At 43.6% G+C, this 126,809-nt stretch overlaps 3 protein-coding genes, 5 long non-coding RNA genes and 2 pseudogenes across 9 annotated transcripts; 4 read left to right on the plus strand and 6 right to left on the minus strand.

The window, feature by feature from the left end:
- Positions 1-436: 436 nt before the first annotated feature.
- LOC121566332 lies at positions 437-6,240 on the plus strand (annotated as a pseudogene).
- Positions 6,241-7,093: 853 nt separating this feature from the next.
- LOC121563100 (acyl-CoA-binding protein-like) lies at positions 7,094-21,663 on the minus strand. Its single transcript, XM_045218428.1, has 6 exons — positions 21,655-21,663; positions 21,005-21,073; positions 14,232-14,301; positions 7,725-7,753; positions 7,370-7,405; positions 7,094-7,268 (listed from the first exon to the last, which is right to left on the minus strand). Exons 1-6 carry the CDS (start codon positions 21,661-21,663, stop codon positions 7,245-7,247), a joined length of 237 nt encoding a protein of 78 aa, XP_045074363.1. The 3' UTR covers positions 7,094-7,244.
- A 268-nt stretch (positions 21,664-21,931) lies between these two features.
- On the minus strand, positions 21,932-46,377 carry LOC121563105 (annotated as a pseudogene).
- LOC121561808 lies at positions 29,370-33,023 on the plus strand. Its single transcript, XM_045218430.1, has 2 exons — positions 29,370-30,917; positions 32,959-33,023. Exons 1-2 carry the CDS (start codon positions 29,982-29,984, stop codon positions 32,986-32,988), a joined length of 966 nt encoding a protein of 321 aa, XP_045074365.1. The 5' UTR covers positions 29,370-29,981; the 3' UTR covers positions 32,989-33,023.
- Positions 36,677-41,830, plus strand: LOC123487255. Its single transcript, XM_045218429.1, has 2 exons — positions 36,677-39,721; positions 41,766-41,830. Exons 1-2 carry the CDS (start codon positions 36,857-36,859, stop codon positions 41,793-41,795), a joined length of 2,895 nt encoding a protein of 964 aa, XP_045074364.1. The 5' UTR covers positions 36,677-36,856; the 3' UTR covers positions 41,796-41,830.
- A 55,678-nt stretch (positions 46,378-102,055) lies between the features above and the next one.
- LOC123487256 lies at positions 102,056-102,825 on the minus strand. The gene is made up of 2 exons (XR_006659692.1): positions 102,652-102,825; positions 102,056-102,246 (listed from the first exon to the last, which is right to left on the minus strand). It is a non-coding gene; the product is annotated as an uncharacterized LOC123487256 (long non-coding RNA).
- Positions 102,826-107,701: 4,876 nt separating this feature from the next.
- LOC123487258 lies at positions 107,702-111,209 on the plus strand. The gene is made up of 3 exons (XR_006659694.1): positions 107,702-107,807; positions 111,025-111,097; positions 111,199-111,209. It is a non-coding gene; the product is annotated as an uncharacterized LOC123487258 (long non-coding RNA).
- A 3,553-nt stretch (positions 111,210-114,762) lies between these two features.
- Positions 114,763-116,199, minus strand: LOC123487257. Its single transcript, XR_006659693.1, has 2 exons — positions 115,881-116,199; positions 114,763-115,089 (listed from the first exon to the last, which is right to left on the minus strand). It is a non-coding gene; the product is annotated as an uncharacterized LOC123487257 (long non-coding RNA).
- A 6,895-nt stretch (positions 116,200-123,094) lies between these two features.
- On the minus strand, positions 123,095-124,117 carry LOC121566187. 2 transcript variants are annotated; one of them, XR_006000819.2, is made up of 3 exons: positions 123,974-124,117; positions 123,747-123,866; positions 123,095-123,551 (listed from the first exon to the last, which is right to left on the minus strand). It is a non-coding gene; the product is annotated as an uncharacterized LOC121566187 (long non-coding RNA). The 2 variants fall into 2 exon arrangements; XR_006659691.1 differs by lacking the exon at positions 123,974-124,117 and having other exon boundaries at positions 123,095-123,299; positions 123,456-123,551; positions 123,747-123,925.
- Positions 124,118-125,156: 1,039 nt separating this feature from the next.
- LOC123487259 lies at positions 125,157-126,243 on the minus strand. Its single transcript, XR_006659695.1, has 3 exons — positions 125,875-126,243; positions 125,554-125,773; positions 125,157-125,186 (listed from the first exon to the last, which is right to left on the minus strand). It is a non-coding gene; the product is annotated as an uncharacterized LOC123487259 (long non-coding RNA).
- Positions 126,244-126,809: the final 566 nt, after the last annotated feature.

Raw genomic sequence — 126,809 nt, forward strand, 5'->3', positions numbered from 1 at the left:
TGTGTGTCTTAGAAAATATTTGGTCTGTTCCACCGTTGCTCTGCATGGTCAAGTTTTTTTACTCTGATGCCGACTATTTTGATGGCCATAATTCGTTTATTTGAACAGAACAGTAGTAAGTATTGATGAGACTGTATGATTTTCCAGGTAAAGTGTACCGGAACTGCACAGACACGGGCTGGATCGGACCCCATTCCTCCTTACGAGCATGCATGTTTCAACGAAACCTTACACTTACTTGGAGAGGTGGGTACATGTGTAATCTTAGTATATGCTACATCAATGGTTTTGTCTTTGATTCAGGACAAATACATACAAAATAAGGGAAAGCCATAGAAGTGTTGAGCAGGATTTAAAAATACATGGACAATTTTCATAAAAATATATTCTTACACCAGGCCACTTTTTCCTCCCAGTCACATGACTCCCACATGTACTTCCCTACGTGAAGACCATGTACACTGCAGGCTACGCTCTCTCTCTAATCTCTCTCTCACCATCGCCATCACCATCCTCTGTCTCTTTAGGTGAGAAACAGAGAATCAAGTCTAAGAATTATTATGATAAAAATATATGATAATCCATTTGGATACCCAATAAACCAGACTGTAACCAACATGCTTATCTTAATATTGTGTCTCAGTGGGGGATTAAACATATTACAACATGGGTGTCAAAAGCATGTTGGTCAAGGGAGGACATTTACAGCTGCTTTGACACTTTTCCTGTTGTCTAGGAAACTGCACTGCACCAGAAACTACATCCACATCCAACTCCTTCATCCTGCGTACTTCCTTCATCTTCATCAAAGACTCTGTGCTCTTCACCGATGAAGACTTCTACCATTGTGACGACTACCCAGTACGTATCTACTGTACTTTGTAGTGACTGTCAATGCATGTGTAAATGGATGAACAGATTGATAGAGAGAAATTGTAATTGAGTGTGTGAAAGCAGAATAACTCACTTTTCTAACTCTTGAAAAATTCCTGGTTTTGATAGTTATTAATCTTTCAACATGATATGAACATACTAAAATACCCCTCCTACACTATACAGTGCATTCGGAAAGTATTCGGACCCCTTGACTTTTCCGACATTTTGTTACGTTACAGCCTTATTCTAAAATGGATTACATTGTTTTTTTCCCTCATCAATCTACACACAATACCCCATAATGACAAAGCAAAAACAGGTTTTTAGAAATGTTTGCAAATGTATGAAACATAAAAACTGAAATATCACATTTACATAAGTATTCAGACCCTTTACTCAATAGTTTGTTGAAGCACCTTTGGCAGCGATTACAGCCTCAAGTCTTCTTGGGTATGACGCTAGAAGCGTGGCACACCTGTATTTGGGAATTTCTCCCATTCTTCTCTGCAGATCCTCTCAAGCTCTGTCAGGTTGGATGGGGAGCATTGCTGCACACCTATTTTCAAGTCTCTCCAGAGATGTTCGATCGGGGTTCAAGTCCAGGCTCTGGCTGGGTCACTCAAGGACATTCAGAGACTTCCCGTGTCTTGGCTGGGAAGGTCTGAGCCTGGGCTTAAGCACCGTATGTCTGGCCACTTTACTATAAAGGCCTGATTGTGGAGTGCTGCAGAGATGGTTGTCCTTCTGGAAGGTTCTCCATCTCCACAGAGGAACTCTGAAGCTCTGTCAGAGTGACCATCGGGTTCTTGGTCAACTCCTGACCAAGGCCCTTCCCCCGATTGCTAAGTTTGGCCGGGCAGCAGCTCTAGGAAGAGTCTTGGTGGTTCCAAACTTCTTCCATTTAAGAATGATGGAGCCCACTGTGTTCTTGGGGACCTTCAATGCGCAGACATTGCTGTACCCTTCCCCAGATCTGTGCCTCAACACAATCTCTGTCTCGGAGCTCTACGGACAATTCCTTCGACCTCATGGCTTGGTTTTTCCTCTGACATGCACTGTCAACTGTGGTACCTTATATAGACAGGTGTGTGCCTTTCCAAATCATGTCCAATCAATTGAATTTACCACTGGTGGACTCCAATCAAGTTGTAGAAACATCTCAAGGATGAACAATGGAAACAGGATGCACCTGAGCTCAATTTCGAGTCTCATAGCAAAGGGTCTGAATACTTATGTAAATAAGGTGTTTTTAGTTTTCGCTTTGTCATTATGGGGTATTGTGTGTAGATTGATGAGTAAATATAACTTGACTGGCCTGCACAGATCCCTGACCTCAACCCCATCGAACACCTTTGGGATAAATTGGACCGCCGACTGCAGTCAGGCCTAATCGCCCAACATCAGTGCCCGACCTCACTTATACTCGTGGCTGAATGGAAGCAAGTCCCCGTGGCAATGTTCCAACATCTAGTGGAAAGACCTTCCCAGAAGTGGAGGCTGTTATAGCAGCAAAGGGGGACAAACTCCATATGAATGCCCATGATTTTGGAATGAGACGTTTGACAAGCAGGTGTCCACATACTTTTGGTCATGTAGTGTATCTTTTCTCATCATATCCTGTAGGTGGTGTGTAAGTTAGTGGTGATGTTCTCCAACTACTGCATCATGGCTAACTACAGCTGGCTGCTGGTGGAGGGACACTACCTCCACACCCTGGTCAGCGTCTCCTTCTTCTCCAAGAAGAAACCCTGTGGTGGTACATCATCCAGGGCTGGGGTACGGACACCTGTCCCTCTACATTACAACAACACTACACATGCCATGTCATTGATGTCATCTAGCAATGTCATGTCATAGTGAACTGTTCACTGAAAAGAGGGATTGAATTTAACTAAACAGTTTTTGTTTTTCTACATAGGTTTGCCAATGATTGTCATTGTATCCTGGGGCTTGGCAAAATACTTCTATGAGGATGAAGGGTAAGATACAGATGAATGGGATGTCATAGACCATTTTAAACAGATGACAATTGCATCATCATCATAGTTCACATACATTAATAGGTTTCTCTTTTCTCCTCAAGCTGCTGGGAGACAAGGGTACATGACTGGGTTTGGTGGATTCTCAGAGTACCAGTCCTACTCTTCATAGTTGTAAGTGCATCAATCTCTGTTGATAACTAATGATTAGGCCTATGCATTGTTCAAGATTCTTCAAGACAGAATACCAGGGCACATTCTCAGAGCATGCGCAGACCAGCTGGCAAGTGTCTTCACGGACATGTTCAATCTCTCCTTGTACCAGATTGTAATCCTAACATGTTTCAAGCTGACCACCATTGTACCTGTTCCCAAGAACTCCAAGGTAAACTGCCTAAATGACTATCGCCCTGTAGCACTCGCGATCTTTAATTATTAAGTGCTTTGGAAGGCTGGTCAAGTCACACATCAACACCATTATCCCAGACACCCTGGAACCACTCCCAATTCACATACTGCCCCAACAGATCCACAGATGATGCTATCTCAATTGCATTTCACACCGCCCTCTCCCACCTGGACAAGAGGGGGAAATCACTATGTGAGATTGCTGTTCATAGACTACAGCGCAGCATTCAACACCATATTCCCCTCCAAGCTCCTCACCAAGCTCGGGACCCTGGGACTGAACCTCTGTAACTGGATCCTGGACTTCCTGACGGGCCGGCCCCAGATGGTGAGGGTAGGCAACAACACCTCCGCCACGCTGACCATCAACACGGGGGCCCCTCAGGAGTGTGTGCCTAGTCCCCCTCCTGTACTCCCTGTTCACCCACGACTCCAGCACCATCAAGTTTGCTGACGACAACGGTGGTAGGCCTGATCACTGATGGTGATGAGACAGCCTACAGGGAGGAGGTCAGAGACTTGGCAGTGTGGTGGCAGGACATCAGCCTCTCCTCAACATCAGTAAGACCAAGGAGCTGAGTGTGGACTACAGGAGAAAGAGGGGAGAGCATGTCCCGATCCACATCGATGGGGCTGTAGTGGAGCAGGTCGAAAGCTTCCAAGTTCCTGAGCGTCCACATCACTAAGGACTTAACATGGTGTACACACACCCGCACAGTCGTGAAGAGGGCACGAAAGTGTTCTTCCCCTCAGGGCCGAAAAAGATTTGGCATGGGCCCTTGGATCGTCAAAAAGTTACACAGCTGCATCGAGAGCATTTTGATTGGGTGCATCACCGCTTGGTATGGAAAATGAAACGCCCCCGACCGCAAAGCGCTACAGGGCAGAGAGCGCCATCCAGGACCTCTACTATCAGGCAATGTCAGAGGAAGGCCTGAAAATGTGTCAAAGACACCCACCCAAGTTCACTGTTCACTCTGCTACCGTCCTGCAATGGTACCGGAGCATCAGCTCGGCCCAACAGGTTCCGAGACAGCTTCACCCCCAAGCCGTAAGACTGCTAATAGCCATAAATAGTTAATTAAATGGTTACCCGGATTATCTGCATTGACCCTATCTTGCACTGACTAGCCCTCTCTATACATTTTATAAAAAAATATATATATATATATATATATATATACACACATACATACACACACACACACTGAGTGTACAAAATATTACGAACACCTTCCTAATATTGAGTTGCACCCCCTTTTGCCCTCAGAATAGCCTCAATTCATCAGGGCATGGACTACAAGGTGTCGAAAGCCCCACAGGGATGCTGGCCCACGTTGACTTCAATGCTTCCCACAGTTGTGTCAAGTTGGCTGGATGTCCTTTTGGGTGGTGGAGCATTATACTGTAGAGTTGCATTTCTTGAAACATTCAAACCGGTGTACCTGGCACCTACTACCATTCCCTATTCAAAAGCACTTAAATCTTTTGTCTTTCCCATTCACCCTCTGAATGGCACACACACACAATCCATGTCTCAAGGATTAAACATCCTTCTTAACCTGTCTCTCCCCTTCATCTACACTGATTGGAGTAGATTTAACAGGTGACATCAATAAGGGACCATAGCTTTCACCTGGTCAGTCTGTCATGGAAAGAGCAGGTGTTCTTAATGTTTTGTATACAAAAAAAGAAACACACATGCTGCTGCTGCTACTCTGTGCTTTATTTTACTAATATTTTTATCTATCCTGATGCCTAGTCCCTTTACTCCTGACTTCATGTCCTTATCTACCTCAAATAGTGTACCCCCATACCCATGCACATTGATCTGGTACTCCCTGTATACAGCTTCATTCTTGTATATATGTTTTTACTGCATTGTTGTAAAGGGCTCGTAAGCAAGCGTTTCACTGTCAGTTAACACCCTTTGTATTCGGTGTATGTGACAAATACAATTTGATGTTTGTTTTTATATAACTGAGAATGTAAATATTTGTTTTACTCCCTACGGTAATCATTTGTTGCCATTTCATTGCAGATTAATTTTATATTTTTTCTGAGTATCATACGAATTCTGGTGGGGAAACTGCGGATGCCAGACATGCATGGAACTGAATTCAGCCAATACAAGTGAGTTGTCAAAATCACCCAGAATATACTATTACCAAAGCATTTCAAGGATGTTTATTCTGTAGGGTATAAAAAAACTTAAAACAGTGTTACAGTACCTGTGCTAACTTTCTGTAAGCGTTGCCCAGTCAAACCTGAAAGACCAGCACAACGGCAAACTAATGGAATCTCTCCAAACATGTGTACAGTATTGATTTATGTATTTTAAAATTGCATATTTTCCTTGTATCTTTTCAGGAGACTTACCAAATCTACTTTTCTTTTGGTGACCCTCTTTGGTTTGTACTACATCCTCTTTGCCTTCTTACCCATCAAAGTCAGTGGTTTAACTTACAAAATATGGACCTTTGTTGAGCTGGCTCTTGCATCAACACAGGTAATTTTGATTTTTACTTTTTACTTTGCAGGAATACTATTTGATGTCTAAATTCCCCCTTTCTTCCTTTCCAGGGCTTTGGAGTTGCTGTTCTTTACTGTTTTCTAAATGGGGAGGTAGGTTTTTTGTCCATTTCTCAAAACTATGATGTAAAATGAAGTTGAAATAAGTGGTATAAATGTGCTATTGCTAATATTAGGCAGCTAGCCCTGATTAACTAGTGCTCGATGATACACTTTCTCCATCCCCTCCCCCCACACACAGGTACAGTACGAGGTACAGAGGAGATGGCGAAGGTGGAGGCTGAAGCAGCATCTACACGGGGCGCCAAGACACCATGGCTCCATGAGCCAAAGCGGCTCTCCCCTTACCCAGGTCTCCTTGCTTCCCTGTTCCGGGACCGGCCAGCCTGGCATGACCTTTGACGACCCCCCCAATCACTGGAGATCTCTTAGACATGCCAGATAAAACACTCATACAGAGGGACTCTCTCAAGACATCAAGGGTACTTAAGTTACATAACTTTATTTAACTTGAGGAATGGTCCACAGAATCACTTGGCCACTCTTGAAGACTTGGACATTGCATGGGAAACAGCACTGTTATTTTGTGTCATTCCCTCAAGCTCAAGCAACATTTCTACGACTATGGACCAGGCCTGAAGATCTAGGACATTTTGGGTTCAGTGGAAATCCTAAGAAACAGGAAGATATTCAAAAACAAGAAGTAGGCCTCAGCTCTTCATCATCAACATGTGAAAGATAAATCCTGGAAAGGGGTCTGGTTATGGCCAGCCTCTTGTCCAGAGAATGTATCGACATGATTGAAAATTCTCACTTTTTATTATACTTCAAAGACAGATCTTTTAAGAAACATAATTTACTGTTCTTTTGCATCAATGTACTGTATTTTCTCACAATTTGACATTTTCTGAAATAAATACCCAGATCAAAAAGGCTGCACTTTTTAAGAGGATAACAAATTGCTGGTGAGTTGTCTAACAAACGGTCATCTTGGTTGTCTCAACACTTCACCCATGTAAAATGTCAGATTTGGTCCCTTTTCTTCTTGCTCATGGTAATTTATTATAAACTGGATGGTTCAAGCCCTGAATGCGGATTTGGCTGACAGTCGTGGTATATCAGACCTTATACCACGGGTATGACAAAACATTTATTTTTACTGTTCTAATGACATTGGTAACCAGTTTATAATAGCAATAAGGCACCTCTGGGATTGTGGTAGATGGTCAATATACCATGGCTAAGGGCTGTTCTTAGGCACGCACGACGCAAAGCAGAGTGCCTTGATACAGCCTTAACCGTGGTATATTGGCCATATACCACACCCCCTCGTGCCTTATTGCTTTATTATAAAATGGTTCTTAGAAAAATATGTGCACTAATGTCCTAAAGATAACCTCTACATTGGATACTTTGCTTTCATTTCTTCCACAAAGGCAATATATTATTTTATGGCATCTTCTTTGGACTTTCCTATTGGATTGAAAATAGAAACAGGACACATTGAAGATTTGTGTTACATTCAAAACAGAGAGAGTAGAAAGGCAGAATAATACATTGTCCAAAATACTTACCTTCCTGTGCTTTCCAACCATCCCATTTAGATTTTCCTTACATTTTACATTACATTTTAGTCATTTAGCAGACGCTCTTATCCAGAGCGACTGACAGTTAGTGAATACATTTTTATTTTTTTTTATACTGGCCCCCCGTGGGAATCAAACCCACAACCCTGGCGTTGCAAACATGCTCTATCAACTGAGCTACATCCCTACCGGCCATTCCTCCCTACCCTGGGCGACGGCTGGGCCAATTGTGCGCGCCATGAGTCTCGGTCGCGGCCGGCTGCGACAGAGCCTGGATTCGAACCAGGATCTCCTAGTGGCACAGTTAGCACTGCGCGATGCAGTGCCTTAGACCACTGCCCACTCCTTGGAAGTCAAATATTCCCGGACGCTCTGTGGACACAACACATACATTTTCAAAGTTACTCTTACATCAACAAAAATATTACTTTAACTGGCAGGTATTAACAAAGTCTGAAAGACACTTGCCCATCGGGTAAGTCAGGATTATTTTTTGGTTACCCGAAGATTATGATCGCTTTCCGATAATGTAAAAATAAACTACACTGAACCAAAATATAAAACGCAAACATGCAACAATTTTACAGTTCATATAAATAAATACATTAGGCCCTAATCTATGGATCTCATGACTGGGAATACAGATTTGCCTCATGCAGCCCGACATCTTCGCATTGAGTTGATCAGGCTGTTGATTGTGGCCTGTGGAATGTTGTCTCACTCCTCTTCAATGGCTGTGCGAAGTTGCTGGATATTGGCGGGAACTGGAACACGCTGTCGGAAACATCAATCCAGAGCATCCCAAACATGTTCAATGGTTGACATGTCTAGGTATGCAGGCCATCGAAGAACTGGGACATTTTCAGCTTCCAGGAATGGTGTACAGATCCTTGCGACATCGGGCCGTGCATTATCATACTGAAACATGAGGTGATGGTGGCGGATGAATGGCACAACAATGGGCCTCAGGGTATCGTCACTGTATCTCTGTGCATTCAAATTGACATCAATAAAATGCAACTGTGTTCGTTGTCCATAACTTCTGCCTGCACTACCATAACCCCACAGCCACCATGGGGCACTCTATTCACAACGTTAAGATCAGCAAATCGCTCACCCACATGACATCATACACGCTGTCTGCCATCTGCCCAGTACAGTTGAAACCAGAACTCATCCATGAAGAGCATACTTCTCCAGTGTGCCAGTGGCCATCGAGGTGAGCATTTGCCCACTGAAGTCCGTTATAACGTCGAACTGCAGTCTGGTCAAGATCCTGTTGAGGACAATGAGCACACAGATGACATTCCCTGAGATGGTTTCTGACAGTTTGTGCAGAAATTCTTCAGTTGTGCATACCCACAGTTTCATCAGCTGTCCGGGTGGCTTGTCTCAGACCATCCTGCAGGTGAAGATGCCAGATGTGGAGGTCCTGGGCTGGCATGGTTACACGTGGTCTGCGGTTGTGAGGCCAGTTGGACGTACTGCCAAATTCTCTAAAACGTTCAGTTCTGGCAACAGCTCTGGTGGACATTCCTGCAGTCAGCATGCAAATTGCACACTCCCTCAACTTGAGGGACATTTTAGAGTGGCCTTTTATTGTCCCCAGCACAAGGTGAACCTAGGTAATGATCATGCTGTTTATTCAGCTTATTGATATGCCACACCTCTCAGGTGGATATATTATCTTGGCAAAGGAGAAATGCTCACCAACAGGGATGTAAACAAATGTGTACACACAATGAGAGAAATAAGCTTTTTGTGCATATGGAACATTTCTGGGATATTTTTCAGCTTTTGAAACATGGGACCAACACTTTACATGTTGCATTTATATTTTTTTGTTCAGTATATTTTACACGCAATAGTGCCATATATTGCCTGCCTTTCACATACACAGGGGAGGAATCTGAAAAAGAAGAACTGGAATTCTTTGTATTTTGGTTGTTCTCAGAGCAGGCTCAACTTGCCCGACTGCCAAACATCGTCTGTCTTTCACAAAGATCAGTTTTAGGCTAGGCCTACTGGAAGTATTCACTTTTTAAATCACCTGCCCAACGGGGCAACATCAGAGCATGTTCAGGTCACCGGCCTAAATGTCCGTCCCTGAATGGTTTACTTACAGACAAAAAGGCAGCTAAACAATTGATAAGTCAAGACATTTAACTCTTGAGAAATGCATATAGAGACAAAATTATAAGCCTTGGTCTCACGAGTGGCGCAGTGGTCTAAGGCGCATTGCCTTTAAAATTGTAACTACAGACCCGGGTTCGATCCCAGGCTGTGTGCAACCGCTGTGATCGGGAGTCCCATTTGGCGGCGCACTATTGGCTCAACGTCGTCCGGGTTAGGTGAGGGTTTGGCCGGTGAGGCTCTAGCGACTCCTTGTGGCACGCCGGACGCCTGCAGGCTGACCTCGGTAGTCAGTTGAACAGTGTTTCCTACGACACATTGGTGCGGCTGGCTTCCGGGTTAAGCAGGTGGGTGTAAGAAGCTGCGGTTTGGCGGGTCATGTTTCGAAGGACGCATGACTGGACCTTCGCCTCCCGAGCCCGTTGGGGAGTTGCAGTGATGAGTAGATCGAAAAAGGGGGTAAAATACAAAAAAAATAACAAATAATTATATATACAGTTGAAGTCGGAAGTTTACATACATCTTAGCCAAATACATTTAAACTCAGTTTTTCACAATTCCTGACATTTAATCCTAGTAAAAATTCCCGTCTTATTTTAAGAATGTGAAATGTCAAAATAATAGTAGAGAGAATGATTTATTTCAGCTTTTATTTCTTTCATCACATTCCTAGTGGGTCAGAAGTTTTACATACTAATTGAGTGTATTTGGTAGCATTGCCTTTAAATTGTTTAACTTGGGTCAAACATTTCGGGTAGCCTTCCACAAGCTTCCCACAATAAGTTGGGTGAATTTTGGCCCATTCCTCCTGACAGAGCTGGTGTAACTGAGTCAGGTTTGTAGGCCTCCTTACTCGCACACGCTTTTTCAGTTCTGCCCACAAATGTTCTATAGGATTGAGGTCAGGGCTTTGTGATGGCCACTCCAATACCTTGACTTTGGTGTCCTTAAGCCATTTTGCCACAACTTTGGAAGTATGCTTGGGGTCATTGTCCATTTGGAAGACCCATTTGCGACCAAGCTTTAACTTCCTGACTGTCTTGAGATGTTGCTTCAATATATCCACATAATGTTCCTTCCTCATGATGCCATCTATTTTGTGAAGTGCACCAGTCCCTCCTGCAGCAAAGCACCCCCACAGCATGATGCTGCCACCCCCGTGCTTCACGGTTGGGATGGTGTTCTTCGGCTTGCAAGCGTTCCCCTTTTTCCTCAAAACATAACGATGGTCATTATGGCCAAACAGTTCTATTTTTGTTTCATCAGACCAGAGGACATTTCTACAAAAGTACGATCTTTATCCCCATGTGCAGTTGCAAACCGTAGTCTGGCTTTTTTATGGCGGTTTTGGAGCAGTGGCTTCTTCCTTGCTGAGCAGCCTTTCAGGTTATGTCGATATAGGACTAGTTTCACTGTGGATATAGATACTTTTGTACCCGTTTCCTCCAGCATCTTCACAAGGTCTGTTGCTGTTGTTCTGGGATTGATTTGCACTTTTCGCACCAAAGTACCTTAATCTCTTGGAGACAGAACGCGTCTCCTTCCTGAGCGGTATGACGGCTGCGTGGTCCCATGGTGTTTATACTGCGTACTATTGTTTGTACAGATGAACGTGGTACCTTCAGGCATTTGGAAATTGCTCCCAAGGATGAACCAGACTTGTGGAGGTCTACTATTTTTTTTCCTGAGGTCTTGGCTGATTTCTTTTGATTTTCCCATGATGTCAAGCAAAGAGGCACTGAGTTTGAAGGTAGGCCTTGAAATACATCCACAGGTACACCTCCAATTGACTCAAATGATGTAAATTATCCTATCAGAAGCTTCTAAAGCCAAGACATCATTTTCTGGAATTTTCCAAGCTGTTTAAAAGGCACAGTGAACTTAGTGTATGTAAACTTCTGACCCACTGGAATTGTGATACAGTGAATTATAAGTGAAATAATCTGTCTGTAAACTATTGTTGGAAAAATGACTTGTGTCATGCACAAAGTAGATGTCCTAACCGACTTGCCAAAACTATATTCTGTTAACAAGAAATGTGTGGAGTGGTGGAAAAACAGGTTAACGACTCCAACCTTAGTGTACGTAAACTTCCGACTTCAACTGTTATATATATATATATATATATGCCTTGTAATAAGACACTATAGGCTGATACCTGTTTATAAGTAGGACCAGGGGTTTTGGGGCACTGAGACACTACTTTTATTGGTATTACCTGCATCATCCACTAGCGCTGCAGCAGGTAGGAAATGTTCTGGAATTGACACAAGCTGTCTCCAATCAATCCATATCCAGTTGTGCGTGTGTGTTTGGCAGGGGGATTGCCTAAGCCAGGGGATGAGTAGCTCTGCTAATCTTAAATCGCACAAAATCTATTATTTGCCAAGGAATACCATTTGTAGATCAGTGATTCTAAACCTCACTTTACTCAAACTGATCCTCCCCAACGGAGTCCAAAGTTGTAGCTAAAAAAGGGTAAATTAGGGGCAGTTTAAGGGGAGAGTCAATGAAACCAACCATGGATGTACTGTATGTTGTAGAAAACTTGGGGGTAGCCCCAACCGGACTTGAACCTGTGTCCAGTGACTGTCAAGCCAACACATGAATCGCTACGCCAAGAGGTCCGAACCTCTTGGTGTACAGTCGTGGTCAAAAGTTTAGAATGACACAAATATTAATTTTCACAAAGTCTGCTGCCTCAGTTTTTATAATGCCAATTTGCATATACTCCAGAATGTTATGAAGAGTGATCAGATGAATTGCAATTAATTGCAAAGAATTAATTAATTGCCATGAAAATGAACTTAATCCCCCAAAAAACATTTCCACTGCATTTCAGCCCTGCCACAAGAGGACCAGCTGACATCATGTCAGTTATTCTCTTGTTAACACAGGTGAGTGTTGACGAGGACAAGGCTGGAGATCACTCTGTCATGCTGATTGAGTTAGAATAACAGACTGGAAGCTTTAAAAGGAGGTTGGTGCTTGAAATCATTGTTCTTCCTCTGTTAACCATGGTTACCTGCAAGGAAACACGTGCCATCATCATTGCTTTGCACAAAAAGGGCTTCACAGGCAAGGACATTGCTGCTAGTAAGATTGCAACTAAATCAACCATTTATCAGATCATCAATGAAGGCTTCAGGGCACCCAAGAAAGTCCAGCAAGCACCAGGACCGTCTCCTAAAGTTGATTTAGCTGCGGGATCGGGGCACCACCAGTGCAGAACTTGCTCAGGAATGGCAGCAGGCAGGTGTGAGTGCATCTGCACGCACAGTGAGGCGAAGACTTTTGGAGGATGGCCTGGTGTCAAGAAGGGCAGAGAGGAGGCCACTTCTCTCCAGGAAAACATCAGGGACAGACTGATATTCTGCAAAAGGTACAGGGATTGGACTGCTGAGGACTGGGGTAAAGTCATTTTCTCTGATGAATCCCCTTTCCGATTGTTTGGGGCATCCGGAAAAAAGCTTGTCCGGAGAAGACAAGGTGAGCGCTACCATCAGTCCTGTGTCATGCCAACAGTAAAGCATCCTGAGACCATTCATGTGTGGGGTTGCTTCTCAGCCAAGGGAGTGGGTTCACTCACAATTTTGCCTAAAAACACAGCCATAAATAAAGAATGGTACCAACACATCCTCCGAGAGCAACTTCTCCCAACCATCCAAGAACAGTTTGGTGACGACCAATGCCTTTTCAAGCATGATGGAGCACCTTGCCATAAGGCAAAAGTGATAACTAAGTGGCTCGGGAACAAAACATCAACATTTTGGGTCCATGGCCAGGAAACTCCCCAGACCTTAATCCCGTTGAGAACTTGTGGTCGATCCTCAAGAGGCGGGTGGACAAACAATAACCCACAAATTCTGACAAACTCCAAGCATTGATTATGCAAGAATGGGCTGCCATCAGTCAGGATGTGGCCCATAAGTTAATTGACAGCATGCCAGGGCGGATTGCAGAGGTCTTGAAAAAGAAGGGTCAACACTGCAAATATTGACTCTCTGCATAAACGTAATGTAATTGTCAATAAAAGCCTTTGACACTTATGGAATGCTTGTAATTATACTTCAGTATACCATAGTAACATCTGACAAATATCTAAAAACACTGAAGCAGCAAACTTTGTGAAGACCAATACTTTGTCATTCTCAAAAACTTGACCACGACTGTACGGTTAAGGTGTTGGTTTAACAGTCGCAGGACCCGTGTTCGAGTCCTATTCGGGGCTACTCACCGAATTCACTAAAATATACTTTCATGGTTGGTTTCATTGACTCTCCACATTAACTGCCCTTAATTGACAATTTTTTTGCTACAACTTCCGAGTCCGTTAGAGGATCAGTTTGAGAAAAGTGAGGTGTACAAATAGTATTCCCTGCCAAATAATAGGCTTTGTGCGATTAAGATTCACAGAGCTATGCCTCCCTTGCTTTAAGCGATACCCCCGCCAACCAGACATGGATTGATTGAGTGGAGACAGCTTGCGTCAATTACAGAACATTTCCTACCTGCAGCAGCACTAGCTGACAATGCTGGAAATACCGGTAAAAGCACAGTGCCTCAAAGTGCCCCAAAACTCCTGGCCATACTTATAAGAAGTTGTATGTCATTATCTTGATGCTTGAAGTGGTACCAGAAAGATTAGACAATAATCAGGGATTTGGCTTTAAGAATGAGGTGCAGCCTGTAGGACAGGTTGAACAGAATGACTCACCCGTGTTGACGTTGCCAATTGTTGCCTGCTTGTACAAACCATATACCACTGCTAGTTCTATATCGTGGAGCTCCGCCCCATAGGGGAGCTCTGCTCCTAGTGGTTTACCCTCTGCCCTAAGGCAGCAACAGCCTGAGACAAAATTATGCACACACCTACAGCCAATAGGAGTACAGGTGTCCCTATAAGAGGGGATGCCTCCCCTCAATCAGCCTCCCTTTTTCTTCAGCGACTGGATGACTAGACTGAAGAGCCAAGAAGAGACGAAGCACAAGACTCAGGACGAAAACGCCGTTGATATTCCAGTCATCAACGTCGTCTAAATGAGCACACCGGGAGATTTTCCACCCCCAAAAGCTCTTTTCAGAGCTCAGTGCAGATGCACTTCCATGGCGGCCGGTGACCACCACGACCTGTGCTTCGTGTGTTTGGGATCCCAGCATGCCAAGGAAGGCGTCTGCAGTCCCCCGATGCGCTCCTGCGCCTCCTTTCTTTAAAGGAGAGGAAGCAGCGTTGGGCGTTTTTCAGGGAGGACATCCCCCTTGAGGACGTGCTGTCGATACTAGCCTCTGCTTCAGAGGCGTCGTCCGACGGCGCAGACTCGGGGGAAGATAGGGACTTTGAGGGGGGGTCTGGCATTCCAATGGAACAGTCGGACCCCATTCCTCATACTTTCAAGCCCCCCTTTCCTTTGGAGAGCGAGAGGGCTTGTAGTCCCTATAGTGAAGGGGATACAAGCTCTGAGAGATCAGAAGCTCTCTCTTTCGCTGCAGCCTCTCTGAGATCTGATTTTCCGGGTCTCATTGAGAGAGCTGCTCAACGGCTGGTGATAAGGCTGCCCCCTCTTCCCTCCGCACCGGAGGTTGATATGATAGGTCCTTATTCCAGGCCAAGGAAGGCAGCAGAGCCAGTGGCTCTGCCATGCCTTCTTTGGCTAGGGTACGTTGAGGGCTCGTGGGAGGCACCTTTAGCGGCGCGTTCGCCGGTAAAAGCGGATCTCCCATTCACGAGAGTGGAAGGAAGGTTTCAGGGTCAGGGAATCCCCAGGTTAGAGAGCGCCATGGCGGCGTATCTCTGTACCGGGTTCGAGCCCTTGGCCCTCTTCCAAGAAGGCCACGTTGCCATCCCAGAAGGACCGACTCACAGCGTCGCTGTTAGAGAAGTCCTTTGGGTTGGGAGCCCAAGCTGTAGCAGCAGCTAACAATATTGCCCTCTTGGTGGCCTCTCTGTCCCGTTTAACCACGGGCAAGACAGAGCTGGCACCGGAGGAGGTGGAGGAGGCGTCCAGAATTTCTGGCGCCATACTCCACCTGACACAGGCGTCCGCAGTCTGCGCGGGGAGGTCCATGGCCACTTCGGTTGTCGGGGAACGACACCTCTGGTTGTCCTTGACATCCATGAAAGAGGCAGACAGGACGTCTCTCTTGAACGCCCTCTCTGACGACGGCCTCTTTGGGGTCGCAGTCAAAGAGGCGACGGAGCGCTTTTCCAAGCTGGAGGAGGAGAAGAAGCAGCTGGCCGAGCACCTGCCGTTGGCAGGACGACTCGGCCCCTCCATCCCAAAGGCCATCTACCTCCGCCCTCTAAGTAGACCGGGTCTACGGCGAGGCGGCGAATCGGCGTCATCCGGCGGCCACGAGCAGCAAGGGAACGGGCCCCGCCCTTCCAGCAGCTACGGTAGCCCCACTACAGCTGGCGAGGGAGGTGACGAGGACGCCGACCTGGCCCTCCAAGGAGGCAAGAGGAGGCGTACGTGACGGGACGCGGGGAGAGGATGGAGGACGCATCGATGGTGCTCGAACGTGCCCACTGTCCCCCCCACCCTCCGGTTGAAGGGATGGGTGTTGATGTAAATGCCTTTGTTGATGTATTTAATAAAGAGTTGGCTCCACCTGACTTTGTCAAAAAAATAGACTATTTTCCATAATACGTCCGAGAGCGTTCAAATCTCACCCTCTCTTCCTTACCATTCTAAGAGCCGTTCAGCCCACCGAGGGTGCGTTGCTGAACAGGCACTTAGAGTAGGTATCCGTAAGACCTCAATCAGGTCGTCACATCACACTTCACGTATAAGAAGTGCTTTACATAGAAGGCAGCAGTCCCGGTCAGATTCTGACATGAGGACGCAGCCGCTATTTGGGGGACAGACTAAGGTCTCCGCTAGTACGAGCCAGACCCATGCTGCGTTCACGGAGGGCCCGATACTGCGGTCACTAAGGTGTCCAGAGTATCGGCGCCCCCAGGCATTGTAACACAGCAGCTATCTGGGGGACGGCGCATTATCGCAGACTAAGGTCTCGGTTAATGCGATTCAGACCCATGCTACGTTCACGGAGGGCCGGATTACTAGGGTTATGGGTATAACCAAAGTATCAGCTCCCCTGACAGAACGAGCCAGTACTCACCACACTGAGCGTGAATCAACCCACCAGGGGTGCAGAGTTGAACACACACAGAAGGTGAAAGTTAAGAAGGTATCAAGGCGCCGCCTTGTTTTACCTCATAGAGACCTCATACTACAGACTTCTAGGAGTACTGTAGTGAAGGGCTCTGATAGCGAATTGCAGTCACCTAAGATGACGCAATCGCTTGCTGGGGATGGTGCCCTGCCGCAGGCTGTGACCTCGGTCAGTGCAATTCAGACCCGCGATGCGTTCAAGGAGGGCAGGAATACGACGGTTACGGGTTTAACCGACGTCCTGCTCCTCTTTCTTTCTCAGAACACATTGATGATTCCTCTCCCTTTCACGGGAGGCCCACCTTGGGCTGTTCCACCACTTCAATGTTGGGGAACAGTGGCGGTAAGGGCCATAGAGGAATACAGGTCCTTCCTACTGAATGCACCACAGCTTCGTGCTCAGCCACTTTCTCTGCATTGCTGGCAGTGGCGAAGAAGCTGCACCCTCTCACGCTGGCTAGAACAGACGTTGCAGAAGGGTTATGCTCTCCAATTCCACCGGACCCCACCCCCGTTCAGGGGAGTGGTGGAGACGGTGATGAAAACGCCAGACAAAGTGGCCGCTCTGATGACAGAGATTACGGAACTTTTGGCGAAGGAGGCGGTGACAGTAGTTCCCCGGGAGCAAAGGAACAAAGGGCTATATTCGCCTTATTTCCTAGTGCCCAAAAAGACGGGGGGAGTGAGGCCGATTTTGGACTTACGCATTCTCAACGAGAGCATGACCAAACGGCCCTTCCGAATGCTAACGACAAAACGTCTGCTGGAATGTGTCCAGAGAGGGGACTTTTGTACGAGCATAGACCTAAAGGACGCGTACTTTCATGTGCCGGTTCAGCCGCGTCACAGGAAGTTTCTGCGGTTCGCCTTTCAAGGGGTGGCGTACGTAATACACGAGGATGCCATTTGGGTACGCCCTGGCACCTCGCACATTTTCCAAGTGTGTGGAGGCGGCATTGGAACCGTTGCGTCGTCAGGGAATACGGCTACTAGCCTACCTGGACGACCTACTGGTTCTCGCCCGTCAGCAGAGCTGGCGATCACTCACACAACACAGACAGTGATGCATCTCACAAGTCTGGGGTTTGCTGTGAATTGGAAAAAGAGCGCGCCCTGGCCCACTCATCAGATTGTCTACCTGGGGATACAGCTAGACACTGTGAGGATGAGGGCTCGACTTTCGGACCCCCGAAGGGTAGCCTTGTTGCTAGCCCTGAGGAAGTGTCGTCCGAATCACACGGTGACGGCGCTGTCGATCATGTCACTTTTGGGTCTCATGTCGTCAGCCCACTCTGTGGTTCCGCTGGGACTCCTGCATATGCGCAGGGTGCAGCGATGGTTCGCCCAACTAAGACTAGACCCATTGCGTCAACGTCATCGGTTGGTGGTGGTTCCACTCGCTCAGTGCAGATCTGAACTATTGGAGAAACCCGCGTTTCTCACGCACGGAGTCCCGATAGGAAAGGTGTCCTCTCACATCCCAGTATTCACGGATGCGTCCCTGACGGGATGGGGAGGGACATGTCAGACCCAAGCGATAGGAGGTGTGTGGCCTCAATCAGGTCGTCATATCAACCTCTTGGAGTTGGAAACGGTTCGACTGGTTCTGACCCACTTGCGATGTGCTGGTCTGGTCAGACAACCGGACCACAGTAGCTCACATAAATCGCCAGGGAGGAGTCAGGTCTCCTGCTCTCCATCGGGCGGCAGAGGAATTGTGGCTGTGGGCTCACGAGCACCTTCGCTCATTGAGAGCAGCACACATTCCGGGCTACTTGAACGTAGGAGCAGACCTCATGTCAAGAGGGGGTCCTCGAGGCGACGAGTGGTGTCTGCATCCGGACATTGTTCTTCAGATTTGGGAACAATTCGGGAGAGCCGAGGTGGAACTATTCGCATCACGTGTGAACGCGCAATGTCCTCTGTGGTTCTCTCCGAGGGAACAGGACGAACCGCCACTGGGAAGGGACGCCTTGCGCACCAACCGTGGCCGAGAGTTCTCCTGTATGCATTCCCTCCGCTGTCCTGCATTCTCCCACTGCTAGCCAGGGTGAGGTCAGGGGGCTGTCAGTGATACTGATAGCGCCCGATCGCCCGGGGGCTCCTTGGTTTCTGGAGATGAGTCAGATGTTGATTGCGCCACCTTGGCCAATTCCACATCGACGGGACGCGTTGTCTCAGGCGGGAGGCACGATAGGGAAATTGCCCATAATCGGCCAACCACTGAAGGCCTGGCTGCTGAGAGGGACAGGCTAGAGCGCGTGGGTTATCTGATGCAGTGATCAGGACCATACAGGGTTCACGTGCCAGTTCCACTTCTAAGATGTATGCCAGTAGATGGAACGTGTTTTCACGATGGTGTGTCACACAAGGTGTAGACCCCATGAGCTGTCAGGTGGAGAGTATTCTCTCTTTTCTACATCTCATGTTTGATAAGCAAAAATCGCCTGCCACTTTTAGGGTGTTTGCAGCAGCGATTTCAGCTTGTCATGAGGGGTTTGGCAGAGACAATGTCTTTAGCCACCCTCTAGTGAAACGCTTCCTATTAGGAACGCGCGACTTAGGCCAACACCTAGAGTCACGCTTCCTCAGTGGGATTTGGCTTTGGTACTGGCGCTATGTAAGTCGCCGTTCGAGCCATTGAATCAAATACCCCTCAAGATGCTGTCTATTAAGACAGCACTGTTGCTCGCTTTGACTACAGCTAAGCCGGGTTAGTGATTTGTGTGCTCTTTCGACGAGACCTGACTGCCTGGCCATCAATGGTGACCTGAGCAGAGCAGTGTTACGTCCTAACCCGGCATTTGTGCCGAAGGTTATTAAGAGTTCATATAGGTCACAGACCGTGGAGCTGTGGGCTTTTTCTCCTCCTCCTCTAGAGAGAGGAGTGAGGAAAAGCTCCATCGCCTGTGCCCGGCACGCGCTTTGGCGTGTTACATCGAGCGCACAGCAGCGATTAGGTCATCGCCTCAGTTGTTTGTGTGTCACGGTGCGGCTGCACTAGGTAGACCACTTTCAAAACAGCGGTTGTCTCACTGGCTTTGTGAAGGCATTGAGACAGCTTATGAGGCAGCAGGGCAGCAATTGCCTCAGGGTATCAGAGCTCACTCCACTCGTGGAGTAGCGGCTTCTACTGCCCTTTTCAGAGGAACAGGGGTAGAGGATATCTGTAGAGCAGCATCCTGGTCGACGCCGTCTCCATTTATCCGTTTCTATCTCTTAGATATGTCTTCTAACTCTCTGGCTCGATCTGTACTCAGCGTGGCTGAAGGGAGATCTTGAGCAAGATAGAGAGGAGAAGCAGGACTGTGGACACAGGTTTCCATCAGGTCCGCTTTGGTTAAGAAGACGTGTTTTTGATAGATGTGTTTTCTAACTCTTTGGCTCGGGTCTGTACTCAGCATAGCTGAAGGGAGATCTTGAGCTAGGAAGAGAGGGAAAAGCAGGACTATGGACAAGGTTTCCATCAGGTCCGCTTTGGATAAGAAAACATATTTTGTGGCATGAATCCTGACTGACAGGTTCAGTACAGTAGAGGCATGCGTTGATTGACAGAAGGTGAGGTCATCTATCTGCTTGTTCAGTTTAGTATGACTCATGTTTTGTTCCTGCCCACTAATCTCTGGGATTCCATTGAGTGAGTGAGGCGGTCTACCGCGTTTACAATGTAGAGTGACACTTGGTGTCATTCCATTAGTGGTTGGTAGTGTTTTCACAGGATATTGAGGCACATCTATCTTCTAGTACAGATTAGTATGGCTTCTATTCTGGTGATCTGCCCACTAGTCATTGGCATTGCCATTGGACTAGGTGGTGCGGGTCTTTAACCGATGACGCGGTATATTGTGACGCCCGTAGGGGTTTTTAGTTGCAGTACTGCGGGACTCGGTTGCAGCCATTGCTAGGCCTGACCTTCTCGTTTCGATGGGAAGTGTTAGGCTCGGCAGGGAGTACATTTTGGGAGCGCTACGCTCCGCCTTAAACCACTAGGAGCAGAGCTCCCCTGGGGGCGGAGCTCCACGATATAGAACGATTAGTTACCGGAGTGTAACTCCAGTTCTATGAGTGGAGCGGAGCCCCATAGGACTTAAGGCCCTGCCGACCCTCTCTAGTCTCGCTGAAGAAAAATATCTCGGGAGGCTGATTGAGGGGAGGCATCCTCTTATAGGGACACCTGTACTCCTATTGGCTGTAGGTGTGTGCATAATTTTGTCTCAGGCTGTTGCTGCCTTAGGGCAGAGGGTAAACCACTAGGAGCAGAGCTCCCCTATGGGGCTCCGCTCCACTCATAGAACTGGAGTTACACTCCGGTAACTAATCGTTCAGCGTAGCTAGGTTGTACGGTCAGCCTCCTCACCTCATCCGCAGCCTTTTCAAATTCAGCCTCGAGAAGAGAAAAAAAAGTTTTGTATTGCGCCCTTGTGGGGACCAAAGAATCGATTTCCATCCAAAATCCTATTTTCCTTAACCCTAAATCTAACCCTTAACCTAACATTAACCCAAACCCTAATTGTAACCCTAAACCTAAAATAGTATTTAGTCCCCACTTGTCAAAATGTTCTTGTTTTACTATCCTTGTGAGGACTTCTGGTACCACAAGGTCAGTTAAACAAAACCACACACATAATTTCCCCTATATACTGAGAATAATATGTAAATCAGCGGATGCTGAAAATACTTCCACACCACATTGTGTCAAAATATTTGTATCCGACTTAAAAATAAGTTGAATACCTTAACACCCCAAAAAATTCTCCCTATGACAAAATCAGTCCTATATGCCACACACATCAGTTAAAATGCATGTGTCTACACGAAGCTATTTGCAGTAGCGCCATAATAGATTCGCTGCAAAAAACTGTTTTTAAAAAGAAATGCATGACACCTAGAAGGTATCTAACATTTTAAACAGATGATTGTTAGTTACTGCACATAAAAACAAAAAATAACGAGGTTTCTGTTTACCATAGACATGTTCTTCCCCAGAAAAAGACCCAGCTACTCCTTACATGTGGGAATGCTCACTTCCGTGATTTCATATGGGAGTTGTCTTACCTTTAACCCTTGAGTAGGTGGTGGTGACATCTCAAATTCCATTGGAAAGCAATGAAATGAGAGGTGACAAATGCAATAGCCTATAGCTACCACAAGAGGACAGCATGTGTCCACAGTCTCTCTCCAGGTCAGTAAGGAGTGAGACAATAAAAATACATTCATGAACTTCTACATAACAATGAATTGGTAAGTTGTGGAAAATACTGTGTTTATTCTGAAAATAAGCACTATCAAAATATACATGTCTTTGATTTCATTTTGTGGATAAACCAATGGAAATTCGTACATTTAACAGAACCACAAGTGACGCAAGAAAAAATGTAACAGTCAGAGAATATAAAATAGCTCTTACAATTTCAGATGTACCATTGAGTCACCATGACAGCAGGTTTGTTTGATCATTCAATAAAATTAGTACATTTTATACAATGTCATATTTAAATTATACCTATATCACAGTGTAACTTCAACACAGAAACAAAACATGAGCCATCCTCGACTGGGTTTGGTGCCAGCAACAATTTGGGACTTGATAGTACATTTCTCCAATCTTTGACACACATTTGATCTTTGAAAGACTCTGACCAGGTAAAGTCTAAACATTATAGTGCATTCATTGACGCGTAAAAAAAAGTGCAACAATAATCTAAGGCAGAAAATATAAAGGTCTATTTTCTAAACACATCTCCGAGCAGTAAGAAGCGATTACACAGCAGAAGCAGGCATGACACCCCCAAACAACCGATGACATTGTTGTGAGTTGCAACATTTGGCTCTGACTGACCTTAGCGTCAGGGCAGGCAAATCAGACAGCTGAGCCAGATTCAGCCGCGAGCAGGACAGAGCTGAGGCATCTAACAGTACTACAAGTACAGCCTCGGATGCCCAGGCTTCGCTCACATTGAAGTGAAAGCCTGAGACAGAGGCTACTTTTATTTTGATTTGTGCGATAGCATTGGATGCCCAGTATTTGACTGGCTAAGAGACTAGTAGGAAGACAATGACAATGTCTGGTTTCCAGTTTAGTTAAAGGGAGTAGCGGCAGCAAATTTAAAAGCAGCACTATAATAGCCATATCCGAAATGCATAACTGTACATGTGCCGGAGGCTTAGTGAGCAATACAACCATAGTTCATTTCTCTTGATAAATATACCAAGGTAAACAGTAGTGCTATAGATGAAATGGCATCCAAACAAGTAGCATGTTCACTAGTAAAACAAAGGCCATTGAAATCCCTAAATTGTTTTTGATGCATAAGGCTACTGTTGGTGATATTCCATCCCTTATAATGACACGGTCAGTACTTCTCTCCCATCGCCACTTGCCTGTGTGTGTGTGTGTCTTCCATGCTTCCTTCATTCAACCCTGCATGTAAGACTAAACCAAGCATCCCTCTCAAACATTACTGATGTCATCCTGTGATGGCCCGTTACACTCGTCCTCAGGCAGTGTGAAGCGGATGGCTCGGCTCTTCTCCCAACCCCTCCTGATACGACTCAGCCGGAGAGCCACACACGGCAGGGACAGAGCCAGCCTCCCCAGCAGCACAGCCAGCTGCAGGGCCAGCACCAGCAGGAAGGTGGGAGGGAGGTAGAAGCGATACTGCTCCGGGTCCAAGCACCGGTCCCAGCCATAGGTCAGCGTGTGGAGGGTGGCCATCACCAGGGCGGTGTAGCCAAGTCTGGACTGGAGGGGAGAAAACGTATTTGAATTGAACTGAATCTGGGTGATAGCCGGCTTCAGATGTACTCACTATAAGTTAATTTGGTTTGAAATCCTGTTTTTTTTATTCAATACAATGTCAGGTTGTGAGATCCGATGGTGATGGCCCATTTTATATTGAACGTTTTAAAAAATACACTTCTGAACTTATAAATCCCCCAATACTCCATCCATACCCAAACAAACCCCTTTATGAAAGACTGTAAATGCAAACGAGGTTGGCCTACCCAGATGTACAGAACACCGGGGATCTGGCTGTTGACCTTTGAACCTTCTACATAACCTAATAACTCAACATCTTAGTGAGGTGAAAGGAAGTGGTGACTTGAGTGGTATATTATATGTGCAGTATATTAGCTCACGAGTGTAGTAAAGAGGCCCAAGGGGACAGTATGACCTACAAGCTCAACATTTGTCCTTAATGAGCCCCTGTAGTCAGCGCTGTGTGTGTCTGTGTGTGTGTTCCCTCTAATTATTAGCACAGTACAGGGCACTACAGAGAGCAGCTGAATTATAATTACCCTTGACAGGCGGGAAGGTTCACTGTCGTGACTCACCCATTTCATCCCCATCCCTAAGTATACTGAACAAAAATATAAACGCAACATGTAAAGTGTTGGTCCCATGTTTCATGAGCTGAAATAAAAATCCCAGAAATGTTCCACAAGCACAAAAAGCTTATTTTTCTTACATTTTGTGCACACATTTGTTTACATCCCTGTTAGTGAGCATTTCTCCTTTGCCAAGATAATCCATCCACTTGACAGGTGTGGCATATTGTGCTGCCATCTTGTTAGAAGGTAACAGATTATTTTATTATAGTGATTAAGAGTGACTTTCATTGTGTTCCATGGTGTTTAGCGCCCCTGGTGGAGCTTTCTGGTACTTAGAATTGTGTAAAAAAAAAAAACGAAGTAAAGTAGTCATTCTGCACGCAGACAAGCAGCTAGAAACAACGCTACTGTACAGTTCTTTCAGTGCAACTATTTCTTGTTACGCTTCAGCCTCGGAAAATATTTGTTTGTAAGTTCAATTCAAGCATATTGCAAGTGATGATAATATTGTTATTGACAGAATTGCTTACTTATCAATGTTAGTTGGTTACATTTACTCACGCAAATTGCATTGACTTTCATGGATGCCGTTAGCTGTATTAGTTTGCTCGTCGTTCATGTAAAAGAAGTGTAAAACATACTATAGTTTGTTACTGTTTCTAGTGTAATATGCTTTGTTATTGTACAGAGGTGTTTGTACATTATTAGAGTAATGAAAGGAGTTGGCTAGTTGTTACTCATAGAGTAATTATCTATTTGGTTTGTCGTCATGCCAGATATATGGTAACTTGGCACTTGCTTTGTATTTATGCAACTTCAACTTGAAATGTATAATGTACAGCTACAGTATGTCAATGTGAATTGAATACTAAAGTATATTATTCTCTGTATTTGCAGTTTCACAACATAAACGTTTTCAATACATTCGTTCAAGAAAAGTCACGCCTTGGAAGTTTTATTGAAGACTCAGTTGTTAGCTATCTGTCTAGTTTTGCACGGGAACGCAATTCCAGGGCAGAATAGTGAAAAAACATCATCACGGCGGGCTCAAGCACAAGAATAATCGCACGTGGTGGTTATGATTCTACGTTCATTAGCCAACAAAGCCTCTGATCCTAGGGATGACCAGCAGTCTACGATGCAGCAACCAGAGGCAAGTGTTCGACAGAAAGAGGAAGAGGAGCGAGTAAGAGAGATGGAGGAGCCTCTTCAGCACATTGAGACCAAGTCTCAGTCTACAAGATCAAGGTCATCAAAACAGTCAAGCAGATCCTCAACGGCGAGTTGTGCAGCCATCAAAGCACGTGCCAAGGCAGACGAAGTGCGTGCTCGAGTCTCCTATGCTGAAAAGGAAGCTTCTATGATGAAACAAAAAGCGGAACTGGATGCAAGTTTATATGTTCTCCAAGTTGAGAGAACAGCTGCTGCTGCGTTGGCTGAAGCTGTAGCCTTTGAAGAAGCTGTAGAGTCTGAACGCAGAGAGCTCCACAGAGAACTCAACACAGGGACACAGCCCTTAAGTCCAGTCCAACGTACTTGTGAGTATGTGCAACAACATGCTAGGCCCTACTTTGCTGAAATGCCATTTGAAGTAGAGACACAAGAGCTTAGTGTTGACCCAGCTACAGGCCACAATCCAGAAAGTAGCAAACAACGGAGCATGAGCAGAGACTCTCCGTACAAAAGAAATGAAAAGCAGCATGGTGGAAAGGGAAAACAGACCCACTTCCAGTCACCGACACAAAGTTTCCCTGAGTCACAAGTGGCACCAGAACTCACCAAGTACCTCCTGCGCCGTGAGATGGTGAGTTCCGGACTCCTGAAGTTTGATGATCGTCCTGAAAATTATAGGGCATGGAAAGCATCTTTTCTCAATGCGACCAGAGACTTGAATCTATCAGCCAGGGAAGAGTTAGATCTAATTACCAAGTGGCTAGGGGCAGAGTCGTCTGAGCAAGCAAAGATAATTAGATCTGTCTATATTCTCAATGCAACAGCAGGGCTTAACATGGTCTGGCAACGACTAGAAGAGTGCTATGGTACACCCGAAGTGATCGAGAATGCACTGTTGAAGAAAATTGATGAATTTCCAAAACTGTCTAACAAAGACAATCACAAACTAAGAGAACTGGGTGACATTCTTCTCGAACTGGAGTGTGCTAAAGAAGAAGGGTACCTTCCAGGCCTCGCTTATCTGGACACATCTCGTGGGGTAAACCCTATAGTAGAGAAACTTCCATTCAGTTTACAAGAGAAATGGATAGCACAGGGATCCAAATACAAGGAGGACTATCGGGTAGCATTCCCACCATTCTCGTTTTCTCGAGATTCATCAGGAACCAGGCGAAAATTAGAAACGACCCCAGCTTCACCCTCTACACCTCAACTACCCAGGTGTCTGTGAAAAGTGAGAAACCTGTCAGGTACAGCAGCAGGACACCTGTGACTGTACACAAAACAGATGTGTCATCTGAGCCCTCAGACCACCAAACCAAACCCAGTAAGACAAAGGTTGAAAGCCCTGACCATCACTGTCCAATACATAACAAGCCTCATCCTCTTAAAAAGTGTCGCGGATTTAGATACAAAAAGCTAGATGAGCGCAAATCATATCTCAAAGAGAATGGCATTTGTTTCCGATGTTGTGGGTCAACTCAGCACAGAGCTAAAGACTGTAAGGTGTCAATCAAGTGCTCCGAGTGTGACAGCGACAGACATCTTGCTGCTCTGCATCCAGGTCCAGCTCCTTCAACGATAGACACCGCTACAGCAGAGAAAGAGCATGGCGGGGAGCAAGGTGAAGATGCTCTTCTATCAGTCACCTCAAAGTGTACCGAGATCTGTGGTGAGGCAGCCAATCCAAGATCATGTTCAAAAATATGCCTAGTCAAAGCTTATCCAGCTGGGAAAAGAGAGAAAGCTGTCAAAATGTATGCAGTGCTTGATGAACAGAGCAACAAATCTCTGGCCAAGACAGAGTTTTTCAATCTCTTCAACATCAATGACAACTCTGCTCCATACACCATGAAGACCTGTTCTGGGGTAACAGAGACTTCAGGCAGGAGAGCCGTCAACTTCATGGTGGAGTCTATAGACGGACACAAGCAGCTCACTCTCCCTACTCTGATAGAGTGTGACATGATGCCAGACGATAGAATGGAGATTCCCTCCCCAGACATTGCGCATCATCATCCCCATCTGCAACCAGTGGCGGACAAAATTCCAGCTGTGGACCCAGACGCTCCCATCCTCCTGCTCTTAGGACGAGACATCTTAAGGGTACACAAGGTACGAGAACAAATCAATGGGCCCCACGACACTCCTTATGCACAGCGACTCGACCTCGGGTGGGTCATCGTGGGTGAAGTTTGTCTGCGAACGGCTCACCGACCAGCCAGTGTTAACGTGTTCAGGACAAACATACTTCAAAATGGTCGCACGTCCTATCTGAGCCCTTGCCCTGACATCATCCAGGTGAAAGAGAACTACAGCAGCGTAGCTCAGCAACACATTTCTCTCTCTACAGGGCACTCGAGAGATCCAAGCACAACTGTGAACACAGACAGCCTGGGATGTTCCGTGTTCAACAAAACACAAGACGATGATAAACCAGCACCATCTGTGGAAGACAAAGCTTTCTTGGACATTATGGACAAACAGGTTTTCCAGGATGATGGAAACAACTGGGTGGCTCCACTACCCTTTCGCCCCACTAGACGTCATCTTCCTAATAACAGGGAGCAGGCCATGAAGCGTCTCACATCACTTCGTAGGACTTTAGACAAAAAGCCTGACATGAAACTTCAATTTATTGACTTCATGCAAAAGATGCTGGATAACGACCAAGCTGAACATTCTCCGACACTAGAGGGAGACAAAGAACGCTGGTATCTGCCAATATTTGGTGTTTACCATCCACAAAAGCCTGAACAAATAAGAGTGGTGTTTGACTCCAGCGCTGAGTGTCAAGGCGTGTCACTGAACGACGTCCTGCTCAGGGGTCCAGACTTAAACAACACACTCTTGGGCGTCTTAATGCGCTTCCGCAAGGATGGCATTGCACTAACGACAGATGTGCAACAAATGTTTTACTGTTTTGGTGTACGTGAGGATCACAGAGATTACTTAAGGTTTCTCTGGTATGAAGACAACAAACCAGATAGAAACATAACTGAGTACAGGATGAAAGTCCATGTATTTGGGAACAGCCCTCACCAGCCGTAGCCATCTACTGCATGAGACGAGCAGCTCTACAGGGTGAGAAGGAATACGGGTCAGAACCCAAGCAGTTTGTAGTGAGGAACTTTTATGTCGATGATGGGCTGATATCAGTAGCTACTCCAGAAGAAGCTATCAACATTATGAGAAAAACACAAGCAATGTTAGCGGAGTCCAACATGAAACTACACAAGATTGCATCCAATAGCAAAACAGTTATGGAAGCCTTCCCCATGGAGGACCGTGCCAAGGACTTAAAAGACTTGGAACTCGGAGTAGATCCTCTCCCTTTTCAACGGAGCCTGGGACTTTCCTGGAACCTGGAAACAGACAGCTTCACATTCCAGGTGTCCCACAATGAGAAGCCTTTTACACGGAGAGGCATCCTGTCCACAGTGAATAGTCTTTATGACCCCCTTGGGTTTGTGGCTCCAATAACAATGCAAGGGAAAGCCTTAATCAGAGAACTCTCTTCTGATCAGAGTGAGTGGGATGCCCCCTTCCCACAGAAAAAGAAGAGGAATGGAAAATGTGGAAGGAATCTTTGATGGAGTTGGAACATCTGTATATTCAGCGGCCCTACATCCTAGTCTCCTTGTCTACCACTCAAAGAAGAGAGCTGCACATCTTCTCGGATGCCTCTACAGTAGCCATAGGAGCGGTAGCCTATCTGAGAGTTATTGACTCGGAAGGTCAATGCCATGTTGGATTTGTCATGGGGAAATCTAAATTGGCCCTCGACCGCCCACACTATCCCACGCCTAGAACTGTGTGCGGCTGTGCTAGCTGTTGAGATGTATGAACTGATCAGAGACGAAATAGACATTGATGTAAATGCAGCCAAGTTCTACACAGACAGTAAGATAGTTCTCGGTTACATCCACAATGTCACCAAAATATTTTATGTGTATGTTGCCAATAGGGTAACTCGTATCAGGAAGTCTACCCATCCAGACCAGTGGTGTTACGTAAACACTGACAGCAATCCAGCAGACCATGCAACCAGGCCCATACGAGCCGCACTCTTAAAGCACACCAGTTGGTTCTCAGGTCCCCCCTTTTCTGGCTCAAACAAACTCAAGTGAGTCTGAGACCATCAATTTTGACCTTGTAGAGCCTGACGAGACGCAGAGATTCGGCCAGACGTCACTGCCTTCGTCACTAAGGTTTCTGGAGCTCAATTCGGCTCTCATCGCTTTGAGAGGTTCTCGAACTGGAAAGCTCTCAATCGAGCCACAGCACGACTCATTCATGTTGCCAGATCCTTTCACGAAAGTGCGGACGACAACAACTGCAGAGGCTGGCATCAGTGTAAAAAACCATGCAGTACAAGTGAGTTGTCACAAGCCAAAACAACAATCATTCACTGTGTGCAACATGAAGCCTTCAAAGAGGAATTCAAATGCCTTGAGAAAGGAAAAGAGTTACCAAAACAAAGTACACTCAAAAAGCTGAACCCAGTGATTGATGAGGATGGGTTGCTGAGGGTGGGAGGCCGATTATCCTCTGCTGACCTGTCACAAGACGAAAAACATCCTCTCATCATCCCACGGACGCATCATGTCGCCACTCTGCTGGTAAGACATTATCACGAGCAAGTGGCTCACCAGGGCCGTCATTTTTCAGATGGAGCTATTCGAGCAGCAGGCTTCTGGATTATTGGGAGCAAACATCTGGTCTCTGGTATCATCCACAAGTGTGTCACCTGCCGTAAGGTTAGAGGAAAGTCAGTTGACCAAAAGATGGCGGACTTACCTGCAGACAGACTCACATCAGAGCCACCATTCACCAGTGTTGGACTTGATGTGTTTGGACCATGGAATGTCATAACTCGTCGCACTAGAGGTGGTAGTGCAGACTCCAAGCGCTGGGCGGTACTCTTTACATGTATGTCTACTAGAGCAGTCCATATTGAGCTCATCGAATCCATGTCCACATCCAGCTTCATCAACGCACTGAGGCGTTTTTTCTCTATCCGTGGTCCAGCAAAAGTGCTACGCTCTGATCGAGGTACAAACTTTATAGGTGCCTGCAGGGAACTGGGAATCGACACAAATGACTCAGAGTTGACTAAATACCTCTCAGACAAGGGATGTACTTGGATATTTAATCCCCCACACTCGTCTCATATGGGTGGTTCTTGGGAGAGACTCATTGGGGTTGCCAGACGTATCCTTGATGCTATGCTGTTTCAGACGGGCTCCACTCGTCTCACACATGAGGTCTTGAGCACTCTTATGTCTGAAGTTATGGCAATAATCAATGCGAGACCCCTAGTGTCAGTGTCAACCGATCCTGACATGCCTGCCATTCTTACACCCTCAATGTTACTGACACAAAAGACCAACGCTACCTCAGCCCCTTCTGGATATTTCCACATGAACGATCTTCATGGAAAACAGGGGAAGCAAGTCCAGTGTCTCGCTGACACTTTTTGGAAAAGGTGGAGACAGGAGTACCTGACAACACTGCAGAGACGCAGAAAATGGACAGCAGAAAAGCCAAATGTGAAAGTGGGAGATGTTGTCTTATTGAAAGACAGTCAGACGCACAGAAATGACTGGCCAGTCGGACTTGTGGTCAAAACCTTTCCCAGTACTGACGAAAAGGTCAGGAAAGTAGAACTAAAGGTTGTCAAGCAAGGGATTGCTAAGGTGTTTCTGAGACCAATCTCAGAGTTTGAGTTTGAGTTTATTTTTACAGGGACAGTGCACATTAATCAACGTTTCAGTAAAAGTGCCGGTTTTAGCCAGCCGGCTAATTTTCAACCGCAGTCCCTGGGCAGGTTATTAAAAACAATTACAATATAGACAATAACAACATAGAACAAGACATAGCATACAGACATAGCAACATAGGACAAACAAGACGTAGCATACAGACCGAGCAACATAGAACAAAAAGCAGCAAGACAAAATTCATAAAAGCAACAAAGTGTTTCCACACCTCACAAGTTACAGACAACAGACATGGAAAGCGGCAACACACAGCTAGGGACCATGTTCACAAATCTGATTGACTTTTAGCCATGTCTTCAAGCATTTTGTGAAAGTGTGATATGTGGTGCAGTTATGTGTGTCTGATGGCAGTGTATTCCAGACATGGGAAGCTCTCACAGAAAAAGCGGATTTACTAAAGGTGCTTTTCCTTAGGGGAACTACACAGTCACCTCTCATGGCAGACCTTGTGGATCTGCTGCCATATGTTTGGGTTTTCTGTTTAACAAAAATACTGAGTGGAGGGGGAGCCAAGCCATTTAGGATCTTGAATACAAGACATGCATCGGTGTATTGCACAAGATTTTCCCAACTCAGGAGCTCATGCTTTCTAAGGATGTGACAGTGATGATGGCTATTGGGCTTCCTATCAAGCACTTTGAGAGCCTGTTTGTAGACAGACTGAATAGGTCTTACTGTTGTACAGCAAGCTTGGGCCCAACTAGTCAAGCAGTATGTTAAGTGGGGGAGTATCATAGATTTGAAGTACAGTTTTGCTACCTCTGTAGTCAAACAATTTCGTATAAATCGGAAATTAGCTAGGTTGAATTTGGTTATTTGAATTACCTTTTTCACATGCTTTTTAAAAGAGAGGTTGGAATCAAGTATGATGCCAAGGTACTTAAAATCAGATACCCCCTGGAGCTTCTCCCCTGACACATAGACTTCTGGCTCAGTAGCATCTGTTGCCCCCTTTGTGAAGAACATGCAAACAGTTTTTTTCACATTGAGATGCAAACACGAGTCACTGAGGCACTTTGTAACCTGGACCATTACAGTAGTGAGTTCTTGTGCAGCTTGTTGTTTGCTCTTTGCATGCACATATATCACTGTATCATCTGCATACATTTGAACTTCAGACCCAGTACAGACAGAAGGCAGATCATTAATGTACAGGCTGAACAGGAGGGGCCCCAGTATTGACCCTTGGGGCACACCCACATCATAGCTAAGAGTGGGCGACAGCTCATTGCTCACTCTGACACACTGAGTTCTGCCTTCAAGGTATGATTTCATCCATCTCAAGGCATCGGGGGAAAAGTTGAACTTGGACAATTTTGTGATGAGAATCTCATGGTTAACAGTATCAAAAAGCCTTCCTTAGGTCCAGAAACACAGCCCCAACAACGCCCCTTTGTCCATCTTGGACTTCACATTTTCCAGAAAAAAGCAGTTGGCCATTTCTGTGGAGTGTTTCGCTCTGAAGCCAAACTGCATGGAATGTAATGTGAAGGGGCTGTTGTTGAGGTGGGCAATCAGTTGTTCTGCTACACACTTTTCAACAATCTTTGACACCACAGGTAGTATACTAATGGGCCTGTAGTTACTCACATCAGCAGGGTCGCCTGATTTAAAGATGGCCGTTATTATGGCCGACTTCCATACCCTTGGAAACATCCCGAGACCAATAGATGTGTTGGTGACCTTAGTAATGGGGCCAATGAGTGACTCTTTGTAGTTTTTAAGAAAGGTAGAGTCCATCCCAAACACATCTTTGGCTTTAGAGTTCTTTAGTGAGCTAATCACCTTGTCTACCTTTGACTCAGAAACCTCCCTTATGATGAAGACAGGTTGAGCATCATTTACTAGCACTGAGCCCAAGAAACCAGTGGAGGGGTTCTGTGTCAGTACCCTGACAGAGTCAATAAAGTAGGAATTGAAGGCTATTGCTATTTCGACTGCATCCTGTGTTAGATTGTTATTCACCATGATTTCTAGAGAGATTGTTGTTCTTCTTTCTGAAGCATCCTAGAGGCAAAATATTTTATTTCATAGTGGCACAATTTCATTATACCAGGTGGGGAGTGTGCTGCCATCTTGTTAGAAGGTAACAGATTATTTTATTATAGTGATTAAGAGTGACTTTCATTGTGTTCCATGGTGTTTAGCGCCCCCTAGTGGAGCTTTCTGGTACCTAGAATTATGTACAAAAAAAAAACGGAAGTAAAGTAGTCATTCTGCACGCAGACAAGCAGCTAGAAACAACGCTACTGTACAGTTCTTTCAGTGCAACTATTTCTTGTTACGCTTCAGCCTCGGAAAATATTTGTTTGTAAGTTCAATTCAAGCATATTGCAAGTGATGATAAAATTGTTATTGACAGAATTGCTTACTTATCAATGTTAGTTGGTTACATTTACTCACGCAAATTGCATTGACTTTCATGGATGCCGTTAGCTGTATTAGTTTGCTCGTGCGTCATGTAAAAGAAGTGTAAAACATACTATAGTTTGTTACTGTTTCTAGTGTAATATGCTTTGTTATTGTACAGAGGTGTTTGTACATTATTAGAGTAATGAAAGGAGTTGGCTAGTTGTTACTCATAGAGTAATTATCTATTTGGTTTGTCGTCATGCCAGATATATGGTAACTTGGCACTTGCTTTGTATTTATGCAACTTCAACTTGAAATGTATAATGTACAGCTACAGTATGTCAATGTGAATTGAATACTAAAGTATATTATTCTCTGTATTTGCAGTTTCACAACATAAACGTTTTCAATACATTCGTTCAAGAAAAGTCACGCCTTGGAAGTTTTATTGAAGACTCAGTTGTTAGCTATCTGTCTAGTTTTGCACGGGAACGCAATTCCAGGGCAGAATAGTGAAAAAACATCATCACGGCGGGCTCAAGCACAAGAATAATCGCACGTGGTGGTTATGATTCTACGTTCATTAGCCAACAAAGCCTCTGATCCTAGGGATGACCAGCAGTCTACGATGCAGCAACCAGAGGCAAGTGTTCGACAGAAAGAGGAAGAGGAGCGAGTAAGAGAGATGGAGGAGCCTCTTCAGCACATTGAGACCAAGTCTCAGTCTACAAGATCAAGGTCATCAAAACAGTCAAGCAGATCCTCAACGGCGAGTTGTGCAGCCATCAAAGCACGTGCCAAGGCAGACGCAGTGCGTGCTCGAGTCTCCTATGCTGAAAAGGAAGCTTCTATGATGAAACAAAAAGCGGAACTGGATGCAAGTTTATATGTTCTCCATGTTGAGAGAACAGCTGCTGCTGCGTTGGCTGAAGCTGTAGCCTTTGAAGAAGCTGTAGAGTCTGAACGCAGAGAGCTCCACAGAGAACTCAACACAGGGACACAGCCCTTAAGTCCAGTCCAACGTACTTGTGAGTATGTGCAACAACATGCTAGGCCCTACTTTGCTGAAATGCCATTTGAAGTAGAGACACAAGAGCTTAGTGTTGACCCAGCTACAGGCCACAATCCAGAAAGTAGCAAACAACGGAGCATGAGCAGAGACTCTCCGTACAAAAGAAATGAAAAGCAGCATGGTGGAAAGGGAAAACAGACCCACTTCCAGTCACCGACACAAAGCTTCCCTGAGTCACAAGTGGCACCAGAACTCACCAAGTACCTCCTGCGCCGTGAGATGGTGAGTTCCGCACTCCTGAAGTTTGATGATCGTCCTGAAAATTATTGGGCATGGAAAGCATCTTTTCTCAATGCGACCAGAGACTTGAATCTATCAGCCAGGGAAGAGTTAGATCTAATTACCAAGTGGCTAGGGGCAGAGTCGTCTGAGCAAGCAAAGATAATTAGATCTGTCTATATTCTCAATGCAACAGCAGGGCTTAACATGGTCTGGCAACGACTAGAAGAGTGCTATGGTACACCCGAAGTGATCGAGAATGCACTGTTGAAGAAAATTGATGAATTTCCAAAACTGTCTAACAAAGACAATCACAAACTAAGAGAACTGGGTGACATTCTTCTCGAACTGGAGTGTGCTAAAGAAGAAGGGTACCTTCCAGGCCTCGCTTATCTGGACACATCTCGTGGGGTAAACCCTATAGTAGAGAAACTTCCATTCAGTTTACAAGAGAAATGGATAGCACAGGGATCCAAATACAAGGAGGACTATCGGGTAGCATTCCCACCATTCTCGTTTTTCTCGAGATTCATCAGGAACCAGGCGAAAATTAGAAACGACCCCAGCTTCACCCTCTACACCTCAACTACCCAGGTGTCTGTGAAAAGTGAGAAACCTGTCAGGTACAGCAGCAGGACACCTGTGACTGTACACAAAACAGATGTGTCATCTGAGCCCTCAGACCACCAAACCAAACCCAGTAAGACAAAGGTTGAAAGCCCTGACCATCACTGTCCAATACATAACAAGCCTCATCCTCTTAAAAAGTGTCGCGGATTTAGATACAAAAAGCTAGATGAGCGCAAATCATATCTCAAAGAGAATGGCATTTGTTTCCGATGTTGTGGGTCAACTCAGCACAGAGCTAAAGACTGTAAGGTGTCAATCAAGTGCTCCGAGTGTGACAGCGACAGACATCTTGCTGCTCTGCATCCAGGTCCAGCTCCTTCAACGATAGACACCGCTACAGCAGAGAAAGAGCATGGCGGGGAGCAAGGTGAAGATGCTCTTCTATCAGTCACCTCAAAGTGTACCGAGATCTGTGGTGAGGCAGCCAATCCAAGATCATGTTCAAAAATATGCCTAGTCAAAGCTTATCCAGCTGGGAAAAGAGAGAAAGCTGTCAAAATGTATGCAGTGCTTGATGAACAGAGCAACAAATCTCTGGCCAAGACAGAGTTGTTCAATCTCTTCAACATCAATGACAACTCTGCTCCATACACCATGAAGACCTGTTCTGGGGTAACAGAGACTTCAGGCAGGAGAGCCGTCAACTTCATGGTGGAGTCTATAGACGGACACAAGCAGCTCACTCTCCCTACTCTGATAGAGTGTGACATGATGCCAGACGATAGAATGGAGATTCCCTCCCCAGACATTGCGCATCATCATCCCCATCTGCAACCAGTGGCGGACAAAATTCCAGCTGTGGACCCAGACGCTCCCATCCTCCTGCTCTTAGGACGAGACATCTTAAGGGTACACAAGGTACGAGAACAAATCAATGGGCCCCACGACACTCCTTATGCACAGCGACTCGACCTCGGGTGGGTCATCGTGGGTGAAGTTTGTCTGCGAACGGCTCACCGACCAGCCAGTGTTAACGTGTTCAGGACAAACATACTTCAAAATGGTCGCACGTCCTATCTGAGCCCTTGCCCTGACATCATCCAGGTGAAAGAGAACTACAGCAGCGTAGCTCAGCAACACATTTCTCTCTCTACAGGGCACTCGAGAGATCCAAGCACAACTGTGAACACAGACAGCCTGGGATGTTCCGTGTTCAACAAAACACAAGACGATGATAAACCAGCACCATCTGTGGAAGACAAAGCTTTCTTGGACATTATGGACAAACAGGTTTTCCAGGATGATGGAAACAACTGGGTGGCTCCACTACCCTTTCGCCCCACTAGACGTCATCTTCCTAATAACAGGGAGCAGGCCATGAAGCGTCTCACATCACTTCGTAGGACTTTAGACAAAAAGCCTGACATGAAACTTCAATTTATTGACTTCATGCAAAAGATGCTGGATAACGACTCAAGCTGAACATTCTCCGACACTAGAGGGAGACAAAGAACGCTGGTATCTGCCAATATTTGGTGTTTACCATCCACAAAAGCCTGAACAAATAAGAGTGGTGTTTGACTCCAGCGCTGAGTGTCAAGGCGTGTCACTGAACGACGTCCTGCTCAGGGGTCCAGACTTAAACAACACACTCTTGGGCGTCTTAATGCGCTTCCGCAAGGATGGCATTGCACTAACGACAGATGTGCAACAAATGTTTTACTGTTTTGGTGTACGTGAGGATCACAGAGATTACTTAAGGTTTCTCTGGTATGAAGACAACAAACCAGATAGAAACATAACTGAGTACAGGATGAAAGTCCATGTATTTGGGAACAGCCCCTCACCAGCCGTAGCCATCTACTGCATGAGACGAGCAGCTCTACAGGGTGAGAAGGAATACGGGTCAGAACCCAAGCAGTTTGTAGTGAGGAACTTTTATGTCGATGATGGGCTGATATCAGTAGCTACTCCAGAAGAAGCTATCAACATTATGAGAAAAACACAAGCAATGTTAGCGGAGTCCAACATGAAACTACACAAGATTGCATCCAATAGCAAAACAGTTATGGAAGCCTTCCCCATGGAGGACCGTGCCAAGGACTTAAAAGACTTGGAACTCGGAGTAGATCCTCTCCCTTTTCAACGGAGCCTGGGACTTTCCTGGAACCTGGAAACAGACAGCTTCACATTCCAGGTGTCCCACAATGAGAAGCCTTTTACACGGAGAGGCATCCTGTCCACAGTGAATAGTCTTTATGACCCCCTTGGGTTTGTGGCTCCAATAACAATGCAAGGGAAAGCCTTAATCAGAGAACTCTCTTCTGATCAGAGTGAGTGGGATGCCCCCCTTCCCACAGAAAAAGAAGAGGAATGGAAAATGTGGAAGGAATCTTTGATGGAGTTGGAACATCTGTATATTCAGCGGCCCTACATCCTAGTCTCCTTGTCTACCACTCAAAGAAGAGAGCTGCACATCTTCTCGGATGCCTCTACAGTAGCCATAGGAGCGGTAGCCTATCTGAGAGTTATTGACTCGGAAGGTCAATGCCATGTTGGATTTGTCATGGGGAAATCTAAATTGGCCCCTCGACCGGCCCACACTATCCCATGCCTAGAACTGTGTGCGGCTGTGCTAGCTGTTGAGATGTATGAACTGATCAGAGACGAAATAGACATTGATGTAAATGCAGCCAAGTTCTACACAGACAGTAAGATAGTTCTCGGTTACATCCACAATGTCACCAAAATATTTTATGTGTATGTTGCCAATAGGGTAACTCGTATCAGGAAGTCTACCCATCCAGACCAGTGGTGTTACGTAAACACTGACAGCAATCCAGCAGACCATGCAACCAGGCCCATACGAGCCGCACTCTTAAAGCACACCAGTTGGTTCTCAGGTCCCCCTTTTCTGGCTCAAGCAAACTCAAGTGAGTCTGAGACCATCAATTTTGACCTTGTAGAGCCTGACGCAGACGCAGAGATTCGGCCAGACGTCACTGCCTTCGTCACTAAGGTTTCTGGAGCTCAATTCGGCTCTCATCGCTTTGAGAGGTTCTCGAACTGGAAAGCTCTCAATCGAGCCACAGCACGACTCATTCATGTTGCCAGATCCTTTCACGAAAGTGCGGACGACAACAACTGCAGAGGCTGGCATCAGTGTAAAAAACCATGCAGTACAAGTGAGTTGTCACAAGCCAAAACAACAATCATTCACTGTGTGCAACATGAAGCCTTCAAAGAGGAATTCAAATGCCTTGAGAAAGGAAAAGAGTTACCAAAACAAAGTACACTCAAAAAGCTGAACCCAGTGATTGATGAGGATGGGTTGCTGAGGGTGGGAGGCCGATTATCCTCTGCTGACCTGTCACAAGACGAAAAACATCCTCTCATCATCCCACGGACGCATCATGTCGCCACTCTGCTGGTAAGACATTATCACGAGCAAGTGGCTCACCAGGGCCGTCATTTTTCAGATGGAGCTATTCGAGCAGCAGGCTTCTGGATTATTGGGAGCAAACATCTGGTCTCTGGTATCATCCACAAGTGTGTCACCTGCCGTAAGGTTAGAGGAAAGTCAGTTGACCAAAAGATGGCGGACTTACCTGCAGACAGACTCACATCAGAGCCACCATTCACCAGTGTTGGACTTGATGTGTTTGGACCATGGAATGTCATAACTCGTCGCACTAGAGGTGGTAGTGCAGACTCCAAGCGCTGGGCGGTACTCTTTACATGTATGTCTACTAGAGCAGTCCATATTGAGCTCATCGAATCCATGTCCACATCCAGCTTCATCAACGCACTGAGGCGTTTTTTCTCTATCCGTGGTCCAGCAAAAGTGCTACGCTCTGATCGAGGTACAAACTTTATAGGTGCCTGCAGGGAACTGGGAATCGACACAAATGACTCAGAGTTGACTAAATACCTCTCAGACAAGGGATGTACTTGGATATTTAATCCCCCACACTCGTCTCATATGGGTGGTTCTTGGGAGAGACTCATTGGGGTTGCCAGACGTATCCTTGATGCTATGCTGTTTCAGACGGGCTCCACTCGTCTCACACATGAGGTCTTGAGCACTCTTATGTCTGAAGTTATGGCAATAATCAATGCGAGACCCCTAGTGTCAGTGTCAACCGATCCTGACATGCCTGCCATTCTTACACCCTCAATGTTACTGACACAAAAGACCAACGCTACCTCAGCCCCTTCTGGATATTTCCACATGAACGATCTTCATGGAAAACAGGGGAAGCAAGTCCAGTGTCTCGCTGACACTTTTTGGAAAAGGTGGAGACAGGAGTACCTGACAACACTGCAGAGACGCAGAAAATGGACAGCAGAAAAGCCAAATGTGAAAGTGGGAGATGTTGTCTTATTGAAAGACAGTCAGACGCACAGAAATGACTGGCCAGTCGGACTTGTGGTCAAAACCTTTCCCAGTACTGACGAAAAGGTCAGGAAAGTAGAACTAAAGGTTGTCAAGCAAGGGATTGCTAAGGTGTTTCTGAGACCAATCTCAGAGTTTGAGTTTGAGTTTATTTTTACAGGGACAGTGCACATTAATCAATGTTTCAGTAAAAGTGCCGGTTTTAGCCAGCCGGCTAATTTTCAACCGCAGTCCCTGGGCAGGTTATTAAAAACAATTACAATATAGACAATAACAACATAGAACAAGACATAGCATACAGACATAGCAACATAGGACAAACAAGACGTAGCATACAGACCGAGCAACATAGAACAAAAAGCAGCAAGACAAAATTCATAAAAGCAACAAAGTGTTTCCACACCTCACAAGTTACAGACAACAGACATGGAAAGCGGCAACACACAGCTAGGGACCATGTTCACAAATCTGATTGACCTTTTAGCCATGTCTTCAAGCATTTTGTGAAAGTGTGATATGTGGTGCAGTTATGTGTGTCTGATGGCAGTGTATTCCAGACATGGGAAGCTCTCACAGAAAAAGCGGATTTACTAAAGGTGCTTTTCCTTAGGGGAACTACACAGTCACCTCTCATGGCAGACCTTGTGGATCTGCTGCCATATGTTTGGGTTTTCTGTTTAACAAAAATACTGAGTGGAGGGGGAGCCAAGCCATTTAGGATCTTGAATACAAGACATGCATCGGTGTATTGCACAAGATTTTCCCAACTCAGGAGCTCATGCTTTCTAAGGATGTGACAGTGATGATGGCTATTGGGCTTCCTATCAAGCACTTTGAGAGCCTGTTTGTAGACAGACTGAATAGGTCTTACTGTTGTACAGCAAGCTTGGGCCCAACTAGTCAAGCAGTATGTTAAGTGGGGGAGTATCATAGATTTGAAGTACAGTTTTGCTACCTCTGTAGTCAAACAATTTCGTATAAATCGGAAATTAGCTAGGTTGAATTTGGTTATTTGAATTACCTTTTTCACATGCTTTTTAAAAGAGAGGTTGGAATCAAGTATGATGCCAAGGTACTTAAAATCAGATACCCCCTGGAGCTTCTCCCCTGACACATAGACTTCTGGCTCAGTAGCATCTGTTGCCCCCTTTGTGAAGAACATGCAAACAGTTTTTTTCACATTGAGATGCAAACACGAGTCACTGAGGCACTTTGTAACCTGGACCATTACAGTAGTGAGTTCTTGTGCAGCTTGTTGTTTGCTCTTTGCATGCACATATATCACTGTATCATCTGCATACATTTGAACTTCAGACCCAGTACAGACAGAAGGCAGATCATTAATGTACAGGCTGAACAGGAGGGGCCCCAGTATTGACCCCTTGGGGCACACCCACATCATAGCTAAGAGTGGGCGACAGCTCATTGCTCACTCTGACACACTGAGTTCTGCCTTCAAGGTATGATTTCATCCATCTCAAGGCATCGGGGGAAAAGTTGAACTTGGACAATTTTGTGATGAGAATCTCATGGTTAACAGTATCAAAAGCCTTCCTTAGGTCCAGAAACACAGCCCCAACAACGCCCCCTTTGTCCATCTTGGACTTCACATTTTCCAGAAAAAAGCAGTTGGCCATTTCTGTGGAGTGTTTCGCTCTGAAGCCAAACTGCATGGAATGTAATGTGAAGGGGCTGTTGTTGAGGTGGGCAATCAGTTGTTCTGCTACACACTTTTCAACAATCTTTGACACCACAGGTAGTATACTAATGGGCCTGTAGTTACTCACATCAGCAGGGTCGCCTGATTTAAAGATGGCCGTTATTATGGCCGACTTCCATACCCTTGGAAACACCCCCGAGACCAATAGATGTGTTGGTGACCTTAGTAATGGGGCCAATGAGTGACTCTTTGTAGTTTTTAAGAAAGGTAGAGTCCATCCCAAACACATCTTTGGCTTTAGAGTTCTTTAGTGAGCTAATCACCTTGTCTACCTTTGACTCAGAAACCTCCCTTATGATGAAGACAGGTTGAGCATCATTTACTAGCACTGAGCCCAAGAAACCAGTGGAGGGGTTCTGTGTCAGTACCCTGACAGAGTCAATAAAGTAGGAATTGAAGGCTATTGCTATTTCGACTGCATCCTGTGTTAGATTGTTATTCACCATGATTTCTAGAGAGATTGTTGTTCTTCTTTCTGAAGCATCCTAGAGGCAAAATATTTTATTTCATAGTGGCACAATTTCATTATACCAGGTGGAGAGTGTGCTGCCATCTTGTTAGAAGGTAACAGATTATTTTATTATAGTGATTAAGAGTGACTTTCATTGTGTTCCATGGTGTTTAGCGCCCCCTAGTGGAGCTTTCTGGTACCTAGAATTATGTACAACAAAAAAAACGGAAGTAAAGTAGTCATTCTGCACGCAGACAAGCAGCTAGAAACAACGCTACTGTACAGTTCTTTCAGTGCAACTATTTCTTGTTACGCTTCAGCCTCGGAAAATATTTGTTTGTAAGTTCAATTCAAGCATATTGCAAGTGATGATAATATTGTTATTGACAGAATTGCTTACTTATCAATGTTAGTTGGTTACATTTACTCACGCAAATTGCATTGACTTTCATGGATGCCGTTAGCTGTATTAGTTTGCTCGTAGCGTCAAAAATGTAAAACATACTATAGTTTGTTACTGTTTCTAGTGTAATATGCTTTGTTATTGTACAGAGGTGTTTGTACATTATTAGAGTAATGAAAGGAGTTGGCTAGTTGTTACTCATAGAGTAATTATCTATTTGGTTTGTCGTCATGCCAGATATATGGTAACTTGGCACTTGCTTTGTATTTATGCAACTTCAACTTGAAATGTATAATGTACAGCTACAGTATGTCAATGTGAATTGAATACTAAAGTATATTATTTTCTGTATTTGCAGTTTCACAACATAAACGTTTTCAATACATTCGTTCAAGAAAAGTCACGCCTTGGAAGTTTTATTGAAGACTCAGTTGTTAGCTATCTGTCTAGTTTTGCACGGGAACGCAATTCCAGGGCAGAATACATATCAAGAAGCTGATTAAACAGCATGATCATCACACAGGTTCACGTTGTGCTGAGGACAATAAAAGGCCACTTTAAAATGTGCAGTTTTGTCACAACACAATGCCAGAGATGTCTCAAGTTGAGGGAGTGTACAATTGGCATGCTGACTGCAGGAATGTCCACCAGAGCTGTTGCCAGAGAATTGAATGTTAATTTCTCTACCATAAGCTGCCTCCAATAAAATTTTACAGAATTTGGCAGTACATCCAACTGGCCTCACAACTGCAGACCACATGTAACCACACCAGCCCAGGACCTCCACATCCGGCTTCTTCACCTGCGGGATCGTCAGAGGGAGGGTGGGGGGGTATGTTGAGGAGTATTTCTGTCCGTAATAAAGCCCTTTTGTGGGGAAAAACTCATTCTGATTGGCTGGGCCTGGCTTCCCAGTGGGTGAGCCTATTCCCTCCAGGGCCCACCCATGGCTGCACTGCTGCCCAGTCATGTGAAATCCATAGATTAGGGCCTAATTTATTTATTTAAATTGACTATTTTCCTTATAAGAACTGTAACTCAGTAAAATCGTTGAGATTGTTGCATTTATACTTTTGTTCAGGATACATGTTTATTACTTTTATACTTAATGCATCTCATTTTACCAATAATTATACAAGCCTCTGTTAAGAAAGTCTGGGCAAGTAAACAGTTCCTAATACCAGCCTAACTCACTTAAAGCCATGTCCGTCTGTACTATGAATCAGCAGGACTGAACTCACTACATTATGTCTGGCTGGCTGCAAGCTTAAGGGACTGCAAGACTGTAATCTTGATGGAGAATAATGCTCAAATGTTTTACTGCGGCTCCGGGCTGTTGGCAGACAGGCCATTCTGACAGGCCAAGCAGAACCCAGGCCTTTTATCACAGGGACTAGCAGCATGTGACTAATCTGGCGCCGACTGGATCAGCTTAACATACATATGAAGGGGAAGTTCTAAAAGCTCCAAAGAAGGACAAATCCCTGGAAAATGGAACCATTATAGTAAAGTTCCCCCTTTATGAATTCCGAGGCATGCGAGAAGAAGAGTTGACACGCATAGCTCAGAGGTTGTCTTTCTACAGTAGGCTACAATGTTAATGTGTTTTGCCAGTCTTCGACTGCTCCATTGACTTACTGCTCATGTACACAGAAAAGGTGTGTGTGTGCAAATGTGCTGACCTGTACGAAGCTGAACTCCCTCCAGTTGAGAGATTTGCCCACGGTGGGCAGTGAGGAGATAGCCAGCAGAGAGAGCAGGCCCAGGGCCAGGATGCCTATAGACAGATACAGCTCCATCCTTCACACCTTCTCCTCTACCCACGAGTCCTCCTGGCCTGCCTTCACCTGCACAGCAAACACACATTGTTGCTTACTGTGAGGTCAGGTGGTTACACTATAATATGCATAATCCATTAAAATGTTTTACCATATTGAAAACGTTATAAATGCTGATGAGTAGAAATGTTTTTAATGCTTATGTTTAGACCCATACATTTATACTTCAATACTAATTCATTTATAGTATGTAGGCTACACTATTTATAAATAGTTTGATGACGCTTTCTCACCTGTTTGAAGGCAGCATTGAGCAGACTGTAGCGTGCAGACCTGCGCATGGGCAAACACAGGCTATAGACGGCATGCAGGGCTGCGCAGAGGAAGGCACAGAGGCCCAACTGCTTCCGAAGCTGCAGCCAGCGATCCAACCAGTTGGGGAAGCGCCTGTACTTGGTGCCCCACGACAGCTGCAGGAAGGCAGCCACGAGGCCTGGCAGGTAGACCAGAGCCAGGGTCACCAAGGCCACCGAGGGAGAGTCACGTTTACCACCTCCACCGGCATTTTGTAGAATGCGCTCTTCCCCGCCGTGGCGTAAGGGTGGATGACGTCACGTAGGAAGTTGTAGGCGTAGAAGAAGAGGAAAAGGCAGAGGGTGGAGAGACAAGGGAGACGCCACGAAGGGAAGAGGTACAGGGGGGTGTTCTCTATCTCCTGGGCAGAGGAGAGGCGGCCCATGTCAACAGGGATGAAGCCTAGACTGCGGCAGATCTGGAGTACAGCGCTCTTGGCCCTACTGCTGTCACTGCAAATTAGCACCTGGATAGTAAAGAGAAGAGTGTCAGCTAAGGGAAGGGAATCTTCACCAAGGAGAACCCAACTGAAGAGACACTATACTTCACCAATAGCCTACCCTACATCACATCGTTTAGCTACAGTGACATCGTATGACCAACACCTGTGAGAATATGGTTGCAAGATGAGAATGTGTGAAACATCTAACATTACATAAACTGCAGACATTGTCCGGTTTAGAGCAAAAAATATATAAAAACTGTACGTCCAAATGTCATTCAGAGTAGTAATGTCTGTCTGTCTGTCTCTTCTCTGGCACTGTTGTGTGTTCAGAGGACTTAGGCCTTACCTGTCTGCTGCCGTCCCGTGGCCCCGTCTGCAGGCTCCAGGCCGAGATCACATTGAAGCCCTTCACCACACTGCTCTCTGGGAAGATATCAGCCAGCTGCTCCGCGTAGGACTGCTTATCCCTGTTGATCTTAGTACCGTTACTAACATCCACCAGAATCTTCCCCACTAGCGGCTCCCTCAGCCCAGCCAGGGTGGAGTAGTGCTCGGGGAAGAGGGCCACGAACACCAGGTCGGCCTGGGTGGCAGCCTGGTGCTGGGTGGTCACCTCAGCCTCCTCGGGAAAGAGGGAGGCACAGCGCTTGGGGTTGCGGCTGCCCACCACCACCCGGTACCCGGAAGCTACCAGCCCGGTGGCTAAGGAGCGGGAGAAGTCACCTGTGCCCAGGATGCCAACCAAGGGGGTACCTGGATAGGAAATTGAGGTTTTGAGGTGTCTGGGGCTGGGGCTGGCACCACCCCATATTAGAGGCTTCTTCATCTCCTCCTGGGGCATCCTGTCCTGCGCTGAAAAAAACAAAAGGTCACTAACAGTGTCACATGTCTATCAATAGACAATTGTGTCTGTGCAGCATTCAATGTAAAGATGATTTTGTTATTGACACAAATTAACACTGATGTACTACTTGATTCAACAGGCAAACTAGCTAGCTAGCTAATGCAACCTGCTTATAACTGCTATAGCTAGCTAACTAACTAGCTAACTAACTAGCTAACTAACTAACTAACCAACACTACTACTACTACTACTACTACTACTACTACTACTACTACTACTCCTCCTCCTCCTCCTCCTCGCAGGCTAACGAAGTTACTAGCTAGACATCCTTTATTTGTGCACACCTCTTGCAGGTGTACTGCCTTCAATACTTAGACAATGAGGTATTGAAGCCAGGGCTACGCAAATTGATATTCTAGCTAGCTACTCCTACTCCAAAGGAGAACTCATGTTAGCTAGCTAACAGTTAGCTAGCTGAGCTGGCTACCTACCTGTCCTTGCTTGGTTGAACGCAATGCTAGCTAGCTAAGAAAGTTAGCTAGCTAACATTTGGGCAAAAATATAGAACACAGAAGTACCAACTATTTTCGACAAAATTGGTCAACTTCTATAAATGTCCTATGTATACTTTAACTAACTAGCTACAGCAAAACAGTAGACACGAATAACTTTTTAATTCATCTTGGTTGGCTCACCTCCTTTCTTGACGTCTGTGTATTTTTGTCCTATGCTCATAACTTTGTGACGCAGAAATCTGTCCCCACCCCAACCGCGCCTCTGTGTGAAGAAGATAAGTTCCTCGCCAAACTGACATGAGAGCTGACCTACAGTAGGCTAGGACTGGCCCATTAAGTTAACAGTAGCTACAGTATAAGTTATTCCTAGCAAGAAGACAGTAGACAACCCATAATTAACATGGTTCGAAAAGCTCTGACTCTTATGTAAATTGATTGCAGTGTCTATGGGTATTTAGAATTTTTATTTCAAGATGTTCTCTGTGGTGCATTAATTTTACATTGGATGTTTGGCTTGCTGTATCACAAGTTTATTTTCCATGGGAATCTTAAATGCTGTTGTTAAAAGTCAGCCCTGGGATTTACTGTAAATTAAAAACATAGGCCCACTAAAAGTAAAAGGGAGATTTGACTGCAGGTCAGAGGCTGTCAACACAGCTGTAACAGTCTGCCTTTGCCAGCTGTAGAAGGTTAAATGTATCCTTCTGGCTTACATGGTTTCCTCTCTCTCTCTCTCTCTCTCTCTCTCTCTCTCTCTCTCTCTCTCTCTCTCTCTCTCTCTCTCTCTCTCTCTCTCTCTCTCTCTCTCCTCACATAACCTACATTTGTCGATTTTCCATCCATTTGTAAATTATGGTTATTGATGGCTAACACTTGGGATGTTGAAGTAAAGTAAAGCACTGGAATTGAAACTGTCATTTTGTGGCTATGACCTATGATGGAGATATTGTAATCTAATTTTGGAAGGTCATGTGACATTGATTGTGCAATTTGTTTTGACATGAGTAGGCTACATCTGAATGTTATGTGACTCCAGTGCCATGCCACTCCTATGAAATGATAAGTGATCTAATGAGAATGAGATATGACAAGGTTTTGTCTCTATCCAGATTCAGGAGATTCAAGGCTACTTGATTCAAGGCTACAGTGCATAGGCCTACATAATGTAAGTAGGCTAAAGACAATTAACCAACGACTGTAGCAGTCCGTTCCATTTCATAAGATGGTTATGAAGACATTTCTGTCAGCCACCGCCTTATATTGCTGCAGCATTTTAGGCCACTTTAAACTCTGACTTTACACTCCGAGATCCGTTATGGCATCAGTGTTTGTGGTTAACTTTCATCTCAGCAGACAGCTCTATCTGGGCTCATGTTGGATGCCAGGCATGTCCGAACTATTTCCCCGCCTGCCTTGCTCCCAAGCCCTGGCTGCTCCTCCGTATTACTGTAACCTTCCCGGCTCCGTCGGTCAAGATGAGCGTGGAAAGCTGGGATTTCTGTGGAAAGCCTCAGCCTTGATCACAGAATCACACAAATATATGACCATCAGCAGCCGTCCGTGACAGATTTGGAGTGTAATATCACACTGATCCATCTTGTAATCTATAAATCACAGAGCATTTAATGTGATTCATTGGAAATAAATGACTGTCTTTGATACAGGACCACATTTTTTTCATGAAGATTGTATACATATTTCATATACATTAGCCTATGTTTCAGTCTATTTTAACATCTAAGATTTCCCTTCATGCCAACAACTGTAAGAATGCATTTGCTGGCCTCCTGAGTGGCGCAGTGGTCTAAGGCACTGCATCGCAGTGCTAGAGGTGACACTACAGACCTGGGTTCGATCCCAGGCTGTGTCGCAGTTGGCTGCGACCGGGAGACCCATGAGGTGGCGCACAATTGGCTCAGCGTCATCCTGGTTAGGGGAGGGTTTGGTCGGCCGGGATGTCCTTGTCCCGTTGTGCTCTAGCAACTCCTTGCGGCGGGCTGGGCGCATGCACGCTGACATCGGTCGCCAGTTGTACGGTGTTTCCCGCCGACACATTGGTGCGGCTGGCTTCCGGGTTAAGTGAGCAGTGTGTCAAGAAGCAGAGCGGCTTGGCGGGGTCGTGTTTCGGAGGATGTGTGGTGTCGTGTATTGGGATTATGCCTTTGTTAAATGTTTTTCTTGAAGAAATGGAATGTTGTTTATGTTAGGTCAAATGTAGCCGTTTGGAGGGTGACGTCCCAGGGGAGACTGGTGATTGGCCAGAAGAGGGAGCCACCCATCTTTTTGCATTGTTTATAAATAGGGGCTAGACTACAGAAAGGGCGGAACGGCCATTGCAATCTGGGACGCCGTTCTCCAGGCACCGCGGGTCTGTAACTTATGCTGTAACCTTGTGATATTAATAAAAGCCTCTAATCATTGTGCAGCATAAGCGGACTCTTTGTTGACAGCAATAATTGCCACCATTCACCCGATACGACAAATGGCGCCCAACGTGGGGCTGGTCTGCACCTCTCCTTTGTTTCATTCAGCCGCCAGGCTAACTCGCTTTGAAGCATGGCCAGACAAGGGTGAGTTTTTCTTACCGCTTTGGAGCTTGTTAGATTGGATACGACTTGTGTACACTGGAGAGATGTACCAGACGACCTTGCCTCGTGTGGCGTTATTGCGGTCGACTAGAGTCTGTTATAATATATTCCATGGGTAAACGGCAGGTAATTGGAAGTTTAGAGCATAAAACGGTAGGAATTAAGTATTGAAGGTGTACAATTAAAACAGATATGCGCATTCATTAGGGCACTGTACCGCTTAAGACCCCGGGGGGGCCATTTAGAAAATGATGGGCCGACAAATCCGCTTACACGATAGAATGTGCAAGACGGTGGGTTTTTTAAAGGAAAACTCGGATTAATGGGATTTATCTGATTGTGATTATGGTTCGACTTTCGTCCGACGGGGGGTTTGATTGGGTCTAATTTCTCGGTGAAATGGTCATTAATCCACGGTAGCAAAAACGGTAGGAGAAATAGACAAAAAGGAATAAGGGCAGTGCAGGATGTCTGTTGTGTGGTGCAAGCTACAGGTTGGCTAAATGCTAATGCTAATGCTAATGCTAAATGCTGGGTTGTGTTTCAGGCTACATTATACATAGCGGCTAATGCTAAATGCTAATTGTGTTGCGTGCTACACGCTAACGAATATCCTTAGAGAGCCATTGCGATGGATTAAAGCCTCTTAAATTTGTTTGTATGTGGGTGGAATTCAAAGTTCTACGCAAATGTGAGCTCTGTTATGTGTAGTTGTGTGAGTATAAGGTATAAAATAGTGAAGCTGTAGCGTAATGCTATCGGTCTAGTGTTTGGGAATCGTATCATTGAATGCATTTGCGCATGCGTTTAATTTTATGACACTACACTACAAAACGTGGGAGTTGTAGTTTATGGCACGAGATTAGGACACGTTTTGGTTTACGGTACTAAACTACAACACGTTTTTGCTAATGGGTCATATTTCTGTTGGGGGCTGCAGGAAGACAGAGAAACACACAGACAAATAAATATTTGGACACGAGTCTTCTAGTTGTAAAGCGGCGGTTGGTTAAAGATGAAACTTGTTTTGTGACCTATTGAATTGATAAATGAGAGAGATATGTTGACGGATTATAATAAATTGAATTAGAAGACGATTAAAATTAAATAAAATGTTTTTGAGCGATCTATTTAGTCCTGAGTTAAATGACGGATTAAAATAAAATACGTAATGAATTAAATTAAGTCTTAGAGCGAATATGAACGAAGGAATGTTGAATAGGGTTGAGATAACTCAGTGATTGCATTAACTACTAAAATGTTATTCTGTGTCTTTGTTCTTCTGTCATATGAGAGGAACGATAAGCAAGAGGAGAGAGGAGATACAGGAAGTGCTGACGTAACATCACGTGACGCGGCAGAGGATCAAGTCAAAAAAAATAAATAAAGGTTTTGAGATGACAATTTCACATAGGCTTGGCAAACTGATTAATTAAAAATTGCATTTTGGAGGCTATGTGCATCACTTGGGTTAATTACAGATGTGTTGGGAATCGAGGACTGACATTATTCTGTAAAATTAAGATAAGGGTTTATGGTAATTGTAGTGTTGAAGGGTTAGAGGCTTTGTTTTTGGGGATTGCTTTGAAGTTGACTAACTTACATTTGCATTTGATGGGTTGTGGTAAGATAGCCACTAATTGATAAATTGGTGACATAGGATATAGGAATAAAAATTGGTTTTAATTATTCATGATTTTTAATTGATTTATTTAAAAAATATATATATATATATATATATATTTTTTGGGTTGTTTAGGTTTATATTAATAATTAGAGGGGGGAAGCCATAGGCTATATAGTCTAAAATAAAATAATTCACGATAAAGGAATATAAAAGGGTTGTTACAATGGGGAGAAAGGACATCAAGGCTATGAAAGTCATTACACCGGTTGATATAGGGGAAAAATAGTAATCCTTTAACTAAAGTAGTGTTAGAAAAACTAATGGCAGAAGTTAGTACACCTTTCTCACATACGGATTCAGCAAAAAGACACCCACCTTACGAGAAGGAAGTAGAGCTTAGGGATGTTTATCCTCAGCTTCCGGTGATCATCCAGGAGGGTGATTGTTGCATCAGAGATGAAGATGAATAATAGATAGAGGACAAGCAGAAACGACGATAAAGGTGAATCCAAAACTCCAGAAGGAAGAAAATGAGATGTCTGGAAGAGAAGAGTGAGGTTAAAGAGGACGAGGATGATGAAGATGAGAGTGATTGAGAAGAGGTCATGGGTGGATATGACTCTGTGATCAGAAGGAAGTTGGCAAGAGAGGAAAGAAGAAGGATACTAGAGATTTGATCTCTGATGGAAGTTGAAGGAAGAAGGATACAAGAGATTCGAGTTCAGATGAAGACAGCGATAAAGAGGGGACTAAAGGTGCTGTGTATTCAAAAGGAGTTTATCCTACAAGGACTGGCACAGAAGAAAAGTAAGAAGATGATGGAAGATGATATTTCGAGGACAGAACTTAGAATATAAGCTGTTGAAGAATACTGATATGTCAGCAAGAAAGAACAGGACGAAGAAACTCTCAGAAAACTCAATCATACAACTGGTGGAGAAGAGAAGCTTTGGTTATGAAGAATCAGAGTGAACCAAATCAACAATCACTGTTACAGCGTCAACTGAACAATATCAAATGCAATTGTACCAGCCAAGGGGGGTACCAAATGTTTCATATCCACAGCCAGTTTCTGGACAGACACAGAATTGGAGAGGAAGAGGACGAGAAGGCTTAGAAGGAGGAGGAAGATTTCAGCTACACTTCCAGCAACTTTCAGAAGACTGTTATAATTGTGGACAGATTGGTTACTTTACCTGTGAGTGCAACAAGTCAGGAGGAAACACAGAGAACATTTTTAAGGAAGATACAGGGGGCAGTTGAGATCACCTGTTAGTGCCTAGATGATCCGAAGGGGGGTGTCAGCTGATAGCATCGATTAGAGAAGAAGAGAAAATAGCTAACAATTGAAGTAAAAACAGGACTATGAGAAGTGATAGTGAATAGTGTAAAAACTTATCTGTGTTGAGCCTAAAGAGGTTAAACATCTCACTATGTAAAATTAACTAATTAGGATAGGGATTTGAGGTAGTAAAACAGTTAATTACTCTTAAGATACTAATATTAGAGCATATACCTATTGCATTATTGGGAAGAGATGCATTGTGTAAATTGAACTGTACAATAAGATGTACACTAGACGGCTGTCTGGTAGAAGATTTTAAAAAGTAGGGTTTTTGGGAATCATATTTGCTTAAAAAGATAATATCATAGGAAGGATGATAATCTATTAGACTGCCTATTAGACAATCTGTCTGAAAAATAAAGTTAAAAGGGGTGACTGTTATTCTGGGTTACATTCTTACACCAAGGGATTTCAGGCTAGGCTAAAAGGTGTTTAGTCGTTTGCCAAGTCTGTGTGTAAAAAAGTCAGAAGCAGGTGGGGACTTTCCCAATCATATATTCTAAATTGGTGGTAAAGGGATTTTGTGAATAAATCAGTGGAAAAGGTTTTTAAAGGTTAGGAGAAAAGATTAGATTAAAATAAGTTAGGAGAACTAGGTTGAAGGAACTCTAAGACAGTAAGCTAAGTTTCAAAGTTAGTAGTAAGAGAGAGAGAACAGTGGTGAAGGACATGTTAAAGTTTAGTGGGAAGATATGGTAGGAGTTTAGATCTGTTAGGAGCAGATGCATTGAGAAAGTATGTGTTGCTGAATGACAAGAGAAGATTGAGGGTGATTGAGTATCTATAGTTGCAGTTCCCAGCAGGGAGATCAAGGTAATTATAGGTGTATTTTTTTATAATCAAAAGTTTGAAAGTCAGGGATTAGAGATAGGACTGAGAGTTGGGAAAAAGTGACACTAGTGGTGATAGATGGAAGTACAAGCAAAGACTTCAAATCTTTGGAAAATGGATGAAGTAACTAAGGACATTAACACTTCAGTCTATTATAACAACAGTGAGAAGCAATTTAACTCTTTCAACATTGATAGTTATTAAAGCCATAAATATATCGCATTTGATTATAAGGGAACCAATAGCTCCAGCACCAATTTTAGGGGAAAAATACTTATTAGGGTTAGGATGGGGACGTTCCTCCCACATGGAGAGATAATTATGGAGAAGAAGTATACTTATCTAGTGCAAGCATTAGAATTTGTTCCGGTTAAGAATTATTGGTTAAAAGGCTATGTAATTCATAAAGTAACGCTTATAATGGAAGAGTTTAGGTCTGTTGTAGCCTCCACAGTCATTAAGGGAGTTCAGGAGGAGTAGATTACAGTAGCCACTCCAACAGTAGATAATACACAGAGGATAACGGGAACTTTCGCACTAGAAGTAATTAAGGTTGATACATCAACTAAATCAACTACTTTAATGGTAACTTTGGAAGGGATTAATGATACGATGGCAATAGCAAATGTAGGAAGTATGACACCGACAACAACTTTTCTGAAATTAAAGGGGATAGCAAGAAGGACTCGGGTTTATGTTACGGATGGAGAGTGCTGTCAATGATAGTACGAATAGGGTTAAAATAGGAGAGCAGATAGTGGTAGAGACAATATAGATTCATCTGAAATAGTGAAGGATACTATCATGGAGGACAGGATGAGGTCTTTGATTTTAATGACAGACAAGGAGAGGTATCTGCAGTACCGCTCGTTAGGGAAGAGAGAAACTAAATGGATGGGTTTGATTCTTCTGTTGTGAAAATTAGAGATAGATGGGCAGGTTCCAGCAGCTCATTCTGTAAGATCAGTGAGGAATCTTGAGGGTCCATGTCTGTTGAGAATTCCAGCAACAAACATGTTAGAGACGGTCGCTCGACCTCTATCAAGTATGTGTCAATCTTATGCGTTGTCATGACTGTGGTATCAGCAACAGTCAGTAACAGATAAAATAATGTCATTGTCAAAACATTTGTTTAAGCCTAGGGTTAGGTGTTATTGGGTTAAGTGAATTAACTTGTGTGCATTTGTTAGATGGGAAGGAAACTCAGGTAACAGCAAACCCTGAAGCATTTGAGGTGTAACCATTGAGGGCTAAAAGTTGTTTTTGTTCTAATAAAACATATGAGGTAAGGGGTATGTTTATGGGAATATCAGATTGTGATGTTATATGATAACTTTGGGTATGCATGACCTTAAGGGTAGTAATGAGAAATATGTTACTTTTTATGTACCAGGTAGTAAGAACAGCAGGACTTTGATGGTTAAAAGATTAGCTTTTGCCTGACAATGTGACTATGGGGAAGTTTAGAGATATTTTGAGGGTTTGTGGTGATAAAGCATATATATTCTTACCCTATGGATAGACAGGATGTTGTTACATGTCAACGTTGAAGCTTCCATATGAGGTTTCTACCATTATAAGAGGGGTAGCACCGGACACAGAAATCTGAAGCTATATTTGAAATTGGATGAAAAGAGACATGGCTACATGTCATAGTCTTCAAGCCTATCATTGAAGGATAGATCTAAGGGAGAAGGGGGACTTTTTCCATGGTATGGTGTAACATTTGGGGAAGATCATATTGATAATATTAGGTATACTTTGAGTCCAGATAGTTCAGATATTATCATTAGGGTTATATATGCATTGAAGAATATAAGGGATGCGTTTGGGAGATCTGAGAAGACTTGGTTGCAAGATCAGGTAGGCCAGTAGGGGCAGTGATGGGTTACATTTAATGGCAGCTTTGATAACACTGTGTGATGTTTGTAATTTGTTACTGACCTTTGAGAAAGCTATGATATTGAGATAGGTTGGAGAGTGATGCCTGGAGACAACACTCAGATGCCGGTGTTGACTGTTCCTGATCTGGATGAAGATGGACAAGTGGAACTGAATGGATAAATATCATTTTTGATGTTTTTATCATTTAAAAAAAAAAATAATTCAATATTGGGGTGATTTTGGTATGATTTTATGAATCACAGGGGGGAAGTGTATGAATGAATAATTATCCTAGTTCATTATTCTATCATTTATGTGATTCATACATCATTTATATATCATTTTTATATTCTTAGTTGATATTGATGTTTAATTTGAAAGTGTTGTTTTGCAAAAGATACTGTTTGGTTTTTCCTTTTCTTCCAGAAGCATTTGGGAACATATGGAGATTGAAATACTCAAACAGGGACAATATGACTGGAGGAGATGAAACAAGGAGGGTGTGGCCGATTCCATCATCAACAGTCCATTGGAAGAGGAGACTACGGGGAGATGAAGTGTAGTGGACCACATTCCAGTGTCTGCAATGAAATATAGACATGTGTAATACATAATTTGTGTCATAGCCTTAGGGATTAATTTTTGTAGAAGGATATTTGATGTTATTGAATACATGTGAGGATCTTAGATGTTTTTGTTTATTTCGTGAATGCTTAGGGACAGGGAGTTTAGGCAGGGAGAGTTTCACTGTAGGGTCCAATGGGTTGACCAGCCTTACAGTGGATATTTATTGGATAGGATTTTGTTTGCAGGGGCTTACATGTGTATTTAATTGCATCATAGTTTCAAATGCATTTACATTGTTTATGAGTTTATCAGGAGTACCGAGGTGGTTGCCTGGGGCAGAGGGACCGTGAGATAATTTTACTGTCTTGATTGATGGATGGATATCTGAAAAGATGGCTGCCGGACAGTTTTTCGCTCTTACACTCCATAGAGATTTGTTCATATTTCATAGTAATGTATTCACACTTCATAAACAGTTATTCATATTTCATAGAAAGGTATTTACACTCTAGAGAAGAATGTTTTTGGTTTAATGTTAAAGATACTCAATAAGATAAATTGTTACTAGTCATAATCCTATTCTGTTTTGTTTTCGAGACTGTTCGTCTCGAAGGGGGGATATGTCGTGTATTGGGATTATGCCTTTGTTAAATGTTTTTCTTGAAGAAATGGAATGTTGTTTATGTTAGGTCAAATGTAGCCGTTTGGAGGGTGACGTCCCAGGGGAGACTGGTGATTGGCCAGAAGAGGGAGCCACCCATCTTTTTGCATTGTTTATAAATAGGGGCTAGACTACAGAAAGGGCGGAACGGCCATTGCAATCTGGGACGCCGTTCTCCAGGCACCGCGGGTCTGTAACTTATGCTGTAACCTTGTGATATTAATAAAAGCCTCTAATCATTGTGCAGCATAAGCGGACTCTTTGTTGACAGCAATAATTGCCACCATTCACCCGATACGACAGTGGCAATGGACCTTCGCCTCTCTCTCGAGTCCGTACGGGAGTTGCAGCGATGGGACAAGACTGTAACTACCAATTGGGGAGAATAATGCATTTGCCTACCAGCAGCAGATAACCATTGTCACATTCAGTTTGCTTATAGTGAGGTGTTAAGTTATTTATCTTCTACAACATGTTTTAAGTTTTTAATGTAAAGATTTGATTTGTAACAGAACAAGGGACTACGGTCACTCTGTGACCTCTAGGGTCAAAGGTCAACAGAAATCCAGCCAAGTCTAAAAACCTTCCTCCACGTCATCCACTGGCACCATGTCAACCACTGCCCAAATCTTTTCATTATGAGCTGGGCAGTGGGCACTAATGCAGCCCAGGGGACCATGACTCTGTGAGTCCAGTCTTACTGCATCAGATAACGCAGACTGGGCTGGAGAACTGGGTCAGGCTAGAGTTGGAGCCTGGGAGCAGACATTTATAGCCAGCAGTAGCAACGCATGTTCAATGTGTAGACAATGGAACACTTTGGTGCTTCAAAATCGGACACATACACAGAGAGTGGCGCAGATCAATGTCAAATGCTGTGTTTAGCTGGGATTCGATCTTTAATTTTGCTGAAATTTTGCTGATGATATTTCAATGGGCATTGCTCATTTGAATCACATAATTTCAAGAAAATGTATTGCACCAGTTATTATTATTCACCAACTACTTCTCAGATATAGTTCAATGTGTCAAATCGGAGGGCCTGTTGTCTGGACCTATGGCAGTCTCTATGGGGGTGCCACAGGGTTCAATTCTTGGGCCGACTCTTTTCTCTCCGTGTATATCAATGATGTCGCTCTTGCTGCTGGTGACTCTCAGTTCCACCTCTACGCAGACGACACCATTTTGTATACATCTGGCCCTTCATTGGACACTGTGTTAACAAACCTCTAAATGAGCTTCAATGCCATACAACACTCCTTCAGTAGCCTCCAACTGCTCTTAAACACTTGTAAAACTAAATGCATACTCTTCAATCGAACGCTGCTGGCACCCGCCCACCCGACTAGAATCACTACTCTCGACGGGTCTGACCTAGAGTCTGGTTAGACTGTAAACTCTCCTTCCAGACTCACATTAAGAATCTCCAATCCAAAGTTAAATCTAGAATCGCTTCCCTATTTCGCAACAAAGCCTCCTTCACTCATGCTGCCAAACATGCCCTCGTAAAACTGACTATCCTACCGATCCTTGACTTCGGCGATGTAATTTACAAAATAGCCTCCAACACTCTACTCAGCAAATTGGATGTAGTCTATCACAGTGCCATCCATTTTGGCACCAAAGCCCCATATACTACCCCCCCACTGTGACCTGTACGCTCTTGTTGGCTGGTCCTCACTACATATTCGTCGCCAAACCCACTGGGTCCAGATCATCTATAAATCACTGCTAGGCAAATCCCCGCCTTATCTTAGCTCATTGGTCACCATAGCAACACCCACCCGTAGTATGCGCTCCAGCAGGTATATCTCACTGGTCATCCCCAAAGCCAACACCTCCTTTGGCCGCCATTCCTTCCAGTTCTCTGCTGCCAATGACTGGAACGAATTGCAAAAATCTCTGAAGCTGGAGACTCTTATCTCCCTCACTAACTTTAAGCATCAGTTGTCAGAGCACCTTACCGATCACTGCACCTGTACACAGCCCATCTGAAATTAGCCCACCCAACTACCTCATCCCCATATTGTTATTTATTTTGCTCATTTGCACCCCAGTATCTCTATTTGCACATCATCTCTTGCACATCTATCATTCCGTGTGTTAATACTAATTGTAATTATTTTGCACTATAGCCTATTTATTGCCTTACCTCCATAACTTGCTACATTTGCACACACTGTATATATATTTTCTGTTGTATTTTTGACTTTATGTTTTGTTTTACCCCATATGTAACTCTGTTGTTGTTTTTATCGCACTGCTTTGCTTTATCTTGGCCAGTTCGCAGTTGTAAATGAGAACTTGTTCTCAACTGGCTTACCAGGTCAAATAAAGGTGAAATAAAAATTGTAAAAAATATTCTGCATGTTCCTAACTAAGGTTGGATATGCTGGGCTATGTGACGTTTGATTGATTCCTCTACCTCCATTGGCCTCTGAAAACATAGCATCCTCCTGACGAGTTGTGTGATTAGGGGAAATTTTACCTAATGACTGTATCACAGAGCAGCAGTTCATTGCAATGACCTCCATAGCATGGATAGTGGTGCACCATCCCGTCCTCTTTCCCTTGTTTTGTTATCGCCCAAAGGTGTATTGTACAAATCCCTGGGAAAGGTCACATCAGCAGCCATGTGAGTAATGAGGCAGTAAGCATTTATCCTTTGTTGATGGAAACAAATGTGTTTCTACTGAACTGGATGGAGCACAGATAAGAGTTTGGTTTCACTTGTGCTAAATGAAACAGGTCCAACTTAATATACAATTGATCCTCAGATAAAAGCTCATACATTTTACTTGTATTCTTATGTGAGTGGTTTGGTGTATTTCTTTGATTGATTGAAATGTAATGGATGCTATATATAGAAAACAGAGGGGAGTTTTGAGATCCATTATACACATTGTGGATCATACGAGAACCAGTGTACCGGAGATTCCTTTCCTTTTCAAACACAACAGCTTGCGATGTCTTTGGCCAATCAGAAACTCTACATCGCCTTGAGTTATGCAGTTACTCTGATGTGGGTCAACCATGTCATGTTGTCCTTCTCTTTGAGGAACTGTTTGATCTGGACTTGAAATTACTCTAATGCAAACCTACATACTTTGATGACCACTAATCTCTCTTTATGTGTACGTTTTCAGTGACCTGTTACTATATCATTTTGGATTTCGAGATTAGCGAGATAATCCAGATAGCTAAAGTGATAACATGTGATTGAATCTGTCTTGGAGATAGCCAGGCCTGTTGCTGATGAAATGATAGCTCAAGTCCACCCACCTCCTAAGGGATATGTCTGGATCTGACATTGTGCCAGCAGCCAGCATCAGCTCACGTCCTCCACGTGTTAGTCTATCAACAATGGGACTCTGATAGTGTTAGGTTGAATCACTCTTTTCGTGTCTGAGATAGAGAAATTATGTTTTCACATGCAATGGTGGGAAAAGCAGGACATCAGTTATGTGGGCAATGTAATCTTGATATGGGATGTCCATCACCATATTTGTGTGGGTTTATTCCTCTTAGAAAAACCTACCAATATCACAGAAATACAAACATTTAAACTGGCTACGGATTCACACATAATTTTGGTATCTTTGGTATCCAATGGACTGATAGTGTGGGAGTGCTGGTTTAACATCTACTGTAGTTACAATGAATAAATAACAGGCATAAGCAAACTTTGTCTCATTGGATTTTATAAGAAGTATTATAAGCACAAGATACTTGAGTTTATTTTATTTTTTTATGTATGCTATGCTCCACTGCATCCTTTTTTTCTGGCAAAATAGCCTATGTGAGAAAGAGAAAATTAGTGACATCCCTTACCACAAACATAGTTTACTGTTGAAAAGGTGCACTTATATCAACCTCAGAATTACATTGACTAAAATAGATTAATTTGGATTGTTGTGGCAAAAAGGTGAGCTGGATTAAATCATGTAGTACCTAAAAAAAGCCTTAAAATGTCCAGGGAAGAGTCAACAAACGTAGAAGTCCCAGGGGTGGACATGTGATCCCAACCAGAGTCCCATTCACCATCATCTGAACACAATTCAGGAGAGTCTTAATCAATTGTTAACTAAATGTAAACCCTGTGCTAGAGAAAAAAAAAACATTAATTGAAATCTGAACCCTGTTAGGATATAGAGTAGTCAATGGTGGACATTATTTTGCTCACCAGCCCAATCAGGCTTGTTACAAGAGTAGAGAGGATATTTACTATCCAAAAGGTCACTTACCTTCCGGCACACACATCGGTGAGAGAGGTCTGAGAATGTGAGCCAGGGCAGTGTCTGATATTCCAGGCCCAGCTTTGGTAGTTGTACCTGGATAACCTGAATATTTGAAATTCTTGGCCCTTTGGAAACCCTGTGGTGGAGGTGAATGGAAGACATTCTGGGCCCTTTGGCAACCCTGTGGTGGAGGTGAATCGAACCAATTCTGGGCCCTTTGGCAACCCTGTGGTGGAGGGAAATAATCCGATAGGCAGGGAGGAGGTGGAGTAGTTATGGTCTGTGGAACTGAAGTTTCCATGTCTTTTTGTCTTATTTTATGTTGCTTCAGCAGACCCTTCAGCTCAAACATGACATGCTTCATAATTAGAGAGATGGGCAGCTCAGCCACGATGGGCTTCACTGGTGGAGAGATGGGAAGCTCAAACATGACGGGCTTCACTAGTGGAGAGATGGGCAGCTCAGCTACGATGGGCTTCACTGGTGGAGAGATGGGAAGCTCAACCATGATGGGCTTCACTGGTGGAGAGATGGGAAGCTCAACCATGATTGGCTTCACTGGTGGAGAGATGGGAAGCTCAAACACGATGGGCTTCACTGGTGGAGAGATGGGAAGCTCAACCATGATGGGCTTCACTGGTGGAGAGATGGGCAGCTCAGCCACGATGGGCTTCACTGGTGGAGAGATGGGCAGCTCAACCACAATGGGCTTCACTGGTGGAGAGATGGGAAGCTCAACCATGATTGGCTTCACTGGTGGAGAGATGGGAAGCTCAACCACAATGGGCTTCACTGGTGGAGAGATGGGAAGCTCAACCATGATGGGCTTCACTGGTGGAGAGATGGGCAGCTCAGCCACGATGGGCTTCACTGGTGGAGAGATGGGCAGCTCAACCACAATGGGCTTCACTGGTGGAGAGATGGGAAGCTCAACCATGACAGGCTTCACTGGTGGAGAGATGGGCAGCTCAGCCACGATGGGCTTCACTGGTGGAGAGATGGGAAGCTCAAATATGACAGGCTTCACTAGTGGAGAGATGGGCAGCTCAGCCACGATGGGCTTCACTGGTGGAGAGATGGGAAGCTCAACCATGATGGGCTTCACTGGTGGAGAGATGGGAAGCTCAACCATGATGGGCTTCACTGGTGGAGAGATGGGCAGCTCAGCCACGATGGGCTTCACTGGTGGAGAGATGGGAAGCTCAACCATGATGGGCTTCACTGGTGGAGAGATGGGCAGCTCAGCCACGATGGGCTTCACTGGTGGAGAGATGGGCAGCTCAACCACAATGGGCTTCACTGGTGGAGAGATGGGAAGCTCAACCATGATGGGCTTCACTGGTGGAGAGATGGGCAGCTCAGCCACGATGGGCTTCACTGGTGGAGAGATGGGCAGCTCAGCCACGATGGGCTTCACTGGTGGAGAGATGGGCTATAGATAGTGGTATAGAAAGAGAAGTTTAGTCCAGAAACAACATATAATCAATTACAATGTAATAGACGCATGGCCTAAAACATATCTGTTTGCTTACTTATGAATATGCAAACCATAATAATCATCCCCTCCCTCATCATTCATTCTAACTCTGCTGTCTCATCCAACGAATAAACGTACCTGTGCCCTACTCTGTGTGCACAACAGGGTAACACAATACCACATGAAGAACTTAGATTGGTACTCCTGACACTTCTGCCATGCAATCTCAATCATCTCCTCAAGAGTCCCAACGCTACAGGAGAGGAAACACACCAGGTTGTTTAGAATGTGTGGAAAGAGGCTTCATACCGTGGATACGAAACAGTCTTTATATTTCAGATCTGAACTCAATCTAGGTACTCTGGGTAATCCAGGTAATCTGAAACTCCATTACATTGGTCCAACATCTCAATCAACTTCACTGTAAAGGCAGTGTAATCATAGCACTCAAATCCCAAAATGAATGTATCTGGTGGATTGTGTAGCTGTGCAGATGTCAATGCTGTGTTAACGAACAAAGTGCTTACTTTGCAAGAGGCCAAGGGGATGCTGCGAGGAATCCAGGCTGCTCCTGTGGGCTCTGCTGAGGGAGATCAGAGGAAGTAGGGAGGGGGAGATGGGCAGGAGCATCGACAATCTGAGAAGAACCAGCCTCTATTTCCCATTTGGCCCCTTGACCAGGTTGATCCTGGTCATACTTGTACGCATACTCATAGTTGTACTCGTTGTTGTTTAGGGTCCACCTCTCTGTAAAAAGAATGAGAGCAGAAGCTTGATCCTCTCATTTCCATAAAGGAATGGTAATACAATGATTAAACCAAGACCCAACAGAGGTGTGAAATGCTTACCCCAATGGCCATGTTCTTCATTCCAGTGGAAATATCCATAATCATCGCCCACGTAAAACCCGTCTGCATCAGCCTTAACAACATAATCAACATGGAGACAGTCAGGTGAGAACAACTTTAAAGAGCAAAACCTGTTATCAAAGCTGGAAGGTACAGTATAAATTGAATCCCTTTTAATGTTCTCAGAATGTATTGGAGAAAACATTATACCGAGACCTTTTAAAGCTAGAATCCTTAATTGAAACAATAACAAAGCGGGCACCCCACCTCTCTTTTGGTAAAAAACTAAGGGATGGGCCTGGAGAAATATAACCACTCTCAAATTCAGACAGAGCTGGCCATCCATGATATCAAAATTACAGTTTTAACCATGTTTTAAGGTTATACAGTGTTGTTTTCATTACATTTACATTGTTTACACACATTGGAGTAAAACAAGCTTCTATTTTGGGTTCTGATGGGGTACATATGACAGTTGAATTAAGATCATGAGGCATTTATAATTATATTCTTCAAGAATCAAATGGGTATATATCATTAACCTCTTAAGGATCGTACACTTTCTTTTGCCTAAAATGACATACCCAAATCTAAATGCCTGTAGCTCAGGACCTGAAGCAAGGATATGCATATTCTTGATACCATTTTAAAGGAAACACTTTGAAGTTTGTGAAAATGTGAAATGAATGTAGGAGAATATAACACATTAGATCTGGTAAAAGATAATACAAACAAAAAAACATGTGTTTTCTATATATTTTTTGTTCCATCATCTTTGAAATGCAAGAGAAAGGCCACAATATAATAATGCTGTTTAGGAACAATTTAGATTAATCAGAGCAAGATTACTGAATGTAACGCACATTATTTACCTTCAGAGAGGTGAATGTATCAAACCAGTTGCCGTAGAGGTTAATTAATAAGTCCAACAATGGATGTAGCAACTAAGGGTTCTAGTTTTAAGGAACCAAACAGCTAACGTTGGGAATATCTTGAAAAACTCCTGATCCCAAACGGGGACCAAACTGGAACGTTTCCAGTCCTAGACCTATGTCCCTGGAATCTTCTGACTGTAACATCATACTACTGACATTCCATGGACCAAAAGAAAACGTATTGAATGTTGCCAGAACTTCCTGGAGAAATACGTTACATAAAGAACATTATAAACTGGGTGGTTTGAGCCCTGAATGCTGATTGGCTGACAGCCGTGGTATATCAGACCGTATACCATGGGTATGACAAAACACTTATTTTTTCTACTCTAATTACGTTGGTAACCAGTTTATACAGTGGGGGAAAAAAGTATTTAGTCAGCCACCAATTGTGCAAGTTCTCCCACTTAAAAAGATGAGAGATGCCTGTAATTTTCATCATAGGTACACGTCAACTATGACAGACAAAATGAGAAATAAAATTCCAGAAAATCACATAGTAGGATTTTTAATGAATTTATTTGCAAATTATGGTGGAAAATAAGTATTTGGTCAATAACAAAAGTTTCTCAATACTTTGTTATATACCCTTTGTTGGCAATGACACAGGTCAAACGTTTTCTGTAAGTCTTCACAAGGTTTTCACACACTGTTGCTGGTATTTTGGCCCATTCCTCCATGCAGATCTCCTCTAGAGCAGTGATGTTTTGGGGCTGTCGCTGGGCAACACAGACTTTCAACTCCCCTCCAAAGATTTTCTATGGGGTTGAGATCTGGAGACTGGCTAGGCCACTCCAGGACCTTGAAATGCTTCTTACGAAGCCACTCCTTCATTGCCCGGGCAGTGTGTTTGGGAACATTGTCATGCTGAAAGACCCAGCCACGTTTCATCTTCAATGCCCTTGCTGATGGAAGGAGGTTTTCACTCAAAATCTCACGATACATGGCCCCATTCATTCTTTCCTTTACACGGATCAGTTGTCCTGGTCCCTTTGCAGAAAAACAGCCCCAAAGCATGATGTTTCCACCCCCATGCTTCACAGTAGGTATGGTGCAACTCAGCATTCTTTGTCCTCCAAACACGACAAGTTGAGTTTTTACCAAAAAGTTATATTTTGGTTTCATCAGACCATATGGCATTCTCCCAATCCTCTTCTGGATCATCCAAATGCACTCTAGCAAACTTCAGACGGGCCTGGACATGTACTGGCTTAAGCAGGGGGGACACGTCTGGCACTGCAGTATTTGAGTCCCTGGCGGCGTAGTGTGTTACTGATGGTAGGCTTTGTTACTCTGGTCCCAGCTCTCTGCAGGTCATTCACTAGGTCCCCCCGTGTGGTTCTGGGATTTTTGCTCACCGTTCTTGTGATCATTTTGACCCCATGGGGTGAGAACTTGCGTGGAGCCCCAGATCGAGGGAGATTATCAGTGGTCTTGTATGTCTTCCATTTCCTAATAATTGCTCCCACAGTTGATTTCTTCAAACCAAGCTGCTTACCTATTGCAGATTCAGTCTTCCCAGCCTGGTGCAGGTCTACAATTTTGTTTCTGGTGTCCTTTGACAGCTCTTTGGTCTTGGCCCTAGTGGAGTTTGGAGTGTGACTGTTTGAGGTTGTGGACAGGTGTCTTTTATACTGATAACAAGTTCAAACAGGTGCCATTAATACAGGTAATGAGTGGAGGACAGAGGAGCCTCTTAAAGAAGAAGTTACAGGTCTGTGAGAGCCAGAAATCTTGCTTGTTTGTAGGTGACCAAATACTTATTTTCCACCATCATTTGCAAATAAATTCATTAAAAATCCTACAATGTGATTTTCTGGATTTTTTTCCTCAATTTGTCTGTCATAGTTGACTTGTACCTATGATGAAAATTACAGGCCTCTCTCATCTTTTTAAGTGGGAGAACTTGCACAATTGGTGGTTGACTAAATACTTTTTTAACCACTGTAATAGCAATAAGGCACCTCTGGGGTTTGTGATATATGGCTAATATACCATGGCTGAGGGCTGTGTCCAGGCCCTCCACGTTGCGTTGTGCCTTTGCGTCGTGCATAAGAACTTAGCTTTGGTATATTGGCCATATACAAGACCCCCTCTGGCCTTATTGCTTAAGTAACCCACTGGGCACAGACATAATTTCAACATCTAGTTTGGAATTCAGTTTGGTTGAGTTGTCAACTAAGGTGAATTCAACTTGAAATCAACAACAACAAAAATCACTGGGTACTTGCTAACTCTGGTCAATGGTGATAGTGTGGAGAAACTCACACTACCGCCCTGAACCAGAGCTAAATATGCTACTCGCTACCGCCCTGCTCCAGAGTGAGGTGTTTGATTACTCACATTATATGGATCCATAGTTGCTGGATCCATGGTTAGCCAATCTTCAACACAGACGCACCATCCAACATCTCCGGTAAAATTTACGGTAAGGTCTCCAACATCCGGAACAACAGACCGTAATGGTTTCAAAGAGTGATCCAAGTAGTAGTCTCCAGAAACAATTCGTTGCTACTAATAAATGAAAATTGATTGTTCTGGGTTATTTATAGGCTAGATAATGTCACAATACTAATCGTCAGATTGGAACTCACAGAGATTCTGTAGCTCATTCTGTAAATGTTTTAACTCTACTTTGAGTCATAATGTAAGTAATTACACTGCACGCGACCACTATTGACATGGGACGGGTTGTTCATTTGAGTCAAATATTTGGCCACTTCCTTGTGTTTGTTTATAATTGAAAATCAATAAACAATTTATCGTAAAGTTTTGGTCACTCACATTTGTCTCGATTGATTGTTTCTAAATATTTCCCGCAAATGTTCCACTAGTAGCCTAGGCCTAGCCAACAAGACAAAATAGGTTTCAAGGGAACACACAGCAACACATTAAATTACTATTCTGTTCTATTTATGGGAACACCTATAGGGAACACGCATAGGGACCGTGCATAGGAAATGTTTAGTCTGTCTGCATTACCAGTGTCTATTGGTAGCTTATAATGACAGACTCAATCACAAGGGATGACCGCGAATAAATGTTAGCTTTGCTGTTAGCTGATTGCTTATCTGCTGAGACAGGGTGGTAGATGTTATACCCCAGCTCTAGAACATAAGGATTAACAGATTTGTTTCAGACATGAAGCCGTCACTTTCTTAGAGATTGAAGACAGAATACAAGAATGTGTGAATGTAAATGTAGGTTGACTTGGATGGTGTGGGGTATGCCATTTGTTACAAAGGGGAGGTGACGAACTAATGAACTAATGACGAACTAATTAATGAAACAAATATTAGATAGGCCTACAGCAAAATTACTAAATTGTTATGTTGCTTTTAAAGCGCATTGATACATAGGCTAAATGTTTTGATGCATGTGGATTTCCAGTTGGGTGCCAGCGTCCTAATGATTGGGAGTGGTGCTGAAAGGACAGCTACTGCACCATACACAGAGCCTTTCGTTTCAGCAAAATAATGGCTATTCTGTTCTATTTAATTATATGGGGACACGTTCTGTACAACCACATGGTGTGCATGTTTCAAAATATAAATGGATCAAAAGTGTTTAATGCTTTCTAATTCCATATGCTCCTTGTTGTAACACCCACCCGTAGTATGCGCTCCAGCAGGTATATCTCACTGGTCATCCCCAAAGCCAACACCTCCTTTGGCCGCCATTCCTTCCAGTTCTCTGCTGCCAATGACTGGAACGAATTGCAAAAATCTCTGAAGCTGGAGACTCTTATCTCCCTCACTAACTTTAAGCATCAGTTGTCAGAGAACCTTACCGATCACTGCACCTGTACACAGCCCATCTGAAATTAGCCCACCCAACTACCTCATCCCCATATTGTTATTTATTTTGCTCATTTGCACCCCAGTATCTCTATTTGCACATCATCTCTTGCACATCTATTATTCCAGTGTTAATACTAATTCTAATTATTTTGCACTATAGCCTATTTATTGCCTTACCTCCATAACTTGCTACATTTGCACACACTGTATATATATATATATATATTTTTTTGACTTTATGTTTTGTTTTACCCCATATGTAACTCTGTGTTGTTGTTTTTATCGCACTGCTTTGCTTTATCTTGGCCAGTTCGCAGTTGTAAATGAGAACTTGTTCTCAACTGGCTTACCTGGTTAAATAAAGGTTAAATAAAATTGTAAAAAATATTCTGCATGTTCCTAACTAAGGTTAGATATGCTGGGCTATGTGACGTTTGATTGAGTCCTCTACTTCCATTGGCCTCTGAAAACATAGCATCCTCCTGACGAGTTGTGTGATTAGGGAAATTTTACCTAATGACTCTATCACAGGGCAGCAGTTCATTGCAATGACCTCCATAGCATGGATAGTGGTGCACCATCCCGTCCTCTTTCCCTTGTTTTGTTATCGCCCAAAGGTGTATTGTACAAATCCCTGGGAAAGGTCACATCAGCAGCCATGTGAGTAATGAGGCAGTAAGCATTTATCCTTTGTTGATGGAAACAAATGTGTTTCTACTGAACTGGATGGAGCACAGATAAGAGTTTGGTTTCACTTGTGCTAAATGAAACAGGTCCAACTTAATATACAATTGATCCTCAGATAAAAGCTCATACATTTTACTTGTATTCTTATGTGAGTGGTGTGGTGTATTTCTTTGATTGATTGAAATGTAATGGATGCTATATATAGAAAACAGAGGGGAGTTTTGAGATCCATTATACACATTGTGGATCGTACGAGAACCAGTGTACCGGAGATTCCTTTCCTTTTCAAACACAACAGCTTGCCATGTCTTTGGCCACTCAGAAACTCTACATCGCCTTGAGTTATGCAGTTACTCTGATGTGGGTCAACCATGTCATGTTGTCCTTCTCTTTGAGGAACTGTTTGATCTGGACTTGAAATTACTCTAATGCAAACCTACATACTTTGATGACCACTAATCTCTTTATGTGTACGTTTTCAGTGACCTGTTACTATATCATTTTGGATTTCGAGATTAGCGAGATAATCCAGATAGCTAAAGTGATAACATGAGATTGAATCTGTTTTGGAGATAGCCAGGCCTGTTGCTGAATAAATGATAGCTCAAGTCCACCCACCTCCTAAGGGATATGTCTGGATCTGACATTGTGCCAGCAGCCAGCATCAGCTCACGTCCTCCACGTGTTAGTCTATCAACAATGGGACTCTGATAGTGTTAGGTTGAATCACTCTTTTCGTGTCTGAGATAGAGAGATTATGTTTTCACATGCAATGGTGGGAAAAGCAGGACATCAATTATGTGGGCAATGTAATCTTGATATGGGATGTCCATCACCTTATTTGTGTGGGTTTATTCCTCTTAGAAAAACCTACCAATATCACAGAAATACAAACATTTAAACTGGCTACGGATTCACACATACTTTTGGTATCTTTGGTATCCAATGGACTGATAGTGTGGGAGCGCTGGTTTAACATCTACTGTAGTTACAATGAATAAATACAGGCATAAGCAAACTTTGTCTCATTGGATTTTATAAGAAGTATTATAAGCACAAGATGCTTGAGTTTATTTATTTTTTCTAAGTATGCTATGCTCCACTGCATCCTTTTTTTCTGGCAAAATAGCCTATGTGAGAAAGAGAAAATTAGTGACATCCCTTACCACAAACATACTTTACTGTTGAAAAGGTGCACTTATATCAACCTCAGAATTACATTGACTAAAATAGATTAATTTGGATTGTTTTGGCAAAAAGGTGAGCTGGATTAAATCATGTAGTACCTAAAAAAGCCTTAAAATGTCCAGGGGAAGAGTCAACACATGTAGAAGTCCCAGGGGTGGACATGTGATCCCAACCAGAGTCCCATTCACCATCATCTGAACACAATTCAGGAGAGTCTTAATCAATTGTTAACTAAATGTAAACCATGTGCTATAGAAAAAAACATTAATTGAAGTCTGAACCCCGTTAGGATATAGAGTAGTCAATGGTGGACATTATTTTGCTCACCAGCCCAATCAGGCTTGTTACAAGAGTAGAGAGGATATTTACTATCCAAAAGGTCACTTACCTTCCGGCACACATCGGTGAGAGAGGTCTGAGCATGTGAGCCAGGGCAGTGTCTGATATTCCAGGCCCAGCTTTGGTAGTTGTACCTGGATAACCTGAATATTTGCTAATTGGAGCACCTGTTACGAATGGAAATCAGTGTTATATAAGGAATATGACTAGCTGACAATTCTCTATCTCTCTCTCTCTCTCTCTCTCTCTCTCTCTCTCTCTCTCTCTCTCTCTCTCTCTCTCTCTCTCTCTCTCTCTCTCTCTCTCTCTCTCTCTCTCTCTCTCTCTCTCTCTCTCTCTCTCTCTCTCTCTCTCTCTCTCTCTCTCTCTCTCTCTCTCTCTCTCTCTCTCTCTCTCTCTCTCTCTCTCTCTCTCTCTCTCTCTCTCTCTCTCTCTCTCTGTGTGTGTGTGAAATGTGAGCTAGCTAAAGCATAATCACCTACTTTCATTGAATATGGGTTAACTCCATTTTGGGCTCTTTGGAAACCCTGTGGTGGAGGTGAATTGAAGAAATCCTTGGCCCTTTGGAAACCCTGTGGTGGAGGTGAATGGAAGACATTCTGGGCCCTTTGGCAACCCTGTGGTGGAGGTGAATCGAATAAATTCTGGGCCCTTTGGCAACCCTGTGGTGGAGGTGAATTGAAGAAATCCTGGGCCCTTTGGCATCCCTGTGGTGGAGGTGAATTGAAGAAATCCTGGGCCCTTTGGCATCCCTGTGGTGGAGGTGAATTGAAGAAATCCTGTGCCCTTTGGCATCCCTGTGGTGGAGGTGAATTGAAGAAATCCTTTGGCCATTGGCATCCCTGTGGTGGAGGTGAAATTAAGAAATCCTGTGCCCTTTGGCATCCCTGTGGTGGAGGTGAATTGAAGAAATCCTTTGGCCATTGGCATCCCTGTGGTGGAGGTGAATTGAAGAAATCCTGGGCCCTTTGGCATCTCTGTGGTGTAGGTGAAGGGAAATAATCCGATAGGCAGGGAGGAGGTGGAGTAGGTCTGGCCTGTGGAACTGAAGTTTCTATGTCTTTCTGTCTTTTTTTATGTCGCTGTGTTAGATCCCTCAGTGGCTTATTTTTCCGCGGTGGTGGGGCAAACTGGGAAAGGACATAAACAAATAAAATAAAATCTATTAATTGTATTTGTCAAATGCACCGAATACAACAGGTGTTGACCTTACCGTGAAATGCTTGCTCACAAGCCCTGAACCAACAATTACGTTTTAAGAAAATAAGTGTTAAGAAAATATTTACTAAATAAGCTAAAGTAAAAAAAAAAACATATAAATGTGAGAATTGCTGATTGCAGTTAAAATACGACCGTGATGTACAAATTAAAAGGGACAGTTTGGCGTGAGTTGCCTACGTCAAATCTCTGAAGAGACTCAGCTACCACTGGAGAGATGGGCCGTTCAACCACGATGGGCTCCACTGGATGTGGAGGGAAGAAATCCTGTGCGCCTTGGCATCCCTGTGGTGGAGGTGAATTGAAGAAATCCTTTGCCCTTTGGCATCCCTGTGGTGGAGGTGAATTGAAGAAATCCTGTGCCCCTTGGCTTCCCTGTGGTGGAGGTGAGTTGAAGAAATCCTGTACCCTTTGGCATCCCTGTGGTGGAGGTGAATTAAAGAAATCCTGTGCCCCTTGGCATCCCTGTGGTGGAGGTGAATTAAAGCAATCCTGTGCCCTTTTGGCATCCCTGAGGTGGAGGTGAATTGAAGAAATCCTGTGCCCTTTGGCATCCCTGTGGTGGAGGTGAATTGAAGAAATCCTGTGCTCCTTGGCCTCCCTGTGGTGGAGGTGAGTTGAAGAAATCCTGTACCCTTTGGCATCCCTGTGGTGGAGGTGAATTAAAGAAATCCTGTGCCCCTTGGCATCCCTGTGGTGGAGGTGAATTAAAGCAATCCTGTGCCCCTTTTGGCATCCCTGAGGTGGAGGTGAATTGAAGAAATCCTGTGCCCTTTGGCATCCCTGTGGTGGAGGTGAATTGAAGAAATCCTGTGCTCCTTGGCCTCCCTGTGGTGGAGGTGAATCGAATAAATTCTGGGCCCTTTGGCAACCCTGTGGTGGAGGTGAATTGAAGAAATCCTGGGCCCTTTGGCATCCCTGTGGTGGAGGTGAATTGAAGAAATCCTGGGCCCTTTGGCATCCCTGTGGTGGAGGTGAATTGAAGAAATCCTGTGCCCTTTGGCATCCCTGTGGTGGAGGTGAATTGAAGAAATCCTTTGGCCATTGGCATCCCTGTGGTGGAGGTGAAATTAAGAAATCCTGTGCCCTTTGGCATCCCTGTGGTGGAGGTGAATTGAAGAAATCCTTTGGCCATTGGCATCCCTGTGGTGGAGGTGAATTGAAGAAATCCTGGGCCCTTTGGCATCTCTGTGGTGTAGGTGAAGGGAAATAATCCGATAGGCAGGGAGGAGGTGGAGTAGGTCTGGCCTGTGGAACTGAAGTTTCTATGTCTTTCTGTCTTTTTTTATGTCGCTGTGTTAGATCCCTCAGTGGCTTATTTTTCCGCGGTGGTGGGGCAAACTGGGAAAGGACATAAACAAATAAAATAAAATCTATTAATTGTATTTGTCAAATGCACCGAATACAACAGGTGTTGACCTTACCGTGAAATGCTTGCTCACAAGCCCTGAACCAACAATTACGTTTTAAGAAAATAAGTGTTAAGAAAATATTTACTAAATAAGCTAAAGTAAAAAAAAAAAAACATATAAATGTGAGAATTGCTGATTGCAGTTAAAATACGACCGTGATGTACAAATTAAAAGGGACAGTTTGGCGTGAGTTGCCTACGTCAAATCTCTGAAGAGACTCAGCTACCACTGGAGAGATGGGCCGTTCAACCACGATGGGCTCCACTGGATGTGGAGGGAAGAAATCCTGTGCGCCTTGGCATCCCTGTGGTGGAGGTGAATTGAAGAAATCCTTTGCCCTTTGGCATCCCTGTGGTGGAGGTGAATTGAAGAAATCCTGTGCCCCTTGGCTTCCCTGTGGTGGAGGTGAGTTGAAGAAATCCTGTACCCTTTGGCATCCCTGTGGTGGAGGTGAATTAAAGAAATCCTGTGCCCCTTGGCATCCCTGTGGTGGAGGTGAATTAAAGCAATCCTGTGCCCTTTTGGCATCCCTGAGGTGGAGGTGAATTGAAGAAATCCTGTGCCCTTTGGCATCCCTGTGGTGGAGGTGAATTGAAGAAATCCTGTGCTCCTTGGCCTCCCTGTGGTGGAGGTGAGTTGAAGAAATCCTGTACCCTTTGGCATCCCTGTGGTGGAGGTGAATTAAAGAAATCCTGTGCCCCTTGGCATCCCTGTGGTGGAGGTGAATTAAAGCAATCCTGTGCCCTTTTGGCATCCCTGAGGTGGAGGTGAATTGAAGAAATCCTGTGCCCTTTGGCATCCCTGTGGTGGAGGTGAATTGAAGAAATCCTGTGCTCCTTGGCCTCCCTGTGGTGGAGGGAAATAATCCGATAGGCAGGGAGGAGGTGGAGTAGTTATGGTCTGTGGAACTGAAGTTTCCATGTCTTTTTGTCTTTTTTATGTTGCTGTTTCAGACCCTTCAGCTGCTTATTTTTCTGCGGTAGTGGGGCAAACCGGGATAGGACATAAACAAGCAATATAAACATGAGAATTGCTGATTGCAGTTAAAATAGGACTATGATTTACAAATTAAAAGGGACAGTTTGGAGTGAGTAGCCTACCTCAAATCTCTGAAGAGACTCAGCTACCACTGGAGCGATGGGCCGTTCAACCACGATGGGCTTCACTGGAGGTGGAGGGAAGAAATCCTGGTTCCTTTGGCATCTCTGTGGTGTAGGTGAAGGGAAATAATCCGATAGGCAGGGAGGAGGTGGAGTAGGTCTGGCCTGTGGAACTGAAGTTTCCATGTCTATCTGTCTTTTTTTATGTCGCTGTGTTAGATCCTTCAGTGGCTTATTTTTCCGCGGTGGTGGGGCAAACTGGGAAAGGACATAAACAAATAAAATAAAATTAATTGTATTTGTCAAATGCACCGAATACAACAGGTGTTGACCTTACCGTGAAATGCTTGCTCACAAGCCCTGAACCAACAATTACGTTTTAAGAAAATAAGTGTTAAGAAAATATTTACTAAATAAGCTCAAGTAAAAAAAAAAAAACATATAAACGTGAGAATTGCTGATTGCAGTTAAAATAGGACTATTATTTACAAATTAAAAGGGACAGTTTGGAGTGAGTATCCTACCTCAAATCTCTGAAGAGACTCAGCTACCACTGGAGAGATGGGTAGTTCAACCACGATGGGTTTCACTGGTGAAGAGATGGGCAGCTCAAACATGACAGGCTTCATAATTGGAGAGATGGGCAGCTCAGCCACGATGGGCTTCACTGGTGGAGATGGGAAGCTCAACCATGATGGGCTTCACTGGTGGAGAGATGGGAAGCTCAACCATGATGGGCTTCACTGGTGGAGAGATGGGCAGCTCAGCCACGATGGGCTTCACTGGTGGAGAGATGGGAAGCTCAACCATTATGGGCTTCACTGGTGGAGAGATGGGAAGCTCAACCATGATGGGCTCCACTGGTGGAGAGATGGGCCGTTCAACCACGATGGGCTCCACTGGATGTGGAGGGAAGAAATCCTGTGCGCCTTGGCATACCTGTGGTGGAGGTGAATTGAAGAAATCCTTTGCCCTTTGGCATCCCTGTGGTGGAGGTTGTAGTGTATTGGATTATGTCTGTGTTAAATGTTTTTCATGAAGAAATGGAATGTTGTTTCATTTAGTGCAAGAAGGGGGGATGTTTTATGATGTTATTTGAAATGTGCCGTTTTGAGGGTGACGCCCGAGGGGAGACTGGTGATTGGCCAGAAGAGGGGGTAACCCTTATTTTGGCAGTGTCTATATAAGAAGGGTTTTAGACAATAAACCCCAGAGCGGTTATTATAATTCGAGGCAACTGCTCTCCAGACAACGCGTGTCTGTAAACTTATGCTGTAAGCTTGTGATAATGAATAAAGACTTTCTAATCAAAGGGCAGCATAGGCAGACTCCTTTTGTTGACAGCAATAATTGCCACCATTCATCATATACGACATAATGGCGAGCTTGCCAGGAGATGGTTATGCAGTCCTTCTTTGCTGCATTTGGAGTCGCCAAACTAACTCAAGCTGACTTCGGTTTGGAGTCATGACCCGACTACATACAGCTAAGTTGTTGGTTTTGTTACTGCTTGTGTACACTGGAGGAGTGTACCATTACGACCGTGTTTCGGGTGGCGTTGTGGCTGTTGATTAGGAGTCTGATAACAAATATTCTAAATTTGGTTGATGGGTAAACGGGGAATAATAGCATGTTTAGGACAATGGATTGGTAGAGAATAAATGTTGGGAGACGTCTGCATAATTAGGGCACCGTGAATACGGAAAAGACCTCGGACCGAGGCGATTCTTTAGGAATGGGCCATAAAATCCTTGCAACGCGTTAGGTGGTGTAAGGTTGATTCTGGGAATTATTAAGCTGGACGAATTATATGCATGTTATATACTCATCGTATGGTTGACGAACTATAATGCATGGGGTAACCTCTCTATGATTATCCAGAACTTACGGCAACAAAAAGTTAGACGGAGATAATTGCGATGATGATTTATTTGGCCACGGTGCGGGGGTGTTCATTTGTGTCGTAGGCCGCAGTTAGCTGGAGGCTAGGGCTAGGGCTGGATTGTTACGGGTCACGTGGTACATCGTGGCTAAATGCTAATGCTACATGCTAATTGTGTTTTGTGTCACGGTGTACCTTAGGCTAAGCTAAATGCTAATGCTACATGCTAATTGTGTTGCGTGCTGCATGCTAACGGATATCCTTAGAGATTCCATTGCGATGGATTAAAGTCTCTTAAACTTGTCACTGTTTGTAAGTCAGGTTGTATGTTTTGTGAGCGCTGTTAAATGTTGTTTGACTAGGAGGGGAAAACGAGAGTTACAGTTGGACGGTTATTCTGTCTGTTTGGGGAGAGATCTAAAATCTTCCACGGTGAAAACGTGTTTTTGAATGGATGTGCGCATGTGCATGATTTTGCGACACTACACTACAGAAAGGGGGAGTTTATGACACGAGATTAGGACACGTTTTGGTTTACGGCACTAAATCTACGACATGCGGTTGTGTTCAGCCTACAAAACAAAATGGTTGGTTAGGGTCATAGGTCCCATCTGGGGCTGCAGGGAGACGGAGAAACACACAGACAGAGAGATTTTAGCACGAGTATTCTAGTTTAAAGATTGGTTAAAGATGAAACTTGTGGTGTGTCCTATTGAATTGATAAATTAAATATATGTTGGCGAAGAATAATGCATTGAATTAAATGACGGATTAAAATAAAAATGTTTTGTTAAAATAAAATAAAATAATGTTTTTGAGCGATCTATGTAGTTCTGATTTTAGTCTTAGAGTGAATAATGTAGAACGAACGAATATTGAATGGTTGAAATAACTCAGGGATTGCATTAACTACTAAGATGTTATTCTGTGTCTCTGTTTTTTTCCTGTCATATGAGTGGAGCAATACGATACGATACGACAGGAGAGAGGAGGGGCTGACGTGTGCGTCACGTGACAAGGTGTGACGAGGCAGACGAGAGGATCAGATCAGGCTAGTACACAAAATCATCCTAACAAAATATGTGATGTTATGACAATTTCACATAGGCTTGGCAAATACTATTTCATTAAAAATTGCATTTTGGAGGCTCTGTGTATCACTGGGGTTTGATGGGAATTGGAGTATTGAAGGGTTGTAAGGTTAGAAGGCTTTGTTTATGGGTATTTTAGTCTGAAGATGACTAACTTGCATTTACTGGCAGTTGATGGGTTGTGGTAAGATAGTCAACACTAATTGATAAATTGGTGATATAGGAATAAAACATTGGTTTTAAATTATTCATAATTTTTAATTGAGTTTTTAATTGGTTTTTATTTTTTAATTAAAGGGTTTTTGAATAAGGCATTTAATTCAATTTTTTTTTTTTTTTTTTTGGGGTTGTTAGGGTTATATTAATAATTTAAGGGGGGAAGCCATAGGCTATACAGTCTAAAATAACATAGTTCACAATAAAGGAATATAAAAGGCTTGATATAGGGGAAAATTGATTAAAATAGTCATTTTTTAATCAAAGTAGGGTTAGAGAGTAGTGTTAGAAAGACTAATGGCAGATGTTAGTACACCTTTCTCACATACGGATTCAGCAAAAAGACACCCACCTTACGAGAAGGAAGCTTTCAGTGATCATCTAGCATGGTGATTATGGCATCAGAGATGAAGACGAATACAAGCAGAAACGACGATAAAGATGAATCCAAAACTCCAGAAGGAAGAAAAACCGAGATGTCTGGGAACTTAAAGAAGATGAGGATGATGAAGATGAGAGTGATTGAGAGAGGTCATGGGTGGATATGACTCTGTGATCAGAAGGAAGTTGGCAAGAGAGAAACGAAGAAGGATACACGAGATTTGATCTCTGATGAAAGTTGAACGAAGAAGGGGACAAGAGATTTGAGTTCTGATGAAGAAAGCGATGAAGATTTGGAGATTAAAGGTGCTTTATTTTCAAGAGGAGTTTGTCCTACAAGGACAGACACAGAATTGACGAGAAGAAAAGTAAGAAGATGATGGAAGATGATATTTCGAGGACAGAACTTAGAACTAAGGTTGAAGAATACTGATATGTCAACGACGAGAAGGAACAGGACCAAGAAAACCTGCTGAGAAAATAATCCCAAGAGTTGGAGAAGGAGAAAATAAGTTTTGGTTATGAAGAATCAGAATGAACCAAATCAACAATCACGGTTACAGCTTCAACTGAACAATATCAAATGCAATTGTACCAGCCAAGGGGGGGTACCAGATGTTCCATATCCACAATCAGTTTCTGGACAGACACAGAATGAGAGGAAGAGGATGAGAAGACTTAGGAGGAGGAAGATTTTGGCTACACTTCCAGCAACTCTCAGACTTTACCTGGGATGGAAATGCGCCAGGAGAAAACAACAGAGGAAGATGAAGGAGCGAGTGAAGATCACCTGTTCTAGGAGATCCGGAAGGGGGGTGCATTGCTGAGAGCATCGATTAGAGAAGAAGAGAAAATAGCTAACAGTTGAAACAACCGACCATTAGAAGTGATAGTGAATAGGGGAAAAACTTATCTGTGTTCAGCCTAAAGAGGTTAAACATCTCATTAATTGATAACTAATTAGGATAGGGATTTGAGGTAGTAAAACAGTTACTTACTCTTAAGGTACTAATATTAGAAGATACTGTTATGGCAGTGTTGGGAAGAGATGTATTGTTTAAATTGAATTTTACAATAAGATGTACACTAGACGACTGGGTTTTTTGGGAATCATTTGTTTAAAAAAAAAAGATAATATCATAGGAAGGATGATAATCTATTGTTCTGTCTATTAGACACTGTCTGGGAAAATAAAGTTAAAAAGGGGTGACTGTTTATTCTGGGTGACATTCTTACACTAAGGGATTTCAGGCTAGGCTAAAAGGTGTTTAGTCGTTTTGCCAAGTCTGTGTGTAATGAGTCAGAAGCAGGTGGGGAACTTTCCCAATCACATATTCTAAAATTTGGTGGTAAGGGATTTTGTGAAAATCAGGGGAAAAGGTTTTAAATGTTATGAGAGAAAAGATTGGATTAAAATAAGTTAGGAGGATTAGGGTTGGAGGAACTCTGGGACAGTAAGCTACGTTTCAAAGTTAGTAGTAAGAGAGAGAACAATGGTGAAGGACACTGTAGAGTAGGAAGATCAAGGTAATTATAGGGGTATTTTGTGTAATCAAAAGTTTGAAAGTCAGGGATTTAGAGATAGGACTGAGATTTGGGGAAAAAGTGACACTAGTGGTGATAGATGGAAGTACAAGTAAAGAGTTCAAAGTCTTAGGGGAAAACTGGGGAAAACTAGGAGTAAATAAGGACATTAACACTTCAGTCTATTAGAACAACAGGGAGAAGCAATTTAACTCTTTCAACATTGATAGTTATTAAAGCCATAAATATATTGCATTTGATTATAAGGGAATCAATACAGCACCAATGTTAGGGAAAAAATACTTATTAGGGTTTAGGATGGGGACGTTCCTCCCATATGGAGAGATAATTATGGAGAATAAGTATTGTTATCAGGACCAGGACTAGAAGCTGTTGCACCTAGTCAAAGGAGGGATAGTTTGTACAACGATATGAAGTGGAAGAGGTTAGGAGTGACTGTTCACTTATTTGGCGTAATGTTACAGAGAAAGGTCAGGGAGAATATATGTGTAATTATCTAGTGCAAGCATTAGAAGTTGTTCCGGTTAGGAATTATTGGTTAAAGGGCTATGTAATTCATAAAGTGATGCCTATAATGGAAGATTTGAAATCTGTTGAAGCTTCCGCAGTCACCAAGGGAGTTCAGGAAGTGTAGATTATAGTAGTCACTCCAACAGTAGATAATACACAGAGGATAATGGGAACTTTTGCACTAGAAGTAATTAAGGTTAATAAATCAACTACTTTAATGATAACTTTGGAAGGGATTAATGATACGATGTAGGGAGTATGGCATCGACAACAACTTTTCTGAAATTAAATGGGGGATTTTAGACTCATGGGTTATGTTACGGATGGAGAGTGCTGTCAATGATAGTACGAATAGGGTTAAAATAGGAGAACAGATAGTAGTAGAGAGAATATAGATTCATCATGGAGGACAGGATGAGATCTTTGATTTTGATGACAGACAGGGAGAGGTATCTGATCAGTACCGCTCGTTCTTCTGTTGTGGAAATTAGAGATAGATTAACTCATTCTGTAAGATCAGTGAGGAATCTTGAGGGTCCATGTCTGGTTAGAATTCCAGTCAAACATGTTAGAGACGGTCGTTCGACCTTTATCAAGGGTGTGTCAGTATTATGCTTTGTCATGACTATGGTATCAGCAACAATCAGTAACAGATAAAATAATGTCATTGTCAGAACAGTGGTTTAAGCCTAGGTTTAAGTGTTCTTGGTTAAATTAATTACCCTATGGGAATTGTTGAATGGGAAAGGAAAATCAGGTAACAACGGAACCCTGAAGTATTCAGGTGAAACATTGAGGGCTAAAAGTTGTTTTGGTTCTAATAAAACATATGAGGGAAAGGGTATGTTTATGGGAATATCAGATTGGAATGTTATAGGATAACTTTGGATTAGCATGAACATAAGGTTAGAGATGACAAATATAATGTAACTTTTTATGTACCAGGTAGTAGAAAAGCAGGACTTTGATGGTTAAACGATTAGCTTTTGACTGACAATGTGACTATGGGGAATTTTAGAGATATTTAGGGGTTTGGGGGTGATAAAGCATATATATATATATATATACTTATATTAGGGATGGACAGGATTTGGTTACATGTCAACGTTGAAGCTTCCATATGAGGCTTTTACTATTAAAAGAGGAGTAGCACCGAATACAGATCAATTTGAAACTAGAGTTCAAAATAGGATGAAAAGCGACATGTCATAGGCTTCAAGCCTATCATTGAAGAATAAGTCTAAGGGAGAAGGGGGGACTTTATTCATGGTATGGTGTAACATTTGGGAAGATCATATTGATAAATATTGGTTGTACTTTGAGTCCAGATAGTTCAGATAATATTGGGGTTATAGAGGCATTGAAGGAAATAAGGGATGCATTTGGAAGACTTGGTTGCAAGATCAATTAGGCCAGTAGGGGCAGTGATGGGTCAGATTTTAGTTTCAGCTTTGATAACACTGTGTGATGTTTGTAATTGGTTACTGATCTTTGAGAAAGCTATGATATTGAGATAGGTTGGAGAATGATGCCTGGAGACAACACTCAGATGCCGGTGTTGACTGTTCCTGATCTGGAGGAAGATGGATGGACTACTGATGGATAAATATCTTTTTTTTTTTTTTATGAGTTGATTATTTTTCAAAAAAAAAATTCAATATTGGGGTGATGTTGGTATGATTTATGAATCAAAGGGGGGAATAGGTTTATGTGATTCATGCATCATTTATATATCATTTTTTAAATTCTTAGGTGAAATTGAGGTTTAATTTGAAAGTGGTTGTTTTGCAAAAGATACTGTTTGGTCTTTTATTTATTTTCTTCCAGAAGCATTTGGGAGAAAGAACATGTGGAGATTGAAATACTCAAACAAGGACAATATGAAGGGACAATATGAAGGGACAATATGACTGGAGGAGATGAAACAAGGAGGGTGTGGAGAGGTTCCGATTCCATCATCAACGATGCAGTGGAAGTCGAGACTACGGAGGAGACTACGGAGGAGATGAAGTGTAGTGGACTACATTCCAGTGTCTGCAATGAAATATAGACATATTTGATGTGTAATACATAATTGTGTCATATTCTTAGGTATTGATTTTAGTAGAATGATGTTTGATGTTATTGAATGCAGATGAGGATCTTAGATGTTTTTGTTTATTTCGTGAATGTTTAGGGACAGGACGTTTAGGCAGGGAGAGAGTCCCTTTTGGGTCCTATGGGTTGACCAGCCTGAGAGTGGATGTTTCTGGATAGGATTTTGTTTGCAGGGGCTTACATGTGTATTTAATGGCATCATAGTTTCAAATGTATTTACATGGTTTATGAGTTTATCTGGAGTACCGCGGTGGTTGCCTGGGGGCAGAGGGACCGTGAGAGAATTTTACTGTCTTGATTGATGGATGGATGGATTTGGAACAAAGGTTGCCGGACAGTTTTTCGCTCTCACACTCCATAAAGATTTATTCATAATTCATAGTAATGTGTTCACACTTCATAAACAGTTATTCATATGTCATAGAAAGGTATTTACATTCTAGAGGAGAATGTTTTTGGGTTTAAGGTTAAGGATACTCAATAAGATAAATTGTTACTGGTCATAATCCTATTCTGTTTGTTTTCGAGACTTAGTTTAGTCTCGAAGGGGGGAAATGTAGTGTATTGGATTATGTCTGTGTTAAATGTTTTTCATGAAGAAATGGAATGTTGTTTCATTTAGTGCAAGAAGGGGGGATGTTTTATGATGTTATTTGAAATGTGCCGTTTTGAGGGTGACGCCCGAGGGGAGACTGGTGATTGGCCAGAAGAGGGGGTAACCCTTATTTTGGCAGTGTCTATATAAGAAGGGTTTTAGACAATAAACCCCAGAGCGGTTATTATAATTCGAGGCAACTGCTCTCCAGACAACGCGTGTCTGTAAACTTATGCTGTAAGCTTGTGATAATGAATAAAGACTTTCTAATCAAAGGGCAGCATAGGCAGACTCCTTTTGTTGACAGCAATAATTGCCACCATTCATCATATACGACAAGGTGAATTGAAGAAATCCTGTGCCCCTTGGCTTCCCTGTGGTGGAGGTGAATGGAAGAAATCCTGTGCCCTTTGGCATCCCTGTGGTGGAGGTGAATTAAAGAAATCCTGTGCCCCTTGGCATCCCTGTGGTGGAGGTGAATTAAAGCAATCCTGTGCCCTTTGGCATCCTTGTGGTGGAGGTGAATTGAAGAAATCCTGTGCCCCTTGGCCTCCCTGTGGTGGAGGGAAATAATCCGATAGGCAGGGAGGAGGTGGAGTAGTTTTGGCCTGTGGAACTGAAGTTTCCATGTCTTTTTGTCTTTTTTTATGTTGCTGTTTCAGACCCTTCAGCTGCTTATTTTTCTGCGGTAGTGGTGCAAAACGGGAAAGGACATAAACAAGCAATATAAACATGAGAATTGCTGATTGCAGTTAAAATAGGACTATGATTTACAAATTAAAAGGGACAGTTTGGAGTGAGTAGCCTACCTCAAATCTCTGAAGAGACTCAGCTACCACTGGAGAGATGGGCCGTTCAACCACTATGGGCTCCACTGGTGAAGAGATGGGCAGCTCAAACATGACAGGCTTCACTGGTGAAGAGATGGGCAGCTCAAACATGACAGGCTTCACTAGTGGAGAGATGGGCAGCTCAGCCACGATGGGCTTCACTGGTGGAGAGATGGGAAGCTCAACCATGATGGGCATCACTGGTGGATTGATGGGAAGCTCAACCATGATGGGCTTCACTGGTGGAGAGATGGGCAGCTCAGCCACGATGAGCTTCACTGGTGGAGAGATGGGAAGCTCAACCATGATGGGCTTCACTGGTGGAGAGATGGGCAGCTCAGCCACGATGGGCTTCACTGGTGGAGAGATGGGCAGCTCAACCACAATGGGCTTCACTGGTGGAGAGATGGGAAGCTCAACCATGATGGGCTTCACTGGTGGAGAGATGGGCAGCTCAGCCAGGATGGGCTTCACTGGTGGAGAGATGGGCAGCTCAGCCACGATGTGCTTCACTGGTGGAGAGATGGGCTATAGATAGTGGTATAGAAAGAGAAGTTTAGTCCAGAAACAACATATAATCAATTACAATGTAATAGACGCATGGCCTAAAACATATCTGTTTGCTTACTTATGAATATGCAAACCATAATAATCATCCCTCCCTCATCATCCATTCTAACTCTGCTGTCTCATCCAACGAATAAACGTACCTGTGCCCTACTCTGTGTGCACAACAGGGTAACACAATACCACATGAAGAACTTAGATTGGTACTCCTGACACTTCTGCCATGCAATCTCAATCATCTCCTCAAGAGTCCCAACGCTACAGGAGAGGAAACACACCAGGTTGTTTAGAATGTGTGGAAAGAGGCTTCATACCGTGGATACGAAACAGTCTTTATATTTCAGATCTGAACTCAATCTAGGTACTCTGGGTAATCCAGGTAATCTGAAACTCCATTACATTGGTCCAACATCTCAATCAACTTCACTGTAAAGGCAGTGTAATCATAGCACTCCAAATCCCAAAATGAATGTATCTGGTGGATTGTGTAGCTGTGCAGATGTCAATGCTGTGTTATGCCCTGGTATGGCAACTGCTTGGCCTCTGACCGCAAGGCACTACAGAGGGTAGTGCGTACGGCCCAGTACATCACTGGGGCAAAGCTCCCTGCTATCCAGGACCTCTATACCAGGCGGTGTCAGAGGAAGGCCCTCAAAATTGTCAAAGACTCCAGCCACCCTAGTCATAGACTGTTCTCTCTGCTACCGCACGGCGAAGCGGTACCGGAGTGCCAAGTCTAGGTCCAAAAGACTTCTCAACAGCTTCTACCCCCAAGCCATAAGACTCCTGAACAGCTAATCATGGCTACCCGGACTATTTGCACTGCCCCCCACCCCATCCTTTTACGCTGCTGCTACTCTGTTAAGTATTTATGCATAGTCACTTTAACTCTACCCACATGTACATATTACCTCAACTACCTCAACTAGCCGGTGCCCCCGCACATTGACTATGCAACGGTACCCCCCTGTATATATAGCCTCCCTACTGTCACTTTATTTTACTGTATATATAGCCTCCCTACTGTCACTTTATTTTACTTCTGCTCTTTTTTTCTCAACACTTTTTTGTTGTTGTTTTATTCTTACTTTTTGTTTAAAATAAATGCACTGTTGGTTAAGGGCTGTAAGTAAGCATTTCACTGTAATGTCTGCACCTGTTGTATTCGGCGCATGTGACCAATAAAATTTGATTTGATTTGATTTGATTTGATTTGTTAACGAACAAAGTGCTTACTTTGCAAGAGGCCAAGGGGATGCTGCGAGGAATCCAGGCTGCTCCTGTGGGCTCTGCTGAGGGAGATCAGAGGAAGTAGGGAGGGGGAGATGGGCAGGAGCATCGACAATCTGAGAAGAACCAGCCTCTATTTCCCATTTGTCCCCCTTGACCAGGTTGATCCTGGTCATACTTGTACGCATACTCATAGTTGTACTCGTTGTTGTTTAGGGTCCACCTCTCTGTAAAAAGAATGAGAGCAGAAGCTTGATCCTCTCATTTCCATAAAGGAATGGTAATACAATGATTAAACCAAGACCCAACAGAGGTGTGAAATGCTTACCCCAATGGCCATGTTCTTCATTCCAGTGGAAATATCCATAATCATCGGCCACGTAAAACCCGTCTGCATCAGCCTTAACAACATAATCAACATGGAGACAGTCAGGTGAGAACAACTTTAAAGAGCAAAACCTGTTATCAAAGCAAAAAAGCTGGAAGGTACAGTATAAATTGAATCCCTTTTAATGTTCTCAGAATGTATTGGAGAAAACATTATACCGAGACCTTTTAAAGCTAGAATCCTTAATTGAAACAATAACAAAGCGGACACCCCCACCTCTCTTTTGGTAAAAAACTAAGGGATGGGCCTGGAGAAATATAACCACTCTCAAATTCAGACAGAGCTGGCCATCCATGATATCAAAATTACAGTTTTAACCATGTTTTAAGGTTATACAGTGTTGTTTTCATTACATTTACATTGTTTACACACATTGGAGTAAAACAAGCTTCTATTTTGGGTTCTGATGGGGTACATATGACAGTTGAATTAAGATTATGAGGCATTTATAATTACATTCTTCAAGAATCAAATGGGTATATATCATTAACCTCTTAAGGATCGTACACTTTCTTTTGCCTAAAATGACATACCCAAATCTAAATGCCTGTAGCTCAGGACCTGAAGCAAGGATATGCATATTCTTGATACCATTTTAAAGGAAACACTTTGAAGTTTGTGAAAATGTGAAATGAATGTAGGAGAATATAACACATTAGATCTGGTAAAAGATAATACAAACAAAAAAACATGTGTTTTCTATATATATTTTTGTTCCATCATCTTTGAAATGCAAGAGAAAGGCCACAATATAATAATGCTGTTTAGGCGCAATTTAGATTTTGGCCACTAGATGGCAGCTGTGTGTATGCAAAGTTTCAGATTGATCCAGTGAAGCGTTGCAATACTGGACTATTTTGCATGAAGTCTGCCCAAATGTGCCGAATTGGTCAATTGATACATTCTCAAGTACATAACTATAGAGAACATACAAAAATTATATGGTAATACAAAATGTAAGTTTACACACTCCCAGGAATGTCATACATGATGGATCATTAGCTTATACACTAACTTTCACACATCTAGATGGCCGGGTGGGGTGGGTGTGGAGCCAGAGACAGCAAGGGTTCAAACTGTAGAACCCAGTTCCTACAGACAAATCAGAGCAAGATTACTGAATGTAACGTACATTATTTACCTTCAGAGAGGTGAATGTATCAAACCAGTTGCCGTGATAAGTTTTTTGTTGTTGTGCACTCTCCTCAAACAATAGCATGGGATGTTTTCACTGTAATAGCTACTGTAAATTGAACAGCGCAGAATTTAAGCTTTCTGCCCATGTCTATGTCCTGGAAAGTTTGCTGTTACTTACAACAGTCATGCTAATCACATTAGCGCACGTTAGCTCAACCGTCCCGTATATGGGACACCGATCCCGTAGAGGTTAATTAATAAGTCCAACAATGGATGTAGCAACTAAGGGTTCTAGTTTTAAGGAACCAAACAGCTAACGTTGGGAATATCTTGAAAAACTCCTGATCCCAAACGGGGACAAAACTGGAACGTTTCCAGTCCTAGACCTATTTATGGAATCTTCTGACTGTAACATCATACTACTGACATTCCATGGACCTAAAGAAAACATATTGAATGTTGTCAGAACTTCCTGGAGAAATACGTTACATAAAGAACATTATAAACTGGGTTGTTCGAGCCCTGAATGCTTAAACTGGGTGGTTCGAGCCCTGAATGCTGATTGGCTGACAGCCGTGGTATATCAGACCGTATACCATGGGTATGACAAAACACTTATTTTTACTACTCTAATTACGTTGGTAACCAGTTTATAATAGCAATAAGGCACCTCGGGGGTTTGTGATTTTTGGCCAATATACCATGGCTGAGGGCTGTGTCCAGGCACTCCACGTTGCGTTGTGCTTTTGCGTCGTGCATAAGAACAGCCCTTAGCCTTGGTATATTGGCCATATACCAGACCCCCTCTGGCCTTATTGCTTAAGTAACCCACTGGGCACAGACATAATTTCAACATCTAGTTTGGAATTCATTTTGGTTGAGTTGTCAACTAAGGTGAATTCAACGTGAAATCAACAACAACTAAAATCACTGGGTACTTGCTAACTCTGGTCCATGGTGATAGTGTGGAGGAACTCACACTACCGCCCTGAACCAGAGCTAAATATGCTACTCGCTACCGCCCTGCTCCAGAGTGAGGTGTTTGATTACTCACATTATATGGATCCATAGTTGCTGGATCCATGGTTAGCCAATCTTCAACACAGACGCACCATCCAACATCTCCGGTAAAATTTACGGTAAGGTCTCCAACATCCGGAACAACAGACCGTTAATGGTTTCAAAGAGTGATCTAAGTAGTAGTCTCCAGAAACAATTTGTTGCTACTAATAAATGAAAATTGATTGTTCGGGGTTATTTATAGGCTAGATAACGTCACAATACTAATCGTCAGATTGGAACTCACAGAGATTCTCTAGCTCATTCTGTAAATGTTTTAACTCTACTTTGAGTCATAATGTAAGTAATTACACTGCACGCGACCACTATTGACATGGGACGGGTTGTTCATTTGAGTCAAATATTTGGCCACTTCCTTGTGTTTGTTTATAATTGAAAATCAATAAACAATTTATCGTAAAGTTTTGGTCACTCACATTTGTCTCGATTGATTGTTTCTAAATATTTCCCGCAAATGTTCCACTAGTAGCCTAGGCCTAGCCAACAAGACAAAATAGGTTTCAAGGGAACACACAGCAACACATTAAATTACTATTCTGTTCTATTTATGGGAACACCTATAGGGAACATGTAGTGTATGGAGAATTATGACTTTGCTAATGTTTTTAAGTGGAACCTGAGAGGATGTTTATTCAGTTTCAGAGGGAGCCGTTTTTAAAGTGACACCTCATAGAACAGAGGGGAGTCTGTGTGTTGTAGACAGGGGATTGGTCAGTATGGGGAACCCCCATATTTTGGGAAAGATTATAAGTACTGGGTTTGAACAAAGAACATTAGATCAGACTTATTCTTTTCGGACACTGCTTATGCTGAAATCTTGTGATATAAATAAAACTTATGATCAAAGCTCAGTATAAGCGGACTCCTTTGTTGCAGCATAATTAGCCACATTAACTCGACACTACAAATGGCGACGAGTGATGAGGCGGATTGCGTCTCTACAGTGTTATATTCATGAGCAACGAAATGACTCTCGCTCAAGACGCCGGCTTATAAGGTGAGATTTCTCACGGTCTTGTGTGCGATTTCGTTCGTCTGCTTTTGGGTGTGTGCGCTGGGGAGATGTACCGTAAGGGACCGTTGTGTGCTGCTGTTGCTTTTATTGCTGCGAACGAGGGGTCTGGCCTAACCATTCTAAATTTGTTTGCACTGTAAACAGCGCAAAAAAGGGGGAGTGTCTATAGAGATATTTTGCTTGAATAAGAGTTCAAGAACAATCGATTGAGAGAAATAAGGCCTAGGCATATGTATGTAACTTAGAACCGCTGTGAATCTATGGAAGCCCTCATGGAGGCGATCTCTAGGATGGGCCAAAAATCCTAATAACGCGTTAGGTGAGGTTAGGTAAGCCCAAGGGGCTTGAGGCTGTGGTATATTGTGATTGTATGTTACCGCTCAGCTGGTGGTTGACGAATCATTTGTTTGATGTAACCGCTCATTACAATTCCGGAGGGACCTCGTGGTAGCATAAATTTAGCAAACAAAACATTTTTACGACACGGCGGAGGGAGAAATGCTAAACGTGGCCTGCTAATAATGCTACATGCTAATGCTAATGCTAATTTATTCATGCTACATGCCAAATTTGATGCGGGTTACATTCAATATTTTGTCCTTGGTGGTCCATTGGAATGGGTCGAGCCACCAATATCGTGTTTAGATAGTTTGGGTTTGGTGCCCTGATGTTTTGTGAGCTCTGTTAAGTGTTATTGTTTGTCTATAAGGGTAAAGGAGAGGAGGTATAGCGGGACTGCTAACGTTCTGTTGTCTGGAGTGAAGAGAGCTGAGAGAGAGCCCCTTCCACTGTGAAATCGTAGTGATGAATGTACTGCGCATGCGTGTGATTTTGTGTCTCTAGAGTGACGTAGGGGTAAATAGGTCACTCCTCTGCTATACTCTGCTGTGGGGAGGCGCAGACGAACGAAGGAACAAAGAGTTAGACATTTAGAGTCTAATGGTGTATTTTGGTTGTTACATCGGCTGTTGTTTGAAGATGAAACTGTTTTCTTGAGACCTATTGAATTGATAAATTAGAGATATGTTGACGGATTAAAATAAATAAAATAAAATGTTATTGAGTTACTTATAATATTCCTGAGTTAAGTTTTTGCTTATTTCTTAGCGCGAATGTGACTAGAGGAATATTGAATGGTTGAAATAACTCAGTGACTGCATAAACTACTAAATTCTTGTCTGTTTGTTTGTTCTTTTTGTGATATGAGAGACGATAAGAGGAACGAGAGGAGAGAGAAAAAGAGAGGAAGTGCTGACGTGTACATCATGTGACAGGGTGTGACGCGACAAGAGTCTGCTGCAACAGGATCGAGTAAAAAAAAATCAAGGCTAGTGCTGTTATATTTACAAAACCTTCCTATAAAGGATATTTGATGTTATGACAATTTGACAGGGACTTGGCAACAGACTGATCAATTGATGTAATTGGGTATTGGAGTTTTTGTGCATGAGTGGGTTTGATTACAGTTGTGTTGGGAATCGAGTACTGACATTATTCTGTAAAATTAAGATAATTGGATGCTTATTAAGCAATGGGGTTTATGAGTACTGTAGTGTTGCTGGATTATAGGTATTTTCTTTTGGATTGCTCTGAAGTTGACTACTTGCATTTACTTTCCTGATTGGATGTGGTAAGATTGCCACTAATCAATAATTTGGTAAAATAAAATAAAATGAATAAATAAATAAATTGATCAATAAATGAATAAATTAATTGATTAATTAATTAATTTGGGGAAGAAAAAAAAGAGGAAAATAGGGAGGAAGCTATAGGCTACATAGTCTAAAATAAAATAATTCACAATAAAGGAATATAAAAGAGTTGTTACAATGGGGAAAAAGGACATCAAGACTATGAAGGTAATTACACCTGTTGATATAGTTGAAAATAGTAAACATTGCAATACCATTAACTAAAGGTTATCTGGAAAAGGGAATAAAAGTTGGCCTGACATTGAACAACCATGGCCAGTGGAAGGGACTCTTAACCCTGACGTAATCAACATAATGAAAGTGCTTCTGTCAATTCATAAAGCAGTTCAAAAGAAAGGGAAAAAATGGGAACAACGTAAAGAAAAGAGACAAAGAGAGTTGGGTGTTCTTAAGTTGTTTGAAAATGAAGGACAAAAACTGATAAAAGATGCCAACGATAAAATAAACAAAGGTATAGAGAAAATGGTGAAACAAGGAAAGGCGACAGAAAAACTAATGGCAGAAGTCAGTACACCTTTCTCACATACGGATTCAGCAAAAAGACCCCCACCTTATGAGAAAGAAGTAGAGCTTAAGGACGTCTATCCTCAGCTTCCGGTGATCGTTCAGGAGGGTGATTATTGCATCAGAGATGAAGATGAACGAATAATAGAGAGAGGACAAGCAGAAACGACCATAAAAATGAATCCAAAACTCCAGAAGTAAGAAAAAACCGAGATGTCTGGAAACTAAGGGTAGAATGAGGTTCAGGAGAATGGAACTTGATGAAGTGATGATGATGATGATGATGATGATGATGATGATGATGATCAGAGTGATTACGAAGAGATCATGGGTGGATATGACCCTGTGATCAGACGGAGGTTGTCCAGAGCGGAAAAAAGGGGTGATGGATGTTTGAAGAAGAAGAATACAGGAGATTCGAGTTCTGATAAAAGCAAAGATGAAGACAGCGATAAAGAGTGGGAGAGTAAAGGTGCTTCATATTCAAGAGGATTTTATCCAACAATGACTAGCACAGAAGAAATAGAAAGAGATATAGACCGATGCGTATCATGCCTGGATAAAGCGAATAGTTTAGAAGAAGTAAAAGAACTGGATGAACAACTCAAGAAGCTGAAGATACAGAAGAAGAAACTGCTGAGAAAAGAATCCCAAGAATTTGAGAAAAAATATACATTGAGGCCAAGGAAAGAGGGCACTAGTAAGAAAATGATGCCAGTGATCATTCGAGGTCAAAACTTAGAATATAAGCCTTTGCAAAGTACCGATATGTCAGATATACTTGAGAAGCTGCCTACTCTTCAAGATGGAGCCTATCCTTGGATTTCAAAATTGGAAGAAATTACAGTGGGAACACAGTCTGCTATAGGAGACATTAAGATACTTTTGGCTAATCTCCTTGGGATTCCAGGTATGGAAGAAATTTTTCAGAGAGCGGGACTCAATAGATATGTGGGGACTGCAGTGAACGACCCTGAATTGTTGGCTGCAACTAGGAATCGTCTGTGGAGAGCATTGAAAGATACATTTCCAACAAATGTACATCCTGATAATATTCTGATTGACCCACTAGGACAACAAGAAAATCCGAGAGCCTATGTGTCAAGAGTCCATCAAATGTGGAGAAATATTACTGGAAATGATCCAGATATGAGTCAAATTGAGCAGTCAATTTTGAGAGCTAAATTGCAGATGGGACTGCCCTCACCAGTAAGGAGTAAACTGGCAGAGGTGGTTGGACTTGGAAGCATGACAAAAGGCGTCTATACAGATCATATAGCCCATCAAGTGGATTTGTACAGAAAAAAGGAACACAACCAGAAAGAACAGGACCAAGAAACTCTCAGAAAACTCAATCAAATACAACTGGGGGAGAAGAAGAAGGAGAAGAGAAGCTTTGGTTATGAAGAACCAGGGTGAACCAAATCAACAATCACTGCTACAGCTTCAACTGAACAAGGTCAAATGCAATTGTACCAGCCACAACTAGAGGTAAAAGTTGTTATCATATCCATAGATAGTTTCTGGAAAGAGGACATTTCAGAGGAAGATAAAGGAGCAAGTGAAGATCATCTGGAGGACAGGTGAACCTTAAAGGAGCAAGGATTCTAGAGTGCCTAGAAGATCCGAAGGGGGGTGTCAGCTGGTAGCACCAATTAGGAAAAATATCAAACAATTGAAGTGAAAAAAAGGACTAGGAGAAGTGATAGTGGAAAAGCTTTTATCTGTGTTCAGCCTAAAGAGGTTAAACATCTCACTATGTAAAATTAACTAATTAGGATAGGGATTTGAGAGAGTAAAACAGTTGATTACTCTTAAGGAACCAATTGAGCTTTGCTATAAAAATCAAAAATTAAAATACCCATACTGGTATCAGAACATATACCTATTGCATTGTTGGGAAGAGAAGCATTGTGTAAGTTGAACTGTACAATAAGATGTACACCAGACGGCTGTCTGATATAATATTTTTTAAAGGAGGCTAAGGTTAGGAGAAAGATTATAAAAGAGTATGGTTTTTGGGAATCATATTTGCTTGAAAAGACAATCTGTTTGAAAAATAATGTTAAAAAGGGGTGACTGTTATTCTTGGTTACATTCCTACACCAAGAGGGGAATGAGATTTCAAACTAGGCTAAGAGATGTTCAATCGTTTGCCAAGTCTGTGTGTAAAGAAGTCAGAAGCAGGTGGGGACTTCCCGATCACATATTCTAATATTAGTGGTAGGGGATTTTGTGAATAAATCAGTGAAATGGGTTTTTGAAAAAGTTATGAGAACTAGGGTTGAAGGAACTCTAGGACAGTTAGCTAAGTTTCAATGTTAGTTAGTAGTAAGAGAGAGAGAACTAGTGGTGATAGATGGAAATACAAGTCAAGAGTTCAAAGCTTAGGGAGAATGGATGAATTAACAACAATGACATCAACACTTCCGTCTATTATAACGACAGCTATGATATTGAGATGGGTTGGAGTTGTGATGCCTGGAGACAACACTCAGATGCCGTTGTTGACTGTTCCTGATCTGGATGAAGATGGACAAGTGGGACTGGATGGAGTATTGATGGATAAATATCCTTTTTGATTATTTGATCATTTTTCAAATGTGTTTCAATATTAGTGTGATTTTAGTATTTTGTTATGAATCAAAGGGGGAAATTGAATAATGTGATTCATTCATATATCATTTATATATCATTTTTTATATTCTTAGTTGATATTGATGTTTTAATTTGAATGTGTTGTTTTGCAAAAGATACTGTTTGGTCTTTTCTTTTCTTCCAGAAGCATTTGGGGGAATATGTAGAGATTGAAATACTCAAACAAGGACAATATGAAGGGACAATATGAAAGGAGAATATGAAGGGACTGGAGGAGATGGAACAAGGAAGGTGTGGAAATGTTCAGATTCCATCATCGAAGATGCATTGGAAGTCAACACTGTTGAGGAGATGAAGTGTAGTGGACTACATTCCAGTGTCTGCAATAAAATATAGACATATTTGCATGTGTAATACATAATTTGTGTCATATTCTTTCTGTATTAATTTTTGTAGAATGATATTTGATGTTATTGGATACATGTGGGGATCTTAGATGTTTTTGTTTATTTCGTGGAAGCTTAGGGACATGGAGTCTAGGCAGGGATAGAGATAATCCACAGTAGGGTCCGATGGGTCGAACCAGCCTGAGAGTGGACATTTTGGATAGTATTTTGTTTGCTGGGGCTTTCATGTGTATTTAATGGCATCATAGTTTCAAATGCATTGATAAAGATTTATGAATTGATCTGGAGTACTTAAATGGTTGACCTATGGGGCGGCGCACATGGCCCAGCGTCGTCCAGGGTAGGGGAGGGAATGGCCGGCAGGGGATGTAGCTCAGTTGGTAGAGCATGGTGTTTGCAACGCCAGGGTTGTGGGTTCGATTCCCAAGGGGGGGTATGAAAAAAAATAAAAAATAATACTCAAACTAAATAATGTATGCACTCACTAACTGTAAGTCGCTCTGGAAAAGAGCGTCTGCTAAATGACTAAAATGTAAAATGTAATGTAAAAAATGGTTGCCTGGAGCAGAGGGGCCGTGAGAGAATTTTACTGTCTTGATTGATGGATATTTGGAAAGAAGGCTGCCAGACAGGTTTTTCGCTCTCACACTCCATAAAGATTTGTTCATATTTCATAGTAATGTATTCACACTCCATAAAGATTTGTTATATTTCATAGAAATATATTTACACTCAATAGAAAAATGTTTTTGGTTTATTGTTAAAGATACTCAATAAGAGAAATTGTTACTTGTCATAATCCTATTATTTTTGTATAGTCTCGAAGGGGGGAAATATGTAGTGTATGGAGAATTATGACTTTGCTAATGTTTTTAAGTGGAACCTGAGAGGATGTTTATTCAGTTTCAGAGGGAGCCGTTTTAGAGTGACACCTCATAGAACAGAGGGAGTCTGTGTGTTGTAGACAGGGGATTGGTCAGTATGGGGAACCCCCCATATTTTGGGAAAGATTATAAGTACTGGGTTTGAACAAAGAACATTAGAGCAGACATATTCTTTTCGGACACTGCTCTCCGGGTGATCTTGACATCTGTAAACTTATGCTGAAATCTTGTGATATAAATAAAATGAATGATCAAAGCTCAGTATAAGTGGACTCCTTTGTTGCAGCATAGTTAGCCACATTAACTCGACACTACAAACACGCATAGGGAACGTGCATAGGAAATGTTTAGTCTGTCTGCATTACCAGTGTCTATTGGTAGCTTATAATGACAGACTCAATCACAAGGGATGACCGCGAATAAATGTTAGCTTTGCTGTTAGCTGATTGCTTATCTGCTGAGACAGGGTGGTAGATGTTAAACCCCAGCTCTAGAACATAAGGATTAACAGATTTGTTTCAGACATGAAGCCGTCACTTTCTTAGAGATTGAAGACAGAATACAAGAATGTGTGAATGTAAATGTAGGTTGACTTGGATGGTGTGGGGTATGCCATTTGTTACAAAGGGGAGGTGACGAACTAATATTTAATGAAAAAAATATTAGATAGGCCTACAGCAAAATTACTAAATTGTTATGTTGCTTTTAAAGCGCATTGATACATAGGCTAAATGTTTTGATGCATGTGGATTTCCAGTTGGGCGCCAGCGTCCTAATGATTGGGAGTGGTGCTGAAAGGACAGCTACTGCACCATACACAGAGCCTTTCGTTTCAGTAAAATAATGGCTATTCTGTTCTATTTAATTATATGGGGACACGTTCTGTACAACCACATGGTGTGCATGTTTCAAAATATAAATGGATCAAAAGTGTTTAATGCTTTCTAATTCCATATGCTCCTTGTTGTAACACCCACCCGTAGTATGCGCTCCAGCAGGTATATCTCACTGGTCATCCCCAAAGCCAACACCTCCTTTGGCCGCCATTCCTTCCAGACATTGAGATAGGAAGACAAGGCACAGAGCTAAAATTCAAACTAGACACTAGTGCACAAGTAAACATTATTCCTCTGAGTAAGTACAGAAGCTTGACATCTGAGTGTGAGCTACAGCCCACCACGCGCAGACTGACTGGTTATGGTGGTGAACAGCTCCCAGTAAAAGGCACATGCACTCTCAAAAGCAAATACAAGGAAAGGGACATGATGTTGGACTTTTATGTTGTTGACACTCGAGCACCTGCAGTGCTAGGTCTTAAAGCATGTTTAGACATGGACCTTATCTAGCTAGTTTTATCACTGACAGCACCAGTAGAGATAGACAATGTCATGGAGGAGTTTGCTGATGTTTTTACAGGAATAGGACTATTCCCAGGAGAATGTACCATTCACCTTGACCCAGACGCAACCCCTGTGGTCTACCCACCGAGAAAGATTCCACTTGCTCTCCGCGCCCGTCTGAAGAAAGAGTTGGAGAGCATGGAGCAATCTGACATCGTCACCAAGGTTACAGAACCGACGGATTGGGTCAACGCGTTAGTGGTGGTGGAGAAACCACGCACAGGCAAGCTCAGAGTATGTCTCGACCCAAGAGACTTGAACAAGGCTATCAAACGCCCCCATTACCCCTTACCGACGCTAGATGGCATCACACACAAGCTAGCGGGCGCACGCTACTTCAGTGTCATGGACGCCAGATCAGGCTACTGGGCTATCAAGCTCACAGAAGAGTCATCTAAGCTCACAACGTTCAACACACCGTTTGGACGCTACAGGTTCCGTCGCCTGCCTTTTGGGATTATCTCAGCCCAAGACGAGTTTCAGCGAAAGATCGACGAGGTGTACGAAGGCCTCGACGGAGTGCGTGGCAATTGTGGACGACATCCTTGTCTATGGTCGAACCAAAGAGGAACACGACAGAAACCTCAACGCGATGCTGCAAAGGTCCCGCGAGAGAGGAGTCCGGCTCAACCCCGAGAAGAGCACAGTCGGCGCTACAGAGGTCAGCTACTCGGACATCTTCTCACAGCGAATGGAATCAAGCCAGATCCGGCAGAAGATCTCAGCCATAAAGGAAATGGAGCCACCAAAAAAACCGCGCAGAGCTGGAAACAGTGCTTGGCATGGTCAACTACTTAGCCAAGTTCGCACCCAGCCTCTCCAATGCTAATGCACCCCTGCGTCAGCTGCTAAAGCAGTCCAGTGAGTTCCTCTGGGACAACCAACACGACATCGCTTTCCAGAAAGTGAAAGACTTGATCACGAGAGAACCAGGACCAATCCTTGCCTACTACGACCCCAACAAAGAGCTCAGACTCCAGGTGGACGCGTCAAAGTATGGACTAGGGGCAGTGCTACTGCAAGAAGGAAAACCCATCGGCTACGCTTCCAAATCTCTCACAGACTGTGAAATCAACTACGCTCAAATCGAAAAGGAGCTGTACGCCATTCTGTTCGGATGTAAGCGTTTCCATCAGTATGTCTATGGACGACAAGTCATTGTGGAATCAGACCACAAGCCCCTCGGAGTCAATCATGAGGAAACCGTTAGCCGCAGCCCCGCCAAGGCTACAGAGAATGATCCTTCAACTACAAAAATACGACTTCACAATCACTCACCGTCCAGGCAAAGACATCCCTGTCGCAGACACACTCTCCAGGAACTTTCTTACCTACAAGGACAGCAGCCTCAGTGAAGGCATGGACATGCAGGTGCACACTGTGTACAGCAACTTACCAGTTAGTGACACAAAACTGAAGGAGATCCGAGCAGAAACAGAAAAAGACACACAACTCACACAGCTGAGGAAAGTCATACAGTCAGGATGGCCTGAGGAGAGAGGAAAATGCCCTCAGTGCGTCTCAGAGTTCTGGAACCATCGTGACGAACTATCACAGATCAACGGAATAATTTTCAAAGGAGAGAAAATCATCATTCCTACCAGTCTCAGAGAAGAGATTTTGACAAAGATCCATGCTGGACACATGGGCATGGAAAAGTGCAAACAGAGGGCACGGGACATTTTGTTTTGGCCCGGAATGTGCAAACAAATAGAGGACATGGTTGGTAAATGCCCCACCTGTCTTGAACGACGCCCCTCAAACACCAAAGAGCCAATGTTACCTCACCGTATCCCAGACCGACCCTGGCAGGTCGTGGCAACCGATCTGTTCACGTGGGCAACCGATCTGTTCACGTGGAGGACTACATTATAACAGTGGACTACTACAGCAGATACTTCGAACTCGACAAGCTTCACAGCACCACATCTGCAGCTGTGATACACAAGCTGAAAGCAGCCTTTGCCAGGCATGGCATTGTAGAGACTTTAATATCTGACAATATCTGTTACAAATCAAATGAGTTTGAATCCTTCACAAAAGCATGGGAGTTCACACACGTCACCACAAGCCCACATTACCCTCAAAGTAATGGCCTTGCTGAAAAATCTGTGCAGATCGCTAAATCACTCATGGACAAAGCAAAAGCAGACAAGAGAGACCCCTACCTCAGTCTCCTTGAATACCGCAACACTCCAGTTGACAACTTCAAATCACCAGCCCAGCTGTTGATGAGCCGCAGACTTCGCTCAATCCTTCCCAGCACCAACCAGCAGCTGCAACCTGAGGTCGTCAGCTACAAGGAAGTGCATGCAAAACGTGCACAGAGACAACAACAGCAAAAGCGATACTACGACAGGTCAGCCAGACCACTGCCACCACTGAACGACGGAGAGTCAGTTAGAATCCAGGAGCATGGCTACTGGAAGCCAGCAGTCGTCATCCAACCAGCTGACACTGAACGTTCATATCTCGTTCGCACCGCAGAAGGAGCGGTGTACCGCCGCAATCGTCGTCACCTACTGAACACAAAAGAACAACACACTGACGAGATGAACTGTTCCCCTGAAAAAGAACGGGGTGGACTAAACACAGACACAACACAACATACACCATACTTACCTGCAACACCACAAGAACTGTTGACTGACACAGAAGCATGCTCAGCTTCATATCACACAAGGTCAGGAAGAGAGGTCAAGCCTAGAGCTGTCCTAGACCTGTGAAATGTCAAAGGGTGTAGGCGGATCGCTGCCCTAAAAGAGTTCCAGACTGTAAACTTGTTATTGAAAGTTAACTTGAAATGCTTTGGTATGGTATTTGTTTGATATGTTGAGATGTCATTGCTACAGTGAAAAGCTGAGTTGCTGAGAAATATTTGTTCTAAAAGTAACAGTATGCTGAATCATTGTTTGTCTGTTATGTTGATGCAGTTGGTGCAGTTTAAATGGTTACTTACCTCGAGTTCAAACTACAGAGCATATATTCAAAAGAAACGCTTTATTGTTCTACATATTTTTTCTTTTTTTTAAAAGAAGGGGGATGTAATATTCATATGTGTCAGCATACTGAATTGTAATTGGATGCATTATACTGTCATATCATACTGTGCTATAATTGGTTAAGACCACCCAGGTGGTGAGGTCATTCTAAAAGATGATCATGGCCAGAGACACATGGACATGCCAGTTATAGCTAGTTAATAAAGAGCTACGTTTATAAATATCCTGTCGTCCTGCATTTTATTATTTTGTACAAAGCATACAAAACAAGACAGTCTGTTGTTCCGGATGTTGGAGACCTTTCCGTAAATTTTACCGGAGATGTTGGATGGTGCGTCTGTGTTGAAGATTGGCTAACCATGGATCCAGCAACTATGGATCCATATAATGTGAGTAATCAAACACCTCACTCTGGAGCAAGGCGGTAGCGAGTAGCATATTTAGCTCTGGTTCAGGGCGGTAGTGTGAGTTCCTCCACACTATCACCATGGACCAGAGTTAGCAAGTACCCAGTGATTTTAGTTGTTGTTGATTTCACGTTGAATTCACCTTAGTTGACAACTCAACCAAAATGAATTCCAAACTAGATGTTGAAATTATGTCTGTGCCCAGTGAGTTACTTAAGCAATAAGGCCAGAGGGGGTCTGGTATATAGCCAATATACCAAGGCTAAGGGCTGTTCTTATGCATGACGCAAAGGCACAACGCAACCTGGAGTGCCTGGACACAGCCCTCAGCCATGGTATATTGGCCATATATAACAAACCCCCGAGGTGCCTTATTGCTATTATAAACTGGTTACCAACATAATTAGAGTAGTAAAAATTAGTGTTTTGTCATACCCATGGTATACGGTCTGATATACCACGGCTGTCAGCCAATCAGCATTCAGGGCTCGAACCACCCAGTTTAAGCATTCAGCGCTCGAACAACCCAGTTTATAATGTTCTTTATGTAACATATTTCTCCAGGAAGTTCTGACAACATTCAATACGTTTTCTTTAGGTCCATGGAATGTCAGTAGTATGATGTTACAGTCAGAAGATTCCAGGGACATAGGTCTAGGACTGGAAACGTTCCAGTTTGGTCCCCGTTTGGGATCAGGAGTTTTTCAAGATATTCCCAACGTTAGCTGTTTGGTTCCTTAAAACTAGAACCCTTAGTTGCTACATCCATTGTTGGACTTATTAATTAACCTCTACGGGATCGGTGTCCCATATACAGGACGGTTGAGCTAACGTGCGCTAATGTGATTAGCATGACTGTTGTAAGTAACAGCAAACTTTCCAGGACATAGACATGGGCATAAAGCTTAAATTCTGCACTGTTCAATTTACAGTAGCTATTACATTGAAAACATACTATTGTTTGAGGAGAGTGCACAACAACAAAAAACATATCACGGCAACTGATTTGATACATTCACCTCTCTGAAGGTAAATAATGTAGGTTACATTCAGTAATCTTGCTCTGATTTGTCATCCTGAGGGTCCCAGAGATAAAATGTAGCATAGTTTTGTTTGATAAAATCCATTTTATTTAGAAATTTAGGAACTGGGTTCTACAGTTTGAACCCTTGCTGTCTCTGGCTCCACACCCACCCCACCCGGCCATCTAGATGTGTGAAAGTTAGTGTATAAGCTAATAATCCATCATGTATGACATTCCTGGGAGTGTGTAAACTTACATCTTGTATTACCATATAATTTTTGTATGTTCTCTATAGTTATGTACTTGAAAATGTATCAATTGACCAATTCGGCACATTTGGGCAGACTTCATGCAAAATAGTCCAGTATTGCAATGCTTCACTGGATCAATCTGAAACTTTGCATACACACTGCTGCCATCTAGTGGCCAAAATCTAAATTGCGCCTAAACAGCATTATTATATTGTGGCCTTTCTCTTGCATTTCAAAGATGATGGAACAAAAAAATATATAGAAAACACATGTTTTTTTGTTTGTATTATCTTTTACCAGATCTAATGTGTTATATTCTCCTACATTCATTTCACATTTTCACAAACTTCAAAGTGTTTCCTTTAAAATGGTATCAAGAATATGCATATCCTTGCTTCAGGTCCTGAGCTACAGGCATTTAGATTTGGGTATGTCATTTTAGGCAAAAGAAAGTGTATGATCCTTAAGAGGTTAATGATATATACCCATTTGATTCTTGAAGAATATAATTATAAATGCCTCATGATCTTAATTCAACTGTCATATGTACCCCATCAGAACCCAAAATAGAAGCTTGTTTTACTCCAATGTGTGTAAACAATGTAAATGTAATGAAAACAACACTGTATAACCTTAAAACATGGTTAACACTGTAATTTTGATATCATGGATGGCCAGCTCTGTCTGAATTTGAGAGTGGTTATATTTCTCCAGGCCCATCCCTTAGTTTTTTACCAAAAAGAGAGGTGGGGTGTCCGCTTTGTTATTGTTTCAATTAAGGATTCTAGCTTTATAAGGTCTCGGTATAATGTTTTTCCAATACATTCTGAGAACATTAAAAGGGATTCAATTTATACTGTACCTTCCAGCTTTTTGCTTTGATAACAGGTTTTGCTCTTTAAAGTTGTTCTCACCTGACTGTCTCCATGTTGATTATGTTGTTAAGGCTGATGCAGACGGGTTTCACGTGGGCGATGATTATGGATATTTCCACTGGAATGAAGAACATGGCCATTGGGGTAAGCATTTCACACCTCTGTTGGGTCTTGGTTTAATCATTGTATTACCATTCCTTTATGGAAATGAGAGGATCAAGCTTCTGCTCTCATTCTTTTTACAGAGAGGTGGACCCTAAACAACAACGAGTACAACTATGAGTATGCGTACAAGTATGACCAGGATCAACCTGGTCAAGGGGACAAATGGGAAATAGAGGCTGGTTCTTCTCAGATTGTCGATGCTCCTGCCCATCTCCCCCCTCCCTACTTCCTCTGATCTCCCTCAGCAGAGCCCACAGGAGCAGCCTGGATTCTCGCAGCATCCCCTTGGCCTCTTGCAAAGTAAGCACTTTGTTCGTTAACACAGCATTGACATCTGCACAGCTACACAATCCACCAGATACATTCATTTTGGGATTTGGAGTGCTATGATTACACTGCCTTTACAGTGAAGTTGATTGAGATGTTGGACCAATGTAATGGAGTTTCAGATTACCTGGATTACCCAGAGTACCTAGATTGAGTTCAGATCTGAAATATAAAGACTGTTTCGTATCCACGGTATGAAGCCTCTTTCCACACATTCTAAACAACCTGGTGTGTTTCCTCTCCTGTAGCGTTGGGACTCTTGAGGAGATGATTGAGATTGCATGGCAGAAGTGTCAGGAGTACCAATCTAAGTTCTTCATGTGGTATTGTGTTACCCTGTTGTGCACACAGAGTAGGGCACAGGTACGTTTATTCGTTGGATGAGACAGCAGAGTTAGAATGGATGATGAGGGGAGGGGATGATTATTATGGTTTGCATATTCATAAGTAAGCAAACAGATATGTTTTAGGCCATGCGTCTATTACATTGTAATTGATTATATGTTGTTTCTGGACTAAACTTCTCTTTCTATACCACTATCTATAGCCCATCTCCCCACCAGTGAAGCCCATCGTGGCTGAGCTGCCCATCTCTCCACCAGTGAAGCCCATCGTGGCTGAGCTGCCCATCTCTCCACCAGTGAAGCCCATCATGGTTGAGCTTCCCATCTCTCCACCAGTGAAGCCCATTGTGGTTGAGCTGCCCATCTCTCCACCAGTGAAGCCCATCGTGGCTGAGCTGCCCATCTCTCCACCAGTGAAGCCCATCATGGTTGAGCTTCCCATCTCTCCTCCAGTGAAGCCCATCGTGGCTGAGCTGCCCATCTCTCCACAAGTGAAGCCCATCATGGTTGAGCTTCCCATCTCTCCACCAGTGAAGCCCATCATGGTTGAGCTTCCCATGTCTCCACCAGTGAAGCCCATCGTGGCTGAGCTGCCCATCTCTCCACTAGTGAAGCCTGTCATGTTTGAGCTTCCCATCTCTCCACCAGTGAAGCCCATCGTGGCTGAGCTGCCCATCTCTCCACCAGTGAAGCCAATCATGGTTGAGCTTCCCATCTCTCCACCAGTGAAGCCCATCATGGTTGAGCTTCCCATCTCTCCACCAGTGAAGCCCATCGTGGCTGAGCTGCCCATCTCTCCAATTATGAAGCCTGTCATGTTTGAGCTGAAGGGTCTGCTGAAGGGTCTGAAACAGCAACATAAAAAAGACAAAAAGACATGGAAACTTCAGTTCCACAGACCAAAACTACTCCACCTCCTCCCTGCCTATCGGATTATTTCCCTCCACCACAGAGAGGCCAAGGGGCACAGGATTTCTTCAATTCACCTCCACCACAGGGATGCCAAAGGGCACAGGATTTCTTCAATTCACCTCCACCACAGGGATGCCAAAGGGTACAGGATTGCTTTAATTCACCTCCACCACAGGGATGCCAAGGGGCACAGGATTTCTTCAATTCACCTCCACCACAGGGATGCCAAAGGGTTCAGGATTTCTTCAATTCACCTCCACCACAGGGAAGCCAAGGGGCACAGGATTTCTTCAATTCACCTCCACCACAGGGATGCCAAAGGGCAAAGGATTTCTTCAAATCACCTCCACCACAGGGATGCCAAGGCGCACAGGATTTCTTCAATTCACCTCCATCACAGGGTTGCCAAAGGGCCCAGAACTTATTCGATTCACCTCCACCACAGGGTTGCCAAAGGGCCCAGAATGTCTTCCATTCACCTCCACCACAGGGTTTCCAAAGGGCCAAGGATTTCTTCAATTCACCTCCACCACAGGGTTTCCAAAGAGCCCAAAATGGAGTTAACCCATATTCAATGAAAGCAGGTGATTATGCTTTAGCTAGCTCACATTTCACACACAGAGAGAGAAAGAGAGAGAGAGAGAGAGAGAGAGAGAGAGAGAGAGAGAGAGAATTGTCAGCTAGTCATATACCTTATATAACACTGATTTCCACTGATTCCCATCGTGGTTGAACGGCCCATCTCTCCAGTGGTAGCTGAGTCTCTTCAGAGATTTGACGTAGGCAACTCACGCCAAACTGTCCCTTTTAATTTGTACATCACGGTCGTATTTTAACTGCAATCAGCAATTCTCACGTTTATATGTTGTTGTTTTTTTACTTTAGCTTATTTAGTAAATATTTTCTTAACACTTATTTTCTTAAAACGTAATTGTTGGTTAAGGGCTTGTGAGCAAGCATTTCACGGTAAGGTCAACACCTGTTGTATTCGGTGCATTTGACAAATACAATTAATAGATTTTATTTTATTTGTTTATGTCCTTTCCCAGTTTGCCCCACCACCGCGGAAAAATAAGCCACTGAGGGATCTAACACAGCGACATAAAAAAAGTCAGAAAGACATAGAAACTTCAGTTCCACAGGCCAGACCTACTCCACCTCCTCCCTGCCTATCGGATTATTTCCCTTCACCTACACCACAGAGATGCCAAAGGGCCCAGGATTTCTTGAATTCACCTCCACCACAGGGATGCCAATGGCCAAAGGATTTCTTCAATTCACCTCCACCACAGGGATGCCAAAGGGCACAGGATTTCTTCAATTCACCTCCACCACAGGGATGCCAAAGGGCCCAGGATTTCTTCAATTCACCTCCAACACAGGGATGCCAAAGGGCCCAGGATTTCTTCAATTCACCTCCACCACAGGGTTGCCAAAGGGCCCAGAATTTATTCGATTCACCTCCACCACAGGGTTGCCAAAGGGCCCAGAATGTCTTCCATTCACCTCCACCACAGGGTTTCCAAAGGGCCAAGGATTTCTTCAATTCACCTCCACCACAGGGTTTCCAAAGAGCCCAAAATGGAGTTAACCCATATTCAATGAAAGCAGGTGATTATGCTTTAGCTAGCTCACATTTCACACACAGAGAGAGAGAGAGAGAGAGAGAGAGAGAGAGAGAGAGAGAGAGAGAGAGAATTGTCAGCTAGTCATATACCTTATATAACACTGATTTCCATTTGTAACAGGTGCTCCAATTAGCAAATATTCAGGTTATCCAGGTACAACTACCAAAGCTGGGCCTGGAATATCAGACACTGCCCTGGCTCACATGCTCAGACCTCTCTAACCGATGTGTGTGCTGGAAGGTAAGTGACCTTTTGGATAGTAAATATCCTCTCTACTCTTGTAACAAGCCTGATTGGGCTGGTGAGCAAAATAATGTCCACCATTGACTACTCTATATCCTAACGGGGTTCAGACTTCAATTAATGTTTTTTTTCTCTAGCACATGGTTTACATTTAGTTAACAATTGATTAAGACTCTCCTGAATTGTGTTCAGATGATGGTGAATGGGACTCTGGTTGGGATCACATGTCCACCCCCTGGGACTTCTACATGTGTTGACTCTTCCCCTGGACATTTTAAGGCTTTTTAGGTACTACATGATTTAATCCAGCTCACCTTTTTGCCACAACAATCCAAATTAATCTATTTTAGTCAATGTAATTCTGAGGTTGATATAAGTGCACCTTTTCAACAGTAAACTATGTTTGTGGTAAGGGATGTCACTAATTTTCTCTTTCTCACATAGGCTATTTTGCCAGAAAAAAAGGATGCAGTGGAGCATAGCATACTTAGAAAAAATAAATAAACTCAAGCATCTTGTGCTTATAATACTTCTTATAAAATCCAATGAGACAAAGTTTGCTTATGCCTGTTATTTATTCATTGTAACTACAGTAGATGTTAAACCAGCACTCCCACACTATCAGTCCATTGGATACCAAAGATACCAAAATTATGTGTGAATCCGTAGCCAGTTTAAATGTTTGTATTTCTGTAATATTGGTAGGTTTTTCTAAGAGGAATAAACCCACACAAATAAGGTGATGGACATCCCATATCAAGATTACATTGCCCACATAATTGATGTCCTGCTTTTCCCACCATTGCATGTGAAAACATAATCTCTCTATCTCAGACACGAAAAGAGTGATTCAACCTAACACTATCAGAGTCCCATTGTTGATAGACTAACACGTGGAGGACGTGAGCTGATGCTGGCTGCTGGCACAATGTCAGATCCAGACATATCCCTTAGGAGGTGGGTGGACTTGAGCTATCATTTCATCAGCAACAGGCCTGGCTATCTCCAAGACAGATTCAATCTCATGTTATCACTTTAGCTATCTGGATTATCTCGCTAATCTCGAAATCCAAAATGATATATTAACAGGTCACTGAAAACGTACACATAAAGAGATTAGTGGTCATCAAAGTATGTAGGTTTGCATTAGAGTCATTTCAAGTCCAGATCAAACAGTTCCTCAAAGAGAAGGACAACATGACATGGTTGACTCACATCAGAGTAACTGCATAACTCAAGGCGATGTAGAGTTTCTGAGTGGCCAAAGACATGGCAAGCTGTTGTGTTTGAAAAGGAAAGGAATCTCCGGTACACTGGTTCTCGTACGATCCACAATGTGTATAATGGATCTCAAAACTCCCCTCTGTTTTCTTATATAGCATCCATTACATTTCAATCAATCAAAGAAATACACCACACCACTCACATAAGAATACAAGTAAAATGTATGAGCTTTTATCTGAGGATCAATTGTATATTAAGTTGGACCTGTTTCATTTAGCACAAGTGAAACCAAACTCTTATCTGTGCTCCATCCAGTTCAGTAGAAACACATTTGTTTCCATCAACAAAGGATAAATGCTTACTGCCTCATTACTCACATGGCTGCTGATGTGACCTTTCCCAGGGATTTGTACAATACACCTTTGGGCGATAACAAAACAAGGGAAAGAGGACGGGATGGTGCACCACTATCCATGCTATGGAGGTCATTGCAATGAACTGCTGCCCTGTGATAGAGTCATTAGGTAAAATTTCCCTAATCACACAACTCGTCAGGAGGATGCTATGTTTTCAGAGGCCAATGGAAGTAGAGGACTCAATCAAACGTCACATAGCCCAGCATATCTAACCTTAGTTAGGAACATGCAGAATATTTTTTACAATTTTATTTAACCTTTATTTAACCAGGTAAGCCAGTTGAGAACAAGTTCTCATTTACAACTGCGAACTGGCCAAGATAAAGCAAAGCAGTGCGATAAAAACAACAACACAGAGTTACATATGGGGTAAAACAAAACATAAAGTCAAAAAAAATAAAATATATATATATACAGTGTGTGCAAATGTAGCAAGTTATGGAGGTAAGGCAATAAATAGGCTATAGTGCAAAATAATTAGAATTAGTATTAACACTGGAATAATAGATGTGCAAGAGATGATGTGCAAATAGAGATACTGGGGTGCAAATGAGCAAAATAAATAACAATATGGGGATGAGGTAGTTGGGTGGGCTAATTTCAGATGGGCTGTGTACAGGTGCAGTGATCGGTAAGGTGCTCTGACAACTGATGCTTAAAGTTAGTGAGGGAGATAAGAGTCTCCAGCTTCAGAGATTTTTGCAATTCGTTCCAGTCATTGGCAGCAGAGAACTGGAAGGAATGGCGGCCAAAGGAGGTGTTGGCTTTGGGGATGACCAGTGAGATATACCTGCTGGAGCGCATACTACGGGTGGGTGTTACAACAAGGAGCATATGGAATTAGAAAGCATTAAACACTTTTGATCCATTTATATTTTGAAACATGCACACCATGTGGTTGTACAGAACGTGTCCCCATATAATTAAATAGAACAGAATAGCCATTATTTTGCTGAAACGAAAGGCTCTGTGTATGGTGCAGTAGCTGTCCTTTCAGCACCACTCCCAATCATTAGGACGCTGGCACCCAACTGGAAATCCACATGCATCAAAACATTTAGCCTATGTATCAATGCGCTTTAAAAGCAACATAACAATTTAGTAATTTTGCTGTAGGCCTATCTAATATTTGTTTCATTAATTAGTTCGTCATTAGTTCATTAGTTCGTCACCTCCCCTTTGTAACAAATGGCATACCCCACACCATCCAAGTCAACCTACATTTACATTCACACATTCTTGTATTCTGTCTTCAATCTCTAAGAAAGTGACGGCTTCATGTCTGAAACAAATCTGTTAATCCTTATGTTCTAGAGCTGGGGTATAACATCTACCACCCTGTCTCAGCAGATAAGCAATCAGCTAACAGCAAAGCTAACATTTATTCGCGGTCATCCCTTGTGATTGAGTCTGTCATTATAAGCTACCAATAGACACTGGTAATGCAGACAGACTAAACATTTCCTATGCACGGTCCCTATGCGTGTTCCCTATAGGTGTTCCCATAAATAGAACAGAATAGTAATTTAATGTGTTGCTGTGTGTTCCCTTGAAACCTATTTTGTCTTGTTGGCTAGGCCTAGGCTACTAGTGGAACATTTGCGGAAATATTTAGAAACAATCAATCGAGACAAATGTGAGTGACCAAAACTTTACGATAAATTGTTTATTGATTTTCAATTATAAACAAACACAAGGAAGTGGCCAAATATTTGACTCAAATGAACAACCCGTCCCATGTCAATAGTGGTCGCGTGCAGTGTAATTACTTACATTATGACTCAAAGTAGAGTTAAAACATTTACAGAATGAGCTACAGAATCTCTGTGAGTTCCAATCTGACGATTAGTATTGTGACATTATCTAGCCTATAAATAACTCCAGAACAATCAATTTTCATTTATTAGTAGCAACGAATTGTTTCTGGAGACTACTACTTGGATCACTCTTTTGAAACCATTACGGTCTGTTGTTCCGGATGTTGGAGACCTTACCGTAAATTTTACCGGAGATGTTGGATGGTGCGTCTGTGTTGAAGATTGGCTAACCATGGATCCAGCAACTATGGATCCATATAATGTGAGTAATCAAACACCTCACTCTGGAGCAGGGCGGTAGCGAGTAGCATATTTAGCTCTGGTTCAGGGCGGTAGTGTGAGTTTCTCCACACTATCACCATTGACCAGAGTTAGCAAGTACCCAGTGATTTTTGTTGTTGTTGATTTCAAGTTGAATTCACCTTAGTTGACAACTCAACCAAACTGAATTCCAAACTAGATGTTGAAATTATGTCTGTGCCCAGTGGGTTACTTAAGCAATAAGGCCAGAGGGGGTCTTGTATATGGCCAATATACCAAAGCTAAGTTCTTATGCACGACGCAAAGGCACAACGCAACGTGGAGGGCCTGGACACAGCCCTCAGCCATGGTATATTAGCCATATATCACAAACCCCAGAGGTGCCTTATTGCTATTACAGTGGTTAAAAAAAGTATTTAGTCAACCACCAATTGTGCAAGTTCTCCCACTTAAAAAGATGAGAGAGGCCTGTAATTTTCATCATAGGTACAAGTCAACTATGACAGACAAATTGAGGATAAAAAATCCAGAAAATCACATTGTAGGATTTTTAATGAATTTATTTGCAAATGATGGTGGAAAATAAGTATTTGGTCACCTACAAACAAGCAAGATTTCTGGCTCTCACAGACCTGTAACTTCTTCTTTAAGAGGCTCCTCTGTCCTCCACTCATTACCTGTATTAATGGCACCTGTTTGAACTTGTTATCAGTATAAAAGACACCTGTCCACAACCTCAAACAGTCACACTCCAAACTCCACTAGGGCCAAGACCAAAGAGCTGTCAAAGGACACCAGAAACAAAATTGTAGACCTGCACCAGGCTGGGAAGACTGAATCTGCAATAGGTAAGCAGCTTGGTTTGAAGAAATCAACTGTGGGAGCAATTATTAGGAAATGGAAGACATACAAGACCACTGATAATCTCCCTCGATCTGGGGCTCCACGCAAGTTCTCACCCCATGGGGTCAAAATGATCACAAGAACGGTGAGCAAAAATCCCAGAACCACACGGGGGGACCTAGTGAATGACCTGCAGAGAGCTGGGACCAGAGTAACAAAGCCTACCATCAGTAACACACTACGCCGCCAGGGACTCAAATACTGCAGTGCCAGACGTGTCCCCCCTGCTTAAGCCAGTACATGTCCAGGCCCGTCTGAAGTTTGCTAGAGTGCATTTGGATGATCCAGAAGAGGATTGGGAGAATGCCATATGGTCTGATGAAACCAAAATATAACTTTTTGGTAAAAACTCAACTTGTCGTGTTTGGAGGACAAAGAATGCTGAGTTGCACCATACCTACTGTGAAGCATGGGGGTGGAAACATCATGCTTTGGGGCTGTTTTTCTGCAAAGGGACCAGGACAACTGATCCGTGTAAAGGAAAGAATGAATGGGGCCATGTATCGTGAGATTTTGAGTGAAAACCTCCTTCCATCAGCAAGGGCATTGAAGATGAAACGTGGCTGGGTCTTTCAGCATGACAATGTTCCCAAACACACTGCCCGGGCAATGAAGGAGTGGCTTCGTAAGAAGCATTTCAAGGTCCTGGAGTGGCCTAGCCAGTCTCCAGATCTCAACCCCATAGAAAATCTTTGGAGGGAGTTGAAAGTCTGTGTTGCCCAGCGACAGCCCCAAAACATCACTGCTCTAGAGGAGATCTGCATGGAGGAATGGGCCAAAATACCAGCAACAGTGTGTGAAAACCTTGTGAAGACTTACAGAAAACGTTTGACCTGTGTCATTGCCAACAAAGGGTATATAACAAAGTATTGAGAAACTTTTGTTATTGACCAAATACTTATTTTCCAACCATAATTTGCAAATAAATTCATTAAAAATCCTACTATGTGATTTTCTGGAATTTTATTTCTCATTTGTCTGTCATAGTTGACGTGTACCTATGATGAAAATTACAGGCATCTCTCATCTTTTTTAAGTGGGAGAACTTGCACAATTGGTGGCTGACTAAATACTTTTTTTCCCCCACTGTATAAACTGGTTACCAACGTAATTAGAGTAGAAAAAATAAGTGTTTTGTCATACCCATGGTATACGGTCTGATATACCACGGCTGTCAGCCAATCAGCATTCAGGGCTCAAACCACCCAGTTTATAATGTTCTTTATGTAACGTATTTCTACAGGAAGTTCTGGCAACATTCAATACGTTTTCTTTTGGTCCATGGAATGTCAGTAGTATGATGTTACAGTCAGAATATTCCAGGGACATAGGTCTAGGACTGGAAACATTCAAGTTTGGTCCCCATTTGGGATCAGGAGTTTTTCAAGATATTCCCAACGTTAGCTGTTTGGTTCCTTAAAACTAGAACCCTTAGTTGCTACATCCATTGTTGGACTTATTAATTAACCTCTACGGCAACTGGTTTGATACATTCACCTCTCTGAAGGTAAATAATGTGCGTTACATTCAGTAATCTTGCTCTGATTAATCTAAATTGTGCCTAAACAGCATTATTATATTGTGGCCTTTCTCTTGCATTTCAAAGATGATGGAACAAAAAAATATATAGAAAACACATGTTTTTTTGTTTGTATTATCTTTTACCAGATCTAATGTGTTATATTCTCCTACATTCATTTCACATTTTCACAAACTTCAAAGTGTTTCCTTTAAAATGGTATCAAGAATATGCATATCCTTGCTTCAGGTCCTGAGCTACAGGCATTTAGATTTGGGTATGTCATTTTAGGCAAAAGAAAGTGTACGATCCTTAAGAGGTTAATGATATATACCCATTTGATTCTTGAAGAATATCATTATAAATGCCTCATGATCTTAATTCAACTGTCATATGTACCCCATCAGAACCCAAAATAGAAGCTTGTTTTACTCCAATGTGTGTAAACAATGTAAATGTAATGAAAACAACACTGTATAACCTTAAAACATGGTTAAAACTGTAATTTTGATATCATGGATGGCCAGCTCTGTCTGAATTTGAGAGTGGTTATATTTCTCCAGGCCCATCCCTTAGTTTTTTACCAAAAGAGAGGTGGGGGTGTCCGCTTTGTTATTGTTTCAATTAAGGATTCTAGCTTTAAAAGGTCTCGGTATAATGTTTTCTCAATACATTCTGAGAACATTAAAAGGGATTCAATTTATACTGTACCTTCCAGCTTTTTTGCTTTGATAACAGGTTTTGCTCTTTAAAGTTGTTCTCACCTGACTGTCTCCATGTTGATTATGTTGTTAAGGCTGATGCAGACGGGTTTTACGTGGGCGATGATTATGGATATTTCCACTGGAATGAAGAACATGGCCATTGGGGTAAGCATTTCACACCTCTGTTGGGTCTTGGTTTAATCATTGTATTACCATTCCTTTATGGAAATGAGAGGATCAAGCTTCTGCTCTCATTCTTTTTACAGAGAGGTGGACCTAAACAACAACAAGTACAACTATGAGTATGCGTACAAGTATGACCAGGATCAACCTGGTCAAGGGGCCAAATGGGAAATAGAGGCTGGTTCTTCTCAGATTGTCCGATGCTCCTGCCCATCTCCCCCTCCCTACTTCCTCTGATCTCCCTCAGCAGAGCCCACAGGAGCAGCCTGGATTCCTCGCAGCATCCCCTTGGCCTCTTGCAAAGTAAGCACTTTGTTCGTTAACACAGCATTGACATCTGCACAGCTACACAATCCACCAGATACATTCATTTTGGGATTTGGAGTGCTATGATTACACTGCCTTTACAGTGAAGTTGATTGAGATGTTGGACCAATGTAATGGAGTTTCAGATTACCTGGATTACCCAGAGTACCTAGATTGAGTTCAGATCTGAAATATAAAGACTGTTTCGTATCCACGGTATGAAGCCTCTTTCCACACATTCTAAACAACCTGGTGTGTTTCCTCTCCTGTAGCGTTGGGACTCTTGAGGAGATGATTGAGATTGCATGGCAGAAGTGTCAGGAGTACCAATCTAAGTTCTTCATGTGGTATTGTGTTACCCTGTTGTGCACACAGAGTAGGGCCAGGTACGTTTATTCGTTGGATGAGACAGCAGAGTTAGAATGGATGATGAGGGAGGGGATGATTATTATGGTTTGCATATTCATAAGTAAGCAAACAGATATGTTTTAGGCCATGCGTCTATTACATTGTAATTGATTATATGTTGTTTCTGGACTAAACTTCTCTTTCTATACCACTATCTATAGTCCATTTCTCCACCAGTGAAGCCCATCGTGGCTGAGCTGCCCATCTCTCCACCAGTGAAGCCCATCGTGGCTGAGCTGCCCATCTCTCCACCAGTGAAGCCCATCATGGTTGAGCTTCCCATCTCTCCACCAGTGAAGCCCATTGTGGTTGAGCTGCCCATCTCTCCACCAGTGAAGCCCATCGTGGCTGAGCTGCCCATCTCTCCACCAGTGAAGCCCATCATGGTTGAGCTTCCCATCTCTCCACCAGTGAAGCCCATCGTGGCTGAGCTGCCCATCTCTCCACCAGTGAAGCCCATCATGGTTGAGCTTCCCATCTCTCCACCAGTGAAGCCCATCGTGGCTGAGCTGCCCATCTCTCCACTAGTGAAGCCTGTCATGTTTGAGCTTCCCATCTCTCCACCAGTGAAGCCCATCGTGGCTGAGCTGCCCATCTCTCCACCAGTGAAGCCAATCATGGTTGAGCTTCCCATCTCTCCACCAGTGAAGCCCATCATGGTTGAGCTTCCCATCTCTCCACCAGTGAAGCCCATCGTGGCTGAGCTGCCCATCTCTCCAATTATGAAGCCTGTCATGTTTGAGCTGAAGGGTCTGCTGAAGGGTCTGAAACAGCAACATAAAAAAAGACAAAAAGACATGGAAACTTCAGTTCCACAGACCAAAACTACTCCACCTCCTCCCTGCCTATCGGATTATTTCCCTCCACCACAGGGAGGCCAAGGGGCACAGGATTTCTTCAATTCACCTCCACCACAGGGATGCCAAAGGGCACAGGATTTATTCAATTCACCTCCACCACAGGGATGCCAAAGGGCACAGGATTGCTTTAATTCACCTCCACCACAGGGATGCCAAGGGGCACAGAATTTCTTTAATTCACCTCCACCACAGGGATGCCAAAGGACAAAGGATTTATTCAAATCACCTCCACCACAGGGATGCCAATGCGCACAGGATTTCTTCCCTCCACATCCAGTGGAGCCCATCGTGGTTGAGCTGCCAATCTCTCCACCAGTGAAGCCCATCATGGTTGAGCTTCCCATCTCTCCACCAGTGAAGCCCATCGTGGCTGAGCTGCCCATCTCTCCACCAGTGAAGCCCATCATGGCTGAGCTGCCCATATCTCCACTAGTGAAGCCTGTCATGTTTGAGCTTCCCATCTCTCCACCAGTGAAGCCCATCGTGGCTGAGCTGCCCAGTGATTTTTGTTGTTGTTGATTTCAAGTTGAATTCACCTTAGTTGACAACTCAACCAAACTGAATTCCAAACTAGATGTTGAAATTATGTCTGTTCCCAGTGGGTTACTTAAGCAATAAGGCCAGAGGGGGTCTGGTATATGGCCAATATACCAAAGCTAAGGGCTGTTCTTATGCACGACGCAAAGGCACAACGCAACGTGGAGGGCCTGGACACAGCCCTCAGCCATGGTATATTGGCCATATATCACAAACCCCAGAGGTGCCTTATTGCTATTATAAACTGGTTACCAACGTAATTAGAGTAGAAAAAATAAGTGTTTTGTCATACCCATGGTATACGGTCTGATATACCACGGCTGTCAGCCAATCAGCATTCAGGGCTCAAACCACCCAGTTTATAATGTTCTTTATGTAACGTATTTCTCTAGGAAGTTCTGGCAACATTCAATACGTTTTCTTTTGGTCCATGGAATGTCAGTAGTATGATGTTACAGTCAGAAGATTCCAGGGACATAGGTCTAGGACTGGAAACGTTCCAGTTTGGTCCCCGTTTGGGATCAGGAGTTTTTCAAGATATTCCCAACGTTAGCTGTTTGGTTCCTTAAAACTAGAACCCGTAGTTGCTACATCCATTGTTGGACTTAATAATTAACCTCTACGGCAACTGGTTTGATACATTCACCTCTCTGAAGGTAAATAATGTGCGTTACATTCAGTAATCTTGCTCTGATTAATCAAAATTGTGCCTAAACAGCATTATTATATTGTGGCCTTTCTCTTGCATTTCAAAGATGATGGAACAAAAAAATATATAGAAAACACATGTTTTTTTGTTTGTATTATCTTTTACCAGATCTAATGTGTTATATTCTCCTACAGTCATTTCACATTTTCACAAACTTCAAAGTGTTTCCTTTAAAATGGTATCAAGAATATGCATATCCTTGCTTCAGGTCCTGAGCTTATATTCACCTCCACCACAGGGATGCCAAAGGGTACAGGATTTCTTCAATTCACCTCCACCACAGGGAAGCCAAGGGGCACAGGATTTCTTCAATTCACCTCCACCACAGGGATGCCAAAGGGCAAAGGATTTATTCAAATCACCTCCACCACAGGGATGCCAAGGCGCACAGGATTTCTTCCCTCCACATCCAGTGGAGCCCATCGTGGTTGAGCTGCCCATCTCTCCACCAGTGAAGCCCATCATGGTTGAGCTTCCCATCTCTCCACCAGTGAAGCCCATCGTGGCTGAGCTGCCCATCTCTCCACCAGTGAAGCCCATCATGGTTGAGCTTCCCATCTCTCCACCAGTGAAGCCCATCGTGGCTGAGCTGCCCATCTCTCCACTAGTGAAGCCTGTCATGTTTGAGCTTCCCATCTCTCCACCAGTGAAGCCCATCGTGGCTGAGCTGCCCATCTCTCCACCAGTGAAGCCAATCATGGTTGAGCTTCCCATCTCTCCACCAGTGAAGCCCATCATGGTTGAGCTTCCCATCTCTCCACCAGTGAAGCCCATCGTGGCTGAGCTGCCCATCTCTCCACTAGTGAAGCCTGTCATGTTTGAGCTTCCCATCTCTCCACCAGTGAAGCCCATCGTGGCTGAGCTGCCCATCTCTCCAATTATGAAGCCTGTCATGTTTGAGCTGAAGGGTCTGCTGAAGGGTCTGAAACAGCAACATAAAAAAAGACAAAAAGACATGGAAACTTCAGTTCCACAGACCAAAACTACTCCACCTCCTCCCTGCCTATCGGATTATTTCCCTCCACCACAGGGAGGCCAAGGGGCACAGGATTTCTTCAATTCACCTCCACCACAGGGATGCCAAAGGGCACAGGATTTCTTCAATTCACCTCCACCACAGGGATGCCAAAGGGCACAGGATTGCTTTAATTCACCTGCACCACAGGGATGCCAAGGGGCACAGGATTTCTTCCCTCCACATCCAGTGGAGCCCATCGTGGTTGAGCTGCCCATCTCTCCACCAGTGAAGCCCATCATGGTTGAGCTTCCCATCTCTCCACCAGTGAAGCCCATCGTGGCTGAGCTGCCCATCTCTCCACCAGTGAAGCCCATCATGGTTGAGCTTCCCATCTCTCCACCAGTGAAGCCCATCATGGTTGAGCTTCCCATCTCTCCACCAGTGAAGCCCATCGTGGCTGAGCTGCCCATCTCTCCACCAGTGAAGCCCATCATGGTTGAGCTTCCCATCTCTCCACCAGTGAAGCCCATCATGTTTGAGCTTCCCATCTCTCCACCAGTGAAGCCCATCGTGGCTGAGCTGCCCATCTCTCCACCAGTGAAGCAATCATGGTTGAGCTTCCCATCTCTCCACCAGTGAAGCCCATCATGGTTGAGCTTCCCATCTCTCCACCAGTGAAGCCCATCGTGGCTGAGCTGCCCATCTCTCCAATTATGAAGCCTGTCATGTTTGAGCTGAAGGGTCTGCTGAAGGGTCTGAAACAGCAACATAAAAAAAGACAAAAAGACATGGAAACTTCAGTTCCACAGACCAAAACTACTCCACCTCCTCCCTGCCTATCGGATTATTTCCCTCCACCACAGGGAGGCCAAGGGGCACAGGATTTCTTCAATTCACCTCCACCACAGGGATGCCAAAGGGCACAGGATTTCTTCAATTCACCTCCACCACAGGGATGCCAAAGGGCACAGGATTGCTTTAATTCACCTCCACCACAGGGATGCCAAGGGGCACAGAATTTCTTTAATTCACCTCCACCACAGGGATGCCAAAGGGTACAGGATTTCTTCAATTCACCTCCACCACAGGGAAACCAAGGGGCACAGGATTTCTTCAATTCACCTCCACCACAGGGATGCCAAAGGGCAAAGGATTTATTCAAATCACCTCCACCACAGGGATGCCAAGGCGCACAGGATTTCTTCCCTCCACATCCAGTGGAGCCCATCGTGGTTGAGCTGCCCATCTCTCCACCAGTGAAGCCCATCGTGGTTGAGCTTCCCATCTCTCCACCAGTGAAGCCCATCATGGTTGAGCTTCCCATCTCTCCACCAGTGAAGCCCATCATGGTTGAGCTTCCCATCTCTCCACCAGTGAAGCCCAGCGTGGCTGAGCTGCCCATCTCTCCACTAGTGAAGCCTGTCATGTTTGAGCTTCCCATCTCTCCACCAGTGAAGCCCATCATGGTTGAGCTTCCCATCTCTCCACCAGTGAAGCCCATCGTGGCTGAGCTGCCCATCTCTCAATTATGAAGCCTGTCATGTTTGAGCTGAAGGGTCTGCTGAAGGGTCTGAAACAGCAACATAAAAAAAGACAAAAAGACATGGAAACTTCAGTTCCACAGACCAAAACTACTCCACCTCCTCCCTGCCTATCGGATTATTTCCCTCCACCACAGGGAGGCCAAGGGGCACAGGATTTCTTCAATTCACCTCCACCACAGGGATGCCAAAGGGCACAGGATTTCTTCAATTCACCTCCACCACAGGGATGCCAAGGCGCACAGGATTTCTTCCCTCCACATCCAGTGGAGCCCATCGTGGTTGAACTTCCGATCTCTCCACCAGTGGAGCCCATAGTGGTTGAACGGCCCATCTCTCCAGTGGTAGCTGAGTCTCTTCAGAGATTTGAGGTAGGCTACTCACTCCAAACTGTCCCTTTTTAATTTGTACATCACGGTCGTATTTTAACTGCAATCAGCAATTCTCACGTTTATATGTTGTTGTTTTTTTACTTCAGCTTATTTAGTAAATATTTTCTTAACACTTATTTTCTTAAAACGTAATCGTTGTTTCAGGGCTTGTGAGCAAGCATTTCACGGTAAGGTCAACACCTGTTGTATTCGGTGCATTTGACAAATACAATTAGATTTGATTTGATTTGTTTATGTCTTTTCCCAGTTTGCCCCACCACCGCGGAAAAATAAGCCACTGAAGGATCTAACACAGCGACATAAAAAAAGACAGAAAGACATGGAAACTTCAGTTCCACAGGCCAGACCTACTCTGCCTCCTCCCAGCCTATCGGATTATTTCCCTTCACCTACAGCACAGAGATGCCAAAGGACCCAGGATTTCTTCCCTCCACCTCCAGTGAAGCCCATCGTAGCTGAGCTGCCCATCTCTCCACCAGTGAAACCCATCGTGGTTGAACTACCCATCTCAACACCTGGTTGAACTACCCATCTCAACACCAGTGAAGCCTGTCATGTTTGAGCTGCCCATCGCTCCAGTGGTAGCTGAGTCTCTTCAGAGATTTGAGGTAGGCTACTCACTCCAAACTGTCCCTTTTAATTTGTAAATCATAGTCCTATTTTAACTGCAATTAGCAATTCAAATGTTTATATTGCTTGTTTATGTCCTTTCCCAGTTTTCCCCACTACCGCAGAAAAATAAGCAGCTGAAAGGTCTGAAACAGCAACATAAAAAAAGACAAAAAGACATGGAAACTTCAGTTCCACAGACCAAAACTACTCCACCTCCTCCCTGCCTATCGGATTATTTCCCTCCACCACAGGGAGGCCAAGGGGCACAGGATTTCTTCAATTCACCTCCACCACAGGGATGCCAAAGGGCACAGGATTGCTTTAATTCACCTCCACCACAGGGATGCCAAGGGGCACAGGATTTCTTTAATTCACCTCCACCACAGGGATGCCAAAGGGTACAGGATTTCTTCAATTCACCTCCACCACAGGGAAGCCAAGGGGCACAGGATTTCTTCAATTCACCTCCACCACAGGGAAGCCAAGGGGCACAGGATTTCTTCAATTCACCTCCACCACAGGGATGCCAAGGCGCACAGGATTTCTTCCCTCCACATCCAGTGGAGCCCATCGTGGTTGAACGGCCCATCTCTCCAGTGGTAGCTGAGTCTCTTCAGAGATTTGAGGTAGGCTACTCACTCCAAACTGTCCCTTTTAATTTGTACATCACGGTCGTATTTTAACTGCAATCAGCAATTCTCACGTTTATATGTTGTTGTTTTTTTACTTTAGCTTATTTAGTAAATATTTTCTTAACACTTATTTTCTTAAAACGTAATTGTTGGTTCAGGGCTTGTGAGCAAGCATTTCACGGTGAGGTCAACACCTGTTGTATTCGGTGCATTTGACAAATACAATTAATAGATTTTATTTTATTTGTTTATGTCCTTTCCCAGTTTGCCCCACCACCGCGGAAAAATAAGCCACTGAGGGATCTAACACAGCGACATAAAAAAAGACAGAAAGACATACAAACTTCAGTTCCACAGGCCAGACCTACTCCACCTCCTCTCTGCCTATCGGATTATTTCCCTTCACCTACACCACAGAGATGCCAAAGGGCCCAAAATGGAGTTAACCCATATTCAATGAAAGCAGGTGATTATGCTTTAGCTAGCTCACATTTCACACACACACAGAGAGAGAGAGAGGGAGAGAGAGAGAGAGAGAGAGAGAGAGAGAGAGAGAGAGAGAGAGAGAGAGAGAGAGAGAGAGAGAGAGAGAGAGAGAGAGAGAGAGAGAGAGAGAGAGATGTCAGCTAGTCATATACCTTATATAATTTTACCTAATGACTCTATCACAGGGCAGCAGTTCATTGCAATGACCTCCATAGCATGGATAGTGGTGCACCATCCCGTCCTCTTTCCCTTGTTTTGTTATCGCCCAAAGGTGTATTGTACAAATCCCTGGGAAAGGTCACATCAGCAGCCATGTGAGTAATGAGGCAGTAAGCATTTGTTGATGGAAACAAATGTGTTTCTACTGAACTGGATGGAGCACAGATAAGAGTTTGGTTTCACTTGTGCTAAATGAAACAGGTCCAACTTAATATACAATTGATCCTCAGATAAAAGCTCATACATTTTACTTGTATTCTTATGTGAGTGGTGTGGTGTATTTCTTTGATTGATTGAAATGTAATGGATGCTATATATAGAAAACAGAGGGGAGTTTTGAGATCCATTATACACATTGTGGATCGTACGAGAACCAGTGTACCGGAGATTCCTTTCCTTTTCAAACACAACAGCTTGCCATGTCTTTGGCCACTCAGAAACTCTACATCGCCTTGAGTTATGCAGTTACTCTGATGTGGGTCAACCATGTCATGTTGTCCTTCTCTTTGAGGAACTGTTTGATCTGGACTTGAAATTACTCTAATGCAAACTGTGACGTCACGAGAGGCTACACAGCTTTCAGCGGGATTGCTCAAGTAGTGCAAGGAGACCAGGTTCAATCAAAACAAGGATTTTATTAAAGGTCTTGGGAAACTAACGAAAGTATAACACAATTCTGTTCTCTTGTGGCTCTTTAAGGGTTAACAGTTCAGGGATGTCTCTTCCACATCCAAAATCATAACTCTCACTCGCTCAAATAACTTTTCCCCAGTCTTACTGTATTCCACGTTGCAGCTAGTGGCCAACCCAGCAAAACGTCCTTCCAAATGTCCCACACGTATTTCCACAGGTGCATATATCCAAAGGTGAGTATTTCCCAAAGGTAAGTATCTCCAAATCCTTATATTCCTCATGGAAGTGGACGTGCAGCACTCTTGTCCTCCAGAGAGCCCAGTTTGAGACTGTGTTTCTTCACAACCCACACACCCTCTCAGTGTGTCTCTTCCCTTCAACAAACCTCCAGCTCATCAGCTCCTGATTTGTTTCAGCTGCGTGGGAAGATTGGCCATAGAGGGGTGGAGTTCCCGACCATACCAGCAGATGGAGCCATAGCTGTCTGGGTTTGCAGCCACCTCAGGGGGATGTAACGTCCCTCAGGACACAGCCTCTCGTGACATCACACATCCCCCTCCTCGGGACCGACGTCCTCGTCGGGGTAAAGGCAGCGAAGAAGGCATCACGCCGGGAGAGGGCGTCCGCATTGCCGTGGTGCTTGCCAGACTGCTCTCTCTTCAACTCCTCCAACTCTAGGACCAGGGACTCAGCCTCCTGTTGTCTCTCCTTGAGTTTCTTACTGAACGCATCAGCCTTGGTTTTAGCAGAGTTTAGCTTCTGTTGAGCAGCTTTCAGTTCCTTCTCTCTCTCTGCCTCCGCATTCTTCATCTTGTTCTCCAACACCTTGTACTTCTCCTCTGCCTTCTTCTGGACCTCCTTACTCCTGCGCAGGGTCTCCTCACACTCCTCGATGGTCCTGCGCAGCCTCTCCAGCTCCTCCTGTTGCTTAGGGAAGGAGCTCTGTTGGAGTTTAGCCTGGAGGATATCTAACTCTTCTGTCTTCATGTCTAACTGTTGCTTTAACAAACGATACCTCTCAGCGGTCCCCTTCAGACCAGACAGTTCTTTGTCCAGATTCTGTAGCTCCGTCTCTGTGTCGGTCTGGGCACCTGCCATCCCTATCAGAGCCCGGCGGGAGTGAGTAACTCGGAGGGATTGCACCGGAGCCTTCCCAGGATGAGTCTTGCCTCTCCGTTTCCGAGGTACTCGGGTTATCCTCTCCTGAGACTCTCTCCAGAGTGGGTAAAGGCTGGGCAGTCTCGTCCAATTAGGACAGGGACGGGGAGGGGAATCAACCACCCCCGCCGTCGTGTGTATGGTTCCCCGTGTGCTGGTCATTGTAAGTTCAGTAATGGGGGTATTCTCTGGTGTCCCCATGGACACAGGAAACTGGGAGGACTTTCCCGGGGTCAGACACGTTGGGCCCACCAAATCCTTACGCACCAGGGTGGCCCGGCTACCAGAATCCAGTAAGGCCTCCACATCATGGTGATTCACAGTTACCGGGCAGGTGGGGGGTCGATCTGGGCCGCCATCTACGACTCCCAAGAGCGAGGCAAAACGGTGTGTGGGTGCTGAGCTGGAGGACTCCGCAGTGGGCATAGGTTCATCGGCTGGTTTCCCACACTGCCAGGGAGATATGTCCCATCTCCCCACACCGGTAACACTGTCGAGTTTCCCCCCTCCTGGTGTACTCTTCTTGGACCCGCCTGGTTTCTGGCTCCCCCTGGAGCCGGGATAAGTCCTGACGTGGCTGGGTTCGAGACCTTGGGGTCCTTTGGACGGGTTCTTCCCATTTGTGGTGGGGGGCGCACTCCTGGCGTCTTTTCGGAAGCATTCAGCATCTCCGCTGTGGCCTGGTACTTTTCCACAGCTTCCACGGTCAGATCAGCCGTGGTCAAGGCCTGTTGACTGATGAACCGTTTTGCCTCATAAGGCAGGGCGCGTGGTAACGATCCACCACAACGGCTCCACCACCGCCGCTGCTGTATTCCTCTGCGGATCCAGCCATTTCCTTGCGATTCGGACAAGTTCATGCATCTGCGCCCGAGGAGGTTGGTCTGGTTGGAAGGTCCAGCTGTGAAAGCGCTGGGCCATACCAAACTTTGTGAGTCCATATCTGCTGAGGATCTCAGACTTCAGGGCATCATAGTCAGTAACCTGGTCAGGGCCCAGGTCCCGGACAGCATTCAGCGATTCCCCGGTTAGAAAGGGGGCTAACAGACCAACCCACTGTTGCTTGGGCCAGGCTTCCCTAGTGGCCGTGGCCTCAAATGCATGCAGGTATGCCTCAATGTCATCGGTAGCTCCCATCTTAGATATAAAGTCACTTGCCTTTATTGGGCGGGTATTTTGGACCACCCTCTGTCTCTGCAACTGCAATTCCTCTGCCTTCAGAAGGTTGGCTTTCTTTTGCTCCTCCAAGAGAGCAACGTTTGCTTGCATCTGGGCTTGCTGGCCAGCAACAAGGGCTTTCAATATGTCCTCCATTTCAGTCGGCGGGGAGCCTACGGCCAACTTGGAAAACTGGGTGATCAAACCTTCGGTATCCTCCTCTGACATGCACTATTAACGCTTGAGCGTGCCCGTATTCTCCACCATCTGTGACGTCACGAGAGGCTACACAGCTTTCAGCGGGATTGCTCAAGTAGTGCAAGGAGACCAGGTTCAATCAAAACAAGGATTTTATTAAAGGTCTTGGGAAACTAACGAAAGTATAACACAATTCTGTTCTCTTGTGGCTCTTTAAGGGTTAACAGTTCAGGGATGTCTCTTCCACATCCAAAATCATAACTCTCACTCGCTCAAATAACTTTTCCCCAGTCTTACTGTATTCCACGTTGCAGCTAGTGGCCAACCCAGCAAAAACGTCCTTCCAAATGTCCCACACGATATTTCCACAGGTGCATATATCCAAAGGTGAGTATTTCCCAAAGGTAAGTATCTCCAAATCCTTATATTCCTCATGGAAGTGGACGTGCAGCACTCTTGTCCTCCGAGAGCCCAGTTTGAGACTGTGTTTCTTCACAACCCACACACCCTCTCAGTGTGTCTCTTCCCTTCAACAAACCTCCAGCTCATCAGCTCCTGATTTGTTTCAGCTGCGTGGGAAGATTGGCCATAGAGGGGTGGAGTTCCCGACCATACCAGCAGATGGAGCCATAGCTGTCTGGGTTTGCAGCCACCTCAGGGGGATGTAACGTCCCTCCAGGACACAGCCTCTCGTGACATCACAAAACCTACATACTTTGATGACCACTAATCTCTTTATGTGTACGTTTTCAGTGACCTGTTACTATATCATTTTGGATTTCGAGATTAGCGAGATAATCCAGATAGCTAAAGTGATAACATGAGATTGAATCTGTCTTGGAGAGAGCCAGGCCTGTTGCTGATGAAATGATAGCTCAAGTCCACCCACCTCTTAAGGGATATGCCAGCATCAGCTCACGTTCTCCACGTGTTAGTCTATCAACAATGGGACTCTGATAGTGTTAGGTTGAATCACTCTTTTCGTGTCTGAGATAGAGAGATTATGTTTTCACATGCAATGGTGGGAAAAGCAGGACATCAATTATGTGGGCAATGTAATCTTGATATGGGATGTCCATCACCTTATTTGTGTGGGTTTATTCCTCTTAGAAAAACCTACCAATATCACAGAAATACAAACATTTAAACTGGCTACAGATTCACACATAATTTTGGTATCTTTGGTATCCAATGGACTGATAGTGTGGGAGTGCTGGTTTAACATCTACTGTAGTTACAATGAATAAATAACAGGCATAAGCAAACTTTGTCTCATTGGATTTCATAAGAAGTATTATAAGCACAAGATGCTTGAGTTTATTTATTTTTTCTAAGTATGCTATGCTCCACTGCATCCTTTTTTTCTGGCAAAATAGCCTATGTGAGAAAGAGAAAATTAATGACATCCCTTACCACAAACATAGTTTACTGTTGAAAAGGTGCACTTATATCAACCTCAGAATTACATTGACTAAAATAGATTAATTTGGATTGTTGTGGCAAAAAGGTGAGCTGGATTAAATCATGTAGTACCTAAAAAAGCCTTAAAATGTCTAGGGGAAGAGTCAACACATGTAGAAGTCCCAGGGGAGGACATGTGATCCCAACCAGAGTCCCATTCACCATCATCTGAACACAATTCAGGAGAGTCTTAATCAATTGTTAACTAAATGTAAACCATGTGCTAGAGAAAAAAAACATTAATTGAAGTCTGAACCCCGTTAGGATATAAAGTAGTCAATGGTGGACATTATTTTGCTCACCAGCCCAATCAGGCTTGTTACAAGAGTAGAGAGGATATTTACTATCCAAAAGGTCACTTACCTTCCGGCACACACATCGGTGAGAGAGGTCTGAGCATGTGAGCCAGGGCAGTGTCTGATATTCCAGGCCCAGCTTTGGTAGTTGTACCTGGATAACCTGAATATTTGCTAATTGGAGCACCTGTTACGAATGGAAATCAGTGTTATATAAGGTATATGACTAGCTGACAATTCTCTCTCTCTCTCTCTCTCTGTGTGTGAAATGTGAGCTAGCTAAAGCATAATCACCTGCTTTCATTGAATATGGGTTAACTCCATTTTGGGCTCTTTGGAAACCCTGTGGTGGAGGTGAATTGAAGAAATCCTTGGCCCTTTGGAAACCCTGTGGTGGAGGTGAATGGAAGACATTCTGGGCCCTTTGGCAACCCTGTGGTGGAGGTGAATTGAAGAAATCCTGGGCCCTTTGGCATCCCTGTGGTGGAGGTGAATTGAAGAAATCCTGGGCCCTTTGGCATCCCTGTGGTGGCGGTGAATTGAAGAAATCCTGTGCCCTTTGGCATCCCTGTGGTGGAGGTGAATTGAAGAAATCCTTTGGCCATTGGCATCCCTGTGGTGGAGGTGAATTGAAGAAATCCTGGGCCCTTTGGCATCTCTGTGGTGTAGGTGAAGGGAAATAATCCGATAGGCAGGGAGGAGGTGGAGTAGTTTTGGTCTGTGGAACTGAAGTTTCCATGTCTTTTTGTCTTTTTTTATGTTGCTGTTTCAGACCCTTCAGCTGCTTATTTTTCTGCGGTAGTGGGGCAAACCGGGAAAGGACATAAACAAGCAATATAAACATGAGAATTGCTGATTGCAGTTAAAATAGGACTATGATTTACAAATTAAAAGGGACAGTTTGGAGTGAGTAGCCTACCTCAAATCTCTGAAGAGACTCAGCTACCACTGGAGAGATGGGCCGTTCAACCACTATGGGCTCCACTGGTGAAGAGATGGGCAGCTCAAACATGACAGGCTTCACTGGTGAAGAGATGGGAAGCTCAAACATGACAGGCTTCACTAGTGGAGAGATGGGCAGCTCAGCCACGATGGGCTCCACTGGTGAAGAGATGGGCAACTCAAACATGACAGGCTTCACTAGTGGAGAGATGGGCAGCTCAGCCACGATGGGCTTCACTGGTGGAGAGATGGGAAGCTCAACCATGATGGGCTTCACTGGTGGAGAGATGGGAAGCTCAACCACGATGGGCTTCACTGGTGGAGAGATGGGAAGCTCAACCATGATGGGCTTCACTGGTGGAGAGATGGGCAGCTCAGCCACGATGGGCTTCACTGGTGGAGAGATGGGCAGCTCAACCACAATGGGCTTCACTGGTGGAGAGATGGGAAGCTCAACCATGATGGGCTTCACTGGTGGAGAGATGGGCAGCTCAGCCACGATGGGCTTCACTGGTGGAGAGATGGGCAGCTCAGCCACGATGGGCTTCACTGGTGGAGAGATGGGCTATAGATAGTGGTATAGAAAGAGAAGTTTAGTCCAGAAACTCCTGACACTTCTGCCATGCAATCTCAAACATCTCCTCAAGAGTCCCAACGCTACAGGAGAGGAAACACACCAGGTTGTTTAGAATGTGTGGAAAGAGGCTTCATACCGTGGATACGAAACAGTCTTTATATTTCAGATCTGAACTCAATCTAGGTACTCTGGGTAATCCAGGTAATCTGAAACTCCATTACATTGGTCCAACATCTCAATCAACTTCACTGTAAAGGCAGTGTAATCATAGCACTCCAAATCCCAAAATGAATGTATCTGGTGGATTGTGTAGCTGTGCAGATGTCAATGCTGTGTTAACGAACAAAGTGCTTACTTTGCAAGAGGCCAAGGGGATGCGGCGAGGAATCCAGGCTGCTCCTGTGGGCTCTGCTGAGGGAGATCAGAGGAAGTAGGGAGGGGGAGATGGGCAGGAGCATCGACAATCTGAGAAGAACCAGCCTCTATTTCCATTTGGCCCCTTGACCAGGTTGATCCTGGTCATACTTGTACTGCATACTCATAGTTGTACTCGTTGTTGTTTAGGGTCCACCTCTCTGTAAAAAGAATGAGAGCAGAAGCTTGATCCTCTCATTTCCATAAAGGAATGGTAATACAATGATTAAACCAAGACCCAACAGAGGTGTGAAATGCTTACCCCAATGGCCATGTTCTTCATTCCAGTGGAAATATCCATAATCATCGGCCACGTAAAACCCGTCTGCATCAGCCTTAACAACATAATCAACATGGAGACAGTCAGGTGAGAACAACTTTAAAGAGCAAAACCTGTTATCAAAGCAAAAAAGCTGGAAGGTACAGTATAAATTGAATCCCTTTTAATGTTCTCAGAATGTATTGGAGAAAACATTATACCGAGACCTTTTAAAGCTAGAATCCTTAATTGAAACAATAACAAAGCGGACACCCCACCTCTCTTTTGGTAAAAAACTAAGGGATGGGCCTGGAGAAATATAACCACTCTCAAATTCAGACAGAGCTGGCCATCCATGATATCAAAATTACAGTTTTAACCATGTTTTAAGGTTATACAGTGTTGTTTTCATTACATTTACATTGTTTACACACATTGGAGTCAAACAAGCTTCTATTTTGGGTTCTGATGGGGTACATATGACAGTTGAATTAAGATCATGAGGCATTTATAATTATATTCTTCAAGAATCAAATGGGTATATATCATTAACCTCTTAAGGATTGTACACTTTCTTTTGCCTAAAATGACATACCCAAATCTAAATGCCTGTAGCTCAGGACCTGAAGCAAGGATATGCATATTCTTGATGCCATTTTAAAGGAAACACTTTGAAGTTTGTGAAAATGTGAAATGAATGTAGGAGAATATAACACATTAGATCTGGTAAAAGATAATACAAACAAAAAATCATGTGTTTTCTATATATTATTTTGTTCCATCATCTTTGAAATGCAAGAGAAAGGCCACAATATAATAATGCTGTTTAGGCGCAATTTAGATTTTGGCCACTAGATGGCAGCAGTGTGTATGCAAAGTTTCAGATTGATCCAGTGAAGCGTTGCAATACGCTTAGTCTGCTAAATGGTCTGCTAAAT

Source organism: Coregonus clupeaformis, unplaced genomic scaffold, assembly GCF_020615455.1.
Source record: "Coregonus clupeaformis isolate EN_2021a unplaced genomic scaffold, ASM2061545v1 scaf1575, whole genome shotgun sequence".
Taxonomy (NCBI): domain Eukaryota; kingdom Metazoa; phylum Chordata; class Actinopteri; order Salmoniformes; family Salmonidae; genus Coregonus; species Coregonus clupeaformis.

What these genes read in the sequence shown, in the direction of transcription:
- LOC121561808 (XM_045218430.1), top strand. Translation starts at nt 29,982, where the DNA reads ATGGCGGACTTACCTGCAGACAGACTCACATCAGAGCCACCATTCACC. An exon ending in TTCTGAGACCAATCTCAGAG is followed by an intron (nt 30,918 to 32,958) that starts TTTGAGTTTGAG and finishes ATTTCTAGAGAG; the next exon opens with ATTGTTGTTCTTCTTTCTGA.
- LOC121563100 (XM_045218428.1), bottom strand. An exon ending in AATTGGCAACGTCAACACGG is followed by an intron (nt 7,754 to 14,231) that starts GTGAGTCATTCT and finishes TTGTGTCCACAG; the next exon opens with AGCGTCCGGGAATATTTGAC. An exon ending in TGGTTGGAAAGCACAGGAAG is followed by an intron (nt 7,269 to 7,369) that starts GTAAGTATTTTG and finishes TCAATCCAATAG; the next exon opens with GAAAGTCCAAAGAAGATGCC.
- LOC123487255 (XM_045218429.1), top strand. Translation starts at nt 36,857, where the DNA reads ATGCGCTTCCGCAAGGATGGCATTGCACTAACGACAGATGTGCAACAA. An exon ending in TTCTGAGACCAATCTCAGAG is followed by an intron (nt 39,722 to 41,765) that starts TTTGAGTTTGAG and finishes ATTTCTAGAGAG; the next exon opens with ATTGTTGTTCTTCTTTCTGA.